Source organism: Phacochoerus africanus, chromosome 15 (genome assembly GCF_016906955.1).
Source record: "Phacochoerus africanus isolate WHEZ1 chromosome 15, ROS_Pafr_v1, whole genome shotgun sequence".
In the NCBI taxonomy this organism is placed as follows: domain Eukaryota; kingdom Metazoa; phylum Chordata; class Mammalia; order Artiodactyla; family Suidae; genus Phacochoerus; species Phacochoerus africanus.
In genome coordinates, this window is record NC_062558.1 from 74,239,590 (window position 1) to 74,356,289 (window position 116,700).

The following is a 116,700-nucleotide window of genomic DNA, read 5'->3' on the forward strand; positions in this document are numbered from 1 at the left end:
GCATACCCTTCTTCCTCCTTCCTTCCCTCCCTCTTTCATTCATTCTTTCTTTCTTCCTTCCTTTCCTCTCTCCCTCTTCCTCCTTCCTTCCTTTCTTCCCTCCATCTGTCTTTCTTCCTTTCTTCCTTTCTCTTTTTCTTCTTTCTTCTTTCCTCTCCCCCCCCCACCCCGTTTCTTTCCCTCTTCCTTCCTACCTTCCTTCCACCTTGCCCTTGCTATGTGGAAGTTCCCAGGCCAGGGATCAATCCCATGCCACAGCAGTGACCTGAGCCACAGCAGTGACAACCCCTGATCCTTAACCTGCTGTGCCACCAGGGGATTTCTGCCAGCACACTCTTAAGAGGAGTTGACATCCCCTGATCCCCTGCCAGCCACAGGTGGAAACCCTCTACCCTGTGCTGGTGGCTGGCGGCAGGCCAGAGTCTTGGTACAAAGGCAGGCTGCTGAGAGTTGGATTGGCCTGCTGCAGCCAGAAGAGGGCCTCGGAGCCACTTGGCCCAGTCGTTCCCAAGCACCAGACACTTGACTGTTGCCTTAGAACGACCCAGGGGGCTTTCCCAGGCTCCAGCCCTGCAGGTTCCGGCCTAGGAGGCCTGGAGTGGAGCCTGGGAATCTGTGGTCCTGCCCCTCCCGCTGGTGATTCAAGTGCACACGGAGGCTGGGTGGGAACAACTGTCGAGTCCTGGCCCTGAGTTTACCCTGGACTGCCAGGACAGTGAATGCCTGTCTCAGATGGCCTGGGGCGAGTGGAGGGTGCCTGGAGAGGCCTTCCCAGCCAGCAGGGCTTAGTGGCCTCCAGTTTACAGGAATGTGCAGGAATGTCAACCAACCGTGAGTCTTGTAGTATGTATTCATTGTGCTTCTGAGTTTGTTTTGGGGAGGAAGGGGTTCTGATGAGCTGGGCTGTTTGTCTGTGGCTTTGAGCTGTCCCTGCCTGTGGCTGGGTGCCTCCACAACAACAAAGGGAAAGTGGGTGGTATCTGTCCCTTCTGAGACGCCTCACTCTAGGCCATCAAGACAGACAAGGAGGAGTTCTGGTCGTGGCTCAGAATCTGACTAATATCCATGAGGATGCAAGTTCGATCTCTGGCCTTGCTCAGTGGGTTAAGGATCCGGCGTTGCCGTGAGCTGTGGTGTAGGTCACAGATGCAGCTTGGATCCTGCGTTGCTGTGACTGTGATGTAGGCCAGTAGCTATAGCTCCGATTCGGCCCCTAGCCTGGGACCCTCCATATACCATGGGTACAGCCCTAAAAATACAGAACAACAACAACAAAGAGACAGACAAGGAGACTGGGTCAGGAGTGATTTCCTCGTCTCTGGGGGCAGTCAAGCAGAGGCAAGGACTGCTGTCCCTCAGAGATTTCATGCAGGAAATCCTCCATTTCTGGCAGGGTATGCTGTCTGGCCTCTTGGATTTTGTTGCTTTATTTAATTTATGTATTTATTTATTTTCTTTTTTAGGGCTGAACCCACAGCATATGGAGGCTCCCAGGCTAGGGGTCGAATTGGAGCTACAGCTGTTGGCCTACACCACAGCCACAGCAACACAGGATCTGAGCCATGTCTGCAATCTATAGCACAGCTCAGGGCAGTGCTGGATCCTTAACCCACTGAGTGAGTCCAGGGATCAAACCCACATCCTCAGGGACACTATGTTGGATTCTTAACCTACTGAACCACAATAGGAATTTAAAATTTTGTTGCTTTAAAATTCATTTATTACATCTATCATGTTGTGATGGATATAGGGGCGAAATTGTGTGCTGTTTGGGGGGTTGCTTTAAAAGACTCTGGAAAGAAAACCAAAAGAGAAAAACAATATAACCATAGATGAAGCAAGTGTGGCAAAATCGATAATTGTCCTACCTGGTAATAGGTATATGGAATCAATTATGTGAATCTCTACTTTTGTGCATATGTAGAGTGTTCAAAAGAAAAATTAAACATGACAAATGTTAGACTACATCACAGGTGCACAGGATAAATAAGACCCAACTGTGCACAGGGATAGCGAGTGAAGAGAAACTCTGCTTCCCTCCTCCAGCCACTTTGATCCTCTGAGGGTTAAGCTTCTTTCCAGCATATTTTGTATCCTTCCAGAGACTGACCTGGTGTATACAAGCCTACCAGCTAATTCCTAGTTAAAACTAGATAGCACATCCATGCGGAACAAAGTTCAAATGCATAAGAAGGTATGCAGCGAAAAGTTTCCCTCCTGCTCGAGGCCCCAGCCACCTAGTTTCCTGGAGGCAACTGAAGTCACTGGTTTCTTACCTGTACTTTAGAGGTCATTAATGTATGGTTGATCTGTACAGTTAATGTATGGGAAGGGTGAGGGGTGCCGCCTCTGTGAGTCGAAAATCTACGTGTAATTTAATTTATAGCTGGCCCCTGGCTGCACCCCCTCTTCTGCATCCCCAGAGTCAACCAACCGTGAGTCTTGTAGTATGTATTCATGGAAAAGAGATCTGCGTGTAAGTGGCCCCCTGCCGCTCAAACTCGTGTTCTTCAAGGGTCAGCTGTAGTATGCGTGTGTATGTTTGCACAGGCAGCCATCCGTATTCACAGGTTCTGCATCAGCTGATACGTACTGTACACAGAGGTGACATGGCTGTACTACTATAAAGGGACTTGAAGGAGTTCCCGCCGTGGCTTGGCGGAAATGTAACTGACTAGCATCCATGAGGATGCAGATTCTCTCCCTGGCCTCACTCAGTGGGTTAAGGAGCCGGTGTTGCCGTGAGCTGTGGTGTAGGTTGCAGACGTGGCTCCGACCTGGTGTCGCTGTGGCTGTGGTGTAGGCTGGTGGCTACAGCTCCGATTTGACCCCCTAGCCTGGGAACTCCCATATGCCGTGGGTGCAGCCCTAAAAAGACAATAAATAAATAAATAAATAAAGGGACTTGAGCATCTGTGGATTTTGGTACCCATGGGGTCCTGGAACTAATCCCCCATGGATAGGGAGGGACAGTGTATTTACAGCTCTTAAAGTGCTAAAATATTAGACCTTGTCCTGAAATTTCCTCTCCTGACTTCCTCCCCTGCTTCCCTCCTTCCTGCTTACCTTAATCACTTAATTTTCCTTAATCATCATCGCTATACATGAAGCCTGTCTCTTTGTTTCATTTTCCCTTCATCTCATCCGTTTTTCTCATAGGCACCCATGGTAGTATGTTTGATAAATGTTTTTGCATAATGCACATATCCTCATTTTTACAAACTATGGTTTTTTTCTTTGTATGGATGTTGTTACTTTCCATCAATGCTGTTGTATGGCTAACAGCTCTATTTTATTACTTTTCTTGCAGGATACTGTGTTTTCATGTTTCTGGGTTGTGTGCACCTGGCTTGTTGGGTGTCCTTGTTGGATGGGAGTCCATATGACTTATCTATTTCCCTAGAGACAGATGCTAAGGCTGGCTTGAGCACCCACTGTCACAGACCACACTGCCCTGATCATCTCTGTCCTTGTCCACTCCTAAACTTTGCTCCCAGCTCTAGAGATCTTTTTTTTTTTTTTTTTTTCCACTCCTGCAGCATGCAGAAGTTCCTGGGCCAGGGATCGATCCTGAGGCACAGTAGTAACTCGAGCCACAGCAGTTACAATGCTGAATCCTTAACCACTAGGTCACCAGGAAACTCCTAGGGATCATTTTTTAATCAGCCATCATAACATCTGCCTTTTTTTTTTTTTTCTTGTCTTTTTGCCATTTCTTGGGCCGCTCCCAAGGCATACGGAGGTTCCCAGGCTAGGAGTCAAATCAGAGCTACAGCTGCTGGCCTACGCCAGAGCCACAGCAACGCAGGATCCAAGCCGTGTCTGCGGCCTACACCACAGCTCACGGCAACGCCGGATCCTTAACCCACTGAAGGAGGCCAGGGATTAAACCTGCAACCTCATGGTTCCTAGTCGGATTTGTTAACCACTGAGCCACGATGGGAACTCCTGCCTTGTGTTTTAAGAGGGCTGCATGGCATTTCTAGTTTCTGGATGTTCCAGAGTTTATTTAGCCCATCACCTCTCTGTCCACAGACTTTTTGGCTATTTCTAATCTCTCTCCATCGCAGACTAGGACTAACTTTGCGCAGATGTCGATCACATATGTATAACATGTCTTGAGGCTAAATTCCTAGAAATGGAATTGCTGAGGCAAAAAGCCTGTGCATTTGTCATGTGGATAGATACCGTCAAACAGTGTGAGAGTGTCCCTTTCCTACCCCTCTTCTGGCACTAAGGTTCTTTGAGGCTCAGAGAGGGTGGGTAACCTGGATGGGATAGCACAGCCCATGAGCACTGGTGCTGAGACCAGAACTCAGGAGGCTGAGCCTGAGCCAGTGATCTTTCCAGGGCACTTTGCTGGCTCCTGTGGGTCCCAAGCTTCATGGAGTCCGGGATCTTCCCTGTAAGTCCGGGAGGCTGTGGCCTCTCCTGGAATGTTTCTGGTGAGCAAGGACTCCTCCCTGCCCACCGCTCTGGTGAGGGGTCAGCCCAGGAGCTCTGTACCTGGGGACAAGGAGCTCGCCATAGCAAGGCCTTGGGAAGACACTGTCAGGCCGCTGTAGCTCCCTTGACCCCCTTACTGCGCTCCCCCCGCCCAACCCCGCAGTGTCTTCGTAAATGGCTCTGTCAGAGCGAGACATCCTTGGGAGCCTGAGTGGTGTTGCTTGGATACAACTGGGCAACGGATCTGGATTATTTAAGGGAGAGGGAGGGTGAGAGGGAAGGGGTGACAGCGTGTTTATTCAGGGATGGATGGTCTTCCTGCTGCAGGGTTTGGCAGACCCCCTCTCAACCCCCCCATCCCACCCGCCTTATTATTTTCAGTGTCCGGGGCCTGGGATTCTGCAGTGAGACCCAGCAGAAGGCCACTTGGAGCTCCTTTCTGATGGCAGTGGGGGCAGGGAATTCTTTGCAAGTTCTAGGGAGGCACTGCACAAGTGGGGGGTGGGGAGGGCCGAGGGTGTTGCCTTGGAGGGCAACTGGTAGCAGCTACAATCCCTGTTATGTTATGGAGCTTCCTTTTGTCTGCCCATTTGTTAAGGTCTTTCATCGGATCTCACAATCCTGTCAATGTATGTATGACTATCCTCATTTTATAGATACAGAAACAGGGGCTTAGAGAAGCTCAGAGACTTGTGTTAGGTCACAGAGCTAAGAAGAGGCAGACAATGAATGAAAACTCAGGTCTGTCTGATGCCAGAGCTGAAATAAATCAATGCACCTCACAGAGTTGGTAGGGCCCTCGCAAGACGTCCGCTTTCACTGTGAGCTGACCTGGGAGGTAGTCTTGAGTTGCTCCCCCATCACCTGCTCCCTGACCACCTCATCCCTGCTCCACCTTGCAGGAAACACATCACTCTGAAAGATCAGTTTACTTGGCTGTGAGCACCCAGGACAGGGTGGGGTCTGGCTCACGTCTGCACCCCCAGCCAGTAAGTACTTAATGTTGCCACTTGGAGTGTAGATGCCTGAACAGCTCACCTGACACAGGGATCCTTCCTTCCTGAGGACTGGAAGACAATGTCCTGCCCCTGAGTCTTCTCACTCCAATTGAATAGACCCAGACTCTTCAGCATTTCCCAGGGCTGGGCTCCAGATCACTATCCTTGTGCAGTTGTGCTGGGATTCAGCACCCGTGCTCCTGGGCAGGTGTGATGTGATGCGTGGGAGTCCACAGAGGTGCAGGGTGGGTGGTAAAGGCCTCTGGGTGCCTGGGACACCCACTAGAAGGACGTTAACTCTTCTGTGCCTCGGGTTTTACAGGTCAACCTGGGCTGGGCTGACTCCTGGGGTGGGCTGGAACCAGGGGAATGGGGAGAGACAAGCCAGGTGAGCTGTGCAGTGGGACAAGCCAGTACCTGATTGTCCTAGGCTTGTGCTCTAGTCAGCATTGTCCCCTCATCTTCCTCTGAACCGAGGTCCCACCTTACACTTCGCAGAACCTTATCACGGGCCGCCTTCACCCTTAGTTATCCATCTAATAGTGACGATAAAGGCCACTGTGTGCCAGATGGTGCCACATACTTTGAATTCATCACCTCCTTCAAGCCCCGCAACCACCACCTCAGGTAAGTGTCATGAGTTACCTGAGGTGAGGCTCAGAGAACACTATCATTTCTCTCTCTTTTTTGTTTGTTTTTGTCTTTTTAGTGTGGCACCTGCGGCATATGGAGGTTCCCAGGCTAGGGGTCTAATCGGAGCTGTAGCTGCTGGCCTACACCACAGCCACAGCAACGCCAGATCCGAGCCGCGTCTGCGACCTCTGCCACAGCTCATGGCAATCCTGGATCCTCAACCCACTGAACAAGGCCAGGGATTGAACCTGTGTCCTCATGGATACTAGCCAGATTTGTTTCCACTGAGCCACAATGGGAACTCCATCATCATTTCTAAAGTAGCCCCACCAGGACACTTGTCTATACCTTCTGTTAGTACTGTTTTCTTCATAGCGTGAATCACTCAGGAACGATCTGCTTCTGTTTTTATTTACTTGTTTATCCTCTGCCCCCACCCTACTGAAATGTCAGCTGAAGGCTGGACTTTGTCTGTGTCATTCACTGCTCAAGACTTCGAACAGGGCTAAGTATATAGAAGGGGGCTCTGTAAATGTTTGTTGATTGACTAACTTACTGAATGAATGAATGAAATGTCTGTTGAAGGAATGAACCAGGTTCCTTCTCCCTCTTCTTTTTTCTGATGAGCCCTCTCCTTGTAGTACTTCAGGAATGTTCTGGAGACAGAATCGCCCTCCTCCCACATGTCCTGGGCATGCTTCAGTCAGGTGCTGAGTGTTGCTAGGGGAGGGAGGGGACATCCCCTTTCCCTCAGGGACCTCATTGTTCCTCAAAGCATTTTCAAACTGCAGGTCACAGGTAAAGTCAATTTTCTGCACTGCAATCAGCCAAATGAAAAGAAATAGGATAGGATAGATTAGAAAGTATCAGAGTGCATTGTACACAGCCAGGCTGAGCATTTTTTTTTTTTGGCACTTTTTTTTTTAGGGCCGCACCTGTGGAACATAGAGGTTGCCAGGCTAGGGGTTGAATCGGAGCTGTAGCCACCAGACTTTGCCACAGCCACAGCAATGCCAGATCTGAGCTGAACTACACCACAGCTCATGATAATGCCGGATCCTTAACCCACTGAGCAAGGCCAGGGGTTGAACCTGCATCCTCACGTGTTCTAGTCAGATTTATTCTGCTGAGCCACGATGGGAACTCCAGTTTTTGTATATTTATGTCTCTGTGTAGCTGGTGGTCCCAAAATAAAATTTCTTTCTTTCTTTTCATGGCTGTACCTGTGGGCATGTGGAAGTTCCCAGGCTAGGGGCTGAATTGGAGCCACATCTGCAACCTATGCCACAGCTACAGCAACACCAGATCTGAGCTGCATCTGTGACCTGTGCTGCATCTTACGGCGACACTAGATCCTTAACCCACTGAGCAAGGCCAGGGATTGAACCCACAACCTCATGTTGGGTTCTTAACCTGGTGAACCACAACAGGAACTCCAACTTCTTTCTTTCTTTCTTTTTTTTTTTTAATTGAAGCATAGTTGATTACAATATTGTGTTAATTTCAGGTATACAGCAAAGTAATTCAGTTATATATATTACTGCATATGTATATATATATATATATATATACACACACATATGTATATGTATTTTCAGATTCTGTTCCATTATAGGTTATTACAAGACATTGAATATATTCCCTGTATCATATAGTAAATCCTTGTTGCTGTATCTATTTCATGTTTTGTATCTGTTAATCCCATAATTTGTCCCTCTCTCTTCCCTCTCCTCTTTGGTCAGCATAAGTTTGTTTTCTGTGTCTCTGAGTCTGTTTCTATGTTGTATGTAGTTATTTGCATTATATTTCCGATTCCACATATAAGTGATATTCTATAATATTTGTCTTTGCCTGAGTTACTTCAGTAAGTATGATGTTCTCTAAGTCCATCCATGTTGCTGCCAAAGGTGATATTTCGTTCTTTTTTTCCTTATAGCTGAGTAATTTTCCATTGTATAAATATACCACATCTTCCTTAGCCAAACGTCTATTGATAGGCACTTGGGTTGTTTCCATGTCTTGCCAAGCATAGTGTCTTGTGCTGCTGTGAATATTGGGGTGCATGCATCTTTTTCAACTAGAGACTTCATTGATCTGGATGTGTCCCTAAAATGTATTTCTTACTTTGAGTTTCCATCAGAAACGTTTGAATCTAGAGTGTGAATTTGGGAGGTGGGAGAGTTATCCTTGGACCTAGACCCAAAGGAGGGCACAACCAATGAAATTAATAATCCAGCTGATAATTATAACATCAGTTATTGAACATGTGTTCTGTGCCAGGCAGGGGTGCTCAGGTCCCGGGCCCTGCACAGAGTGAGGGGGAAGGAGTTCAGATCAGATAGAGATCCTGTGAGCAGGGAAGACTGCCTGGAGGAGGTGGAACCTGAACTCACCCTCCAAGAGCCCCTCTGCCCTGGCAGGTTCAGGGCTGGGCCAGGGTGGGAGCTCAGGTGGCAAGAATGGGAACAATGACAATAGTTTCGGTCAGTGAGCTCTGGCTGAGTGCCAGGCAACCCTTTGATCCTCCAGACATTTCTGGGAGGCAGAAACTGCTCTTCATACCATATAACTTTTTCAATTTTTTAATTAAAAATTTTTTTTTAATTATTAATATTATTTTTTTTTTCATTTTTGGCTGCCCTGCAGGATACGGAGCTCCTGGGCCAGGGATCAGATCCAAGCTGCCATCTCGACCTAAGCTGCAGCTGCGGCAACGCTGGATCCTTAACCCACTGTGCCGAGCCGGGGATCAAACCCATGTCCCATTGCTCCCAAGACACTGCTGACCCCATTGTACCACTGCGGGAGCTCCTAATGTTTAAATGTTTTATGGCCGCACTTGTGGCATATGTAAGTTCCTGGGCCAGGGATTGAATTTGAGCCCCAGCTGTGACCTATGCCACAGCTGAGGCAACAAACAATGGATCCTTTAACCCACTGCACTGGGGGCTGGGATCTCACCCACACCTCTGCAACAACCCAAGCTGCTGCAGTTGGCTTCTTAATCCACTTCGCCACCGCAAGAACTCCCACACCATTTTGTAAAGGAGGGGAAAAAAAGACTCAGAGAAATGTGGTAACTTTTAGGGTAGGGGTCACATGGTGGTAAAATTGCTGAGGTGAGATGCAGGGCAAGTTAGCCCTTCTCAAAGCTCGCGTCTACTAGCCCTGGACTGCACACAAAAGGGCCTGAACAAGCCAGGGCTGCTAGGTCCTGGCAGTGGGGTAGTGGGCCTGAAAGGGCAAGCAGCCACAGCGGGACCCCGGGCAGGCAGGGCAGGTGGGGACAGGTCTGTGTTTGGGCTCAGGGACCGCCAGGCTCGGGGAGGGGGAAGACGGCAGGCCCTGAGACATGCACGCTGGAGGGTCCCTGTGGGCCTGGGCTTGGCAATAACACGGCCACGGGGAGCAAAGCCAGATGGGCTCCCTGCCCTGATGCTGTCCATTCCTCGGGCCCAGTGTCCCCCAGCCTGTTGCGGCCTTGGCTGGGAGCGAGGAGCAGAGAAGTGCAGTAGGACCTGTTTCTCATCTTTTGTCAAGTCTCATCTTTGCTGGTTTGAACCCAGCTCCTCTGCCTTCCGGCGAGTCATTTGTGCCTGTCAGGAAATAATTCTTGGCTCGAGCATTCCCACAAGGGAGCTGGGGCTTCCCGCAGCTTGTGGTTCTGCACAGGGACTGAACTGGGGATTGCTTGCCCAGGGAGAGGGGGCTGAGGACGGCCCCTGGCGATTCTCCTACACACGTGAGTAATGGGGTGTTTCACTGTCCTTTGCAGCAGCAGCTCGCCTGGTGTTGGCTGGTGGTGGGTTGTTTGTGTGTGTGCTACACAGTCCCACACATCCATACTCACACCCATCAAACGTGTGCAAATATGCACACCCTCAATCACATCTCTGCAAACCTGCATTCACACATGAGCAACACAAGCACATATGTGTACACACATGTATTCACACATAAGCACACAGCTGTACTGCAGGGCCACCCACGGGGCCCTAGCATTTTTTAAATAAGGCGATATCTTTGTGCTTCTCGGATGTGGGGGTGGTGGGAGTGCTGGTGGGGACGCTGGGTGGGTGGGGGTAGGTCCTGAGCCCTCTAGTTTCTGAGTTCTTGTTCTGGGACCATTGTTCCTTTCTCGGGAGACTCGGGCTCCTGCTCTGAGCTTCCAGATGTCTTGGGGGAGGTTCTGTGGCAGTTTGGGCTGAGAGAATGGCTTCACTCAATTCTTCCTTCTGCCTGGGCTTGGAGAGGGCAGGCAGAGTGCCTTCTTTTGGGTGTACCCAGGGCTGCTGTGTCTCTTCTTCCCTTCTTCAACGTTGTCTCCTTCCCCCTCTCAGGGCCAGTGTGTCTGTGAAAGAATCTGATCCTGCAGGCTTTCGCGCGGTTGGGGGGACCCCCTAGGACTTGCTGCTCTGGACTGGGACTTAGCAGAACCTCAGGGGCTGGTGGTGGGTTAGATGCCGTCTGTACCTGGTCTCTGAGATACCTCTAGCCCCCTAGCTCTCTACCTCTGGGGTCTCTCAGCTGAGCCCGAGGCTCTCTGTTGGAGCCAGGAGGGCTGTGCATTTGGCTCTTCTGGGGACATCTCTGAGTTTTCTGCTGTATTCAACCAGAACACCTACAGTGTACACGGTGAACACAAATGAATGAATGACCCATGTGCCAGGGGACCAAGAGACAGATCAGACTCGGACTTTTGTCTCCAGGAGCTCAGTCGAGAGAGGCATTAAGCCCCAGATCCCAGCGTATGAGGGAGGGGGAGTAGTGTGTGTGTGTGTGTGTGCACATGTGTACCCCTACCTTAGTCTTGGCACAAAGGGACATTATCCTGGAACTCAGGATCCTGGGTATGGCAGGGGCATCAGTCAGGGAATCTGACAGAGGGTAGGCGGGTTATGAGGTGGTGCAAAGAGGAGGAAGGAAGGGAAGAGTACCCCAGGATGGAGCTTACCATGTGCCACCTGCTACGCTCCAGGGCATCACGCACCTTAGCTCCCTCATTCTTCAACACCTCTTTGAAGGAGGTCAGGCCATCTTCTGGCTGAGGAACTTAAAGATCAGAGAGGTTCTGTCATTATCCCCAGACCACACAGGCAGTAACTATGAGCCAACTTGAGCCTCGCTCTTCTGGATTCTGAAAGTCAAATCTGGACTTTTTCTTCTCCTGTTGTCCTCACATGCTTTGGATGGGAGAGGAGGAGGCCTGGAGCTGAGGGTGAGTCTTCCCTGGGCCTCAGTTTCCTTGTCCATTAAAAGAGCAATAATAAAAGTAGTTATCTCATAACATTATCCCCTGGGCATTTGAGACTTAGGTGCTGGAGACCTTGTAAGAACACCACAAATAATAGCCATTCCTCCTGTCTTTGTCTGTTCTTAGGGCTCACACGGGCACAGGACCCGCGTGCCCCTCTCCTAGCCCAGCGCCTTCTGGCCTGACTTTGGAGCCAGGTGAGGCCTGCGCTGCCTTCATCCCGGGGAAACCAGGACTTCCCTGACTCCCGCTCCAGCTCTGATTGGAGGAGAGGCAGGTGGTGACAGGTGAGGAAGAAGGAGGAAGGAAGCAGAAAGAAGGAGGAAGTGACTTACCAGCGGTAACAAAGCCCATCTCCCTGAGAGGAAACAGTGGCCAGAGAGTGAAGGCATGTGGGCGCTCTTGGTGGGTGTGAGCCGAGGGCTGGCGTGGGCTCTTGGGGCATCTGGGGAGCTCCCTGTAGCCTGGGAGGTAGGCACAGCCCTCCCGAGGGTGGGGATTGAGCTATGGGGTGGGAGCAGAGCCCTGTTCTTCCTTTTTTGTCTCTGGGGGCCAAGAAGTACGTTTCTCTGGGTGTCCAAGGTGTGGGAGAAGCCCATGATTGAGTGGACAGTCTTGCACTTTTTTTTTTTTTAATTTTATTTTATTGGCATAGAGTCGACTTACAAAGTTGTGTTAGTTTCAGGTGTACGGCAAAGTGAATCAGTCATGCACATAAGTATATCCATTCCTTTTCGGGTTCTTTTCCCATACAGGTTATTACACAGTATTGAGTAGATTACCATGTGTTATATAGTAGGTCCTTTTTACCTATCTATTCCTTTTTAAAAATGATTTTTATTTTTTCCATCATAGCTGATTTACAGTGTTCTGTCAATTTTCTACTGTACAGCAAGGTGACCCAGTTACACATACACGTATACATTCTTTTTCTCATATTATCATGCTCTATCATAAGTGACTAGATACAGCTCCCACTGCTGTACGGCAGGATCTCCTTGCTTATCCATCCCAAAGGCAATAGTTTGCATCTATTAACCCCAAATTCCCAGTCCATCCCACTCCCTCCTCCTCCCCCTTGGCAACCACAAGTCTGTTCTCCAAGTCCATGATTTTCATTTCTGTGGAAAGGTTCATTTTTACTGTATACTCGATTCCAGATATGTGATATCATATGGTATTTGTCTCTCTCTTTCTGACTTACTTCACTCAGTATGAGAGTCTCTAGTTCCATCCATGTTGCTGCAATTGGCATTATTTTGTTCTTTTTTATGGCTGAGTAGTATTCCACTGTGTCTATGTACCATATCTTCTTAATTCATTCATCTGTTGATGGACATTTAGGTTGTTCCATGTCTTATCTGTTCTATATATGGTAGTGTTTATATGTCAATCCCAACCCCCCTAATTTATCTCTCCTCTCTCATGTTTCTCCTTTGGTAACCATATATTTGTTTTCAAAATCTTCTCTTTTGTAATTTCTTTCATATCATTTTTATTAGAGTCCACATATTATTGATCTCATATGATAACTTGTCTTTCTCTGACTGACTTACTTTACTTAGTATGATAATTTCTAGGTCCATCCATGTTGCTGCAACTGGCATTAGGTCATTCTTTTTTTTCTGGCTGAGTAATATTCCATTGTACATATGGACCACATTTTCTTTATCCAGTCATCTGTGGATAGACATTTAGGTTGCTTCCTTGTCTTGGCTATTGTAAATAGTGCTGCAGTGAACATGGGGGTGCAGGTATCTTTTCAAATTATGGTTTCCTCCATATAGATGCCCAGGAGTGGGATTGCTGGATCATATAATAGTTGTATATTTAGTTTTTTAAGGAACTTCCATACTGTTCTCCATAGTGGTTGTGCCAGCTTATATTCCCACCAACAATGTAGAAGTGTTCCCTTTTCTCCACACCTTTTCCAGCATTTACTGTGTGTAGATTTTGATGATAGTTATTCTGACTCGTGTGAGGTGATACCTCATTGAAGTTTTGATTTGCATTGCTCTAATAATTAGTGATAATTAGTGATAATTGAGCATCTTTTCATGTGCTTTTTGGCCATCTCTCCATCTTCTTTGGAGAACTGTCTTTTTAGAGCTTCTGACTTTTTTTTTTTTTTTTTTTGCTTTTTAGGGCTGCACCCAAGGCATGTGGAAATTCCCAGGCTAGGGGTCAAATCTGAGCTGTAGCTGCTGGCCTACACCACAGCCACAGCAATGCCAGATCCTTAACTCACTGAGTAAGGCTAGGGATTGAATCGGCATCCTCATGGATACTAGTCAGATTCGTTTCCACTGTACCCCAACAGGTACTCCCTGACCATTTTTTAATTTTTTTTTTTTTTTGTATAAAGCTGTATGTGGAGTTCCCGTTGTGGCGCAGTGGTTAACGAATCTGACTAGTAACCATGAAGTTACGGGTTCGGTCCCTGCCCTTGCTCAGTGGGTTAACGATCCGGCGTTGCCGTGAGCTGTGGTATAGGTTGCACACGCGGCTCGGATCCCGCGTTGCTGTGGCTCTGGTGTAGGCTGGTGGCTACAGCTCCGATTCGACCCCTAGCCTGGGAACCTCCATATGCCGTGGGAGTGGCCCAAGAAATAGCTAAAAAGACAAAAAAAAAATAAAAAGATAAAGCTGTATGATATGTTTGTATATTTTGAAGATTAACACCTTGTCAGTTGCTTCATTTACAAAGATTTTCTCCCATTCTGTGGGTTGTCTTTTCATTTTGTTTATGGTTTTCTTTGCTGTGCAAAAGCTTTTAAGCTTAATTAGGTTCCCTTTGTTTACTTTTGTTTTTGTTTTCATTATTCTAGGAGGTGAACCAAAAAAGATATTGCTGCGATTTATGTCAAAGAGTGTTTCACTATGTTTTCCTCTAAGAGTTTTATAGTATCCGGTCTTTTGTTTAGGTCTTTAATCCATTTTCAGTTTATTTTTGCATATGGTGTTATAGAGTGTTCTAATTTCATTCTTTTACATGTAGCTGTCCAGTCTTCCCAGAACCATTTATTGAAGAGGCTGTCTTTTCTTCATTCTTGCCTCCTTTGTCCGTAGATAACCATAGGTGCGTGGGTTTATTTCTGGGCTTTCTATGCTGATCCACTGATCTATGGTTCTGTTTTTGTACCAGTAGCATGGGCAATCTGCTTTTTAAGGGCTCCGTTAAAAGACTCCTGTGGCACCGGTCCAGAGAGGGCAATCACCTGGCTCAGTTTGCACAGCACAGCGAGGAATTCCCCCCCCCACCTCCCTTCTCGGTCCTGCCTGGGCTTGGCCTGGTTTTAAAAAACAGAGATGGGCGAGGGTAGCCCAGGGCCGCCGATCTCTCGGGGAGCTGGGGTCTGGGAGGGGGTGTGGCGCCGAGAGCATTCGCTTCTTTCTCCTGCCAGGGAGGCTGGATGTAGGGTTTGGTCATCTTCCAGAACGAGCCGAACTAATGACAAGGGAAGAGGAACTGGCTTCCCAGGCAGTCTCCCCCGCCCCAAACTTTTCCTCCCAAGCGGAGGGTGGGCGGGCGAAGGGAGGAAGCGGGGCTGGGGAAGGTGGGGCCAGCCGTTCCCTCCCCGCCCGGCCGCCTCGGCTCTGGAATGCCAATCGGGACGCGGCTTGGTGAGTGTGTCTTTAAATCCGAGCCCCCCGCCCCTTCCGAGGCTGGGGCCGGGGCTCGAGCTGGCGGGGAGGCGGCGGGCGCGTTGATTGGCGGGCTGGCCAGGTCCGCCCCTCGGCGTGGGGGTCGCGGGGCGCGAGGACCGGGCGGCGCGCTCTGGCTGGGGCAGCTCTCTTCGCCGGCTAGCGCGGGCTCCGGATCTCCTGGCCTCGCCTTGTCGCGCCTGGCTTGCCAGCCTCCGGAGCCGTCTCTGCCCACGGATGGGCTGGGGAAGTTGGGAGGAGCGAGCCGGAGCCCGCGCCGTGCGCACCCCGCTGCTGCCAGACTCGGCGCCCGCAGTCCGGGCGCAGCTCGCCGGCCGAAGGAGCGCGGATGCCCCCTGGAGCGGTGGGCTGGCAGGTACCGATGCGTCTGGACCCGGAGCTGGGGAGGGAGGGTTGATTCGGGAGTCATCTGAGCACTCCTGGGGCGGGGGCTGCCCCGACCGCGCACTTCCCATACCCCAGAGAGCACGCCCACCTGGGCTTCGAGGAGTGGAGAGGTCCTGGGCCCCCATCCAAACCCATAGGGGATTGGTACCTGGGAGAAAAGCGGAACCTCAGCTATTAAACAGTGAGGCGCAGTTGAGTCTTTCTGTCTCTCTGGCTCTGGGCTATACCCACTTCCTCCAGGAGGTTTCCTTCGGCCTGGGGTAGATGTTGGGCTAAATGTGGGCTGGCCACACCTCCAATATTCATGGCCAGGCCTGGGAGCAAGGCCGGTAAACTGGGCTTCCTGTGCAGCTGCGGGGAGGGAAGCTTCTTCATGATGCACACCTGGCGCCCTGGGCTCATCTTTAGGGGCTTGAGGTCCATGGAATTGGAAGAGTCCTGTGGTCCCCGCGGGTGCAAGCTTTGCTGCTGGGCCTCATTTTCATCCTCTCCCTCTGTATGCCTGTGTCTCCCAGGGGAGCACCCTTTTAATCTTCAGAGGTTTTTTTCCTGAAGGGGCAAGTGGCCTGTCAGAAAAGCGGAGCGCGGTGTGTGGGAGATGGCTTCCCTGGACTCTTGAAAGTAACCAGGATGGTTGTGTTCTCTTTTGGGGAGTCAGAAATGGAAATAAAGCTCCCCAACATCAGGAAGCTTCCCAGCTTCTCTACTCTCCACCAGAGTTCCGGGCACCAAGTCCTTGGCTTCCTGCAGAGCACCGTGGACCCAGGGACTGAGCGCTTAAATGCCAGGCACTGGGCTCTGCCAGGGAGAATGGGAGGAGTTGGAGGGGGTCTGTCCTCAGCCCTCTGGGGGAGACACGATGTGAGCACAGAGAAAGTTCGTGAATACTGGGTTTCCATACTGCTCCCAGACGAATAATATTAGTGAAAATACCAAAAGGCTACACATGATTAATTGCTGAATGAGTGACACAGGCTGGATCACCAGGGAGCTGGGATCTAGTTCTTGTGCAACCATGCAGGTATGTTTAAAATGTTCTGCCTCCATATCCATCCTTTTTTATTTCCCTGTTAGTTGTTAGGGCCTCTCACCCCCCTTCATGGACAGGGAGCAGCAGGGGTATTCCCCAGCCCCGCTCCCAGGTGGGTTCTTTGCTTTTGCTTTTGTTCTTTCTTTCTTTGTCTTTTGTCTTTTTAGGGCCGCACCTGTGGCATATGGAGCTTTCCAGGCTAGGGGTTGAATTGGAGCTACAGCTGCTGGCCTGTACCACAGCCACGCGGGATCTGAGCCGTGTCTGCAACTTATACCACAGCTCGAGGCAACGCCGGATCCTTAACCCACTGAGTAAGGTCAGGGATCGAACATGCATCCTCATACATACTAGTCAGATTCATTAACCACTGAGCCGCGACGGGAACTCCTGTTTTTGTTTTTGCTTCCTGGTGGATTTCTGAAGGAATATATTGGTTTCTGGGGTCAGGCAGACCACAGGACTCTCTCAGCCTCCCTGGAGTTCCTGAGGTTTGGGGTCTTGATCCAGCCTTACAGGAGGAAGTCCTCACTTCCTTTCTGAAGAGTCTGTTGCAGGGAGGCTGGGGATGAGCCTGGCAGGCTGGAGGCCCTGAGCCAGACACTGTTTCCTGTGAGTGCAGACAATCTTCCCCTCACTGGCCATGGGGGTTGGAGTTGGGGTGGTGGAGGTGGGCGGACCTGGCCAGGCTGGATTGAGGTGAGTGGTACGTAGGGCATCACTGACCTCATCTCTGAGGCTCTGCTGTGTCTAGGGCTCTGCCACCTCCCCCAGCATCCCTGGCAGGTCTCTCTTTCTGGAATGCTTTGCGGAGGTGGCAGTGTGCTCATGCCCATGGCCTTGGGTGCCGTTCTGGGGGTGGGAGTTGGTGAACTCACCCTTTAGTCCTTGGCCAGCATTGTGAGCACATGGGGGAGCACACCCACCTGCCTCCAGATAGATGGCACACACGGGGTCACCGGGGCACAGTTGGGGAATGCTGGCGTGGGCAGACGTGCTCAGGTTTACAGCTGCATGGGCGGGGCCAGGGAGGAACAGCGTCCAGACGGGTGGGAAGGCAGACACAGGCAGACAATGGGAGGCGGGCAAGCACCTCGGGGCACAGACACATGCAGGGGTAGACAGTGTGAACATACAAACGTGGACCACACACGGGCTGCAGATACTGTGTAGACGGATCTACTCGGGCATGGAGATTTGGCTGATGGAAGTGGACAGACATATGGGCGGGCTCATGGGAGCACAGACATAGCTGTGAGCTGGTATTCATGCGCATGAGATGTGGAGCCACACGGATGTGGCTTGAACCCCTGGGCAGGGATGGAGTTGACTGTGAGCCCCGGGACATAGACCCTTATACCTGCTGAGTCACCTGGCAGCGAGGCCAAGACACAGTCAGAGGTGGGAACCGAGGTGGGAACAGAGGTGGGAACCTGCTGTTCAGGTATCCCTATGATGGTGGCAGCAGAGCCTGAAAGTTGACGTGTTTGGGGTGGTGGTGGTGCAGGTGCTGTGTGGTGTGGCTTTGTTTCTAGACTCCCACTTTGGGGTTTGAAGATCCCAAAGGGCTCAGTATCCTCTGTTTCACCTTTGAGTCCTCTGACCTCACTCGCTAAGTTACAGGACCAGATGCACACCTGACTCACCAGCAGGGATGCTCCAGACTTTAAGGCTCATCTCCCTGGTGTTTCCAGAGTTTCCTGAAGTGTGGCAGCCAGGGGAGGGGAGGCACCTGGCTGGGGACTCCCCTCTGAGCCCAGGCCTGAGGGTTTCTGGCAGGGAAGGGACAATCCCAGGGGGAGAGAAAGAGTTGACATGCCCTTGGGTCTTTGATGAGACCTTTGCTCTCTGGTATGGACTGCCCCTCCACCAAACCCCAGGCTGGGACAGGAAGGGCTGTGGCCCAACCTGGAGATGGGGGGATACAGCTGGACACTAACTCACCGCGTGACCTGGGCAAGTTGCCTACTGCCTTAACTCACTCATCTTTAAAGTCTAGCTCCTCCTGGTGAGAGTGAGATAATCAGTGGAAAGCACGTGGCCCAAGGTCTGGTGCAGAGCAGACGTGGAGGCAGTGGAGCTTTGGTGACCAGCCTTCCCCTGTGGCCAGGACTCTCCAGAGCTACTTCAGCACCCAGGTGCTTGGCCTTGGGAAGGCTGGCAGGCCAGACTCCTCTGGTTTGAAAGCTGGAGGGCTTTGTCCTCACTTCCTGCCCACCAGTCGCTCCTTAGCCCTGTGGGATCTCTACATGCTTGCAGGCAGGGTGTACGAAGCTTGGGCCTGCGCCTGCCAGGCCTCTGGGAGGGGAGCCAGTGGTTTGCTAAGAATAGCCCCAAATTATGGCTCTGCTTCCCAGTGGGCAGCCATGCACCTCCTGGGTCTGGGCCAAGGGGCTTGCAGATGGGCCTTTCATTTTTCCTGTAACTGGCACTCAGTAAGGGGCTGAGCTCAGGAGCAGCAGGCTGGGTGTGGGAGGAGGCCCTGCTGCTCCTCCTAGGTCTGTGGCTGGGATCTTCGGAAAGAGAAGGCCTGGGGAGAACTAGCCTTTCAAATCTCTGAATTCCTCTTCCACTCAGAGCTTGTCCTGACAGCTGACCACCTTCCTCCCCTCAGTAGACCTGTAGTGATTAAGAACATGATTAAGAATATGGATGTGTGGGAGTTCCCGTCATGGCTCAGTGGTTAACAAATCCGACTAGGAAGCCTGAGGTTGTGGGTTCGATCCCTGCCCTTGCTCAGTGGGTTAAGAATCCGGCATTGCCGTGAACTGTGGTATAGGTTGCAGATGCAGCTAGGATCTGGCGTTGCTGTGGCTCTGGTGTAGGCTGGTGGCTACAGGTCCGATTCAACCCCTAGCCTGGGAACTTCCATATGCCACAGGTGCGGCCCTAGAAAAGACACACACACACAGAATATGGATATGTGTATATCTGTAATTGAATCACTTTGTTGAACAGCAGAGATTATCACAACCTTGTAAATCAACTATACTTCAATAAAACTTAGAAAAACAAAAAACTTCATGTTAAACCATCTCACAATGATCCCCTTCCCCCCAGAAAAAGAACAAGATGGAGCCCTATTAAAAAAACAAAAATAATAATAATACTGGGTCTGGAACCAGACCACTAGGGTCTGAATTTTGGCTTTCTTCCTCTTTAGCTTTCTGGCACCAGTCAACTCACTTAACCTCTCTGTGCCTGATTTCCTTGTGTAACAGGATTAATAATAGTAACTCCCTTATAAGAAGGTCATAAGGATGAAAGGTCTCCATAGCACACGGAGAGCCCTTGGGGTGGCTTGTGGCTCATAGTAAGTGCTCTTTAGGTGCCACTCTTGCCATGATTCTAGTTTTCTCAGCAGAGGAAGAGAGCTTTGAGGCCACAGAGGCCGGGTGCTTGCACAGTGCCTCACGGCAGGGAGGCACCCGGATGGCATCTTGATTTGGTTCCTGGCCTTTCCTGGACCCGGGTTGAGTCTGAGGTACAGGGGACCAAAGGTGAGTGAGACTCAGCCCCTGCCAGGTGAGAGAGGCACCTTATGCCACACCCCACTGCTTCCCGGGGTGGTGCCAGCTACTGTTGGAGCTGGAATGAGGGGAGGGCTTGCCTGGGGACGAGGTGGCACTTCAGGTGGGCCTTGAAGGATGGCCAAGAGTTTGCAAGGATGAGAACGGCTTCCCAAGCAGGAGCAGCCTGTGCAGAGATGTGACAGCTTGGTGTATTTGGGAACATGGCGCAGATCCACAGACCTGGGGTGGGGCCCACCCTCAGCACTTCGGGCCTGTCAGGAGAGACCTTGCTGGGACCTGCTGTCCCTCCCACACTGGGCTCTGAGGCAGCCCTGGTGTCCCTATTAGGACATAAGCTAGAGGCCCTCTGGAGTTCTGGCCTTCCGCTCTCCTTTAAGGAATCATGTTCGTGGTCCCCTCATTCCTCAGGGGACACCCTCCCCCTGATCCTCTTATAAATGCCCACCAGCCCTCCTGGGGGCCCCTCATTTTTGAGATGGGGCTTCAGACTGCTCCCGCCCCAGTATCAACATGCCTACTTTTGCTCTTAGCTGAGGATGCCCATAGGTAAATAATAGGTCCCCCTCCTCAGGAATGCATCGAAGCCTTTGAAACCTCTCCTAAGGAGTGAATGCCTAATAGTGGAATTCCTGGACCTTGGAAGGTGTTTTATTTCCTGTAACTGACAAGTGGACTGGCTTTAGGTCTAAAGAATGCCCCTGCTTGTCCTGAGGCTGGGGCACTTTGATGAGGGAGAGACACGGGGCATCTGGGGTAACCACTATGCCCATGGCAGGCCATGGGGAGCAGCTGGGAACTGGGGTGCCGCTTCTGACCCCGTGGGCTCCCAGGGAGCAGGGCTTTTGAAAATTCCAGGAGGGAGGGAGGGTGTGGTGCTGGGCTGGCTGTGGGTCCAGGGCTTCCCGCCCTCGCCCATGAGAAACAGCCCCACTGCCAAGAGGTTAGGTCGGGGGCATGCAGGGGGGAGAGAAGTGGGTGCCCTCAGATGATCTCGGACTTTGCCAGCCTCTGCATCCTGGCAGGCCATGTGGCCTCTGTGCGGGCCTTCCCCAGGGTGGAGGGCGGCGACACTGGGCATTTTGGAAGATTCTGTTTAGAAAGCACAGAGGGGAACTTCTCCCCTTTTCTTTTCCTTTCCCTGGAATTGCAGACCCCGGGAAGGAGTCAATCCCAGGGCTGCTGGTCACAGAGCGGCTGGTGGATGTGTCCACATTGATGGCTATACTGTAGTTTCTGAATCTTTCTCCTGCTTCCCTGAGGTTGGTGCTGACCCCCTCAGCTTCCCAGGGCCCTGATTGGCAGAGCCTAGAAGACCTCTTCCAGCTGTAGTTGGCTCTCCTGTGCCTCTGTGTGGATTTGTGCACTTGGTCCAACGTCGTGGGCACCCGCTTTCTCACTTAGCCCTTAGCCCTAGGAGGGTGCTCCCAGCCCTGCCATCTGCCACCCCTGAGCTGAGGGCTGAGAGGTGAGGGCCTGGACCATGCAAACAGGTGTCCACTCCCTCCTCCCTCCCCTGGTTCCAAGCTGGGGCTCAGTGAGGCTTTGCGGAGACAGAAGGAAGGCTTCCTGGAGGTGGTTGATTCCAAGCAGGTTTCTGGAGGAGGGCGGCTTTGGGACAGAAGGGGTCAGTGTGTCCTGGGGCAGACAGGTTGGCAGCTGGGCGTCAGGGTGGACGTGCACGCCTGCTTGCTCCTTCACTGCCTCCCACCCACAGCTGCCAGCGGGGGCTTCCTCTTCCTGTCTTGGTAAAGCGTCTGGCCGGAAGGAACAGGCCCAAGGAGAGGGAAATTTGCTGGGTCGACCAAAGAGGAACCCTTGAGGCTTCCCCTCCTGTTATAGCGGAGTGGCTCCTTGCTGAGGCAGACTGTTTTGGTCAGCGTGCTTGGAGTCTCACTGATAGGGACCCTGTCCTTTGTGGCTGGCTGTGCTGGCGTGTGGGTAGAGAGAGGGTAGGGATATGTCTGCTGCCTCCCCAGGAGGGGGGCCACCTGTGCTCAGATTTGCCTACTCCTGGCTCTGTCCCCCAACCCCAGCCAGTTGGGTCACTGAAGCTCCAAATCCGCAGTGTCATGCTTCTTTCCATGACACTGTCATTGATGTATCCCATTCCCTGCATACTTACTGACATTGGCTGTTTTCATTGTTTTTAAGTTTTTCCTACTTTAATAATTCAAAATAGTGCTTTCGTAGTATTGTGTGAAGTAGATTCCAGGAGCTAGGAATCCTGTGTTGTGGTGTTCTCAGGCAGCCACCTGCTTACCCAGGGTGGGCTTGGCTTGTCACTTAAGAGTTTTGTTTTAGCCTCTGTCTCTTGAGCCCTTGGGGACAATATAGGAGGGAGAGGGGAGTGGGCCTGGAAGGGAAGTGATGCATAGATGGGTTTGTTGATTTCCCTGTGATTTCTCCAGCTTAATGCTGCTCAAACTTGGGTAATAGGTCGACACCCCCCCTTTAAAAATAGCTTTATTGACATTTAACTCATATGCCGTGCAACTCAGCCATTTAAAGTGCACAATTTAGTAGCTCTTAGTGTATTCACAGAGTTGTACATCTGTCACTACAGTATTAATCTTACAACATTTTCATCAGCCCCAAAAGATACCCTGTTCTCATTAGTCATTGCTTCCCACCCCACAGGTCCACTTTCTGCCTCTATAGATGTGCTTGTTCTGGATATTTCATACAAATGGAATCATAAGTATGTGTGTGTTTTTTTTTTTTTTGGGTGGACTCCCTTTTAAAGGAAAAAAAAAAGCATTGCTTGTTGACTTACAGTTTCTTATACCTTAAATGTACAAATGTAAAACTAGGTGTAAGTGCTTAGACTTACATAGTTTTCATCTAACTATAAAGCCAACATGAAATAAACCCAGAGTGAAACAATAAAGCCAGAAAGCTGACCCATTTCAAATGAACAGTGTTCATTTAATTGGAAGGAAGTGAATTGAAATGAAATTGCCCATGTTGGGTTGATAGCGGAGAGCTGGCCTGTTTCCCCTGCTTTTGTCGCTCGGGCCTGCTGTGCAGAGTTGCCTTCCTAAAGTTTGGCCTGGCTGGCTAGTTGGGGGTCATTTTGATTACAGTTGTCCCGTGGCAGCATCCTGGGGGGTTGGGTGGGATTGGTTTCAGAACCCCCACGAATACCAAAACCACTGCTGGAGCTCCAGTGACTTAAGTAAAATGGCTTAGTATTTGCATATAACCTATGCACTTCCTCCTCTATCTGTTAAATCTCTCTCTCTCTCTTTCAATTACTTATAATACCTAATATAATGTAAATGTTATGTAAATAGTTGTAAATACAATGTAAATGATATGTAAATAATTGCCAGTACACAGCAAATTCAAGTTTTGCTTTTCAGAACTTTCTGGGATTTTTTTTTTCCCAAATATTTTTGATCTGAGGTTAGTTGAATCCGAGGATGCAGAACTCAAAAAGATATGGGTGGTTGACCCCACTCACATCTGAGCCTAAACTGCCAGTGAGTGAGTCCCCAAATGTCTGCTTTAATAGGGCATCTCTTGATAACCTGGAAAACTAGCTCATTTGATCGAAGATAAGGGTGAAATATTGGCGCTACTGAAATCTGCATCTAATGGCTCTTAAACCCAATTCCTCCAAGAATTTGGCACAAACGGAGATGCTCAGTTCACAGGCCTGCTCTCAGCAAGAACAGGGTCCTGACTGCTGAGATGCCAGGCCTATGAATTGGGCACATCCAGGCTGCCAGGGGCTCTGGGTTGCTCAGTTCTCCACCCTATCCCCCTTCTCTTACTTGAACCACAGCCTCTGGCTGTGCTGTGTGCAGTGATGTCATCTGGCCTTCCTGAAGAAGGAACTGGATCACTAACACAGGAGCAGACTCCAGCCCCAAATTGCACAGTGGCGCCTGCTTGTGAGATGGTCACTTGAATAACCTAGGGTCTGCTCATTCCTTTTTTTAAATTGAGGTAAAATTCACATAAACATAAAGTTAACTGTTTTAAAGTATGCAATTCAATGGTATTTATTAGTACAGCCACAAAGTTGTGCAACCTTCACTTCTCCCTAGTTGCCAAACATTAAAAATTTGTTGAATTTTATTGTGGTAAGAACACTTAACCTGAGGACTCCCCTCTTAACAAAATTTTAAGTGTACAATATCTCTTTTTTTTTTTCTTTTCATGGCCACACCTGCAGCATATGGAAGTTCCCAGGCTAGAGGTCAAATCAGGGCTGCAACTGTGCTGCACCACAGCCACCGCAAGACCTGATCTGCCTCTGCAGCCGGTAACACAGCTTGCAGCAACTCAGGATCTTTAACCCACTGAGTGAACCCAAGGATTGAATTCACATCCTCATGGAGACTGCACTGGGTCCTTAACCCACTGAGCCACAATGGGAACTCCTAATATCTTTTTTTTGACTGTAAGGGCAGTGGTGTACAGCAGATCTCTGGAGCTTATTCAACTTGTTTAACTGAACCTTTATGCTCCTCACTTCCCTCTCCCCCTATCCCCTGGCAACCACTCTTCCACTCTGAGTCTATGGATTTGACTGTTTAAGATACCTCATGTATGAGTGAATGCATATTTGTCTGTGACTAGCTTATTTCACTTAGCATAATGTCCTCAAGGTTCATCTGTGTTGTAGCATATTGCAGAATTTCCTTCTTTTTAAAGGCTGAATAATATTCCATTTTCTTTATCCATTCATCCATCAATGGACACTTGGACTGCTTTTACCTTTTGGCTGTTATATCTAGTGAACATGATCTGCTAATATCTGCTTTGAGACCCTGATTTCAATTCTTTTTTTTTTTTGTCTTTTGTCTTTTTTGTTGTTGTTCTTGTTGTTGTTGCTATTTCCTGGGCCGCTCCCGCGGCATATGGAGGCTCCCAGGCTAGGGGTTGAATCGGAGCTGCAGCCACCGGCCTACGCCAGAGCCACAGCAACTCGGGATCCGAGCCGCGTCTGCAACCTACACCACAGCTCGCGGCAATGCCGGATCGTTAACCCACTGAGCAAGGGCAGGGACCGAACCCGCAACCTCATGGTTCCTAGTCGGATTCGTTAACCACTGCGCCACGACGGGAACTCCTGATTTCAATTCTTTTGGGTAAATACCTGCAGTGGGATTGCTGGATCATCTGGCAATACTGTTTTTAAGGTTTTTTTTTGTTTTGTTTTGTTTTTGCCTTTTAGGGCCACACCTGGAGCACATGGAGGTTCCCAGGCTAGAGATCGAATCAGAGCTACAGCTGCCGGCTTACACCCCAGCCACAGCAACGCAGAATCCAAGCTGCATCTGTGACCTACACCGTGACTCACGGCAACACCAGATCCTTAACCCACTGAGTGAGGCCAGGGATCAAATCCGAAACCTCATGGTTCCTAGTTGGATTCTTTTCTGCTGCACCACGATGGGAACTCCTGTTTTTAAATTTTATGAACTGCTATGCTGTTCTCTATACTGGTTGTGCCATGTTGCGTTCCCATCGACTGCATGCTAGGGTTCCAGTTTCCCCACATCCTTGCCAACACTTTTCTCTTTTTTTATTTTTGTTTTATAATATCCATCCTGACAGGTGCGAGGTAATAGCTCATTGTACTTTTGATCTGCATTTCCTTGATGATTAATAATATTCAGCATCCAAAACCTTTCATCACCCAAAAGGAAACTCTGTGTCTATAAGACAGTCACTCCTGATGCTCCCCTCTCCCCAGCCCCTGGCAACCACTAATCTGCATTCTGTCTCTATGGATTTACCTATTTTGGGTACTTCATAAATGGAATCATAATTTGTGACTTTTTGTGTCTGGCTTTTTTCACTTGGCTTAATATCATCAAAGTTTATCTTTAGTGTCTATCAGTGCTTCATTTCTTTTTATAACTGAATATTAATCCATTGTATGAATATGCCTCATTTTATTTCTCCATTTATCACTTGGTGGACGTCCTGCCTTTTGGTTGTTGTGACTAGAGCATTCATGTTCGAGTCTTTGGATACCTAGGAATGGAGTTGCTGGGTTATATTTTGGGGGTTTGGGATTTCTGGAGTTAGTAGTGGTGGTTGCACAACATTGTGAACGTATTAAATGCCCTTGAAATTAATTAATTAATTAATTTAATAAGGGTGATTTTCTTTTTGTCTTTTTAGGGCCACACTCGCAGCATATGGAGGTTCCCAGAGGCCACAGGAACACCAGATGTGAGCTGCATCTGCGACCTACACCACAGCTCATGGTAATGCCAGATCCTTAACTCACTGAGCAGGGCCAGGGATCGAACCTGTAACCTCATGGTTCCTAGTCGGATTCATTAACCCCTGAGCCACGATGGGAACGCCAATAAGGGTGGATTTTATGGTATGTGAATTACATTCCAACTGGGGCGGCAGGGAGGAGCTCACAGATCCTAAAGCAGACAGCTTGGAGTCTGGATTGAGTCATGGTCTCAGCTCTGGACAACCCAGAGTCCTCCATCCCCTCTTGGGATCCTGCGGACTTCCTGGGTGGTGGTCCTCGTCTGGGGTGGTGGGTGGCGGTTTCCTGCCTCCCTGCCTGGGCTCATCCCGCCCTTTCAGGCCTGGGTGTGAAGGGCTCGCTGTGGAAGTCCGTCCCCTGTCTTTCCACCTGGAAAGTGGGTCCCTGAGCAGCTGCCCGGGGCTGGGGCTCTGTGAGCAGCAAGGCCTGTAGCGGCTCAGACATGCTGCCCTCACTTCCCTCCACCCTGCCTTTCCCCCTCTCTGGCTTTCTCACTGCTCTGCAGAGGGAGCCACACAGGTCTTGGACCAGCTCCTCTTTCTTTCCCCGTCTCAAGGCCTGCTGTTTCCACCTCTGTTTGTGCAGCCCTTCCCTCTGGTTGTTCAGGCCAAACCTTCAGTCGTCCGTGGTGCATCTGTTTCTCTCCCACCTCAGAAGCACGTCAGCCAGTCCTCTTGGCTTCACCATCAGGATGGTTCCAGCACAGACTGCCTTGCTGGCCCAGGCTGCCAGCACCACTTGCCCAATGACGGTGGACTCCTAGCAGGCTTCTGGCTTCTGCTCTTGCCCCCTGACAGATTCTTCTGACACAGCAGCCAGGGTGACCCTGTTAGAGTATAAAAGTCAGATCAGGTCACTTTTCTGCCCCATGTCCCTCAGTGGTTCCTCATTTGCCTACAGTGCAGGCCAGTGTCCTCACCCCAGCCTCCAGCACACCTCCACCTGGTACCCGCCCTCTGGCTTACCTTGCCCCAGCCAAACGGGCCCCCTCATGTTCCCTGCAAACCCATCTCAGGGCCTTTGCAAAGTTGGTCCTCCCCACCTGGGGTGATTTTCCTCCCTGAGCCCCAGAGCTCGCCATGTCCCTTCATTTAAGTCTTTACTCAAAGGTGGAGCTTCCCTTGGATGCCCTAAACTGTCCCACCTTGTCACCATAACCCTTTGCTTTTTTTTTTAATCACATATCATCTGATATACTGTATATTTTACTATTTTACATAGTTTATTTCTGTGTCTCTAGCTAGCGAGTATGAGGCAGGAATTTTTATTCTGTACAGTTAGCTCCTAGAGTAATGCCCTGCATAGTAGGTGCCCCAGAAGTGATTGTAGAGTGGCCGCATCAACAGGGAGGAAATCGGCCCACTTAATAGAGGAGGAAACTGAGTCTCAGAAAGGTTGACTTGAGCCTAGTCTCTTGACTCCCAGCCCAGTGCTTTTTTGGCTGAGCCCTGGTTTCTGGTTTCTGCCTCCTCCTCCCTGTATCCCTGTTTCCAGGGGCAGCCATGCTACATCTTGTGGGTTTGAGGCTTCCAGGCTCCCCCTAGGAAGCTCCCTTTGTTAACGTAATTGCAGGGTCAGCACAAATGCTGTAGCAGCCTGCCCCCCTTGTTGACTCTGGGCTCAGCAGGTGAGGTGGATTTACTTTTCAGCTGAACCTCACCACAGCCGCCTGAAGCGGAGGAACTGTCATTTCCCCCACTCTGCGGATTGGGCATGGAGTGCTGTCATGTAGAAGGAGAGAGCTGTCAGGTGGGCAGAAATGGAAAGGCTCCGGAACCACGAGGATGTGGGGAAACCAGCCCTCTGAAGCCATTCCACCTGCCGTACAAAGTGCCACAACCTTTGGATAAGTAGTAATATGGCAGTTATCTGGTCTTTAAAACACATAGGGCTTTTCGTCTCAATAGTCCACATTTTGGTAGCCTGTCCTAAAGAAGTAAGACCGATAGGACGTAAGTGCCCAGGGATGTGCAGCCATGCCCCAGAGACCACACTGTCTCCTTTCACTTCTGTTTTCTCCACGTGCGCGGGCTGCTGGCACAGAGTACATCCTCTGCCTGGTGTGCTGTGACCATCATATCTAAAATAGAGACAGGCCCCAACTCACGATGGTTCAGCTTAGGATTCTTCAGCTTCACGATGGCGTGAAAGCGATGCATGTTCAGTAGAAACCATACTTTGAATTTGGAATTTGGAGCTTTTCCTAGGCTCGTGATGTGTGCTGTGCAAATCTGGTGCTGCTGGGCAGCGCAGCTGCAGCTCCATCAGCCGCACAGTCACACGGGTGATGGCGACCAGTCTGCACCCACACAACTGTCCTGTTTTTCACTTTGAGTACAGTATTCAGTAAACTACATAAGGGGTTCGACACTGTATCATAAAATAGGCTTTGGATTAGATGATTTTGCCCAACTATAGGCTAATGTAAGTGTCCTGAGCATGTTCAGAAAGGGCTTGGGTGATCCTGTTTCACTGCAGTGCGAATTCCTTAAATGCAATTTTGACTTGTGATATTTTCAACTTAGGTTGAGTTTACTGGGATGTAACCCTGTCATAAGTCGAGGAAGATGTGTATATCCTTTTATTTTTTTTAATTTATTTAACAATTAAACAATTTTTTATTAAAAAAGTATTTTTTTAATGGCTGTACCCATGGCACATGGAAGTTCCCGGGCCAGGGATTGAATGCAACCCGCAGCTGCAACCTATGCCTTAGGTGCAGCCATGCTGGATCCTTTAACCCACTGTGTCAGGCCACGGATCAAACCTGCACCCCCATAGTGACCCAAGCCATAGCAGTCAGATTCCTAACCCACTGCACCACAGCGGGAACTCCTGTATATCCTTTTCCTGCCTTTCTCATTTTCTATCTCAGCATATCAGCCCTTGGAGCCCTCATCACAGTGTACACAATGTGTCATTATTGTATTTGTTGACTCTCTCTCTCTCTCTCTCTTTTTTTCTGTCTTGTGGGAGGTCTGCTCCTAGTTGCCTATCTGGTTGACATGGTCAATACTTAGTAGCTATTTGTTGAATGAGTAGCGATACAATGAAATGATATGACACCCTTAGTCAGGGTTGGAGTGAGGTGTAATTAGCTGGGAGGGATGTCTATGTTGTCTTGCGCTCTAGAAGGAAGCTTAAAAGAGCTGGGCTTGCACTGGATGGGAAGGGCACACATTTTTTTTTCTTTTTTTGACTGCGTCCATGGCATGTGGAAGTTTTTGGGCAGGGGATCAAACCTGAGCCACAGCAGTGGCAATGCCAAACCCTTAACTACTAGGCCATCAGGGAGCTCCAAAACCTTTTTCTTTATACATCTTTGTTTGACTTGTGACAGTAAGCATAAATTCTGTAGTTAAAAAAAAGAATTTTTTTTTTTTGGTTAACAAAAAAATTGTATCTGGTCAGAGGGAGCATCAGGACTTGATCCCTGGGCCTTCTGACTCCCAACCTATGTTCTTATCTACCACCCAACACCTGTGTAACTCTTCTGCATACGGCTTCTCAGTGTCACCTCACTGGGGTCCTCAGAGGAAGACAGAGTATGCATTAGTAGTTGGTTGTATTTTATTTTGTAAATTGAGATGTAAATTTCAGAAAGTTAATCAGAGCATAGTTTGATGAATTGTTAAAGATATATCACCTAGGTAACCCATCCCCAGATCAAGATATAGAACATTTTCAGTGGCCTGGAATCCCTGAGATCTGTTTCTAGTCAATTACTGGAACATCCTATACTCTCAAATGGTCATGCATCCAAGTGCCTTTTAAGGATTGGTCTCCCTTGTTCTTGAACTTGATGTAAATGGAATCACACAGTGTGAGCTATTTTTAATCTGGCTCCTTCTGGCTTCTTCCTCAACATAAACTCAGAGATTCATCTGTGATGCTGCTGCTGGTTCCTTTTCATGGCCATATAGTATTCCTTTTCATGGCCATATAGTATTCCAGTATGTGTATTTTTTTCTTTAGATGGACTTTTGCCTTATTTCCAGTTTGGGGGAGGATTATGAAGAAAGCTGCTAAACACCGCTGCTTGTCTTTTGGTGGACACAAACACTTCTCTAGGATGTAGATCCAGGGGTACTTGCTGGGGGATGGGGTAAAATCCTTGTTTTACTAAGAGGGAAACTAAAGAGGCTTCAGAAGCTCTGAAGGGGAAGTGACTTCTCAAGGTCACAAGGTGACTCATGGGGGAGCTTATCCTATCTACCCCAGCCTCCAAGCCCTCTCACCCCTGGCCTTGCCCACCTTCTGCCCCCAGCTGTGGTCTGCTGCTTCTCGCTCCAGCCTTGTGTAGCGGAGTGGCCTTGTGCTGGAAAGAGCCTGGAGGAGTGGCTCAGTCTGGGGCTGGTGCACATCTGGCGGGGGAGCTACCTCCTTGAAGCCCTCATTGACCTTGGAGGTAGCCTGTGTATCTCTTCCTCAGCTCTCTCCACTCAGTTCTGTGGTACCAGCTTCCTGGGAGGTGGTGCTTTAGCCAGTACCATACCTGTCCCACCTGTATCATACCTGACCCTGAACTCTCCAAGGACCGGGACAGAAATGAATATGGAAATTCAGCTTTTTGAATGGGCCTTATTTATTTATTTATTTATTTATTTTTATTGAGGTAAAATAGACACAACTCAGTAAATAGTGCGTACACACATATATAAAATCTACCCCTTTAACCATTTTTAAGTGGACAATTCAGTGGCATTAAGTGTGTTCACACTGTTGGTTCACCCCTTACCACCTTCCAGCTCCATAATTTAAAAATTGTCCCTGGTGGCCTAATGGGTTAAAGATTTATTTAGTGTTGTCATTGCTGTGGCTCAGGTTCAGTCCCTGACTTGAGAACTTCTGAATGCTGAGGGCATGGCCAAAAAAATTTTTTTTCCCAAGTGGAAATTCTGTGCTTATTAAACACTAAGTCCCCATTACCCCCTGGCCCTGGTAACCCCCCTTCCACTTTCTGTCTCTGAGTTTGCCTGCTCTGGGTATCTCTTATAAGTGGAATTCATTGTAATTGTCCTTTTGTGTCTAGTTTTTTTTTTTAAACACTTAGCATAATGTCTTCAAGGTTCATCTGTGTCTTAGCATGTGTTAAAACTTCATTCCTTTTGAAGGCTGTAATCATTCTTTTGAGCATTCTTTTTTTTTTTTTTTTTAATGGGTGCAGCCAGGGCATATGGAAGTTCCCAGGCTAGGGGTTGAATTGGAGCTACAGCTACCGACCTACGCCACAGCCACAGCAACGTGGGATCCGAGCCATGTCTGTGACCTACACCACAGCTCACGGCAACACTGGATCCCCGACCCACTGAGCGAGGCCAGGGATTGAACCTGCAACCTCATGGATACTAGTCAGATTCATTTCCGCTGTGCTACAATGGGAACTCCCCTGAACATATTTTAAAGGCCCTTCAGATCTTCAGGATTGAGTGAAGGCATCCACTTGACAGTGGAAATGAAAATAAATAATATTTATTCACATTTACTAGGTGCCAGCCCTTCCCCTATGTTGTCTCATGTAATCCTCATCACATCCTTATGAATTCGTACTAATATTAGCCTCATTTTACGGGTAAGGGACCTAGGCTCAGAGAAGTTCAGTAACTTGGCCAGGGTCACACAGCAAGTCATTGGTCAGCCACGATTGAACACTGGGTCTGCCTGCCTGCATAGCCCATGCTCTGAGTCTCTACTGCTACCCAGAGCAGCACCCATCCCAGGCATACAGTCATTTCCTCGAATCTTTCTCATCAGTTGATCAGAGCTGCTCAATTGGAACTGAGGGGGGCCAGCTGGCACCAAGGAGGCAGTGGCAGCGGCCCCTGCTCCCTGGCCCAGGTCCCCCTTCCTGGACCCTGGCTTCTGATGAAAGCCTGTTTGTGAAGCAGCCTCCCGGGGCTGGGCAGGGGTCTGCAGGGACGTGGGCCTCAGTGCCCCCAGCACAGGCTGTCAGGGCAGCCACTAGCAGGATGTCACTCTTGGCAGGACTTTTCCCTGAACAAATAGCTACCAGGAGCTTCAGGATTGAGAGGAGAGATAAACAGGAAGAGGGAGAAACTGAGAGCTATTTTCCCTGCTCTTGTGCCCTGTTGTTTTCCTCCCTACTTGTCCCTTGGACCCTGGAGGGTTGAGCTGGTGGAACCTTTCACCTGTCAGAAACCACCTGGAGGCCTGAGGAACCATGCCTGGCCGGTGTTAGGTTTTAGGGTTTCAGGTTTTTTTTTTTTTTTTTGGTCATTTTAGGGCCACACCCATGGCATATGGAAATTTCCAGGCCATGGGTCAAATTGGAGCTGCAGCTGCTGGTCTACACCACAGCCACAGCAATATTGCGTCGGAGCCACGTCTGCAACCTACACCTCAGCTCCCGGCAACGGCAGATCCTTAACCCACTGAGCGAGGCCAGGGATCGAACCCACATCCTCATGGATACGAGTTAGATTCTTAACCCACTGAGCCACAAAGGGGACTCCTTTTTTTTGGTCCAGGTTTTGTTTTGCCTGTTGGACTGGAATAAACCTGAGCGCCGGAGCCAGAGAGGCCCCACTTTGAATCTTGGCTTTGCTGTGTCTTTGCCCTGTGATCTAAGTTAATTCACTCAGCCTCAGTGTGGGTCAGAATGGAGAAATAACATAGTGAACATTCATTGAACACTGGCCATGCGTGTTCAGGAAGGCATCTATAGGGATGATTATCTCAGTTAATCCTCTCAGCCTTTGAAGGTGGGCAGGGTTATTGTCTTTATCGAATAGCTGTTGAGGCACAGAAAGGTCAAGTGTTTCTTTCAAGGTCACACAGCTGGTGGTGGTAGAGCTTGGGCTGGAACTTAGGTAGCTGTGTACTTAGGGTCCTACTATTTTATCAGTTTGCCTCTGGTGCAGAACTTGGCACCCTGGACTATTGGTGGTATGAATTCCTTTCCCTTCTCTTTTTACAGAGAAACCAAGTTTAGTTGGGGTGCTGGGGTGAGGCCTGCAGAGCTCTGGGCCCCCACAGTCCCAGAACAATATTTAACCTTTGCTCAGGAGGTTCCCCTCATGTTGCCTCCTCCGTGCAGCCATCTTAGATTGACACAGGGTGTCATCATGCCTCTTTCCTGTTGCCCCAGCCTGGCCAGCCCATCTCACCCCTCAGAGCAGCATCCTAACTCTCTAGCATGGTCCCCAGGGCTCTTGGGGCTCAGACCGACCTTACCGCATCCTCTTTTCTGGCCTCACAAGTACCTTAATACTTCCTAGGAAGCCTGCATAGTGCCAAGCCTCTCTCTGTCTATGCTGTTTCCTGTGTGCAGAAGGATTTTCTTGTCAGTCAGGTGCTTTTCATCATTCAAAGCCCAGTTTAGTGGCTTCCTCTTCCAAGAAGCCTTCCTGGAGTTCCCGGCCCTGAGTTAGTCTTTCCCTCCTCTGGGCAGCTCAGTGTAATGGGAAAGGCCATGGGGTCCCTGGCTTGTTGTCATCCTCTCTGAGACTCAGTTTCCTCATGTGTGGATTGGGGCACTTAGGAAGAGGAGAGGAGAAAGCCTGGGTTCTCATGTCCTGGCCTGTGTAGAGTTGGCCAGGGCGGGTGAAGCTTGGCCCCCTCAGGGTTAACTCCCTGCCGTGCCAGGGGCGGAAGCGAGGAGGACAGAGTGTGAGATGAAGTCACTTCCCTGCCTGGGGGTCTGCCGTGTGCCTGGCCTTCTACATTAAATCCTGTTTCCTCCTTGGCCTCTGCGTGCCCACCCACTCCAGGCTCCCATGACCCTGAAGGTCACCAGCAGGTGGGGCTCCCGTTGGAATGTTGGCCTGTCATTCATCCGGTGAGGTCACTTCCTGTCTGGATAAGCTGGCCACCTTTCCTGCCACAGCCTTCCACGTGGGGGTTTTATGGGATACATGGGTGTGGGTTTCAAGGGAGGCTACCCGAGGTCAAGTTCAGTGCCCAGCCTACGCCCTTTATTCTGAGGGCACTGAGGCCCAGGGAGGGCAGGGCACTTCCCGGGGTCAGGCCTCTGGGCCACACTCCCATTGTGGGGCCTCTCTGGGCTCCCCCTGGGGTCGCAGGGCTGCCAGGTAAGGTGAGGAGATCACTCAGTCTCCCTGAGCCTCGTTTTCTTCTTCTGTGGAACCTGGGGGCGCCTGTGTGTCAGATCTGCATCGAGAACAAATCCCATTGGCCAGGGAAGTCCTTGACCTTGTTAAACCCTCTCTTCACTGCAGGGACCCTGAGGCTCATTGGAGGCTCAGGAACTGACCTGGGTCTCTGGTGGGGGATGGTGCTGGGAGTGTGCCCAGGATTTTCTGACTTCAACATCCTGGTTTCTTTTCGGGGGAGGGCAACTTGGGGACATTGTCACTCCTCTCATCTTCTCCCGCGGGGTCAGACTCTCCTTGGGCTGTTGATACAGAACCATGGGTCTTGGCCTCGGTGTATAGTTCTTTTCCACCCCCCCTTTCTATAAATAGTCTATGTTCATATAGGAAAATCAGAGAAAATAAGATATGCAGGAAGATTAGAAAAATCACCTGTGATCCTACTTCCCAGTGATAGCCACAGTTTTCCACTAATATTTGGAGACTTGTCCTTCCAGGCGTTGGTGATGTGTGTGTAAGCGTGATTGTGTGTGTTTGTACATAGGAGCCCTCTCTTCTTTTTAATGGGACAAAACTCTAAATTACTCTTTAGCAGGATTTTTTTTTTGTCTTTTTTGCCATTTCTTCGGCAGCTCTCGTGGCATATGGAGGTTCCCAGGCTAGGGGTCCAATCAGAGCTGTAGCTGCTGGCCTACACCAGAGCCACAGCAACGCAGGATCCGAGCTGCGTCTGCGACCTACACCACAGCTCACGGCAACGCCGGATCCTTAACCCACTGAGCAAGGGCAGAGATCGAACCCGCAACCTCATGGTTCCTAGTCGGATTCGTTAACCACTGCGCCACGACGGGAATTCCTAAATTACTCTTTAGTGTCTCTCCCCCGCCACAACTGAACAAGTGCAGTAGGCACTTTCCTCTGTCAGTAAACAGCTCCTTTGAGGTTGAACACACATCACCAGTGTTCAGCTTGATGACTGTACAAAGTGAGCACAGCCTTCAGAGCCTCACCAGGTCAAGGAGTAGGATTCCTCCAGCCCCTAGACCCTGTGCCCCATCACCACCCTCTCCTTCCTGCTCCAGATGTGACTTCTTGCCTGACTTCCAGCACCTTACACTAGTTTGGCCTGACGTTGAGTTTTAGATAAATGGAATCATATGGTATTTGCTTATGTTGGCTTCTTTGGCTCCGCATTCTGTTAGTGACAGTCACCTAATGATCCATCCAGTTTAATGACAATGTGATGATGTGTTGGACATTGAACTCTGTTGATGTAAAAAAGATTTCCAGTCTTTGACTAATATAAACAAATCTGTACCGAACACCTTGTAGCCATATCTTTGATTCTTTCCTTTCACTCAATTGAGGAATTGCTGAGTTGAAGGGTGGCACATTTTTAAGGTACTTTAGAATTTTTTTTTTTTTTTTTTGCTTTTTAGGGCTGCACCTTCAGCATATGGAAGTTCCCAGGCGATGCGTCAAATTGGAGCTACAGCTGCTGGCCTATGCCACAGCCACAGCAATGCAGCGTCCGAGCCAAGTCTGCGACCTACACCACAGCTCATGGCAACGCTAGATCCTTTAACCCACTATAAAGGAGGCTAAGGATCGAACCTGAATCCTCATGGATACTAGTTAGGCTTGTTACCCCTGAGCCATAACAGGAACTTCCAGTATTTTAGAATTTTTGCCAGATTGTCCTCCAGGGAGCTGTGCTAATAAGTTACATCCTGCCAGGCGCTTAGGAGGGAGCCAATTCCTGCCACCACGTGGAGACCAGGTGTTTTCATCCTGCTGTACCTTTGATACTGTGAAAGGCAATGTGTGGCATCTCATTGTTCCCAGTTTTTATTTTTTATTTTGTTTTGCTTTTTAGGGCTGCACCCATGACATATGGAAATTCCCAGGCTAGGGGCTGAATTGGAGCCGCCGCTACTGGCCTACACCACAGCTCATGGCAACGCCGGATCCTTAACTCACTGAGCGGGGCCAGGGATCGAACCTGTGTCCTCATGGATACTAGACTGGCTTGTAACCACTGAGCCATGCAGGAACTCCCTGTTCCCAGTTTTAAAATTACACGTTAGGGTGAACATCTTTTCTCACATTTATTGGCAATTTGCATCTCTTCTCTGTTGGATTTTTATTTTTGGTATGTTTACTCTCAAGACATACTTGTTTTCTCATGTGGGAGAAAACCCCTCCATATTGAATATGATAAACAATAAAAATATGTTGCAGATGTCTTTTATCCAAGTTGTCATTTGTCTTTTAAGTTTGTGGTTTCTGTGTTGGTTAAAGCTGACTATTAAAAAAATTTTTAGGGGAGTTGCCTTATGGCACAGTGGGTTAGGGATCTGGCATTGTTGCTACAGTGGCCTGGGTCAGTGCTGTGGCTTGGGTTCAGTCCCTGGCTCGGGAACTTCCTTATGCCGTCGGTATGGCCAAAAAAACTAAAGAAAATTTTTTATGACATATAGTTGATTTACGTGTTGTATTAAATTCTGCTGTACAGCAGAGTGACTCATTTATACATACGTATTTTCTTCTATTTTTGTTTTATTTTGTTTTTGGCTGTACCCACAGCATGAAGAAATTCCTGGACCAGGGATCAAACCTGAACCATAGCAGTGACCCGAGCCACAGCAGTGACAATGCCAGTTCCTTAACTACTAGACCACCAGGGAACTCATATATGTATATGTATATATATATATATGTATATGTATGTGTATATATATATATATATATAATATAGTATTCTTTTCCAGTATGATTTATCATAGGATATTATAGTTCCTTGTGAAAAGCTGACCATTTTTTGATGTAGTCTGATTATTGATATTTAACTGTGTCCTCTCTAGTGTTTTGCACAGAAAGTCCTTTTCTGCCCCAAAGATATATAAATATTTACTCATCTCTTTTTTGCTTCTTTGGTTCCCTCTGTAGCGTGTCATTGTTCATCCTTCTGTAGTTCTTTCCAAAGCTTGATGTTAGGTGAGGGACAGATTAGAGGTTAAGAGCATGCACTTGGAGGCTTTCAGCCACCAGCCTTGAGCAGGTTACTCAGAGTCTCATGCCTCAGTTTCTGTACCTGCAAAATGGGAGTAATGCTAAGACATAGTGACCAAAAGGATAGGGTGGGGGTTAAATCACAGCTATTTGCAAGCCTTTTATTCTCAATACTCCTTCTTAAAAATTGAAGACCATGGGAGTTCCCGTTGTGGCTCAGGGGTTAAGTGGTTCAGTGGTTAACAAATCCGACTAGGAACCATGAGGTTGCGGGTTCAATCCCTGGCCTTGCTCAGTGGGTTAAGGATCTGGCGTTGCCATGAGCTGTGGTGTAGTTTGCAGACGTGGCTCAGATCCTGAGTTGCTGTGGCTCTAGTGTAGGCCGGCGGCTACAGCTCTCATTCGACCCCTAGCCTGGGAACCTCCATATGCCGTGGGAGCGGCCCAAGAAATGGCAAAAAAAAAAAATTAAAAAATTAAATTGAAGACCGCAAAGAGCTTTTGTTTATGTGGATGATATACATAAATTGATATTTACCATATTAGAAATTGAGATAGTATATTTAAAAAATATATTTATACATTCACTTAAAAATAATAATAGCAAACCCCTTATATGTTAACATATAATTTTTTTTTCTGAACAATAATTGTTTTCCAAAACAAAAAATATAGTGGGAAGAGTGGCAGTGTTTTGCTGCCTTGCAAATCTCTTTAATGTCTGGTTTAATAGAAGAGAGCTGGAGTCTCAGATCTGCTCCTGCATTCAATCTGTTGGGATATGTTGTTTCAACTGAAGTATAGGAAGAAAATCCAGTTTCACACAGGTAAGTTGTTGGAAAGGGGAGGAGTGTTTCGTTAGCCTCTGGATATTTTCCTTTGATACTATGTAGACGTTCAACAAATGAGAGTTTCTTAAAGGGAATATGGAATCTGAAAACATATTAATGACCTTTTCGTATTTTGTTACATGAAAGTTCGTTGGACTCTCTTTTTAAAAATTTTATTGGCATATTGTTGATTTAAACTGTTGTGGTCTTTTCACGTGTACAGCAAAGCGAATCAGCCATGCATATACGTATATCCATTCCTCTTCAGATTCTTTCCTATATTGTTTATCACAGAACCTTGAGTAGATTTCCCTGTGCTATATAGCATATCCATGTTAGGTATCTATTCCACACGTAGTGGTGTATCTATGTCTGTCTCAACCTCCCAATTCACCCCTCTTTCCCTGTTTCCCCTTTGGTAATCATAAGTTTGATTTTGAAATATGCAAGTCTGTTTAGATTCTACGTATAAGTGATATCATATGATATCTGTCTTTCTCTGTCTGACTGACTTTGTATGAAAATATCTAGGTCCATCCAGATTGTTGTGAATGGCATTATTTTCTTTTTCATGGCTGAGTACTATTCCATTGTATATATGTACCACATCTTGATCCGTTCATCTCTTTAATGGACATTTAGGTTGCTTCTATGTCTTAGTTGTTGAATAGTGCTGCAGTGAACACTGGGGTGCATGCATCTCTTTTTTTTCTAAAGTTTTTTGGCTGCACCTGCAGCATATGGAAGTTCTGGGGGCCAGAGATTGAATTTGTGCCACAGCTGTGGCAACACCAGACCCTTAATTTACTGCACCACAGTGGGAACTCCTATCTTTTTGAATTATGGTTTTCTCTGGATATATGCCCAGGAGTGGGATTGCTGGGTCGTATGGTAGTTATTTAGTTTTCTAAGGAAACTTCATACTTTTCTTCATAGTGTTGTACTAAATTACATTCCCACCAACAGTGTGTGGGGGGGTCCCTTTTGTTGGACTCTCTTGCTTTATGAATGGATCTTTGACCCAGGTTGTGTGTATCAGTCATTGGGAAAATATTGGTTTGCTTAGTTGCACAGATCTTCCAAATGTGGGCACGTTTCATTTCATCCTAACCAAAAATTGCACACGTTAACATCATCAACCATATCCTCACTGAAGCTTTATGTTTTGAGAAGCCGTCAAATTCATAGTGGCTGATGCAAATTTTACAGAGTTCTGATTTTTCCCCTAAAAGTTCAAACTTTATCACCAGCACCAAGTCTTATCAGTTGTTTTCCTTGAAGAGACAGGCTCACTTTGTTTTGTTTTGTTTTGTTTTAATTTTTAAATTTAAGAAAACTTTATGGCTGCACACATGTCGTATGGACATTCTTGGGCCAGGGATGGAATCTGAGCCACAGCTGTAGCCACGCCGGATCCTTTAACCCACTGCGCCAAGCCAGGGATTGAATCCACACTTCTGCAGAGACATGAGCTGCTGCAGCTGGGTTCTTAACCCATTGCGCCACAGTGGGAACTCCTTCACTTTGTTCCTTTTTGAGGAAATGTCTGCCTGTCCCCAATTCTGAATAACCAACCTTTGTTTGCCAGCTGTGCTTTCAGGTAAAAGTGCTCCATAGCCAAAGAGGCTGGTTCAGACAACTGCTCAGAACAGCTGCAGACACCTGTTGTGTTCTAGTAACCAGCCCATGTGCTCTTCCCAGGTCTTCACACAGCATGTATGTGCAAGGGCTGAGAGTCAGTGAAATTTGTCAGTTTCACTGCTGCATCAAGGACTCTTAAGTAACACTGGTGAATTTTGTCACTGTGAGTGATGAGCCCAATTTGGGGCCACTGCCATGCCTCCTGCTGAGCCTCAGGCAGTTTTGCCGACCTTGGCCTTTGCGCCTCATGACGGAGGCAGTGATGTCTTAGTACTGTCCTGAGAACACTTTTGACCTTGCTTTATTCTTTGAAGCAAGAGAGCTCTTTCTGGTCAGGGTCTTCCCTGGCCATGGGTGGACGTGCTTCTTAAAGCAAAGCAGATGAGCAGGGAGATGCAGGGAGAGGGGTAAGAGGCCCTTGGTCTTGGCCCTGCTGCCCACTGTCTCTGCAACTGTGGGCAGGTCTCTGGCCTACTCTGGACCTTTGTCTCCTCATCTATAAAATGAGAGGAATAGACTAAAGTTTCAAAGGCAGCGATGACTCTAAGACACATTTTAGTGCCCAAGGTTTTAGACCCTGTACCATGTCTGCACGTGCGTGTGTATGTGTGTGTGTGTTGAGGGGGGGAGGTGAGGCCCAGGGCAGGTGGTGGGCTGGTCTGAGCCCCTGCCCAGACCTGAAAGTTCTATCCGCCTTCCCTCTCCAGCCTTCTTCCCCAGCCCTCCCCTGGCCCGGTGGGGGGTGGGGGTGGGGGTGGGAGAGGAGGGGGAGTGGGGGAGGTGGGGATTAGGGGGAGCCCTGCAACATGCTGACTTCCTCTGTGTTTGTTCTGCAGCTGAGGCAGATGTTTCCTGCAGCTGGCCACTCAGCCTCCTGCCCTATTTTTAGCTCCATTGTTACCCACCCCAGGCATCTGGCTGCTGGGGGTGTGTAAGAGGCTGTGGCCATGAAAGGTTCACTCTTCCCTGGGATGGGCTTGCTCTCTGCCTTCTGCCACGTCCCTGGGTTAAGCTTCCCGGCGTCCATGGGGAAAGTGAGGGTGGCTTCAGGAGAAGGGGGGAGTAACAGGTGGATGATGCAGTAGAAAGGGCCCAGGCTGTGGAACCAGAGGCCTGGCTCTATTGTTATGTCATGCAGGGAATTCTCTGAGCCTCAGTTGTTCCATCTGTTAAATGGCACAGTAGCTTGTGCTTCTGCCTTTCTCGTAGGGTTGTTCTTGAAGCCGAAATGAGAGAGTGCATGTAAAAATTGTTTAGCAAAATGACATTTGGAACCTATACCTCTTGTGGGTTCAACCCTGTGGGGGTCCCAAAGGAGCATCAGATCCAGAGTTGGGAGATGACGTGTCTTACCAAACACCAGGCCGGTGGGCTCAGGGCCAGGGCCTGGTGGGGTACAGGCTGTGTGCTGGAAGGCTTGGAGGGGAAGGGGATGTTTCCACGGGACGTTGATGGATGGGGTGAAGGGGCAAGAGTGGGAATGCCTTCCTGGTTGAGCGGCCAGGGAGGGCCGACGTGTGGAGGCAGGAAGAGCTGGATGTGTCCTGGGAGGACTGAGCAGTGAAGGGCCTTGAGCCTCTCTCTCTGGCTGGCAGCTCTGGAGCTGCTCCCCTCCTAGGAGCGGCCCCATGGTGGGTCTGGGGGCAGGAGGCACTGCAGCTCCCCTCCTGAGCTGGCAGCTGGCGCAGCAGCTCTGCTTGTGGCTGTTTTGCACATTGGACTTTCTTGAAAGATTGATTTTGCACAAACGGTCGAGCTGCTAATATGTCTGAAAACAACCCATCTCGTCCAGCCGGCTCGCTTTCCAGGCAGAAACCAAGTTTGGCCAGAGAGGGGTGCATTGAACTTCAGGCCTTTCAGAGAGCCTGCGCTGGAGGGGATCGTTGCCTGGGGCTTTTCCTGCTCCATGTCACAGGGCAGCTGGGACCAGGGGTTGGAATGCAGGGTGTGGGGAGGGTAAAGAGGGGACGGTGAGGGTGGGGATGGGGGTCTTGAAGTGCCAGGCCAGGGAGTTAAGACTGGAGGCCGCAGGAGTGGGAGGGATGGGGACAGAATTCTGAATTGGGTTGTGGTTCTTCCCAGCTCCTTAAAACGATACTTCCGGTCCCTACAGTGTTGCTGGAGGTCAGAAGTGAGGTTCAGGCCTAAATTCCCACTGGCTCTTTGAGCCCTGGTCCCTGGAAGCACCCAGGAGAGTGTTGGTAGGGGTTTCAGGAATCTAGGTTTCTGCTGACCTTGAAATGCCCAAATTCCCAGCTTTTTGGAGCAATATCCCTAAGCCTGTGAGTGTGTTGAGGTACTTTTTATTTATTTATTTATTTATTTATTTTTTGCTTTTTAGGGCTGAACCCACGGCATATGGAGGTTCCCAGGCTAGGGGTTGAATCAGACCCATAGCTGCCGGCCTACGCCACAGCCACAGCCACGCCAGATCTGAGCCACGTCTGCAACCTACACCACGGCTCATGGCAACGCCAGATCCTTAACCACTGACCCAGTCCAGGGATCAAACCCGCATCCTCATGGATACTAATCAGGTTCGTTACCCCGGGGCCACAGTGGGAACTCCGAACGTGTCCAGGCACTCTTAACCCCTCTCTGCCCAAGACCTCCCCCTAGTACTCCACCCTCCTTGTCCTCCCAATCCGAGGTGGACAGAGCTTCAGGCTCTTTTAGGCACAGAATGAATGTCCTTCTCTGAGTTGACTGTTGCCCCCCCTGGAGATTTCGACCCTCCCCTCCTGCTTGTCCCTGAAAGAACCTACAGGCAGGGTCCCTCCCAGCCAGATAATACTTTCTTGTTTGCCAGGGAGTTCCCCCTGCTCCGAAGGGCCCTGAGAGGGATGAGACACTCCAGATGGGGAGACTCTTGTGGTCTCTCTGCCTTTTTGGAGGAATAGAGCCCCAGCTTCCACCGATAGTGGGGAACGAACATTTAGCAGCTTGAAACTTTCTGGCTTCCTGCAGCTGGCTTAGGGAAAGGTCCTGCACCACACCGACTATCAGTCATGGTGCTGGGATGCATGTGAGTCTCCTCAGCTACCCTGTGGGCCGGGGACAGTGTCTTTTGTATTCTCTGAGCCTCCGTGGCCCCCCATGTGGACTGGGTTCACGGAATCCTGGTGTTGCCCTGTTTGAGCCAGACCAGCACAGAACCCTATGCTTTCCTGCAAAAAGGGGAGGAAGGAAATTGTGCCTTGCGGTGTGCGGTCATTGAGGGCCAACCCTAAACGTATTGGAGTGTTAGTCACTCTTGTTAATTAGTTCTAATTAGTCAGGATCAGATTTGGCTGTGAGTAATAGGAAAAGCCACGTAACGGCGGTCTACGCAAGATGGAAGTTTATTTCTCTGTCCTGTCCAAGCCCAGAGCTTTGCGGTGCAGGCCTGGTGTAGCAGTCCCGCTCCACTGGTTCCTAGGCTGCGGTTCCATGCGCTTGTGGCTCCAGACGGCCCTGAAACCTCGGGCATCACGTCTGTGTTCCAGGCAGCAGCGTGGAGGAAGGGGGGCTCCTGGGGAAGGATTGGAACTTGCCAAGGGGCACTGCCCCTTATGTTCCGTTCAGCTAGAATTAGTCCCCTGGCCCCGTGAAGCTGCAGGGGGGATGGGGAGCATAGTCTTGGCTCTGGGCAGCCATGTGCTCAGCTGTCCCTGACCCTCATCTGATTTCTTTAACACAGGGGTTTGGGGGCGGTGAAGAAGGCTTTGCAGGCATTTTGATCAAACCGGAGGATGTTCCCAGACTGAGAAGTGGGGTCATTGCATTGGGGGCAGTAGCCTTACCCAGGGAGATTTCTCAGGAGGGGGCCAGTCCTGCCTTGGGACCAGAAAGCCACATGCCCCTGACCCAGAAGGGTGAGAGGTTTTCGAGGGAGCCTGGTGGCATGGTCAGAATGGGGCGGGGGGGTGGACCACTCTTTTCTCAGAGGGTTGGGGCGGGCTGAGAAGATGTGGCCTGTGGAGCTTCCTGGTGACCTAGTGGTTAAGGATTTGACGTCGTCACTGAGAAAGTGTGGCCTGTGTCTGGGCTGTGGGGCCTGAGGAGAGGACTCCCTCACTGACAGACAGGGCTCAGGAGGCAGGGGGACTCGGAGGCTCAGAAGAGAGAAAGAACTGCCAGCACCAGGAACATGTGGCCTGGATGCAGTGATGGTGGGGCTCCACAGGAGTGCTCCCCCCACCCAGTCTCCGGGGTAGCTGAGCCTGGAGGGTGCAGGGCCGCTCTAGGCATCACCTATGTGCCCCATTGTTGCCTCTTGTTGGGTTCTGCAGAGATCTGGAGCTTTAAATGAAATCTCTTGATTTTCAGGTACTGGTAGCTAATGAGAGTGGGAAGTACCAAAACTATGAGGCTTGAGTACTTGGCACATGTGGACTCCAGATGTTCTCCCTCCACGAGTTCCCGTCGTGGCGCAGTGGAAACGAACCTGACTAGGAACCATGAGATTGTGGGTTCGATGCCTGGCCTTGCTCAGTGGGTTAAGGATCTGGCGTTGCCGTGAGCTGTGGTGTAGGTTGCAGACGTGGCTTGGATCCTGTGCTGTTGTGGCTGTGGTGTAGGCCGGCAATGGAAGCTCTGATTCAACCCCTAGCCTGGGAACCTCCATATGCCATGGCTTGCAGCCCTAAAAACCAACCAACCAACCAAACAAAAAAGGTTCTCCCTCCAGATGAGGTGGCCTGTTGGAGTTTTCAGTTTGGGGGGAAAGGAAAACTGGGGACTATGTGGAAAAGTAGCTTCTCGTAAGATAGCTTAACATTAATTTTTTTTTTAATTTAAAAAGTGTTTTCAATACCAGTTTTTTTATTTTGAAAAATTTCCAACTTACAAGTTGAAAGGTGGGTACAGTACATGCAGGTCCTTCCTCACCGGTTGCTCCATTCACCCCATCCCCCAACTGCGTGAAAGTCACAGACATCAAGAAGCTTCATCTCTGAACACTTCAGCCTGTATCTTCTGAGAACAAGGATATTGCCCTCGGTATCTCCACTGTCATTATCACACCAAAGAAGTTACCTCATTTATCCAACAGACAGTCTGCGTTCAAGTTTCCTGACTTGTCCTCAAAATGTCCATTATAGTCGCCCGCCCGTCCCCAATCCAAGATCCCATGCAGACTGAGCTTCCTGTCAGGCACAGCTGACCCACCATGGGGACCTCCAGAGGTGGGGGGCTCTCTAAGGCCTGCATGCAGGCAACTAGGGGTGCTGGAAAGGGCCCTTTTCCTTCCAGAGGGCCCCAAATTAGGAGTTCCCTACTGGAGCATCTGGTGACAATTGCCAGGATCTTTGCTGACTGCAGAGCAGGCCACAGCCCCTTCTCTGCTCCTCACCTGTCAGGTGAGCCAAAAGGGGATGCGTTCGCCCCTCCCTCAGGACAGGGGCCTGCTGCTCCACCTGTAGCCTCTCCCAGACCAGGGGTCCATCTACAGAGGGACCACCCCCCCCACCCCCGCTCTGCTGCTGGCCCCCTCTTACCACAGCTCCTCAGCCAGCTGCCCAGTCACGCTGCCCACCTTTGTCCCACCTCCAGGCCACCTTGAGGTATCATCTCAATGTGTGACAATGATGACATCCATCTCCCTGCCAGAACTCAGACCTTCTGACAAGGCTCGCCAGTGTCTGCAGGCCCACTTCACCAAGGCAGCCCACCTGCTGGACACTGGGCAGTATTCCCAAACATTCCGCCTCTTCCTCCTGTTTTTTGTTTTTTTCCTTTCTGGCCGCCCTACGGCATGTGGAGTTCCTAGGCCAGGGGTCAAATCCTAGCTGCAGTCTTGACCTAAACTGCAGCTGCAGATTCTTAATCTACTGTGCTGGGCCGGGGATCGAATCTGCATCCCAGCGCTCCCAAGATGCTGCCAGTCCTGTTGCACCATAGCGAGAACTCCTCTACCTTCTGTTTTTAACTTTTAATTAATTAATTAATTAATTTTTTTTGTCTTTTTACCATTTCTAGGGCCGCTCCCTCGGCATATGGAGGTTCCCAGGCTAGGGGTCTAATTGGAGCTGTAGCCACCGGCCTACACCAGAGCCACAGCAACGTGGGATCCGAGCCGTGTCTGCGACCTACACCACAGCTCACAGCAACGCTGGCTCCTTAACCCACTGAGCAAGGCCAGGGATCGAACCTGCAACCTCATGGTTCCTAGTCAGATTCGTTAACCACTGCGCCAAGACAGGAACGCTTGTTTTTAACTTTTAAACTTTTTTTTTTGTTTTTTTTTTTCAGTTTAAAAAACTAAAAATGTTTTGGAAACAATTTAGCGGGCAAAGGTCACCTGTGATTTCAGATTCCATTATTATTATTTTTTTTAAATTGACCTTATCCTAGTTTTAATGAGAAGGAGGCTGAAGGGCAGAGGCTGTGAAGGGACAGATCTGGGTGACCCTCAGAGATGTGAGGTGAGGGGCCACGCAGCAGGACTCTGCCTCTGTCATGCTGTGGAGCCTGGGGACCTCCACATTGTTGGCCCTGCTTAGCTGTTTCCTCTCTGTCAGGTGGGAGTTTGTAAACCCTGTCTTACCTCCCTTGAGAACTGTTGTCAGTAGCAGAGACAGAAAAACCACAAAGACACAAAAAACCTATCATGGGAACACAGACGACAACAGGCAGAGGTCACTCAGGCGGCAAAGGCATGGAGCTGAGGGAGCCCGGGGCACCTGGGGGTGGGTGGGCTGGGGATGGCCCAGGTGAGGATCTGTGGCCTTTGTCCAACTTTTAAACTTTACAAAGAACTTTTTTATGTTTTTGCACCCCCCCCCCCCCCCCCCCCGCAGCATGTGGAAGTTCCCAGGCCAGGGATCAGATCTGAGCCGAAGTTGCAGCCTATGCCACAGCTACGGCAATGCCAGATCCTTCACCTACATCCCAGTGCTCCAGAGAGGCCGCTGATCCTGTTGTGCCATAGTGGAAACGCCCAAAGAACTACTTCTTATTTTTTAATTTTATTTTTTAACATTCCCAAAGTTACCATTTCCGTTGTAGGATATTTATTTAATTTTTACAATCTTTTTACAGCTGCACCAGCTGTATATGGAAGTTCCCAGGCTAGGGGTCAAATGGGAGCTGCAGTTGCCGGCCTATGCCACAGCCACAGTAATGCCAGATCCAAGCCGCATCTGCCACTTATGCTTCAACTCTTGGCAACACTAGATCTTTTTTTTTTTTTTTTTGTCTTTTTGCCATTTCTAGGGCTGCACCCTTGGCACATGGAGGTTCCCAGGCTAGGGGTCGAATCGGAGCTGTAGCTGGTGGCCTACGCCACAGCCACAGCAATGCCAGATCCGAGCCACATTTGCAACCTACACCATAGCTCACGACAACACCGGATCCTTAACCCACTGAGCAAGGCCAGGGATCGAACCCGAAACCTCATGGTTACTAGTCATATTCGTTAACCACTGAGCCACGACGGGAACTCCTGGCAACACTAGATCCTTAACCCACTGAGGGAGGCCAGGCATTGAACCCGCATCCTCACAGACACAATGTAAGGTCCTTAACCCGTGGAGCCACAGTGGGAACTTCCATTGTAGGAAATTTAGAACTGATGGATAAGCAAAAAAGAAATACCACATTTAGTCCCTCAGCTCAGGAATGAATATAATGTTTGAATGTCTTAAATGTTTTGTGCCAACTTGTTGAGAGCTGTCCTTGGTCCCATCAGTAAAGCGCCAGGCAGGGTGGGAAGGTGAAGGGATGGCACTGATTTATTCTGTCAGCAGTTATGTGTCTGTCTCCTTCTCTGAGCCAGGCAGCTGGACAGAGTCGGGAAGAACATAAGTTGGGCCCTGCTGGGAACAGTGTGCAGCAGAAGGGAATGGAGTGTCTCATTTTGCGATGCTCACAATAGGCTATGGGAGTTGAGAAGGAAGGTGGGCGTGTTGTCTGGCAGAGCTTCCTGGTGGAGCTGGGCTTTAATTTCTAAGGATGAGTGGAGTGTGGAAGGGTGGGGGAAAAGGGCAGACCAGGTGGGTGGGGTGCGAGATGTGCTGCTTGGTGCCTGGCGCTCCTCTGTGAGTCCTGAAAACTGCAGATGCTGTTCAGCTCCTGGGGCCCAGGAGCCGTCTGGTGCTGGGGCCATGGCCTGGACAAATTAGGTACCAGCCTGCTCTTGGGAAGTCAGGGAGGCTGCTGCTACACACAGAATCCCGTCTGTGAGGTGATGGAGAAATAAAAGGGAGTCATAAGCTGGAGAAGGACTGAGGGAGGGTGGTGTGGGTAGACGGCATCACCAGGGCCTCAGAGGGGCTTCTGAGGAGGGACATTTGAGCTAAGGCTACAGGAAGGGGCAGACACATGGACGAGCCGGAGAGCATTCCAGGCGGAAGGGTGGTGGGTGTGAAGCTTTCATGATGAGGAGAGGGCCTGACATGCTGGAAGGAGGAGGACATGGGGCATTGTGGCGGGGGTGGGATGGGGTGGGGTGGCCTGTCTGCCGGGTTAGAGGTTTGCATGTGACAGTGTGATGGAAGGAAATGACATGACCCCTGCCTGAGTGCCCCCTGCCTGGGGTCGTCTGTGTTCCCATGATAACTACTCTGTTCCTACAGCCTGCTGGGCTTTTTTGTGTTTTTGTGGTTTTTCTGTCTCTGCTACTGTCAACAGCCCTTAACCTCCAGAGGCGAGACAGGGTTTATGACTCCCACTTGACAGAGAGCAAACAGCTAAGCAGGGCCAGTGAAGAGATTTGGGGCTTTCGAGATCCTTCTGGCTGCTGCATGGAGGGTGGATTGTTGGGGGGAAAGAGGGAAGGAGAGACTCCTAGAGGCCATGTAGTCGTCTCCTTAGGGGCCAGGGGCCAGTGATGGCAGAGCAGCTGGGCCAACTAGGGGTGCAAATGGTTCATCTATGAGTGTGGTTTGAGAGCAGGCAGGGGACTTGCCCAAGGCCCCTGAGTAGAGCTGGGCCCTTTAGTCTTGATTAAGGCCAGGAGCAGACTGAAACCTCCCTAGGTGGCTTACTGGACAGAGCAACACGGGGAAAATTATAATTGTGTGTTACCAGAGCAGGGCTGCTGCTGTGGCCCAGCGCCTCTCTGCCCAGGATGTGAGCCAGGAGTGGCTAAGCACACTTATTCCTCCACAGCATTCTTTTTTTTTTTCTTTTTTTTTTCCTTCTCCTGTGCCTGCAGCATGTGGGAGTTCCTGGGCCAGGGATCAAACCCACACACCACAGCAGTGCCAGTGCCAGGTCCTTAACCCTCTGAGGCACCAGGGAACTCCTCAAACATTCCTTTTATAGGCAGCCTCTGGGCATGGCCCTGGTCCTGTCTCGGAAGGTTTAGATCTGGTACCAGTGGTTGCAAGGAGGGGATGTGGAGAAGGCGGGGAGCCTGTGCAGGGAGGGCGGGGCCTGTGGTGATACCGATGGTGCTGTTGTGGGGTGTTGGACTGGGTGTAGGGCTGGGTGGGTGTTGTCTTAAACACACGTTCACTTGTTTCATTCCTGTGTGATCCAATTACGGAGGTACAGTTACAGTCCTCAGTTTATAGTTAGGAATACAGAGAAGTGAAGCCATGTGCTATGCAACTAATATGTGGTAGAGATGGGAAAATTCTGGCCCCCAGAGACCGCGCTTCACATAGAGTTGAAACCACGGTATCCCCAACCAGGTATAAGGACACTGGGGGCCCTCACTTTTCTATCCGTAGTGAGAATGCTAGCACTGCTTACCTGGGGCTTCTTCATGCCTCCAACAGAAGGTTGTTAAGTTCTCACCTGCAACAGGCATTGGGCTCAACTCTAAGGACCCAGAGCTGACCGAGGGGGTCCCTCAAGGACCACAGCAGACCTGAGACTCGGCCGTGCTGTCCGACGGGAGCATAGCTTCCCCTGGTGTCTGAAAGTTGAGGGAGTCTATGAAAGCTTTGTGAGCCGAAACGGGCATAGAGCAGAGAAGCAGTTACCTTAGGGCACCTCTTGCTAACAGTGCACAACATAAGTTAGATAAAGCACAGATGCTCACCCACACAGGTCAGCGCTCTGGGGCTGGATGCTGAGATCTGAGTGTGGTTCCTGGAAAGGAGCTTGGCGGGGCCGCTCCCGCTGCTGGAGGTGCATTTTCTCCATAACTTAGGTTCCTGCAGAACAAACACTCAACACTGTTTTTGTTTTTCACTTTGCTTTGGTAAAAGCAAAGTCCTTTCTAGGTTCCTTTCTGTTAGTGAAGAGTTGCTAATGTATGTCTTTTGTTAAAGCAAATAGAGTTACACAGGCTTGCTTTTTTTTTTTTTTTTTGTCTTTTTGCCTTTTCTAGGGCTGCTCCCTTGGCATATGGAGGTTCCCAGGCTAGGGGTTCAATCAGAGCTATAGCTGCTGACCTATGCCACAGCAACACCAGATCCGAGCCAAGTCTGCGACCTACACCACAGCTCAGGGCAATGCTGGATCCCTAACCCACTGAGCAAGGCCAGGGATCGAACCTGCAACCTCATGGTTCCTAGTCGGATTCATTAACCACTGAGCCATGATGGGAACTCCACACAGGCTTTGAAAAATGGGGGAAACCTGTATAAAGTGAGCCACATGTCCTTTAATTGAAGTAAAGTTGGTTTACAATGTTGTGTTAGTTTCATCATGCGTCATGTTAAATAGCCATATTAAAAAGTAAAGAGAAATAGTTGAACTAAATTTGAGTCACATATATTATTTAACCCAATACATCAAAATATTATCCTTTTGACACATTATCAGCATAAGTTGCTCCTGAGATGTTTCACTTTTTACACTAAGTTGTCAAAATCCAGTGTGCATTTTGATGTATTTATTTATGTAGGCTGCATCTCTGGCATGTGGAAGTTCCTGGGCCAGGGATCGAACCTGTGTCACAGCAGTGACAACACTGGATCCTTAACCTGCTGAGCCACCAGAGAACTCTGCCAGTGCGTATTTTATCTGTGCAGCACATCCCATTGTGGAACAGGCACACTGCAAGGGCTCAGCACCCACGCGCAGTTGGTGGTGACTATATTGCCAGCCCAGCTCCAGAGTCTGATTGATCAGTGCCCCCACTTCTGCAGGGTGTGGTACTGGCTGGTTTTTGTGAAACACTCACTGACCAGGCCCTGTTCTGAGGACTTTATATATGTGTACAGTGGACCCCCGAACAACACAGGTGTCAACTGCACAGGGCCACTTACACATGAATACCTTTCATTAGGTACCCATTGCAATATTACATGATCTGTGGTTGGTTGAATTCTTGTATGCAGAGCTGTGGGTATGGCTGTAAAGTTATATATAGATTTGATTTTATTTTTATATATAGATTTTAGACTGTTGGAGGGTCAGCGTTCCTAACCCCCAAGTTGTTCAAGGGTCAACTGTGGTATTTAACCTTCACTCAACCCCACAGGGGAAGTACTGCTATTGTCCCCATTTCAGAGATGTGACAACTGAGGTCCAGGGAGGTAGCTTGTGGAGCTAGGGAGGAACATGTGATGAGAGGGGCGAACTCCTCTTGTTTTTATTTTTAAATTTTTAAATGTTTTGGCCTCACCCATGGCATGCAGAAATTCCCAGGCCAGGGATTGAACCTGAGCCAAAGCAGTGGCAATGCCGAGTCTTTAACTGCCAGGCCACCAGGGAACTCCTCCTCTTGTTTTAAAGATCTATTTAGGCAAACTTCGTATGAAAAAAATCACCCATTTTAAGGATACAGTTTGGAGTTCCTGTTGTGGCTCAGTGGTTAATGAATCCGACTAGGAACCATGAGGTTGTGGGTTTGATCCCTGGCCTCACTCAGTGGGTTGAGGATCCGTCGTTGCCCTGACCTGTGGTGTAGGTCGCAGACTCAGCTCAGATCCAGTCTTGCTGTGGCTGTGGTGTAGGCTGGTGGCTACAGCTCCGATTAGACCCCTAGCCTGGGAACCTCCATATGCCCCAGGTGTGGCCCTAAAAAAGCAAAAAAAGACACACACACAAAAGAATTGGGGGGGGTGAGTACTGTGAGCTTTGTATTAGAGATGGGGAAACTGAGACAGGGATGCTGACGTTTCACTTCTACCAAGAACCATATGAAAAGAAATGGACTTGGGCTCCTGAGATGTTTAGAGCTGGGGCCTTAGAAATCAGCTTTGAACCTCTTGTGGGTCATCCCCTATTCTAGGACCCAGAATGGTTGTCTGCCGTGACCCCTTGGCTTGAATACTGCCATTGACAAGGGGCTCACTGCTTCGGCAGGCTGGGTGTTTATGCTGTAGAGTCAGGCAGTCAGTTGAGGAGTTGGAGCTAATAGTCCAGCTCCTGAAGTTTGATTCTTTTTTCTTTCCTTTTTTTTTCTTTTTTTTTTTTTTTGGCTTTTTAGGGCTGCACTCATGACATATGGAGGTTCCCAGGCTAGGGGTTCAGATTGGAGCTACAGCTGCTGGCCTACACCATAGCCACAGCCACGCAGGATCCGAGCCGCAGCTACCTACACCACAGCTCACGGCAACGCTGGATCCTTAATCTACTGAGTGAGGCCAGGGATTGAACCCACAACCCCCACAACCTCATGGTTCCTCGTTGGATTTGTTTCCACTGTGCCACGATGGGAACTCCTGAAGTTTGATTCTTTTTGGAGAAATGAGGCTACTTCTCTGCCAAGGATTCCCAAGGGCGGTTTATTTTCTCTCAGGACCAACTGCCATATACTTGCCCAGGGTCAGGAGGATGGCACGTTCTCGTGTGGAGCGAGGGAGCGTGTGTGGGGTGCTCTCGCTGTCAGGGTCAGCTGTGAAGAGGCAGGGAGGCCAGCTGATGCTGCCACCTACCAAAGACCAGCTGTCCTTCACTGTGAAAATGGACACAGTGAAGCCTGGACCTTTCGAGGTTGTAGGTGGTGGTGGTGGGGGGAACTGGATATTGTAAAGCACCCAGCACCTGTATTTGGGGCAGGAATGTTCTTCCCTTAAAGCAAGGGTTACCTTTTTTTTTTCCTTTTTCGGCTGCATCTAGCATATAGGAATTCCAGGCCAGGGGTCGAATCTGAGCCACGGCTGCAGCAATACTGGGTCCTTAACACACTGTGCTGGGCTGGGGATCACACCTGTACCTCTGTAGTTACACAAGTCACTGCAGTCGGATTCTTGACCCGCTGAGCCACTGTGCGAACTGGTTCCCTTTTCTGATTTACCAAGAGCCCCTCTAGCAACATGGCAGAAGCTCATCAATCCCTTCTCAGAGAAGGGGTTTTTTAAAGAGACAAAACTAAGTATATGGTGTTACAGAGGAAGTACATTTTATTGAGAGAGCTGTCAATATACTAAACCAAAATTGGTATAGTTGTAATATCTGCTCCTGAGTCCGTGAGATAATCCATTAAGTTAAGGTTACATTTTATTTTTATATTTTTTATTTTATTTTTTGTCTTTTTAGGGCCGCACCTGCGGCATATGGAAGTTCGCAGACTAGGGGTCGCATGGGAGCTTGCAGCTAGTGGCCTACACCACAGCCACAGCAATGTCAGATCTGAGCCGCATCTGCAACCTACACCACAGCTCACAGCAACACTGGATCCTTAACCCGCTGAGCAAGGCCAGGGATCAGACCTGCGTCCACATGGATGCTAGTCAGATTCACTTCTGTTGAGCCATGATGGAAACTCCTAAATTTTATTTTTAAAGACACACTAGGGTGGAGTTCCCGTCATGGCTCAGTGGTTAATGAATCCGACTAGGAACCATGAGGTTGGGGGTTCGATCCCTGGCCTTGTCAGTGGGTTAAGGATCTGGCGTTGCCGTGAGCTGTGGTGTATGTAGGTCGCAGATGCGGCTCAGATCCCGCGTTGCTGTGGCTCTGGCGTAGGCCAGTGGCTATAGCTCCGATTCGAGCCCTAGCCTGGGAACCTCCATATGCTGTGGGAGCGGCCCAAGAAATAGCAAAAAGACCAAAAAAAAAAAAAAAAAAGACACTCCAGGGAAAGGGCTGGTGTTGCTCAGCTTTGATGGAGACATTCAGCTGGGGCATGCCTTTGAGGACACTGCCTAGCACGATGGACTCGGAGCCATGGCAGTTAGTTTGATTGTCCCAGGTGTTGAGAACCCCACTTTGCCTGGCAGCTTCCCTACAGCTGGCTTCCTAAGGTGAGGCTAGGTTTGCCTCTTGGATTGTCATGTTCTTCACACTTGTTGAGTGAGATGCAGTCGTGAGAACCTGGGATCCGATGTGGGGCCCCGAGACCACCAGGCACAGAGTTGTCCAGAGTTGTGCAGTCCTGTCATCTGCAGTCGGGGAGCAAGGAGCTAAGGTCTGATTACAGTGATGTGAAGGGCGTGCTGAGTGCCTGCCCCGTTTCCAGAACCTGCCCAGCTGCTGTGTGATGCAAAAATGTCTCTGAGCTCAGTGGTGGCCATGTCCCAGACTCCGTGACATGACAGGGCTGGCCTTCCTTTTTTTTTCTTTTTTTCTTTTTTTCCTTTCGCTTTTTAGGGTCTATGGCATCTTGGAGGTTCCCATGCTAGGGTCAAATTGTAGCTGCAGCTGCTGGCCTATACCACAGCCATGGCAATGACAGATCCTTAATCCATTGGGCAGGGCTAGGGATTGAACCCGCATCCTCATGGATACTAGTTGGGTTCCTAACTTGCTGAACCACAGTGGGAACTCTGGCCTTCATTCATGATTGAAGAAAATGCTAGGTTTTAGTTAGAAGTTAGGGAAATAGGCATAATTGTTTGCACATCATCCTGGCTCATAGCCACCTCCCCGCCACCCCACTTACTCTTTGGGCTCATCCCAGTCTCTCCCCCACCCTCCCCATAGCAGAGGTTTGAACACTAGGGCCCCCACCCACATCCCTGCCCGGCCCTGGTCACAGATGGTCAGACTGCCAATCTTAGTAGCCAGATCCACTTGGCTAGATGGAAAGGGCTTTCAGACCATCCCATCTGTCACTGTCATTTTATGGCTGGGGACACGGAGGCCCAGAGAGGAAAAGTAAATTGCCTAGCAGGATGTCCAGCAGGATGGAGCCCCCTGTGTTAGCAAGGCTCACTTCAGAAGGGCTTGGGAGGTTTCAGGGGCAGAGCTACAGACTGAGAAGCCTGGGAAGCCTGGGGTTTCACCCGCCTTTAGACATTTGGGAAATAGGTCAACTTTCAGAGGATACGGTCCTTCTCTCATCGCTGCAGCCTGCAGCTGTGCACATCTGTATTTTCCAGCTGTCCTTACGGGGATTAGCTGGGACTGCCATTGCCTGTGGAGCCCGAGAGAGCAGAGGACGGCCAGAGCTGGAGCTGTGGGGGAGGGGAGTGGGAGGTGTCAGGCCCAGCCCTGTTCGAGCAGGGCCCAGCCTTGGCCTGGCAGCTGTAGCCAGCTGTTGCCTCCCATAGGCCCTTCCCATGTCCATCACCCCCTCCTTCAGTGACTGTCGCTGTGCCCCTCTTCTTGGAGGTGGCTGTTCCCACCCACGCCTCCTTGGCCCAGACTGCTGAGAGAGGTCTGGGGAACACTGGTGAGCCATGCCGGGGGTCCACCACGGCAGGCGAAGTGGAAAGAAGGTTCTGGCCCTGCTGATGTTCAGCTGGGGATCCACTATGGAGCCCCTTAGCCGCTCTGAGCGCCTCTGTTTCTGTTTGGGAACAGAGGTTCATTCCTTCCATCTTCCACCAAGGAGAGAGAGAGAGAAATTGGCCTGGGTGTGGAGAGCCGTGATGAGACTCTTATAAACCCAAGGCGCCCGTCTTAGCCGAGCCGTCCCTTGGCTGCTGGGAGTTGTCAAGCTGACAAGGCTGGGCCGCAGAGAGCCCTTTCCAGACGGGAGAGGGAGGGGGCAGCTCCCTCCAGCAGGGAGGGCTGGAATGATAGGGAGCTGTCCAGGTGGCCGTGGGGACTGGGAGCCCGAGTGCAGTCAGTGCGTTCGGGAGGCGTGGGAAGCGCTCCCCTCAGGACCAGGAACTCTTGACTCGGGGTCTGGGGCGAGAGGGCACTGTGAACTCAGCCTTCAGACCTACCTGCTGCCTAGGCTTCATGATGACCCCTGACCCCACCATTGACTTCTTGAGGTGCTGCTGCTGCTTATGAGAGGGCAGGGGTGGGAGTGGGATCAGGGGTGGGGGTGAGTGTGGATGGCTGAGGGCAGCTTGGAAGGGGGTGGGAATCTTCAGAGAAGGACTCTGCTTCTGCGGAGTGGAGCCAGCTCAGGGTCCAGGTAGGGATAGGGGCTGGCGGGGCAGGTCGCTCCCTCCCTCTCCTGATCCTGGACCATCAGTGCCATGTGGAGCCCGCTGCTGCTGGATTCCCAGAAAGTTCTGTGAGCTTCTGTCTCCCATGTCTGCCCTGTGGAATTCTCAGCCCCTTCCTTTCCCAGTGGCCCTGGTTCTCAGACCCCTGAGCCAGTCTTCCCACATCCTCTTCCAGCTCTTAGCAGCTCTCCTGGCCTGTTTCCTCAGCCACTCTATTATTTCTCTTAAGTAGGTTTTATTACCCAGTGATCAGAGGAAAAAAATTATAGAAAATGCAAATAAGGAGAAAGGAGAGAATTAAAATGGTCTCTAATCTCATCGCCAGGAGATGACTCAGGTTAGCATCTTGATGGGTGTCCTCCCAGGCTTTTCTCCTGATACACATTCGTGTATTAAAATCCATGTATTGGAGTTCCCGTCGTGGCGCAGTGGTTAACGAATCTGACTAGGAACCATGAGGTTGCGGGTTCGGTCCCTGCCCTTGCTCAGTGGGTTAACGATCCGGCGTTGCCGTGAGCTGTGGTGTAGGTCGCAGACGAGGCTAAGATCTGGAGTTGCTGTTACAGGTTGGCAGCTGTAGCTCCAGTTGGACCCCTAGCCTGGGAATCTCCATATGCCATGGGTACGGCCCTGAGAAGCAAAATACAATAAAATAAAATGAAATGGCTGTACTCGCTTTGCATCCTGGTCCTTCCATTCCTGTTGCCTAGATACCCTTCCATGTCAGTCAGTGTGGTATTTTTCAAGCTAACATTGCACCTTAGAGATGTCCTGTAATGTATTCAACAAATCCCCTGTTGCAGGTTGTTTCCAGTGTTTGGATACTATCAACAACACTGCTACCACCAAAACACCCTTACAGCCCAGTCTGCACACGTCCTTAACCCTCCCCAGGAGCAAGCCCTGCAGGGGGAGTTGTGAGTCCACTGGGATGCCCAGCTGCCAGATGTCGGGCAGAAGCTTTGCTGTTGAGGTGTTGTTGACGATGCTCAGATTATTGATGTAGAGATCAGGGGCTGGCGCTTTCTTTGTATCCTTGGTTTGCTGAGAACCTGCCCAGTCTGGACTCGCTTGGCCTCTGTTGGTGACATTCACAGCCAGAATGTCCTTTTGCCTCCCGTTCCCATCCAAATCCTTCACCTCATCTAAATTCTTCAAATCCTCTGCTGACTTTCCCTCTGCCTCTCACTCGGTGACAGCCTCCACTTCTCCCTGTCTGGAAGCTCTGCCCTCCGTGTGCCAGGACCCAGCCACTTAGCGCCCTAGGCCTGGCCGGGGAGAGGGGCGGGATGGCTAACCCTTCCCTGTCTTACCTTTGCCAGGGGAGGGAGTGTAAACCATAGGGGGTCAGGGGCTACGCTGTCTTGTCGCTCCATGTCCATAATTTTCCCCAAAGCAGCAGCGCAGAGGGCTGTGCACACAGTAGGGACTCGGTGAACATGTGCTTTACTGGGCACAGTGCAGAGGTGGGGGTGATGGGGGGAGCAGGACCCACCTCTGTCTTCAGCTGCACGGTGAGCTGGCTCTTTCTGGGTTTCAGACTCTGTACATAGGGTGGGGGTGAGGGGTGGCCTAGGTCCCGCTTTTTTTTCTCTCTTTTTTAGGGTTGCACCCATGGCATATGGAGGTTCCCAGGCTAGGGGTAGAAGCAGAGCTGCAGCTCTCAGCCCATGCCACAGCCACATCAACGTGGGATCCGAGCCACATTTGCAACCTGCAGTGCAGCTCATGGCAACCCTGGATCCTTAATCCACTGAGCGAGCCAGGGATCCAGCCCATGTCCTCATGGATGCTAGTTGGATTCATTTCCACTGCGCTGCAATGGGAACTCCGGCCTAGGTCCCTCCTGCTGTGACTTTTCCCACCCTTCCTTGACCACGCGCCCTCTTACCCCACAGGTCTTGGGTCCTGAGGCCGCCAGCAGACTATGGGTACAACAGCCAGCACAGCCCAGCAGACAGTCTCAGCGAGCACCCCCTTTGAGGGCCTCCAGGACGGCAGCATGATGGATGGTCGGCACTCACTCAGCGTCCACTCCTTCCAGACCGCGAGCTTGCCCAACAGTAAGGCCAAGTCCATCATCCCCAACAAGGTGGCCCCCGTCGTGATCACGTGAGTGGCCGGACGAGTGTGACCATGTCCCCAGAAGACATGGCTGGGGGAGCCTCTGGGAGGGTTGGTGGCTTATAGCACTTAAGTTCTCCAAACCTTGTTCCTTGATGAAGACACTGAGATCCAGAGAGGTGAAGCAGTTTGTCTGGAGTCACACAGCAAGTAGATGGTAGAGCCAGTGTCAGTCAGAGGTCTCTTAGCCCATGTTATTTGTCATGTCCACATGGCTAGGGAACATGAAGAGGGGGCATTGCCTGGATGGGGGCACCCTGTTGAGTAAATTTTTTTTTTTTTTTTTTGGCTGCCCTGCCATATATGGAGTTTCCAGGCCAGGGATCAGATCTGGGCCACACCGTGCTGGTCCAGGGGTTGAACCATAGTCCCAGGGCTCCCAGGACACCGCTGATCCCATTGCCCCACAGCGGGTGCTCCTGAGAGTAGAGTTTGGCTAAACATTTTTAAAGGAAGTTTATATACTTTGATGCATAAAATTTAGATTTTTTTTATCCCCCACCACCTGTAATTATGGTTCAAAACTGAGGTTAACCCCAGGCTATTAAAGGGCCTTGGGCTGAAAAAGCTGGAGGCTGTTGGTCAACTTTCCTAGGGGGACCGAGGGTTTGTTCTGCCCCATATTTTGAGAGACCCGGACACGCTGCATGTGTCCTCTGAGGCCAGTGAAGGAGTGAATACTGGCAGCCTGAGGCTAGGAGACAGAAGGGGCATTGGATCCGCCTCCTGGTGCGTCGAGAACTCTTGTCTTCCATCCCATCTGCCCACTGAGCTCCCCTGACTCTGGACCCCCTCAGGACGGAGGAAGTGGGACCTGATGAACTAAGATTTAAATATGTGCCATGCATAAACATTAGGCAGAGACGTAGCAGGTGGGGCTGTCTGTGTATGGAAACCTGAGGAGTGGGAGTGATAAATCCGGCCTGCTGGCTTTGGGGCCTGACAGGGGCATTGTAGTCATAATACATTGCTGCTCTCATGATAGGGGAGCAGAAAAGATTTTAAAGAAAAGGGACTTGCTATGTAGTCCTTGGACTAGCAGATGACGAAACTAGGTTTGGGTCTCTAGTGTTGGAACCATGCGTCCCAAGCCCGGCTCTGCCACTCCCTCCCTCTCTGACCTTGGGCAGATACTTTTCCCTCTCAAGGCCTCTGTTTCCTTATCAAGATATGTGGGGGTGGAATTTCCCGTCATGGCTCAGTGGAAATGAATCTGACTAGGATCCATGAGGATGCAGGTTTGATCCCTGGCCTTGCTCAGTGGGTTAAGGATACTGTGTTGCTGTGGCTCTGGTGTAGGCCGGCAGCTACAGCTACAATTTGATCCCTAGTCTGGGAACCTCCACATGCCTCAGGAGCAGCCCTAAAAAAAAAAAAAAAAGGTATGTGGGGATGACATTCAAAATATTTAGATGTGATATGGCTCAGAACAGTCTCCGGCCTACTATAAAAATCCACTTCAGTGGTCCTGTGCGTCCCCAGAGCCATCCATGACACAGTGATTCTTAGGTTATAGCTTATTTGAGGTAGAAGGGACTTTAGAGATCAGCCAGCACAGTGGCTGGCAAACTATGTGGTTTTGGCCAAATCTGGCCCATCTCCTGTGTTTGTAAATAAGGATTTATTGGAACACTGCCACTTGCATTCATTTGCATCTTGTCAGTGGATGCTGAGGGCTGCAAGGGTAGCACTGAGTAGTCGTCCACAAAGCCTGAGGTATTTACTGTCTGGTCCTTTGCAGACAACGTTTTCCAACTCCTGATCTCATACCTTTCCTTCCTTCCTTCCTTCTTTCTTTTTCTTTCCTTCCTTTCTTCCTCCCTTCCTTCCTTATTTCTTTCATCTTATTTAGGGCCACCCCCGCAGCATGTGGAAGTTCCCAGGCTAGGGGGCGAATCAGAGCTGCAGCTGGCCTACACCACAGCCACAGCAACGCCGGGTCTGAGCCGTGTCTTCGATCTACACCACAGCTCATGGCAACACCGGATCCTTAACCCACTCAGCCAAGTCAGGAATCGAACCCGTGTCCTCGTGGATACTAGTTGGGTTTGTTACCACTGAGCCACAGTGGGAACTCCATGATCTAATACCTTTTCGATCTGATGTGAAAACGGATCTACGTACAGAAACTGAGTTTCAGGGAGGCAGAGGGATTTGCCCTCCACGGGTCATGTGTGAGATGGAGGCACAAGTGGCCAAGGGACCCCAGGTCTCTGGACTCCTGTCTAGTTCTCCCACCCGACTTGTTCCAGCACCCTGCCTTTCCTAAAGGCAGCTGATTTATAAAGAGGGTCAGACCCTGGATCGAAGACTCTGGGAGGCTGTTTGTTTTTTTTTTTTTTTTTTTTTTTTCTCGTTATAATCAGCACAAAAGCTGTTTTGGGTCTGAATGCACAGGACACCCCCCCCACCCCTGCCCCGTTTAGCATCTACAGAAATCTGGGTTTTGTTTGAAATGGCCCCATGTAGAGGCAGAACTACCACTAGTAATACTAATTGGATTACTGAATGCTTTCTATGCCTGAGGCACTGGGCTAACTAAGCACTTTCTTCCTTAGCACATTGTCTTATCACAGCAGCCCTTAGACGGTGGGAATTGCTGGACACTAAAGAGCAAGTAATTAAAGCCATGGAGTCATCAAGGGGAGGGTTAGACTCCTGCCCAAGCTGCATGGCCCCAAAGTCTGTTTCCTGAACCATCTCACTGTCCTGTGGGATTGTTGGTGGGGGGTTGTTCTCAGAGAGAGTCTGATGGAGGGACCACCGAGAACCAAAGCAACCCTCATTTCAGGAGGCCTTAAGCAAGACAGAAGCTTCTCTCTACACAAAAGTCCAGGAGATACTCCAGACTGGTACGGCTGCTCCATGAGCAGCCAGGCTCCTCCTTTCTTGTTGCCCTGCCACCATCAATACCTACTTCCTGCCTTCCCTTTAAGGGAATAGATGGGAAATTGCACATGTCATGTCTCCTCACATCCCATTGGCCAAAACTGAATCACATGATCACTCTAGCTGCAAGGGAGGCTGGGACATGTAGTCTGAAGCCGGTTGTTCCAGTCACAATTCCAGGGTATTATTGCCAAGGAAGAAGGGGAGAGTGGATTTGGGGAACAGTGGGCAGCCTCTGCCATAAATCAGTGGAGTGGTGTGGGGTGGGGTCTGGTGAAGGAGGAGTGGACCCTGGCCATGCGGTTGTCCAACTCAGTCTCCATCCCTCCCCTGGCAGGTACAACTGCAAGGAGGAGTTCCAGATCCACGATGAGCTGCTCAAAGCCCATTACACACTGGGCCGGCTCTCGGACTCCACCCCGGAGCACTACCTGGTGCAGGTGAGGTGGGCCCTGTCCCTTCTCCCTCTTCCAGCCTCTTCCCACCTGTCCCACCCACCTTCCTCACAGGCTTCCTCCCTAATCCACTCCTGCTTTTTCCCAGTGTCCCCTTACTGCCTCACCCTACCCCCTGGTTTCTGGGGATCTCTTCTTCCTGCTCTGCAGAGCCCCCTGCTCTTCTAGCCCTATCTGTTCCCTGCCTGGTCCCCGGCCTGCCCACCCCCGCTCCCTCAGAGCACCAGGGAGAACGAACAGAGATGGGAGTCTGAAAGCCCCCGGGGCCCCAGACTGCTGCCCCAGACGGGAAATCTCCATTCTATTCTCTTTTGAAGTTTCAGAACTTCTCTGGCATGTAGATAGAGATGCAGATATAGATGTAGATCTATCTAGATAGATCTATCTGTTTATCTCCCCCCCCCCCTTAAATATCTCCTAGTCTACAAGGATGAATGGCTTTTCATGCATCTTGTTCACTGCAAGGCCCTAGAATACCCCAAGCGCTAGAACAGTGCTTGGGTATAGTGTAGGTACTTAATAAATAGTCAGTGAATGAATGAATGAATGATAATCATGATGCTTAAACTGTATTTTTTTTTGTCTTTTGTCTTTTTAGGGCTACACCTGGGGCATATGGAGGTTCCCAGGCTAGGGGTCGAATTGGAGCTGTAGCTGCCAGCGTACACCACAGCCATAGCAACGTGGTATCTGAGCCATGTCTGCAACCTACACCACAGCTCACGGCAATGCCAGATCCTTAACCCACTGAGCAAGGCCAGGGATCAAACCTGCAACCTGATGGTTCTTAGGTTTGTTAACCACTGAGCCACGACGGGAACTCCCTAAACTGTATTTGTTAAAAGAGGGTCTGGCTGGGTGGCGGTGATGGATAGGTAGATGAGCGAACAGGCGGATGAGATATCCTTGTGGTTCCTTTGGCCCCAGAATGAAGCATTCTGGTCCCTCCTGCTCTTACCTGATCCCTGGGTAGTGTTTTCCTGTATTCTCTGTAGCCACTGCAGCCCCCAACTGGGGAGGGGAGAGTCCTGCCCATCCTCAGAACGACAGACCCCAGGAAGTGGCTTGCAGTTTTCTCTAGTTGATTCCTAGTGCCCCAGCTGTGACTCCCTTCTCGGGCCCCCTTTCCATGAGCTTCCTCTGTGGGATGAGAGATGTTTGTCTTCTGCCTGGGGAGCTGCAGGCCCACTCAAGAGCCGGCTTCGATCTTCCATGTCCTGTTCCTGGAGTGCCTCTCCCTGCCCTCATTTTTCAAGGCCTGGCCCAGATGCCACCTCCTGCTTGAAGCCTTCTTTGATTCCCCCTCAGGAGGAGTTGTCTTTCCTTTCCCCCCACTATTTGACACCACTGCCCCGGCATCACAGATAGTCACGTATTTTGTCTGCCTTTTCCATGAGGCTGCAGACAACTTGAGCACCATGTCCCCTGCCCCACCTCCCTGCTCCATGTCTCCTGGGGCCTGGGACAGAGCTTCGTCTGTAAAGATGTCCCTGAGTCATTGGCGTGGCCCCCAGTATTTCTCTCCCTACCAGGGACGCTACTTCCTGGTGCAGGATGTTGCCGAGAAGACGGACGTGCTGGGCACTCATCAGAGCTGTGGGGCTCCCAACTTCCGGCAGGTGCGGGGTGGGGCCCCTGTGTTCGGCATGGGGCAGCCCAGCCTCTTGGGATTCAGGCGGGTCCTCCAGAAACTTCAGAAGGATGGACACAGGGTAAGCATGGCCACTGTCCAGGCAGGGGCCAAGCCCCCCAAATCTGGGCAAAGAGGTTTCTGGGAGGGGCAACTTCAGAGCCTCTGGAGGGACCGGGCCATATGATGGGGAAGGTAACTGGTGACCAGAACCAGGCCCTGCCAGGCCTTGAATGCCATGATGGTCATTGTGGTCAGCATGACTGGGGAATTCTGGGTGAATGTTTATTGCATTGTCCCATATGGACATGGGAGCCCTGAGGTCAGAAGTCCCTTATACAGCTTACAGGATGATCACAGCTAACACTCATGTCCTCATGTCAGCCCTAGGAGGGTGGGGAAACCAAGGCCCAGCGAGGATCAGTGACAGAGTCCCTGAGTGGTGTCCCAAGACCCAGACACTTGGGACTCCCCGTGTCTGCTTTTAATAACTCCTCCCTCCTGCCTGATGTGGAGGCGGGGTTTTACGTGCCTCCAGGACAGAGGCTGAGGGTCTGCCGTGATTGCAGGCTCACGGTGGGCGACCTGAGTCTGATTTGACCTGGTTTAAGTTGGAGAGTCCTTGAGGGAACCAGAGTGGGGAGGGGCTGTTAACTGAGCTTGGACCCCATCTTGCCAGCAGTTTCCTCCAGGGCGGGGCCCGCCCCCATATCTGCCTGCTTGGTGCTCAGTGAATGAATGGTTGCAGGGTGGTGGCGGGCAGTTATTTCTTCAGCTGATGTTTATCAAGCACTTGACTTACCCAGGGCTTTGCGGTAGGAATTGTGGGGATGTGAAAATGACCAGGACAGAGAGGATCCTGTGGTCTAGGAAGGGAGAAAGATGTATGGATTTATAATGTTCATACAGAGCAAGAATTAACACTAGGAGATTCAGATGAAGGGCTGTTGGCCCTGAGAGGAGGGAGGGTCAGGAGCAGGTGGCATTTGGGCTGAACTTTGCTTCTGGGGTGGGATTCAGTTTACAGGGGTAGAGTGGGGTGATGAGCCTACGGGGAGGGGGGACAGTCTACCTGAGGGCCGGAGGTGGGGCAGGGGGTCCGGGTGTCCACAGCGGGAGTGGTGATGGTTCCTCCCTGCTTGGGCTCCTGGCAGGCGTGCATCATCTTCTGTGTGCGGGAGGAGCCCGTGCTGTTTCTGCGTGCTGACAAGGACTTCGTGCCCTACACGCCTCGAGACAGGCAGAGTCTTCATGAGAACCTCCAGGGCCTCGGCCCCGGGGTCCAGGCAGAGCGCTTGGAGTTGGCCATGCGGAAGGAGGTGGGGGCCCACCGGTGTGGGTGGGAGGCCGCTCTCCCTGGCAGCCTTCAGACAGCTGAGTTGAGCCCCGGCCTACAGCCCTGCTTTGCTCTCCCAGGCCCATGCTCGCCCGCTTTTCTACCTTGCTTGGGCGAGTGGCTGCTGCAAGGCCAGCTTGTGGGATGGACTTCCTGGTTCCATTTGCCCCTTTGCCACTCTGCCTTTCTCCTCCAAACTCAGCCCCCTTATTTAGAAAAGGGTCTGGTGCAGGGAAAGAGTGCTAGACTAAAAGTCCCAAGATTGAAGTTCAGCCTCTGTGAGCTGTGAGGCCTGGGCTGGGGCATGCCCTCGATGGGCCTCTGTTGCTTTTTAATGTCACTCCTGTGACACATGGAAGTTCCCAGGCTAGGGGTTCAATCAGAGCTGCAGCTGCTGGCCTACACCACAGGCATAGCAATGCCAGAGTCGAGCCGGATCTGTGACCCACACCACAGATCATGGCAATGCTGGATCCTTAACCCACTGAGGGAAGCCAAGGATGGAACCTGCGTCCTCTTGGATACTAGTTGGCTTCATTTCCGCTGAGCCACAACGGGAACTCTGAGCCTCTGTTCTGAGGCTCCATGGGGAGGGGGAACAGCTGAAGAAATAACTGCCCTCCAGAGCGTGGAGGTTTGTCAGGGTCTCTGAGGCGCTGTGACACGCCACAGGGGTGTGGAAATAGAGCGTGGGGGTCATGGTGTCCCCCTTCTCTGAGACTCCACAGGGACAGAGACCACTCTGGCCCTGGTTGCCTCCCCATCTCCCTCTCAGGCCCCCTCCTCTTTAGCTCCCTCCCGTCCTTCAGTTTGGTGGTTTAGCTGGTTCCTGCTGCCCCTTCCAACCGGGCTCCAGTGTGGGCCATGTCACTCATGTGTAGGTGGCTGCCTTTGGGCCAGTGGCCACCCCAGTCCCATCAGGACTCCCAGGGCACAGGGGGCCCCTCTGGCCATGTAGGTCTCCCTGGAGGGGAAGCAGCCTGTCTGTGGCCTCTGCGTGGCCTTGGTGCTCCAGCATTCAGCTGGACAGTCCCGTCATGGCCCCTGGCTCCCCACCTCCATCCAGATCCACGACTTTGCCCAGCTGAGCGAGAACATGTACTACGTGTACCACGACACCAACGACCTGAGGGGGGAGCCCCACACCGTGGCCGTCCGGGGCGAGGACGATGTGCACGTGACTGAGGAGGTGTATAAGCGGCCCCTCTTCCTGTGGCCCACCTACAGGTACCCGGGGCCTGTCCCATGTAGGACCCCAGTGTGCTCGGCACGTGTGCTTGCTGGGCCTGCTCTCGGGCTGAGGCCTCAGTCTGGCCACCTGCAGGTTGGCCTGAGTTCCCCACACCTCTCTCTCCCATGAGAATGAGGGGTGGGGGATGCCCGGGGTATGTGGCCCATCTGATGGGCCGCTCCATGTCACCTGGCAGGTACCACCGCCTGCCCCTGCCAGAGCAAGGGGCCCCCCTGGAAGCCCAGTTTGATGCCTTTGTCAGTGTCCTGCGGGTAAGTGGGGGCGGGAGAAGGGGGGAGGGCAAGGGTGGGGCTGGTTCTTGGAGAGTGGGTCCAGGTTTTGGCTCTGTCTCCATGGAGATGCTGGGGTGGGTGCGGCCTCTGGAGGAAGGTAAAGGGGTCAGGTGTGTCGGTGTGTGTGTGTGTGTGTGTGTGTGTGTGTGCGTGTGCGTGTATGTATATTCTCTAATGGCAGCCGAGCACTGACCATCTGGAGGGCTGGATGGTGGCTGTGGCTCGGCTGCTAACTTGCAGTGTGATTCTGGACAAATTTAACTCTTCTAGGCCTTAAGCATCTCATTTCTTTATTGGAGCTGAAAAGTCATACCCTCCAGTCATTGCCTGATATTTTCTGAGTTTTCTGCCCCAGCTGCCTTGGGAGGTCACCATGTTTAAGCTGCATCTCACAGCAGTGTAAATGTGACTGCTCTGAGCAGTTTCACCTCCAGGGCCTGGAAAAGGGGCAGGGCCTGTGCTTTTGGGTCAGTGGTGCAGGTGGAGCAGATCCAGCTGTGGGGTTTGGCCAAAGTGGCTGAGCTGCTGGTCTGGCCTCACCTATCCACACATGCTGAGGGCTCTGCGGTCCCACCGTGACTCGCTACTCGTGGCCCTTCCCCAGGAGACCCCCAGCCTGCTGCTGCTCCGAGATGCCCACGGGCCTCCCCCTGCATTCCTCTTCAGCTGCCAGACGGGCGTGGGCAGGACCAACCTGGGCATGGTTCTTGGCACCCTCGTCCTGTTTCACCATAGCGGCACTGCCTTGAGGCTGGAGTGAGTGGCGTGGGACCCAGGGCCCCAAGGGGCTGTGCCCATGAGGGGCGGGGGCGCTGCTGGGGACATATCAGGAGCCAAAGCTAAAGCTGGGAAATTGCACATCAGGGGTTCATTGCCTGGTGTGCCGCAGACTTGCCTGGTGACCTGGAGAAAATTGCTTGACCTTTCTGGGCCTTGGTGTCCCCAGTGGAGCAAATACCCCTCTCCCCCCACTGCCACCCTGATTCGGAAGGAAAACGTGGAGCCTGCAGCCCGGTGGCTCTCAGTGGCCAGATGACTGGGTGGGTGTTGACGGCAGGGCCATCCTTGAAGCCTTTGGGTGTGCCGATTATGCCACGGCCCCTTCCTTGTCAGGTCTGTCCCCACGAAGACCAAGGCACTGGCCGTGGAGCAGCTCCAGGTGGTCCAGAGCTTTCTCCACTTGGTGCCCCAGGGGAGAAGGATGGTGGAGGAGGTGAGTGAGGGGGGCCAGGCAAGGAGCTGAGACCTATGGGGTCTCCTCCTCCCCTGACACCCCTTGCCTTCGGGCCAGTCATTCTCTTTGCCCCTCTCTCTTCTCTCCTCCCTCCTGCCATCTTTCCTTGGCCCTGCTCCCTTCCCCGCTGCTGTCCCCTCTTCCCTGCCCTGGTCCCTGGCACCAGGTGGACAGAGCCATCGCCGCCTGCGCAGAGTTGCACGACCTGAAGGAAGTTGTCTTGGAAAACCAGAAGGAGCTGGAGGGCGTCCGGCTGGAGAGCCCGGCCCAGGTGAGGCGCGGAGAGCTGCTGCTTTGGCCTGAGCCTGGCAGCCTCGTTCGGTTAGATCTGCCGACTGGCTTTTCCTGATGGCTGCCTCTCCTGTGAGAAGAGCAGTTTTCAGAGGAAGGGGACCTGGGGAGCTGGGCCCGCAGGAAGAGAGGAAGTTTACTTTCCCTGACCAGGACCCCTCGCTGCAGAATAAACAGGATGGAGGAAGGGGCTGCTGGCGAGGTGCTGGGGGCCTCTGGCTCCAGATCCTTCCCAGGCTGCTCCTGGCTCCCCCTGCAAATAAAACCCTTGCTGTGTCTTTGGGAAGGCCGGGGTTTGGTCCAGCCGCTGCTTCGAGAAGAGTGATGGGCTCTGGGCTGTCTCAGCAGTCTTGTCCCTGTGCTCGGGGGAGAGGAGGTCGGCTTGACAGTGTTTGCATACAGCGCCTGGAAAGAATCTAGAGCCCGCAGAGCCTTTTTCTTCTTTAGCACTTAAAAAATGTCTTTTGAAAGTAATATCGTATTATGGAAAATTGAGAAATTAGAGAAGGAAAACTTGCCTGTCATTTAAGCACAGCTGCTGTGGGCCTTCAGGGCTGGCTGCCTTCATTTCTGAGATTCCTGATGTTCTCGTGTGGGTGCCCAGGGCACGTTTACACCCTGCTTGTTTCAATTACGGCCCTCTTTCCTGTGTTTCACGTACGGCTGTCTTTTCTGTACCTGCTTGTCACTGAGGTTTTTACTGGCTGTGTAACCAAAGCCATTGCATGGCTCAGCCATCGTTGGCCTGGCAGGCTAGGAGCAGGACCCCGGCCACCAGCTGGGTGGATGTGGGCTACCTGCTTGATCGCTCAGTGCCTTGGTTTCCCCACTTGTAAAAGGGGGGCCTCTAACGATTACTGCGCCGTAGGGGTGTTGTGAAGATGAGATGGGCTAAGATCACAAAGCATGTGGAAGGGAGCCCAGCAGAGCAGGTGGTCCTGGACTGTCACCTGCGGGCATTTACTCAGCAGGCCCCTTCTTTTAGCACAGTGGCGTCACCAGTGTAAATACTTTGTATTGAACCTCTTCATTTATAAAGATGAGGCTTTTGTGCATTTAGGATTTTTCCCCTTATAAGGTCTAGATTAAGGGTTGACAGACTCTGGTCCATGGGCCAAAATCCAGCCCACACATGTTTTGGTAAATAGGTTTTGTTGGAACACACCTTGTCTGTCCATTTATTATACTGTCTACGGCTCTCTTAGGCTGCTGGGGTGGAGTTGAGCTGTTGCAATGCAGATTGTGTGGCCTGCAAGCCTAGAATATTTATTGTCTGGTTTTTTCTTTTCTTTTCTTTTTTTTTTTTTGCCTGTGGCATATGGAAGCTCCTGGGCCACGGACTGAATCCAAGCCACAGCTGCTGTGACCTATGGCACAGCTGCGGCAACGCCAGATCCTTAACCTGCAGTGGAAACTTCTGTCTGGCCTTTTATAGAATCAAAGTTTGCTGACCACTGGCCTAGATTCCCAAAGACAGGACTGAACGTCATCCAAGGGCATGCCCTTTCTTTTGGGACTGAACACTCTCCCTTACCATCCAGAAGCTTGATCTGACCCAAGGAGAAGCCTGAGATCCACAAGTGGAGAGAGGGGCCCTTGGAATTCTCTATGATAGCCCCCTGCCCAGGGGATGCTGGGATGAGGAGTGTGTCAGCTCTTAAGCGAGGGCCTCTGGATCAAGGAAGGTTGTTTGAGCACTTGCTGCTTCAGCGCAGATGGTGGCAGTGTTGGAGCAGAGCGGGGAGCGCCAGCCTGTCTCTAGGCACAGAGCCTGCGGGGAGGCAGACCCACACCTGCAGCTGTAATGCCTGCTCTAGTCACCAGCTCTCCCTGCACCACAGAGAAACTGTAGCATGTGGCATGGGGTTAGATGTCGGAAGAACTTTCAACCTGGGAGAGCGGTGTTATCAAGGGAGGGATAGAGTGTCTTCTGAGAATTTCTGAGGCTTAACTCCTGCCCTTTGGGGATGGGGATGGGCAGCCTGAGCAGCCCCATCTTGACTACCTGCCCCCCTTCCCATCCTCTTCTCTCAGGGAAGTGGCAGCCAGCACAGTGTCCGGCAGAGGGCGCTGTGGAGCCTGGAGCGCTACTTCTACCTGATCCTGTTTAACTACTATCTCCATGAGCAGGTGGGGCCCTCGGGGGTGAGTGGACCCACACCCCCTCTCCTGGAGCCTCTCCAGCCTCCCCACCCAGTGACTGGCATGAGGTTGATGGGGACCCCTGTGGAGCTGAGGAGGGGTGAGGGGACATGCGTGTTTGTTCCAGAGGAAGGAAGGCGGGTATGGGGCGGGGGCAAGGGGAATCCTAGATAGAGGGGTGGTCCCTGAGCAGGTCAGGCCAAGGGAGACCCCACCTCTCTTTCCTCTGGGCCCGTCTCTGTCCCCATAGTCAGGGCATCGGGACTTGGCACCATCTTGCTTCAGACTTCTGGTCCTCTCTCCTCACCCCTCGTCCCTGACCTGGGCCGAGATGGCTGTCTCCTGGGGCTCCCCCACCACAGGGCAGGCAGGGAGAGTTTGGGGTGGCCCTGTGCCCCTGAACCCCCATCTCTCTCTGCCTCGGGCTGTAGTACCCGCTGGCTTTTGCCCTCAGTTTCAGCCGCTGGCTGTGTGCCCATCCTGAACTCTACCGCCTGCCTATGACACTAAACTCAGTGGAGCCTGTGGCCCCCGGGGACCTCATCGCCACGGGCTCCCTGGTGAGTGTGGCCGGCTGGCTGGGAAGTGGGAGTGGGTGTAGATGTGGGCTGGGGCTAGTAGAGCCGGGTTCCTGTGGGGTTGAACTAAGCATTGCCCTCCCAGGAGGCAAAGGAGTGACAGCCTGTGGCGGTGTCGGGATCTTCCTGTGAACAAAACGGGGCCATTCTCAGGCCCTAAGAAGTGGCTGCAGCTCTGCTTGCTATTCCAATACCCGCTTCTCATTCTCAAACCCACGTGCTCTGGGCAGGGAGTCAGGAGACCTGGTTCTGGTATCTTTGCCGCCAGGGTCTCACCTTTGAGCCTCAGCTTCCTCATCTGGAGAATGGGCACCATCGCTCTTTTTGCCAGGGTCGTTGTGAAGCTCCAGGGTGCAAAAGTGCTTTGTAAACTGTAAAGCGCTGGTGGTCCCACCCCTCCACCCACCTTGGGCTGGGCTCTGAACCTCAGTGGGTTGCTGTGGGTCCCAGGTTTGCCACTCTCCCTGCAGGGGGTGGATGACCTCATCTCCCCGGATGCACTCAGCACTGTCAGAGAGATGGATGTGGCCAACTTCCGGCGGGTGCCCCGTATGCCCATCTATGGGACGGCCCAGCCCAGTGCCAAGGTGACCACCCAGTGGGCCTGCTTGTGGGGTGGGCGAGGGGGGAGCCGAGCCCTTTCACTGACCGCCCCTTGTCCCCCAGGCCCTGGGGAGTATCCTGGCCTACCTGACTGACACCAGGAGGAAGCTGCGGCAGGTCGTGTGGGTCAGCCTGAGGGAGGAGGCTGTGCTGGAGTGTGATGGGCACACCCACAGCCTGCGATGGCCTGGGCCCCCCATGACCCCCCATCAGCTGGAGGTGAGGCCCTCCTGCCTTATAAGCACCCCTGCCTTGGAGGTCTTCTGGGGAGGTGGCCTGCAAGGGTCTTCAGGAGCTTCCATGCTCCCCTTGTGCAGACGGAAAAATTGATTAGCAGTCTGGGGGTGTGGCTGATTCAGGACCCCATGCTGGCCGCCCCCTCCCCAGCTTCAGGTCTGGCTCTGAACCTTGAGGCTCTAGAATGGGCTGGGATCAGCCCAGAAGCCTGCCTCGTCCTGGCCACAGCAGGCTCTGGGCTGTCAGGGGGTGGCCTCAGCGGCCTGAGCCCTCTGTTCTCCTCTCCCCTAGAACCTAGAGACCCAGCTGAAGGCTCACCTGAGCACGCCCCTCCCAGGGGCGGAGGACCCCCGGACCCGCAGGTTCCAGACGTGCCTCACCATGCAGGAGGTCTTCAGCCAGCAGCGTGGGGCCTGCCCTGGCCTCACCTACCACCGCATCCCTGTGCCAGACTTCTGCGCCCCCCGTGAGGAGGTGAGGGGCTGTGTGGCTGAGGCCCCTGGGGAGGGACAGGACGCCCTCCTGCCTCCCTGGGGCCTGGGCTGTGGACATTGCTCCCCTGAGGGACTAAGCTTGTTCTACAAAGTTTCAGATGGACCCAGGTGATCTATTCACATGCCTTCCAGGCTGTGTGTGTGTGTTTATTACGTGTTGTAGGTGTGCGGGAGGGTGGGTGAGCAAGCACTTCCCTGGTCTTGGTGGAGTTTGTGTGTCTGTCGGGGAATGTGTTGGGAGGGCGTGTGTGTGCGGATTGTGTATATGTATGTGGTGTGTCTGTGTCTGTGGAGGCCGTGATGTATCTCTCGTCTTTACTAGGGGATGTGTGTGCGGAGAGCGTGTCTTGCGGGGAGGTGTGTGTGGTGTGGTGCGTGTTGTGTGGGGTTTGTAGAGGAGGATGCGTGGAATGCTGTGTGTGACTGAGGGTGTTTGTGTGAGCGTGTGGTATCTTCAGGTTTGTGCCTGTGGATGTCACTGTAGCTGTGTATCTTTAAGGTGTGTGTGGTGTGTGTGTCAGGGATGTATTGTGTGGGGCTCTCTGTGTGCCTGTGTGATATGTCAGTTGTTTGCATCACGTGTCTGTGTCTGTCTGTGCGCGGCGTGTGATGTGCCCTGTGTGATGGATGGTGATGGGGCTTCTATTTCCCCCTCCCTTTGCCCTGCGGGTCTGGCTGCCTGTAGTTTGTTGCCCCCTAGTGGCCGTGCCGTGCAATGATCAGCTGAGGTGGGGAATGCCCTCTAGCTGGGACTTGGGTTGGGTCCACCTCACATGGGCAGTAGGGCTGGGGGTGCAGGACATGGTGCATGGTGGGCAGCATGTTTGCTCACAGTCCAGTCCCTGGGTGGGAGCTGGACTGCACATAGGGTGTGACTCTTTATGTGCACACAGTCTTGTGGGCATACACCCCAGTGAGTTCAGTGTGTGTATTCAAGGTTGTGAGCCAGCAGAGCCAGGCTTGGGGCACACACTCCCAGGACAGCGGCTGGGGTTGCCATTGGGAGGGATGGGGCGGGGGTGTGGGCCAGCTTGGGAGTGTGTGCAGCCGGGAGCATGGCTGACTCAGACCTCGGTCTCCCGGTGCAGGATTTTGACAGGCTGCTGGAGGCCCTGCAGGCTGCCCTTGCCAAGGACCCGGGTACTGGCTTCGTGTTCAGCTGCCTCAGCGGCCAGGGCCGGACCACGACCGCTATGGTGGTGTCTGTGCTTGTCTTCTGGCACATCCAAGTACGTGCGGTCTCCTGTGTGAGAACAGGAATCTGCCCAGGCAGGGTGGGCGTCGGTCCCTGGGGACCTGGACCATGGTGGGTGGATGGGGGCAGAGCCCTCTCCGGTCAGCCCTGGGCAGACCCTCGGTCAGGGCTCTGGGCATCGGGAGAGGTGCTCCCAGCCCAGCAGCTGTCCTTCCTCAGGGCTTCCCCGAGGTGGGCGAGGAGGAGCTTGTGAGTGTGCCTGACGCCAAGTTCACCAAGGGCGAGTTTGAGGTGAGCACGCTCCGTGGGGACCCCACGGGACACCTGGGGGAGGGGAGAGGATGCGTCTTCCTGGCAGGTCTGGAAGCACCATTGCCTGCTTCCACCTCATCACATCACTGCCTCCTATTCCCATTTCACAGATAAGCAAACCAAGGCACGGGGCAGCTTGGCCCTGGCAGATGGCCTTGGAGAAGTGGGGGCTGGTATACCCCAGTCTTCCTGGCTCTGCTGCTGGGCTGCTGTGTGCCCTGGGGAGGCCACTGGCCCCCACTGGCTGGGTAACATTGACAACAACCTCTCAGGCACCTGGGACCCAGCTGTGGTTGGTGACCTTGGTGGTCGGCTCCTGCCCACCTGGCCAGCCTCACCCCATGCCCCTCCCCTGCCCTCCCTGCTGTCCTGACACCCTGGCCTTGGTGCAGTTTCCCATACTTGCCAAGCTCTTTCAGCTTCTGAGTCTTTACTCATTCTTTTCCCTGCCCCGGGACCACTTCTCTCTTCCTTCTCCTTTCTGATCCACTGAGTCTTTTCTTCTTATTTTGTTGTTGTGGTGAAACATACAAACATAAAATTTACCATGTTGCCCACTTTTCAGTGGACAGTTCTGCGACATTAAATACATTCACATTATTGTGCAGCCATCATCACTTTTCCTCAGGCCAGATGGACTGTACGCATTAAACACTAACTCATGGTCTCTCCCCCAGCCCCAGGCAGCCACCCCTCTCCTTTCTGTCTCTATGGATTTGACTCTTTTGCATACCTCGTATAAGTAGAGTCGTACAGTGTTTGTCCTTTTGTGACTGGCTCATTTCACTTAGCATAGTGTCCTCAAGGTTCACCCATGGTGAGCACAAATCAGAATTTCGTTTCTTAAAAGACTGAACAGTATTCCTTTGTTAAGTGTTGACTACATTTGATTTATCCATTCATCTGTCCATGGATTGCCTTCCCTTTTGGCTATTGCAAAATTATGTTGCACAAATTTATGTTGCACTAGAATTGCTAGATCAACTGGTAATTCTGTTTAATTTTTGCAGAACTGCCATATTGTTTTCCATGGCAGCTGTCCCGTACACATTCCGCAGCAAAGCACAAGGGTTCCAGTTTCTCCTCATTCATGCCAACACTTTATTTATTTATTTGTTTATTTTTATAATACCCTTCCTAGTGGGTGTGAAGTGACCTCTCACTGTATTTTTTTTTTTTTTTTGGCTGCATCCATGGAGTATGAAGTTCCCGGGCCAGGGATTGAATCGCAGCCGCAGATGCGACCTGTGCCACAGCTGTGGCAACGCCGGATCCTTAACCCACTTTGCTGGGCTGGGGATTGAACCTGTGCCTCCTCAGTGATCCGAGCTGCTGCAGAGACAATGCCAGGTCTTTATCCTGCTGTGTCACAGTGGGAACTCCCTATCTCGCTCTGGTTTCGATTTGCATTTCTCCAGTGACTAGCGAGCTTGAGCATTGTTTCATCTGCTTTATGGCCATATGTGGATCTTCTGAGGAGAAATGTCTATTTGAGTTCTTTGCCCATTTTTGATTTGGGTTATTTGAATTGTAGGAACTCTTTACACGTTCTGAATGTCCGTCCCTCGTTAGACATTTCATCGTTCCGTGGGGTGCCTTTTTACTCTGTTCACAGTGTCCTTTCACGCAAGTTTTTAATTTTGATGAAGTTCAGTTTGTTGATTTTTTTTGTTTGTTTGTTTCCTGTGCTTTTGGTGTCATATCCAAGAAGTCATTGCTAAATGCAATGTGATGAAGCTTTTCTTCTGTGTTTTCTTCTAAGATTCTGATAGTTTTAGCTCTTACATTTACCCCTTTGATCCACTTTGAATTTATTTATTTATTTATTTATTTTATTATTATTATTTTTTTTGGCTTTTTGCCATTTCTTGGGCCGCTCCCACAGCATATGGAGATTCCCAGCCTAGGGAATTGGAGCTGTAGCCACCGGCCTACGCCAGAGCCACAGCAACGTGGGATCGGAGCCGAGTCTGTGACCTATACATTCCAGCTCACTGCAACGCCAGATCCTTAACCCACTGAGCAAGGCCAGGGATCGAACCTGCAACCTCATGGTTCCTAGTCGGATTCGTTAACCACTGAGCCACGACAGGAACTCCTTGAATTTATTTTTGTATGTGGTAAAAGGTAAGGGTCCAGGTTCATTCTTTCGCATAGATACCCAGTTTTTCCCAGCACCATTTGCTGAAAAGAATATCTATTTCCCAGTTGAATGGTTTGACCATGTATGCATTAGGGTTTATTTCCAAGTCAAATTCCTCATCTTCACGTCAGTCCCTGAGATGTGATGGTTAGAACTCTCTCTCTCTTTTTTTTTTTTTTTGTCTTTTTGCCATTTCTTAGGCCGCTCCCGCGGCATATGGAGGTTCCCAGGCTAGGGGGTCTATCGGAGTTGTAGCCGCTTGCCTACGCCAGAGCCACAGCAACGCAGGATCTGAGCCGCGTCTGCAAACCTACACCACAGCTCACAGCAACGCCGGATCCCTAACCCACTGAGCAAGGGCAGGGACCGAACCCGTAACCTCATGGTTCCTAGTCAGATTCGTTAACCACTGTGCCACGACGGGAACTCCAGAACTCTCTTCTCACACCCAGTCTTGGGTCAGGAGCTCTGGGTGCCCTGCCTTCTTCACCCTTCAAGCCCTCAGCGTGAGATGCCCTTTGTACTTCCAGTTGACAGATGAGGAAACTGGGGTGTGGGGAGCCCAGCTCATCACCCTGAAGCCACGTCAGAGGGGCGACAGGGTCAGAGCACAGGCCAGGTGGTTGACCTCTGAATCAGGGTTCTAAAGTTACATCATGTGACCCAGAGATACTCTTGTACCCATATCCTCACCTACCCCAAGACATTCTCTTGTCTGGAGCAGCTTCCTTTGTAATTAATTCAGGCCCATTGAGCCCACATTCCAGTGGAGCATTCAATAGAGTGTGGAGAGGGCTGAAGGTGCAGCTGGGGGAGTCCAGGAAGGCTTCGTGGAGGAGATGACCTATGAGTGCATTTTAGGAAGATGTGTCCGTCTGCCGGGGCAGGGGGTGGGTGGAGGGATAGTTTGCAGAGGGGATCAAGCATGCCAAGCACAAGTCTGGAAAGGGCAGGAACTGTGGAAGGCTCCAGTTGGCTAGAATGGAAGGAGGCAGGGCTGACGTGGGGACCCCTGATTCTGAGGACCCTGGGGGGCCCAACTGTGTGTTTGACCCTAACCTTGAGGCCAGCAGGGAAATAGGGGTCCTGATAGATTCTCATTCTGGGGGGCCAGTGTGTGGAAGAGGGAGTGGAGAGGCTGGGCCTGAGTGAGGAGGGGCCGCCCTGTGAACAGGAGATGCCCAGGCAACATTGGTCAGTCTTGGGGGCCATTGGTCATGGGAGAAGAGAGACATCCAGGATGACCTGGGGTTTCTAGCTGGTGCTGGTGACAGCTGTGGAGGTGACGAATTCAAGAAGAGGAGTGATTTAAGGGGAGAGGCTAGGAGTTTGGCTCTGCCTGGAGACCTTCCCCCAGGCCTTCCTGGGGACTTGTCTGTAGCCCATGCTCCTTTCAAGGGAGGTGTCCACCCTAGAGCTCCAGACCTGGCTGTGGCCCGAGCCACATTAGCCGAGGGTCCTCTCAGGCAATGGGTTCTCTCTCCTCCCATTGGGCTGAAGCCCAACCCTGCCCATATTCTCACCCTGGGCAGGTTCCTCCTGAGAACCACAGGGTAAGGGAGAGCCTCGCTGCCACTACCCCACTGGGACCCACTCGTGGAGATGGGCCAGAGTGAGAGCAGGGTGCGTGGGGCAGGGATCTGCTCTTTCGTTTGCTTAACATTGTGCGTGGGGCGCTTCCTGGCTGGAAGCTCTTGCTCTCAGGGATCAGGGGGGCTTCTCGTCCTGTGGGGTGCAGGTGGCAACAGCAAGGGCATGGAGCTCAGCAGCTCTTGACACCAGCGCTCTGAATGGACTGAGTTGGGCTGCTGGGTGGGCACTGAGGGGGCCCCAGGAAGGCATTTAAGCTGTGGGAGGGGTTATGATTGAGGCTGGGGTGGGAGGGCAGTGGGGTCAGGCATTGGGGGACCTTGTAGACTTCGGAGGGCTTTCGGTTTTTATGTTGAGGGCAAGGGAGCCAGGAAGAGACAGAAGCCAGGAATTTTACAGAAAGGACACGCTCACATTTATACTTTGGAAAGACCCCTCTGCCTGCCAGGGAGGGGAGGAGGGGGGCTGCTGCAGTTGAGGTGAGAGGTGATGCAGGCCTGGCTTGGTGCTGCCGTGGGGGTGCAGGGTAGACAGATTTGGAGGGGGGTCCATAGGGGAGTGGGCAGGAGGGAGACTGCGGGCAGGAGCCCTGCCCTGCACGGTGACCTCAGCGGGCCTCAGTTTACATCAGAGGAGTGGGGTCCACACTGGGTTCCTCAGAGCTGGGTGTCCCCACAGTGCCTGGGGGCTGCTGTGGAGTGGACAGGGAGCCGGCAGGGCCCCCGCAGGGCTTATCATCCATGCTCTCCTCGCCCCACCAGCCCCAGTTACAGGACAGCTGTTTGTTGTACAAATTAGAGCCCTGGATAAGGTTTTGTTGGTGGCAAGCTTCCTACAGCTTAAAAAATAAGCACCTCGGGAGCCCTGGGGCCTCAGAGAGATCCAGCAAAGCCCTTGTTCCCCATCTGAGAACTGAGGGCCAGTCCGGGCCAGTTTTGAGGCCCTTGGTGTGGGGTGAGCCTGTCGCCAGGGCCGGAGACCTTGCCCTGCCCCCTTGGCTTCCGCGCTGCTCATCTCCCGTCCTCTGGCCCCAGGTGGTGATGAAGGTGGTGCAGCTGCTGCCCGACGGGCACCGTGTGAAGAAGGAGGTGGACGCAGCGCTGGACACGGTCAGTGAGACCATGACGCCCATGCACTATCACCTGCGCGAGATCATCATCTGCACCTTCCGCCAGGTGAGCCCCGCGCAGAAGGCAGCCAGTGTGGGCACAGGGTGGCAACGGGGCCCACGGGACCCCCAGGGGCTCTCGGGCATTTCTCCACCTTCTGGAAGTGGCGGCGATCCCTGCTGTGGAAACATACCCTGCCCTGGCTGCCTTCTGGGGCGCGCGGCCGGGTGTGGGCAGGGGTGATCTTCAGGGTATTTAACAGCGGCCGAGGGCCTGGGACTGTTGAGGATGCGACCAGTCAGAAGGAACACCTTTTCTGAGAGCGCTGTGGTGCCAGGCAATCGCCCTCCAGTTTCTGGGCCACAGGGGCTCTGAGGGTCCTGGGGGACCTGGGCTGGAGGCAGGCGGGCAGATGGGGCCCCTGTGCGGCCCTGGAGAGTGGTTGTTTAATGCCCAGCAGGGAAGCAGGTCAATGTTCTCACAGCTGATGCTGCCTGAGGGACTGGTTTTTTTTTTTTTTTTTCTCTTTTTAATCTTTTTAGGGCTGTACCTGCGGCATATGGAGGTTCCTAGTCTAGGGGTTGAATCAGCTGGAGCCGCCGGCCTATACCACAGACACAGCAACCCCAGATCCGAGCCGCATCTGTGACCCACACCACAGCTCATGCAATGCTGGATCCTTAACCCATTGAACGAGGCCAGGGATCAAACCCACATCCTCATGGATACATGATGGGTTTGTTACTGCTAAACCATGACAGGAACTGGGCGTTTAATCAAAGAAATCAGAAATTTTCTATAAAAGTCTGGATTTCATATAGAAATTCAGATTTATAGCCTACCTAGAAAAAGTGTGCCCTCCAGTTGGCTGTGGTCCCCACACGCAGACCACCTGGCCCAGTGGTGTAACCCACCAGGCTGCTGTGGTCATCAGTGTGGAGGTGGTCCCTGGTCTCTGGGCGGAGCATGCTGACCTGCCTAATTCTGTTCTTCTCTGGCCCAATGAACTTGATTGGCCTCTGGGGCAGAGGAGGGTGCTGGAGTGGGGTTGGGGGGCAACTGTGTGGGGAGCCAAGGATTCGAGAAGACTGTGCCCGAAGTGAGGACCACCCCCTGGTGCCGACATTGTGCTCTCTGCTGCTGGCCAGCGGTCCCCAAGGTCAGCTCCTGCCTGTGGCCCCTAGAGAGGAGGGGCAGCTCCAAGCCAGCCCCGTGCTCAGCCTGCACCCAGCTCATGTTGTGAATGGCTTCGCTCAGGGTCACGGATCAGACTGTGTTTCGGAAAAAGAGCCACTTGGAGTCGGGCTATGCCCAAGGTCAGAGATCAGTTGGAAGGGCTGCCAGGTTTTTGGGCGCGGGGAGGGTGGTTAAGGAGTTTCGGAAAGTGGACTTTGCTGAGCTTTGGAAGATGGACTAGTTTTCTCCAGGGCCAGCAGCTCCATTGTATCCCCTTTGGAGTTGCCTGTGGGTTTCATTCGTGGTGGTTTCATATGCTGCCACCCTGAGCGACTGAGCTGATTCAGTAGACAAGAGGCACTGAGAGGGCCGAGGATGGAGGCTTCCGTGTCTCTCTGTACTGGAGACCCAAGTTGTGGAAAAGGAGTGCCTAGCTCTGCTTCAGAGCACTGTGGGCCCCTCCCCACACTGGCCCCATGGTGTCAGAGTCCCCTCCTCCACATCCCCGTCCTTCCAGCCCTGCTGGCTCTTCACTGCCTTCAGGCAATCCGGGTATCCCACACACATTCCCCCCAAAATGATAGGCACCCCCTTTCCCCGAGCTCTGCAGCTGTGGGTGTTCACTGTGGGGCACACGGAGGGTGCATCAGGGAGCATGAGGGGGACGCGAGCCACAGGGAGAGAGGAGAGGTCCCACAGAGCTATAATGAGAGCCGGGGGAAGGCACTCCAGGTGGGAGGGCTGCATGGGCAAAGAGTCAGAAGCCAAAAGATGCAAAGTAAGTTCAGAGGCAGTGAAGGTGCTTTGGTGCCCACGAACACCGTTGTGTTGGAAGTTGTCAGAGATGAGGTTGGATGGGTAGGTTGGCTCTATTCTGCTGGAGTGGGAGTGAAGCAGGGTGTGGTTGGGACTCTGTTTAGCAGTAGGTGCTCTGGCTGCCTTTGGTGGGTGCCTTTGGGGTGTGGGGTATTTATTGAGGAGGCACGAAGCAGAGCTAGCAGAGGCCTCTCACCTCTTTCCTCCAGGCCTGCCTCACCCAAAGGCCAGGTTAGTGCCAGTCTCTGCCGTGGGAGGATGGAAATCCCTGAGCCCATCCCTGGGCTTCCTGGTGGTGATGGGGTGGGTGGGGCCAAGGGCCAGGGGCCCGTAGAAACAAGAGGTAAAGTCATTCCCCAATTTGGCCACCAGGTGGCACCAGTGAGCTCTGCTTGGGCCAAACTCTCAAGAGCTGAAGAGCAGAGGGGCCTGAGAGGTAATGCAGCCTTTCTCACCCTGGCTGCATAGTAGATTTACCTGGGAGCTTTAAATCAATCCGTGCCTGAGCTCCATCCCCAGAGAGTCTTATTTAGTTAATCTACTGGAGGCCAGGGCATGGGTCTTTTCTTAATGTTTGCCAAGTATAGTGAGGGTTAAGATCCACATATTCTAAGTAGGGGTCCCCAGCTTTAGCGAGGTTCTGTATCCCTGAAGGACTTGTTAAAATGCATGTTGCCGGGTCTACCTCTGAGCTCTTGATTCTGTAGGTTTAGGTGTCTAGCAAGCATCATCTAGCTGCTGATGCCTCTAGGTGGGGACCATACCAGTGATCTGCCGCTGGACTGTCTCACCCTCTTGTGCTCTCTCTCTCTTTTTTTTTCCTCTTTGGCCATACCTGCAGCCTGCAGAAGTTCCTGGGCCAGGGATCAAACCACTGCCAAAGCAGTGACAGCACTGGATCCTTAACCCCATGCACTACAAGGGAACTCTGCCCTTTCCTTTTATAACAGATTTATCGAGATCTAACTCAAATGCCACACAATTCCCTTGTTTAAAGTGTGCAGATCAGGAGTTCCCATTGTGGCTCAGCGGCAGCGAACCCGACTATTATCCATGAGGAAGCAGGTTTGATCCTTGCCCTTGCTCAGTGGGTTAGGGATCTGGCGTTGCCATGCGCTGTGGTGTAGGCCAACACCTGTAGCTCCAATTCAACCCTAGCTTGGGAACCTCCATATGCTACAGGTGCGGCCCTAAAAAGACAAAAAAAAAAAAAAAAAAGAATGTGCCCGCCAGTGGTTTCTGCACATTCACAGAGCTGCATAACCATCATTACCTCAATCAAGCTTAGGACACTCTCATCACCCCTAAAAGAAACCTCTTACACGCATTCATAGTCTTTCCCATTTCCCTCTTCCCCCAGCCCTCGGCAACCACCAATCTACTTTCTGTCTCTGGAGCTTTGCCTCTTCTAGACATTTCATATAAATGGAACTATACACTTTTTGGTCCTTTGTGACTAGCTTCTTTTTCTTAGCATGTTTGAACATGAATCAGTATTTCCTTCTTTTCTATGACTGAATGCTGTTCTGTTGTGTGGATGTATTACATTTTGTTTGTCTATTCTGCCTTTGGTGGACATTGACTTGTTTCCACTTTTCGGCTATTAGGAATATAATGCTGCTGTGAGCATTCATGTACATGATTTTGTGTGGGCATGTTTTCAGTCCTTTTGGATAGGTACGTAGGAGTGGAATTGCTGGGTCATTTTATAACTCTAGGTTTCATCTCTTGGGAACTGCCAGACTTTTCTGAAGTGGCTGCACCATTATCCATTCTCCTTGGCAGTGTGCGAAGGTTCCAGTTTCTCCACATCCTCTCCAGCACTAGTGATTGTCCTTTTTTTTTTTTCTTCTTGTCTTTTTAGGGCCGCACCTGCAGCATATGCAAGTTCCCAGGCTGGGGGTTGAATCGAAGCTACAGCTGCTGGCCTGCGCCACAGCTGTAGCAGTGCTGGATCCAAGCCACATCTGTGACCTACAGCACAGCTCACGGCAACACTGGATCCTTAACCCACTGAGTGGGGCCGGGGATTGAACCTGCATCTTTGTGGTTACTAGTCAGGAGCCACAACGGGAACTCCTAGTGATTGTCCTTTTTGATTCGAGCTATCCCATTGGATGTGAATGCTGCTTTATCATGGTTTTGATTTGCATTTCTCTTATGACTAATGTTAATCATCTCTTCCTGAGCTTATTGGCCATTTTTGTATCTTTCTTGGGGATTTGTCTATTCAGATCCTTTGCCCATTTTTCAATTGGTTTTTTAATCTTTTTATTATTAAGTCATATGTAGTTTTTCATATATGCTAACTATCCTTATATATTTCAGAGACATATCAGATATATGATTTGCAAAACTTTTTTTCCTATTTTTGAGGTTGTCTTCACTGTCTTGATGAAGTCCTTTGAAGCATGCAAGTTTTAAATTTTTTTTTTTTTTTTGGTTTTTTTAGGGCTTCACTCACAGCATTTGGAGTGTGGCCCTAAAAAGTTCCCAGGCCTATTCTACAGGTCGAGTCAGAGCTATAGCTGTTGGCCTATGCCACAGCCACAGCAACACGGGATCCAAGCCACATTTGTGACCTACACCACAGCTCATGGCAACACCAGATCCTTAACCCACTGAGCGAGGCCAGGGATCAAACCTGCGTCCTCATGGATACTAGCCAGATTCACTTCCACTGAGCCACTATGGAAACGCCAAGTTTTAAATTTTGACTGTGTCCAGTTTATCTGTTTTTCCTTTTGTTGCTTGTGCTTCTGGTGACATGCTTAATCTAAGACCATAAGGATTTTACCCCTGTTTTCTTCTGAAAATATTATAGTTAGAACTTATTTAGTCTTTGATCTATTTTGAGTTAATTTTAAAATTTGAGGTGGGGTTTAACGTCATTCTTTTTGCATGTAGATAACCATGTGTCCCAGCACCCTTTGTTGAAAAGATAATTCTTTCCTCATAGGAACTATTTTGACACCCTTAAAGAAAAGCATTGACTCTAAATGTGAGGATCTATTTCTGGACTCTCAATTCTATTTCACTGATCTATTGACTGATCTGTTTGTCTACCCTATGACAATTTATAGTGTATTCATTACTATAGCTTTGTATTGACGTTTTTGAGATCAGGAAGTGTGAGTTCTCCAGCTGTGATTTTCTTTTTCAGGATGTTTTGATTCTTCTAGGTCCCTTGCATTTCCACACGGATTGTAGGCTCAGCTTGTCAATTTCTGCAAAGATGCCGACTGAGATTTTGATAGGGATTGCACTGCATCCCTTTAGGGAGTATTGCCGTGTTAACAATAGTCACTCTTCTGATCCATGAAAATGAGATAGCTTTCCATGTATTTAGGTCTTCTTTAATTTCTCACATGATGTTTTAAAGTTTCCACAATGTAAATTTTATACTTCCTATGTTACATTTATTCCTGAGTATTTTACTATTTTTATGCTATTGTAAGTGGAATTGATTTCTTAATTTCATTTTTTTTTAGTTTGTTCACTGCTACTGTATAGAAATACAACTGATATTTGTATATGGTTCTTCTGTCTTCAGTCTTGGAGAACTCATTTATTAGTTCTAATACTTTTACTTTTTTAGAGAATTCCTTAAGAATTTTCTACATGCAAGATCATGTCGTCTGCAAATAGATTTTTCTTTTCAATCTGGAGGGATGCCTTTTATTAATTTTCTTGTCTGATTGCCCTGGCAAGATCTTCCTGCACAATGTTGACTAGAAGTGCCAGGAGCAGACATCATGGTCTTATTCCTGATCTTAAAAGGAAAGCTTTCAGAGGTCTCATTGTGGGTCAGCAGAAGCAAACCTGACTCGTATCCATAAGGATGTGGGTTTGATCCCTGGCCTCCTTCAGCAGGTCAAAGATCCGGCGTTGTCGTGAGCTAGGGCGTAGGTCATAGATGAGACTAGGATCCCTCACTGCTGTGGCTGTGGTGGAGGCGGCAGTTGCAGCTCCAATTTGACCCCTCGCCTGAGAACTTCCATATGCTGTGGGTGCAGCCCTAAAAAGCAAGGCAAAAAAAATAAAAGAGGAAAGCTTTCAGTCTTTCACTATTAAGTATGATTTCATAGACTTCTTTTGTCAGATTGCAGAAATTTCCTTCCATTTGTAGTTTACTAAGTGTGTGTGTGGTTTTTTTTTTTTTTTTTTTTAATGATGAGATGTTAAATATTGTCAAATGCCTTTTCTCTGTCCATTGAGATGATTCTCTGGTTTTTGCCCTTTCTTCCTTTGGGATAGGTTATTGTTTGAATTGATCTTTGGGTATTAAACCAAGCTTGCATTCCTGAGATTAAACCCTAGTTGGTCATGGTATGTGACTGTCTTTAGATATTGCTGCCTTTGCTTTGTTGAGGATTTTTGCCTCCCATTCATCAGCGCTATTGATCTGTGGTTTTTCCTATGAGGTGTTTGGTTTGGCATTAGGATGACACTGGCCTCATCATAGAATGTTACCCTCTCACTTTTTACAGATGCGGAGACAGGAGAGGGAGAGAGGGTATCACAAGTGCATTAGTCAGCGGGGCTGGCATGCCGGAATACCACAGACTGCATGCCTTAACCAGCACACATCTATTTTCTCTCAGTTCTGGAGGCTGGCAAGTCCACGGTCAGGGTTCTGGCTGATTGGGTTTCTAGTGAGGGCTCTCATCCTGGCTTAGGTACAGCCGCCTTCTCGTTGTGTCCTCACACGGCCTGTCCTCACGGGTGTGTGTGTGTGTGTGTGTGTACAGAGAGGAGAAGGGAGGGGGGGGCTCTCTGGTATCTCTTTATAAGGACACAAATCTCAGAGGTTGTCTATTCATAGACGCCTGGAAGGGCTGTTGGAGAAAACAGAAAGAACCCCAAGCACCCTTATTCCTGTAGTCAGGGTGTCACACACCCGTGTTAACAGAAGGAAGGACCTTTCTAGGGTTGCCAATGTGTGACCTTGTTAAACACGCCCATGTGGGGGGAAGGAAGGAAGGAAAGGAGCAAAAATGAACAAACCCAACTACCATCTCCTATGGCTGGCATCTCATAAGAGAAAGGATATTTTAACACCAGCAAAATAGAGTGGCTGTTCTCAGGCTAGAGGACAGTCCTTGAAAAGATTTCTATTTCTAAATGCCTGTGGACTTGGGAAACTGGCCGTGGACCTAGATTTGGGGAATTATTGCTGCTTCTGGCGACGAGGCCAGTGTTTACTTTAGTCAGAAAGGCAGAATGCCTCCTGCTGGGTCCCCCTGTGTTCCGCCTGGCCTGGCCAGACCCAGAGCCCAAGACGGGTCTAAGGCCGGGGTGATCTGAGCCGTTCCAGCTGATTTGAAGAGGCACGTGGCCAGCCGGGCCTGTGTGTGTGGATCCTGAAACGCACTTATTATGAGCTTTGTGGCCCAGCGTCAATCCACGTGTAGATGGGAAGGAAGCAGGTTAGATAGTTCTGGGCTGATAAAGGGGAGGGAGGGCAGGGGTGTGGGAGTTGGAGGGAGCTGGGTTCTGGCTGCACCATCTTCATCCTCTGACCGCATGTCCCCTCACCTGCTGGCTGAACTGATGCTCCTTCCTGGCCCCGGGCTGTGTGTGGGAAGGATGTGGGGTCTAGAAGCACCAGGTTTGGCTGGCGCATGGTAAATCCTGGAAAATGGGAGGCCCAAGGGTCACTGTAGGGCAGAGTGTCCTGTGATGTTCTTCCTAACTTCAGCTCCCCCTGAATGGACTCTCAAGTTTTAGTGCCAAGGGGACTTGGAGAGCATCTGGCCCCTCTGTGTAGAGCTGAGCAGCAGAGCAGGCTGCCCCGGCCCCATGTGACTTGATGGCAGAGCAGGAACTCCCAGCCCTGAGCCCTCCTGCCCTGCGGCACCTGTGACCAGAGTCTTGGCCCCTGGTTCCCTCGTGGGTAGTGGAGCGCTTGCCGAGGCTTCAGAGGCAGCTGCTTCTCTGATGGGCTGACTCCTCTGTGTCTTAACCCTGGTTTCTGGCTGTTTGCTTTCACACTGGAAGTCCCCAGGTGCTCGGTGCAGGTGGGGATCCTGCATGTGCAGATGAGGCTCCTTCACCTGGTTGCCCTCCCCCCCCCCAACCTCTGAATGGAAATGGACCCAAGCCGAGGCTCAGGTGGGGCTGTACCGCCTACACAGGCTCCATTTGTCTGGGAGCTTCTCAGGTCCCGTCCACGTCCTGCCCATTGGAAGGTTTCCTCCCAGGAGCCCCCAGCCTCGGGATTCTGAGACCCTCCCCAGCACATGACTCCCTGGCCTCCTGCCCTGCCCCCGGAGCCCCAGACAATGCTTTTCCCTTCCCTGGCCCCTGCCAGCTCCAGCAGTCTGCTGACGCCTCAGTAACAAGCGATTAAGAAAACAGCTCCTGGAACTTGGCGAGGGCACTTCTGCCAGCGATAAAACTATTTCAGGGCCCTCAGGGAGATGAGTGGGGGAACACGGAGGTTGCCGCTCTGCCTTGGATCAGAAAGGAGGGCTCAGAGTGTGTCTAAGTCCCCATCTGCATGGTGAGGTCACCCAGCAGTGATGAGGACTGTCGGTAGCTTGTCTGTGGTTATGGCAGCGATGTTAGACCACTGCCCAGCCTCCCAGCGATGGTTTCGGTTTTGCCTCTCCCTTTCTGGTCCTCGTGCACCTGCACGCACGTCCTGTCCCAGGTGTGACCATTGTGCGTGCACAGGCTGACCTGCTCATTGACCTGGATGAGGTTGCATTTAAATGCACTCAGCTGGCGCACGCTTACTGTGCGCCTGTCCTGTGTCTGGGGGTGGAACGGTGAGTGAAGCTTCACCGAGCTTATATTCTAGTAGAAGGAGGAGGGGCTTATGGACACATAGCTCGTGGACACTTCAGCCTATCTGTTGAAGAACCTTTAAATCATCATACCTCATGTCGGCATAACACACAGGTGAGTGGGTATGCCCTGTGTCACCTGCTCTTGTGTGGAGGTGGTCCATGAGATTACTTCCTGTTGTTCTCTGGACAGGTGATGGTACAGTGAACCTCCCAGTGCAAGCTGCTCTTTCATTCGTGTAGTTTGCTTCTGTGGGCTGATTCTTAGAGGTAGGATTATTGACTGAATTGAAAAGTAGGAACTTTTTTTTTTTTTTTCAATTATTTTGGAAAATTTCTAACAGAAAATTTCAAAACAGGGAGAATAATTTCATGAAGCTTTGTGTGCCCACCTCCCAGCTTCAGGAGTCAGAGCCAGTCTGATTTCACCCAGAGCCCCGACAGTGCCCATACCACCCCCACTGGATGATTGTGAAGCACGTCACAGCCCTCGTGTTACTTCCTCTGTAAACATTTCAGCACATACCTTAAAGAAGGGGGAGCTTTTAACACAGATCATCCTAATGCCATTATCACACCTAAAGCAGCAGTGATTTCTCATCCTCCAGTACCCGGTCCGTGTTAGGTTTTCTCACTCATCTCACAAAGGCTTTCTGCAACTGGATCAGGACCCAGACAAGAGCCACAGCTGGCATTTGGCTGATGAGGCCCTTAGGTTGCATTGAATCTAGAACATTTCTCCTCCTTTCCTCCCCCCAAAGTGAGTGTGGTGAGGTAACGGGGTTGTCTTACCTGGCGTCCCACAGTCTGTGTCTTGCTAATTGCACCCCTGGATTTAGTTGAGCCTGTGTTGCAGTTCCTGGGCTTCCTGTAATTGAGTAGAATGGAGGCTTGATCAGATTCGGCTTGGTTTTTGGCTGTCACAGTCATGGGTGGTGCCGGGGGCTGCCACCGGGGCACGGAAAGTCCCATGGTCTCTCTTGCGACATGGCAGCTGCCGGTGCTCATCCCCTGGATTCCTGATTTCATTGGGGGTTTGCAAAAAGGCTCTGGTTCCCTCTGCATTAGGTAATTGCAGTATTTCCAGCAGGGGTCTTCCCCGAGGTTCAGTGAGGGCAGGGAGGCAGGGCCACTGCTTGCTGGATTTACGTGTCCCTAGATGAGGTACGGGAGACGCTTCTGTGATGCTGAGGCAAAGGATTCGGTGAGCCCTGCTGTACCCCATACCCGGAAGTGATGAGGGTCCTGGTGCCTGGGTGGGGTGGGCTGGGAGAGGGGAGCCACAGGGGACCCAGGCCCCATGTGTCCTTGGCCAATCCAGGACTATCCTGGGAGATGTCCACGCCAGGTGGACTGGACATTTTCCCATCCACAGTCTGGCTCCATCTTCCCTGTGCCTGTGCCCGGCACAGTAGCTTGTGCCGTTACCTCCATTTGGGGAAGGGAGGCACTGGGCCTGCCTGAGAACACACTACTTTTGAGACCCCAGGCCCTGGCTCCAGATCAGGCCCCCTTCACTGGGCCACATGGCCGCCCAAGGAGGAAGTGGCACAGCTTCGTCTCCCTTGCCCATGGCCAGCCTCACTGGGAGAAAAATAAGGCCTGGCAGGCGTGCTCCTTGCCCCTGTCTTCCCAGCCTGCGTAGGGGGAGGAGGCCAGAGGACAGGAACACATCCCAGACTCCGGTCCTGGCTGCAGAGGAGCATGGGACCAAGCCACACACACATTTTCCATGGAGACACGCCTTCCCTGATGTAGCGGTCTTTGCCCTGCTGTCTGAGCAGGCCTGTCTCCGGCTGCCTGGCCTCCGGGGGCTGTAGTCCGTGCTGCCGCCTCCATTCTCTCGGGTGTCAGTGAGGTCGGGTCAAGGCCTGATCACCTGCTGTGTGTGCAGGGTCCAGAATGCTCAGGGTATTTTGCTTTTTTTTTTTTGGATTGTCTTTTTTGTCTTTTCTAGGGCCACATCTGTGGCATATGGAGGCTCCCAGGCTAGGGGTCTAATCGGAGCTCTTGCTACTGGGCTATGCCACAGCCACAGCAATGCCAGATCTGAGCCGCGTCTGCAACATACACCACAGCTCATGGCAACGCCGGATCCTTAACCCACTGAGCGAGGCTAGGGATCGAACCCACAACCTCATGGTTTCTAGTCAGATTCGTTAACTACTGAGCCACGATGGGAACTCCAGAATGCTCAGGGTATTAAAAAAAATTCCTCAAAGGGAAAAAATGAAAGAGAAAACCCTTTGAACTAAGCCACTCTGTGAGGTTGGGATAGAGGTGAGAAGACTGGGCCCCTGACTGAGGAGAACCCAGGATGGCCCAGCCCACAGCGGTGACACCATCTGGTGAATGAGTTGTTTTCTGCTGGGCCTGGAAAAGGAAAATATTTGTGACAGAAACCAAGGTCAGGGCTCCTGGAGGAAGTCCTGTTAGACTCATTAGTGCCAGGGGAACTTTCCTTAGCCGTGGCTAGTGATGTTGATTCTTAGTATCCTGTGTTTAAAACTGTATGATGTGTCTCCCATTGGTCTCTTCAGAAAGAGTTTGAAGGAAATCTGAGGTGAAGGTGGCCACAGGGAGAGAAGTATACTATCTTTTGGCCTCCAGTTGAGATTTCTTTTAAAAAGTCTGTGATGCTTTAGCTTGGAGCAGTGCTTTTTGAGTTTTCTGAGAACTTCCCTGTCTCCTCTGGCCCTCAGAGTAGCTGGTGAGGTAATGAGGGTGGGTTTATTAGACCCATTTTACAGAGGGAGACACCAAGGCCTAATGAAGTTTGGAGACCAGCCAGAGGCAGGATCTGAACCTGTCTCCCAGCTCCTCAACCTACCTTCCTTCCCCTCACCGTGACGGCCACAACTCAGGGGACGGTTCTCTGGTGGCAGAAAAAAGGGGTTAACAAGGAAGCCACCAGCCCCTCCCGGATGCCCCACCCTTGGCTGGTTCAGAGCTGCTCAGAGTCAGAGAGGTCCAGCTCAGCACCCCAAGGACCAAGATCTTTTCTTAAGAAAATTGTAAAGAGAGACAGCGCTGTCTCTGAGGCGCAGCTGGGGTCTCTCTTAGTCTCTCTAAGATTCTCGCTTGGCCCAAGTCACTCCCTGGAGACCTCACTGCAGTAGGTCATGTGTCTCCTGGGTCCAGGCTGTGCAAGTAGAGCAGCCCTGGGATGCTGGGGAGCTGTCCCAGAACTAAGACAGAAGGAAAGGATTGTTTCGCAAGGCTCTCACTGGTCCCAGATAGGGCCAGCGGGTCGGCTGTTGGGCGGAGTGTGTGCGTGACGGGGTGCATGTGAGTGTGGAAGTGTGAGTATGTGTGAGTGCACTCATGTTCCCAGTGGCCGAGACCTCCCTCACTTTCCCTTCCTTCCCACTGTCCAGCGGAGCTGGAACTACTTCCGCCTTCCCCGGGGGGACTTGCCTAGTTGGCTCAGCAGCGGCCATCCAGTGAGCACCACCAGCCTGCCCGGGCTTGGTTTCTGAGGGTGTACCACCAGCTTGGGATGTTCAGCAGTTTGGGAGGGGTGTAGATCTCAGCCCCAGCCTCCCCTCCCCCCTTTCCTCAGCCAGCACACTCCCCGTCTCCTGGGACCCTGCCTCTGTGCTTACTGTCATTGTCAGGGTTGTGGTTGTCACCAGGGGTGCCTGTCTCTGCTGCTTGTCTGTGTTCCATGTGCGCGGGCTCATCAGACCCTGCCAACCCCTGACTCAGACCCTGTCTGACACAAGTAGGGCTCCACAGAGGTCTGATCTGAGTGGCTGGAAAGGGGAAAGTTGAATAAGTCATAGGTCATTCTGTAATTAAATGGGAAACCTGCTCCCTACTGTCTCTATACCTTTTGGTTCTTTGTCCCTGTTGTTGGTCTCCAGGAGAGGGCGCTCTTCTCCAGCAACCGAAAGAGCCCAGGCTCTGGGGTTAGAAATTCAGGTTCTAGCTCTGGCTCTGCTAGTAACTTCCAGTGCAACCTTGGTCAAGTCGCTCTAAGCTGCCTGGGCCTCTGCTTTTCCAACTGTCACCTGGGGACACTACTGCTGCCCTGCCTACTTTGAGGGGTGGTGGGGAGTGGGAGCACCAGCCTGGGTACTGGTGGGATGGGAGTAGAGTGTAAGGTGGCTGGGACACCAGGCTGACTCCCTGGGCTATGAGCAGGGACATTGGGATCCTAAGACTGGGACCATGTCTGGTCGCCACTGAACCCCAGAGCCTGGCCTCGGGGTGAACAATATTTGTTGAGTGAAGAGCACACAGAAAAGCCCCTGGTGCCAAGTTTAGCCCCTTCATGCTTTGAAAGTGCTGATCAAAATAGGACATCTTTGGGAAGTTCCCATTGTGGCTCAGCGGGTTAAGAACGCAACTAGTACCTATAAGGATGTAGGTTCGATCCCTGGTCTTGCTCAGCTTGTTAAGGATCTGGTGTTGCCGTGAGCTGTGGTGTAGGTTGAAGATACAGCTCAGATCTGGTGTTTCTGTGGCTGTGGTGTAGGTGGCAGCGGCAGCAGCAGCTTCTGTTTGACTCCTAGCCTGGAAACTTCCATATGCCGCAGGTGCGGCCCTAAAATGAAAAAATAATGACATCTTTGGAAAACTAGTTACCTGCCTCTGGGCCGAGGGCCACTTTCTCTCTTCTAGGGACTAGTTTTGGAAAGTTTCTTGGTGCTTGAGGCCGCTCTGCCCCACAGGCCTGAGGATGGAGCCTGCAGGGGTGCATGCAAAACCCCCAAGAAGAGGGGTGACATTGAACTTTGAGAAGGAGGATGCAGTCGGAGCTCTGGGACCCTGCCCCGCAGAAACTGACCATCTTGAAGGGCTGTCAGCTGCCTGCCCAGCCTGGACCCCACCTCAGCTGAAGGACAGTGGTCACCAGCCCATGCTTGTTCCTGGGGAGTGGGTGGGGAGGCTTCCGAAATGAAGTCACATCCTAGCAGAGTCGTTCTGGTCCAGGTTGAGAATAGACAGCAGGGGCAGGGGGAGGGCGGTGGCAGGGAAGCTCATCAGGCACCATCACGGAGTTGAGGCAGCTTGACTGGGGCGCGAGAGTTGGGTGGCCTCTGGGAGTGTGTTGACGCAGCAACCACAAGATTCCCCGATTGGTTGGATGCAGGGCTGAGAGAGGGAGAGGTCGAGGAGAAATGTTGGGTTGGGCCTGAGCAGCAGGAAGGACGCAGTTGCCTCTGACATGGCAAGCTTGTGCAGGGGGCAGGTGTGGGCAGTGCTCTGGAGGTCCGTTTGGGGTGTTTTGGAATTTGCGGAGCCTGAACTGTATCTGCGTGGAGCGCTTGAACAGCGGTTGCATGTCTGAGTCTGGAGTCCCGGGTACAGGGGCCTGTGTGGGAGTCCCCAGGGTCGAGTCTGGGATCTGGGTTCCAGATGACGCTGAGTGTTTGAGACGGAGTCAGGCGATGGAAGGCGAGTGCATACTGACTAGCCAGGCACCCTCTGCACACAGGGTCCTGGTCAGACACTTGGGGCTGTTGGGGGGAGGTGGAGCTGGAAACCTGGTTATCATCTGGTGCATTTTCCCTGGCTGCCTGCTGTCCTGGAGAGACCACTCGTGCCTTGGCAGAGCAAGCAGAACCCCTCAAGATGGAATGTAACACAGCAGTTAATGAACTGGCTCAGGACAGAGGAGGCGGAGAAGGGCGCCGTGTGGGGCGGGGCGGGGCGGGGGTGCCTATCCTGGGCCCTGGAGAGGCAAGCTGAACAGGCCAGGCCAGGCGGAGGGGAGGGCATCCAGGCAGGGGGAAGAGAGGAGGGGGTAGAAAGAAGGACAGAGGCAAGAGTGAGGCAGGAAGTGGCTGAACTTGATTGTGGTGAAAGGGGCTGGGGTGGCAGGAGAGGTCAGATTTTGGACTTCATGTCTTGGCTTGGAACTCGGACCTTGCTGAGTCTCGTCTGCAAGATGGAACATCCTTCTTGCTTCGTGGGGTTGCTGGGAGGGTATATTAGAATCTCATCATCAGATCTGTGTGTGACATGCTCGGTCCGGCACCAGTGTGCAGAAAGCTCTGGACACACCTGGGGGGCTTTGCAGCCCGGCACCCGTGGGCCTCTTCCCGGTGGTGCAGTGAAGAGCAGAGCTTCAGGAGAGCCACTGCTGGCACTGCCACGCCGGCGTGGATGCGGCGCAGACCAGAGGCTTGAGAGGCCTGAGATGCCCAGTGCCCCGGCCACCATTCCTGGACCCTGTCTATTTTAAAGCTTAGTCCCCAGAGGACGAGGAAGGCTTGTCTGCTCCACCGCAGCTAATGACAGCCTGGCCTACTGGGCCATTTAAAGACAGCTCCACTATTTTTATCTCCTGGAGGCGGCTGGCCTGTCCTCCCCAGACAGTGCCACCATGGGGGGGGATTTTAAGGAAACCAGGGCTTCGCCAGGAAGATGGGTCATTGTCTCAAATCACAGACTGCAGTCGGGCAGGATGTGCCCACGGAACCTTATGGGGGACTGGCAGGCGTCACCTTGACCCAGGGGCCTGAATTTAGAGATAATTCCACCCTACCTTGCCAGAACGGCTTGGAAGAAATCGCTCTACCTCCCCACCCCAAATGTTCCTTATCCTCACCGGTGTCTCTGGGGGCAGCTGGCTTCTGTGCCCACGGGCTCAGGGGCATGAGAGGGTAGGGCTGGTGTGGCTGTGTCCCTGTGCCAGGCCGGGAGCTGAGGGCTCTTCACCCCGCAGGACATGACTTCAGAGCTCCAGGAAGTAGTTTAAAGTGACTCTGGCCCTGGTGAGACTGTGGTCGATGCCCCTTCCTTCTTTTTAAGAAAGTGTTTCTAACTAGGCTCCTGGCCTTTGGATGGAGACTGGGCAGCTGCATAAGGGCTGGTGTGGCCTGTGTGGCATGAAAGAGTCATCCTTAGAGACACGCGGAGTCGTGTTGTATTGGCCACAGTTGGTATTTAGGTAAAAGCTTTTATTTTTTGGTCCACTGCCTCATTTGTAAACAAAGTTGCTTTTTTTTTTTTTTCTTTTTTTTGAGTACTTGGTTGGTTGATCCTTAAAACAATAGGTCCCCTGCCCCCACTCCACCCCACCCCTGTCACTGTGTGATTCATTTCAAAGCTCACATCCACCAGAAGCCTTCACTGGCCCCGCTGTCTGTAGAGTCAGGGCTTTGGAATCTGGGCCCCCAGCTGCTACAAGCCCTCCCACCCCCGTCCCCCTTGAACCCACCTCACTCTTTGACCCTTTCCTTCCCTTCTCAGGGCGTCTTTCTTCCCCCTTCTCCCTAACCCACCTCCAATACCTCCGCTTCTTGGAGGTCATCCCTGGTCCAGCTGCCCGCTGTGCCTCAGGCCACAGGACTGGCTGCATCAGACATGGGGTGGGGCCTGGGCGAGCCCCACCTCTGCATGGTGGCTCCTTTCCCGTTCCATCACTGGTTGGACCCGTGTGGCTCTGCAGGGCTTCCAGGTGCCTCCTCACACATAGTCTCCTGACAGGCGGACCTCCAGCAATGTGGGGCTGAGAGTTTAAATGGCAGAACCAAGACCACAACCCAATCCTGTCTCCCAGGGAGTCAGGGCACTCCCTCACCCCCGCCCTAGGCCCTGTCCACCTCTGCTCCATCCCCACAACTCCAGAGCTCCTTCTGGGTAGTGTGGGTGGGCCAGCTGTGCAAGTTACTGTCCACTCACGTGACCCTGGGTGACCCTGGGAGCAAAGGCAGCAGAGGCACCCATGGCAAAAGCAGGAGGTAGGGGAGCCCAGGCCCCACAAGCAAGGCCACTCCAGCTTCCGGTTCTTGGGGCTGTGGGTCATGTCATGTCTGGGGTGGGGGATGTACCCTGCAGCCTTCCTGAAGTGGCCTGGAGGAGACACACGTAGGCTGACATTGTGTGCCTGCATGGGAAGGCTTCCAGCTGTGGCTCAGCTGTTGGGAGACTGCCCTCCCTGGTTCCCGGAGGCCTGGGGGCTGGCTGTGCCTCTCTCAGATGTTCTGGGTGCCAGAGGGCATGACCGCTATGCCACATCCTTTTCTAGGGTGCTGTTGTGGGCCTTGGGTAAGAAGTGGGGGTGCAAGGTGAGATGTGGTGCTCCCCCCTCCAGGCTCCCCCCAGGGCAGCCGTCCGTCCTTGGTGAGTTAGGAGAGCAGTGGGTGTGGTGGCGGAGACACCCTGCAGGCTTTGTGTGTCCTTGGCTTTTTCTGCTGATCTGCTCACTACTGCTTCGCACACTGAGGAGAACTGGAGAGGACCCCATGAAGTCCCCTTCCCCTGAGCTTTGGTCTCCCACGAGCCATCCGTTAACAGGTCACTCCTATGCTCCAACCTTCAGTGGTCCCCAGTACTAAAGCCAGCCCTGACCACCCAGAGTCGCCTGGGGAACTTTTCACATCCTGGTGCCCAGGCCCATCTCTCGGACGTTCTCATCTGATGGGTCTGGGCTGGGGCCCGGCCATCTGCCCACCAGGGTTGGGAGTCCGGCTTCGAGGGTAGACTGCCCAGGCGCCAGGGCCGCTCCACAGTTGGGTGTCAGCCCTGTTCCCCTCTCATCCCTTCGCTCCCTCGTCCCAGCCAAGCCAGCCCCTTCCCAGTCGCCACCTGCTGGCAACATCCTCCCTCTGTGTCGCCTTATCTGGTGTCACTGTCTCCATTCCAGTCCGCCCAGGCCCTCTTGGCCCAGCCGAATCCCACACCCTCTGGGAAGCTTACCTTAATCTCTCAGCTGCCTCTTCTCTCCTGAGGAAAAGCGGGGGGCGGGGGTGGGGGTGGGGTTCAGGGAAGCTGGGTTGATCTCCCCCAGCTCCCAGGTGGGAGATGTTTTCTGACTTCTGGGTGCCAGTGCGCCCTGTTGGCCACTCTTGTAACCTGGGCAGGGGTGACATCCTTGGCCTTGCCTTCTGAATCTCTGCTTCCCATCCCTGCCCTGGGGCTGAGGGCAGTAGCGTGTACGGGGGAGGTGGTGTGTGTGTGTGTGAAGGGTGTGTGTGTGAGTCTGTGACTGTGTAGGGGGTGTGTGTGACCAAGTGCATGTGGGGTGTGAGCGGGGTGTGAGTGTGTATATGTGTATGACTGTGGGGTGTTGGTGTGTGTGACGTGTATGGGAGTGGGAGGTGTGTGTGTGAGTCTGTGACCATGTAGGGGGTGTGTGATAGTGTGTAGGGGGTGTGTGTGTGTGTAGAGGGGGGGATGCGTGTAGGGTCCTTGGGGGGATGGACCCTTCCCGCTCTGATGCCCACCCCGTGCCGTCCTCCAGGCGAGAGCAGCCAGATCGGAGCGGGAGGCGCGGCGGCTGCAGCTGCGGAGCGTGCAGTACCTGGAGCGCTACATCTGCCTGGTGCTCTTCAACGCGTACCTCCACCTGGAGAAGGCCGGCTCCTGGCAGAGGCCCTTCAGCGTCTGGATGCGGGAGGTGAGGGCGGGAGGCCAAGACTGCCCCGTGTGATTTCCGTGGGCACCCGGGGACGGGCTGCCTGTTGCGTGGGCAGAGTTCTCATCTCACTCTTCTGCAGGAAGCTTCCCTCTGGCCGAGGTCTTGTCTTGTTCGGCTTTGGGTCCCCAGCATGGCACCCACGCTAGGCAGGCAGTGAGCGAATGGACGATCAAGGAGGAGAGGGGGGACAAGGCGTGTGGGGACAGAACAGAGCTGGTGCCAGATGGGCCCTGCTCCATGTGTCCCCACGGCCAACGACCCCTGGGCGCTGCTTGCCGATGGTTGTGTGCATCCCTCTCCTGTGCCCTTCCAGCTTCCCGCTCTGGCCACCTGCCACCTTTCACCCCTGACCTTGGACTAGTTAGTTAGATGACCCCACTGACCTGCTGTCCTCAGCACTAAGATAGAAATAACGGAGTTCCTATCATGGCGCAGTGGTTAACGAATCTGACTAGGAACCATGAGGTTGCGGGTTCGATCCCTGGCCTTCCTCAGTGGGTTGGAGATCCGGCATTGCCGTGAGTGAGCTGTGGTGTAGGTTGTAGATGTGGCTCGGATTCTGCGTTGCTGTGGCTCTGGCGTAGGCCGGTGGCTATGGCTCCAATTGGACCCCTAGCCTGGGAATCTTCATATGCCGCGGAAGCGGCCCAAGAAAAGGCAAAAAGACAAAAAAAAAGATGGAAATAACGTTGGCACAGTTGGCACCATCTCAGGAGGTCGTGGTGGGGATTCTGTGGGGTACAGATGGTGCCGTCGGCCAGAGCGTGTGCCAGCAGGTCTGCTCTACGTGGCGACTCTTACCCTCCATCCTACAGAGGAGGAGACTGAGTGCAAAGGTGTTAGTTACGTGCCTTGTTCACAGTCAGCATTAGAGCAGGTCGCTCCAGAGCCCACATGTCTGTCCTGTGCCAGTGCCCTCTCATGCCATCTCCCCCATCCCTCTCTGGCCCTTCCGGGTTCTTCCCTGGCTTGGCTGGTTTTCGAGGCAGAGCTGCCACCTCGGCACCTCTAGTTCAGGAGAAAGGCCTCCTTCCCCCTTGGCAAGGTGACCTATAATTACCCCTCCACCAGGATGCAGGCCCCCGCTGACCTCAACAGCCTGTCCTGGTGGTTCTAATCCAGACTCAAGGATGAAATTAGCTTTGGTGGGGCAGGAGGGCAGGAGAGTAAGAGGCTGGTGACCTCAGACAGGGTGGGTGTGGGACCGGTATAGGGGCTCAGGTAGGCGTGTGGGGTCAGAGCTGTGAGGAACTAGGGCGACAGAGGCAGGGAGGCCGGTGCAGTGCCCAGTGGCAGGAATGGTGGCTGCTGGGCATTTGCGCTGAAGACGAACCTTCAGGTGGTTCATGGGGAGATGAGTGTTGAGTAAGGAGACTTGTCGGGGGTGGGTCACACCGAGGCCACCTTGGGCCACTGTTTTGAGCGGGCCTGGGCCCAGCTTCCTCTCGGAGGTGGAGGGAGTGGGGGACCTAGGACAGTTCCACTTAAGTTCTGCTTGGAGAGCGGAAGTTGAGTGGGGCCAGGGGCTGGAGAAGAGCTTGATGCCCTCTGCAGCGGAGCCTGGGCACTGGGTGTTGAGGGCATCAAGGAGGGAGAGAACTGCTGGTCCAGCCGGGAGCATGGGTTCCAGCCACGGGGAATGAGCAGAGGGTGGGGGGAGGGTTGCCTGGGGACCTTGGTTTGGAACGGAGTCTGCATCCTCCCCCTCCCCCAGGATGGTGGAGAGAGTGGGGGACTGGTTGTTGAATGGTGTGAGTCTAGTGCCAGGGCCTGGGCCACGGGGCTGTCCAGGGAGGGTATCTGGGGAGGCCCCAGGTAGCTTGCCTGAGCTGAGGCCCATGGTGGGCCCACCTGGTCCACGGCCAGAATTCACAGCCTAGGGGCTTTTGCTAGCCCGGTATCCATGCTCCCTTCTGCTGCGCTCGCTGTGGGTCCAGCTGTGATGCCTGGAGCAGCTGGGCATCTGCTCCTGAGTATCCCAGTGGGAGCGGCAGGGCTGCCCAGGCATGGGGCTGTACAGGCACAGGGCGTGCGTGGCCTTCTGCGCTGCTCTCCGCTTCCTACCTGCCGAGTGCTTTGTGCAGCGCTGGTGCCAGAGGTGGCGACTGCTTTCCCACCATAAGGAAACAGGAGCTCAGAGCAAATTAATGGTAATCAATATGCAACCTTGTACAGGTCACTGAGCTGGCAAGAGCCCGGCTCTTCTGTGTCTGTCGAGCCTGAAGAGGGGAGGACGGTGTGATGGAGGGGGCAGAGGACCTGAATGACACCTTCCCTCCCCTGGAGCACTGCCCCCATCTCTGCTGTCCTCCCCAGGTGGCAGCAAAGGCCGGCATCTACGAGATCCTCAACCAGCTGGGCTTCCCTGAGCTCGAGAGCGTGGAGGACCAGCCCTTCTCGAGGCTGCGCTGCCGGTGGCAGGAGCAGAGTCACAGCCCCGAGCCCTCGACCGCAGGGGACTTCCTGTAGGACGCGCCCCCTGCTGCCCTTGCTGTGGCCGCCGCCCGCAGGGCCACCTCCCCTATGCAGGCTGGGGGTACCTGGTGCTCTTCACTGGGGGAGGCCCTGGGAGCAGCGGGGACCCCTTTTCAATTTTGAAGGTGTTTTTTTCAGGACCGTTAGCACAGAGGGACACCTTGTAAGTGGCAGATGCCCAGTGTGGCATCTGTGCTCCAAGGAGCTCACCCCCTCAAGTTGCCAAGGGAAGCTCTTCGCCACTTCCGCCCTCTCCCCTCCCCCGAGCTGTTCTCATGGCCCCCAGCGCAGAGTGGCCCCAGCCAGCATTGGTTTCCTTCTCTCCTCGCTCGCTGTTTTCCCACGTGGCTTCTCCTCTTTTGCTGCCTGAGCACTGCCCTGGGAGCTCTGGGCTCCTGGGGAGTGGACAGTGCTCCAGCTGGATTGGTTCCCTTACAGGCAGCTTTCCCTGGTTTTCTTGCCTCTCATGTGCCCTGTCTCCAACCTGGAGACCTCAAGAAGGACAGCCCCACGCCCGGTGGCCAGGCAGAGGTCTCTGTCCCTCCTTCCTTGGGCCTCTCCCCGCCCCTGGGCTGGCAGAACTATGAAGGTTTCCAAGGAGCTGAGGGGAAGAAGGAGCTTCCAGAAGGTGCGTGCAGCCTCATGGAAAAGCTCCCTGGGAGCTCAGTTCCCTGGGAGTGTGGACAGGAGGGCTGGGGAAGCATGTCCCCACACCAGCCGCCCGTGCACCCACCTGCTGCAGTGGGAGCCCGTGGACTCCTGGGTGACCCTGAGTGAGCATTGGGGCGTGTGAGAGTGGGGGGCCAGGGATGACATGAGGGGGTGCTTGGATTCCAGGCCTTCCTCCCTGAGCGCCCTTGAGCTGTCTTCCAGTGGGAGCAGCAGGGGCCAAGTGCTGCTGCGTCAGCAGCTGCCAGGCAGCTCCGGGCAGGTGGTGGAAGGATGCTCGGAGGGGCTGGCAAGGCAAGCCTGTTGATCTGAGAATGTGGCTCTCCCTCTGGGGACTGGTCTCCGCCGAATCGCAGGGGCTGAACCGTGGGCATGCTGTCCACCTGGCCTGGCTCGTTGGGGCCAAAGAGGCCTCCATTGGCTGCGTACCGACCTTTGTGCAGAAAAACAGGTGATGTGTCACTGGTGATATTTGAAAAGGGAGACGAGGCCAAAGTTGTTCACATCTACCTAGTATTGGAAAATATTTGAACATCTTGGCTGAATTCTTTTGCAAATCTACTGTATGTCTGTTCACTACCTTTTCAGACTTGTTATTTTTGGTTTTATTTTCGCATGTAATAAAAAGTGCTAATTTCTTCGCAGACAAAGTCTAGGTGAGGGGTCAGAGATCGGGGCTGAATGGAGAGGGGTTCTTTGTGTTCTCACGGTTGGCCCTGACTTTCAGCTGCCCTGGGACTACTGGCTGGTCACTTCACCTCTCTGCCTCAGTTTCCCCATCTGTAAAATGGGAGAATAATACTTGCCTACCTACCTCACAGGGGTGTTGTGAGGATTCATTTGTGATTTGTTTTGTTTTGTTTTGTTTTTGTACAGAGCTTTTGAGCATTAAAAACAGCTAAATGTGAAGTGCGCCTGGCTGCTGATGTCTTTAGTGTGGGGAAGGTATTATAGAACCGATGCAAGCTGGGGTCCCTGCTCCTTCAGAGTAAGGGTAGGAGGGCAGAGTGAGCTGAGAGCACCCCCCCTTAGTGCTCCTGATTCTCACAGAAGGTGGGTTTTTCTGGACATCCTTCTTCTTTCCCATCCCTCGTCGGGTTCTACCATCTTACCCTGGATGCCCAGGGCTGCTATGCTGAGCCCCTCTTTGAAGAAAACAGCAGAACAGGCTAATTCTATCCAGGGAAATGGAGCAACATGGAATTTCGAGGGCTGTGAAGGTGGGTGTACCTCGGCCTCTACTTCTTTTTCTCATCCCTACAGGTCCCCCTTGATCCCTTGAGGCCCCTGAAGGCTTGTACACACTCGCATTGAGAAATTGGTGTGTAAAGAGGCAGTAAGGAGAGTGAGGCAGAGAGAGTGCGAGCCCAGGCTTCTTCTCCATGAGCTCTTCCAGAATTAGGGAAATTAGACCCTCGGGGTTTTTTAAATTAATTAATTGTATTTTTAGGTATGCACTTGCAGCAACCACCTGCAGAGCTTCCCAGACTAGGGGTCTAAACACAGCTGTAGCTGCCGACCTATACCACAGCCACAGCAACGCAGGCTCCAAGCTGTGTCTGTGACCTACACCATAGCTCATGATAACCCCGGATCCTTAACCCACTGAGCAAGGCCAGGGATCGAACCCTTGTCCTCGTGGATACTAGTCGGATTCATTATTGCTGAGCCACAACAGGAACTCCAGATCCTCTGGATTTTAGTTTGAAGGTCAGCTGGGGGTGGTCAGAATGGAACCTACAGCACTAGGTTGTGTGGCCTCCTGGGGTTATTTCCAAGCACAGCAGAGTCCATGGATGCTCTGTATGGCTTCTAAATGTGAGTGAAGCAGTACGTGCACCACTGTGTTTGTGAGTGTGTGTGTGTGTGTGTGTGTGTGTGTGTGTTAGCTCTGCACCTCTCTGCCCTGCACAAGGAGGTGTGGGTGGGGATACACAGCAGTGGCTGGTGTGTCCGTGTGCGTGGCCGCATGCTCCTAGGCTGCTCCAGCCGTGGGCCGGCATCTGGCAGTTACATGGATGGCACTGGCCCGCATTTCAGTAGCTTCTCTGGTCAACAGCATCTGAGGTTTCTGATGAAATGAATGGATACCTGTGAAACTTTAGAACGACCCCTGACACATAGGAAGTTCCCAATCAGTTTTAGGCACCTTTGCCGTCTCCAGGCCCTTTGGGGTGCTTAGGAGTCGTCTCCCCACTTACCACACCTCTGGTTACCCTCTATTGCCTGCTGTGTCCCCAGCTTCAGATATCACCCGTGCCCTCCCCCACTTCAGCTGGAAAAAGCCCCGTGTCTGTGCTTGCTTGGAGCTAAGGAGGCTGACTAGGTCACTTGGTTGAACTGCTACCCCATCCTCTTGCTGCCCCCAGAAGACCGGGTACCCTAGGCCTGTGGCTTCAATGCTCCTGGCTCCTACTCCCATACGATGCCTTCTCTCTTGGAGCCTCCCAGGAGCCCTCTGCCACCATGTCCAGACTTGATGGGCCTTAGCTGGGTCCAGCTGGGCCCCTGTCTGACTTAGGCATGCACCTGTGCCTGGTAATGAGCTGGTGCAGCGTTCTGCATAGCTGGGGTGTGCAAGGTGGCGATACTGGCACATGGGCTGTGGGCAGTGATTCAACAGGTAAAATTTGGGCTGAGTACCGGGACAGCTCTGCCTTCCTGGAACCTATGGTATTTCAGGGAAGAGAAAGTGAAGCAGTTCTTCCTTCCGGGTGGTGCAGGAGCTGGGATGGTGCAGGGTACCTGTGAACAGGGCAGTGAGATGTGACCAGAGTTCAGCCTGGGGCCCTGATTTCTGTTGTTCTCCTCTTATAGAGATCCTAGGACAAAGAGACACTGATGTCATGGGCCCTGGGGACAGGGAACTGGGGGTCATGCTGTGTCTGAGGTCGGGCCGCTGTGCCCCAGGAAACTATCCAGCACTGATGGTCTGAGCTGCTTATGACTCTGTTCACCTCAGTCATCCCTTACTGTCCCTGGGACAGACTCCGGGAATCGGTCCTACTCCACGGAAGAGGCTCTTGGTTTCTCGGCTCATCACAAGGACCAGTTTAGGATAAGCTGGAAGGATGGTGCATCCACCCGGATGTAGTCTACCTCACCTTTTCCTGCTGTAGAGACCCCCCTCCCCCCAATTTCACCTGTAGAATCAGCACAGTCCTAGGAGTTGCTACTGTGGCTCAGTGGGTTCAGGATCTGATGTTGTCTCTGTGAGGATGCAGGTTCAATCCCTGGCCTTGCTAAGTGGGTTAAGGGGCTGGCGTTGCTGCAAGCTGCCACTTAGGTCACAGATGTGGCTTAGATCTGGTGGTGCTGTGGCTGGGGTGTAGGTTGCAGTTGCAGCTCCGGTTTGACCCCTAGCCCTGGAACTTCCAGATGCTGCAGGTGTGGCCATAAAAAAAAAAAAAAAAAGAATCCGCATAGTCCTATCTGTTCATCTTTATCTTAACAAAAAGATGAACAAAAGCTGTTCATCTTTTATGCACACGATTAAGACATGATCATATGCTAGCTACGAAAATTCAATCACTGACTTTATCCTCCGAGGTCCCCCTCCCACTTCCCACCTTCTGATTATGGCAAGAAGGTCCCATTGTGAGTGGAGCAGTCCGTGGGTTGGCTGGGCTCTCTCCCGGCTGCGCGGTCCCTGGACATAACACCCCCGCCTGCTTCTCTGGCCTCCTAATAGTCTGTGACGCACACACCCCTCTCCACCCAGGCAGCAAGGATGGTTTCAGCATCAAGACCCTGGCAGTTGAGATTGTGGCTCTAGATCACCTTGTGTCTCCGGGTCTCGATTTCTTCTACATCTATTTTGGAGGGTGGGACCCGCGTTAATACACAATAGGTGTTCCTGCAGGAATTGTCTTTGTTCTGTAGTTTGTTATTATGAGATCTGGAGCCAAGGAGTCCAGCTGGGGTGTCACCCAAGTAGTGACGTGGAGACAAGTTCCCTAAGTCAGGGAAACCCGAGGGAGGGAGGGGGTCATGGCAGGGGGTCGGGGCAGGTGGGGACGTCTGGCTGTTGGGGGCTGCATGAGCCCCGTCCAGGTCTTCTGTCCTAGAAGCCCCAGTTTGAGGGGACAGAGTCATTCCTTGGCATCTCATGCAGCCATTCTCTTAGGAAAACATTGACTTTTGGAACAACCAGAGCAGGCATCGGGCAGCCTAGGATGTGGGGTGGTGGGTGGTGAGTGGCAGGCCAGGGAGAGGCCTAACCAAGGGCTGACTCACCAATGTCCCAGGGGAAGCCGACAGCAGCGGGCAGTCCTCACCGAGCCCACTGGGAGAGCCTTTCTGCAGGTTTGTTGCAAGTGGATTAGGGGAGACATCCAGACTTCTGGAAAACCTCCCTGTCTTTGTGTGGCTCAGGACGGAGCAAGGGGCTCAGGAAGCTCCAGGGTGATTTGAGTTCTAGAGTTTGCTGGGGGCTGGGGCCAGTGCCTGGCTACCTGGGGAGGCCTCGCATCTTGTGAATTGGCAGCAGGGCCCTGGCCCCGCTTATCTTGACGTGGGCTGAGGGATAATGGGCAAATGGGAAACCTGGTCTCCCTCTGCACATTGGCCTAAAGGAGGGCAGACAGGACACATGCTAAGGCCCGCTGGGCACTTGCTCTGTGCTGGGCCCTGTGCTGCTTGCTCCCTTCTGTATTCACACTGAGGAGCAGGTCCGGGATTATGACACTTGCAGAGGGGGAAACAAAGGTCTGATAGGAGATGGGAGCTTCCTTCAATCCAGAGGGAGCTTGGAGAACAAGGAAGGAAAGAAGAAAACAAAAATCGTGTGCCGTTTTGCAAGGCTCAAAATCATGTTCTCAACGTCTGCATCCATTTCCTTCTTGCTTGAGTCTATGAATATACCCATCACGTGTGTGCCATGTCTCTTCCACGAGCACATAATTCATTCACGTAGGCCTGATGAAATTAGGACCAGAAACTTTTATTTATTATTCTCGCTTTTCATTTACCAGATTGTGATGGTTGATTTTTTTGTGTCAACTTGCTTGGGTTACAGGGTGACTGGATATTGGGTCAGACAGAATTCTGATGTGTCTGTGAGGGTGTTTCGGGGTGAGATTGATATTTGAATGGGTAGACTGAGTAAAGCAGATGGCCCTCTTGAATGTGGGTGGGCCTCACCCAATCAGTTGAAGGCCTGACTAGCCCAAGAGCCTGACTTTTCCCTCAACTGGGACATCAGCCAATTTAGTATAAGAAATTGATCACTCTCTGTCTCTCTAAATGTACATGTAAAAACATCTCACTATGATTTTAACCTTGGAAACATTTTTGATGGACTGCATAACATTTCGTTGTGTGAATACTTAATACTTTTGAAAATGAATTTCTTTCTGGTTGAGGCACTGCTTAGGGAGAGGACCAGCTGGGTTTCTAACTTCATATGTTACCATTCCAGCTAGACTAAGTTGTCTTTCTCTTGCGCTGCCCTGGCACTTCTGTGTGGGGCCAATGGCCTGTGGATGGTGGCTGAAGGGCAGGAGATTGTTGCTCACCTTTCCAGGGGTTGGGGTTGGGTGGGAAAGACAGGACCGAGGCACATAGAGTGATCTGGGTAGATACCCCCAAGTCTGTGTGTGGCAGTGCAAACCTCTGGTTATTTCCCCAATAAGGGGAATGACTATTCAAAGGTTTTTGAGAGGCGCCTTCAGTGTGTTTTCCCAAACTGTCCTATTTGATGATTTCAAAGAACAGTTAATGAGCCCACTGTTTCTTAAGCCTGGCTAGCACTACCTCTTACATTAAAAAAAATTCTTAAAAAAAATTCATGCTACTTTCGTGGCTCAAAATAGAATCTCATACGTGTTTAATTTTGTGTGTATTTATTTTTGTTTTATTGTAGTTGCTTCACAATGTTATATAGTAGCATGTTTAGTCTCCACGTGTTTGTGTTTTTTTTACTTTTCTTTTTCTTGTCGATTTCTAGTCATATAGTGTTGTGGTCGGAAAAGATGCTTGATATGATTTCAATTTTCTTAAAGTTACCGAGGTTTGATTTGTAGCCCAGGATGTGATCAATCTTAGAGAATGTTCTGTGTGCACTTGAGAAGAATGTGTATTCTGTTGCTTTTGGATGGAGTGTCCTATAAATATTAAGTCCATCTGGTCTAATGCTTCATTCAGGGCCTGTATTTCCTTGTTGATTTTCTGTCTGAATGATCTGTGTATTGCTGTAAGTGGGGTGTTAAAGTCCCACTATTATTGTGCTATTGTCAGTTTCTCCTTTTAATATTGTTAGCAGTTGCCTTATATATTGTGGTGATCATATATTGGGTGCATAAATATTTAGAATTGTTGTATCTTCTTAGAGTTCCCATCATGGCGCAATCTTACTAGCAACCATGAGGTTGCGGGTTCGATCCCTGGCCTTGCTCAGTGGGTTAAGGATCTGGCGTTGCCGTGAGCTGTGGTGTAGGCCGCAGATGCGGCTCAGATCCCATGTTGCTGTGGCTCTGGTGTAGGCTGGCAGCTATATCTCGGATTAGACCCCTAGCTTGGGCACCTCCACATGCCATGGGAGCAGCCCTAGAAAAGGCAAAAAGACAAAAATAAATAAATAGATAAATAATAAAATAATTATATCTTCTCGGGTTGATCCCTTGATCATTATGTAGCATACTTCCTTGTCTCTTAAAATATTCTTCAATTTAAGGTCTATTTTGTCTGATATGAGTATTGCTACTCCAGCTTTCTTTTGATTCCTGTTTGCATGAAATATTTTCTTCCATCTTCTCACTTTCAATTTGTATGTGTCCCTAGAAGTGAGGCTGGTCTCTTGAAGACAGCAAGTATACGTGTCTTGTTTTTGTATCCATTCAGCCAGTCTATGTCTTTTGGTTGGGGCATTTAGTCCATAAACATTTAAGGTAATTATTGATAGGTATATTCTTATTGCCATTTTATTAACTGTTTTAGATTTGTTTTTGTTGCTCTTTTTTCTTCCCTTCTCTTGTTCTGTCCTTTTGTGGTTTGATGACTATCTTCAGTGTTGTATTTGAGTCAATTTTTCTTATTTGTGTATCAATGGTAGATTTTTGGTTTGCAGTTGCCCTGAAGTTTTGATATAGGAGTCTATGTATATACGAGATTGTTTTAAGTTGTTGGTCTATTAATTGCAAGTGCATCTCCAGTGCCCTGCACTTGTACCCTCCTTTCCTCATGATTTCTGATTTTGGTAGCATAATTGTGTGTGGATAATTTCCTACCTTTACTGTATATATGCCTTTACTGGTGAGCCTTGTCATTTGTGGTCTTTTTGTTTCTAGTTGTGGCCTTTCCTTTTCTGCCTAGAGAAATTCCTTTAGTATTTGTTGTAGAGCTGGTTTAGTGTTGCTGAATTCTCTTAGCTTTTGCTTATCTGTGAAGCTGTTGATTTCTCCTTCAAATCTGAATGAGAGCCTTGCTGGGTAAAGTAATCTTGGTTGGAGGTTTTTTCCTTTCATCACGTTAAGTATATTGTGCCACTCCCTTCTGGCCTGCAGAGTTTCTGCTGAAAAATCTGCCAATAACCTTATAGGGGTTCCCTTGTATGTTGTTTCTTTTCCCTAGCTGCTTTCAATATTTTCCCTTTGTCTTTAATTTTTTTTTTCTTTTTGCCTTTTCTAGGGCCACTTCCTGCAGCATATGGAGGTTCCCAGGCTAGGGGTCGAATCGGAGCTGTCGCCACTGGCCTACACCAGAGCCACAGCAACGCGGGATCCAAGCCGCATCTGCGACCTACACCACAGCTCACGGCAACGCTGGATTGTTAACCACTGAGCAGGGGCAGGGACCGAACCTGCAACCTCATGGTTCCTAGTCGGATTCGTTAACCACTGCACCACGACGGGAACTCCCCCTTTGTCTTTAATTTTGGTCAATTTGATTAATATGTGTCCTGGGGTGTTCCTCCTTGGGTTTATTTTATATGGTACTTGTTGCGCTTCCTGGATTTGAAAGAAAGTGGTTCCTTTCCCATGTTAGGGAAGTTTTCGGCTATTATCTCTTTGAATATTTTTTCTGTCTGTTTCTCTCTCTCTTCTCCCTCTGGCACCCCTATAATATGGATGTTGGTGTGTTTAACATTGTCCCAGAGTTCTCTGAGACTCTCTTCATTTTTTTTCAATCTTTTTTCTCTTTTCTGTTCCAGATCAGTGATTTCCACTAGTCTGTCCTCCACCTCGCTTATTTGTTCTGCCTCCTGTATTCTGCTGTTGGCTGCTTCTATGAATTTTTTATTTCAGTTATTGTATTTTACATCTCTGCTTGCTTAAGTTTTAAATCTTGTATTTCTTTGCTCAGTGTTCCATGTAAATTAGCAATCTTTGTCTCCAGTTTATTTCCAGTGTCTTACATTTTCAGCATCAACAGTCTAAAGTCTTTTTCTTGGAGGCTGATAATCTCCAAATCACTTAGCTGTTTTTCTGGAGTTTTTTTCTTTCTCCCTTATCTGAGTTATAGCTCCCTGTCTTTTCATTTTTATTGGGTTTTGGTGTGGTGTCCTTTTTGAAGACAATAGCATTGTAGCCTCTCTTACTTCTGGTGTCTGCCCCCCCTTGTGGCTGAAGTTGGTATGGGGGCTTGCTGTAGGCTCCCTGATGGGAAGGACTGGTGCCTGGCCACTGGTAGGTGGGGCTGATTCCTATCCCTCTGGTGGGTGGGGCTTTGTCACTGGGTGAGATTAGAGGCGGCTGTGTGCCTGGGGGTTTTTAGGCTGCCTGTTTACTGATGGGTGGGGCTGTGATCCCACCCGGATTATTATTTGGCCTGGGGCTTCTCAGCAATGATGGATGGGGCCAGATTTTCCCAAGGGCCACCTCCAGAGAAAGGCACACTGATGAATATTCCCGAGAGCTTTGCCTCCAGTGTCCTTCCCCCATAAGAACCGCAGTCACCCCCTGTTTTCCCAGGAGATCCTCCAAGAACTGCAGTCAGGTCCGACCCAGATCCCTATGGAGACTTGCTTTGCCCTGGGACCCAGTGCCCATGAAATTCTGTGTGCACCTTTCAAGAATGGGGTCTCCATTTCCCTCAGTCCCCTGGAACTCCTGCACACAGCCCCACTGGCCTTCAACGCCAGATGCTCCAGGGGCTCTTTCTCCCAATGCCAGATCCCTGGGCGTGGGGATTTGATGTGGGGTTCAGACCTCTCACTCCTGTAGGTGAGTCTCTGTGGTACAGTTACTTTCTAGTCTGTGGGCTTCCCACCTGGAAGGTATGGGGCTGCTTATATCACATAATTGCCTCTTCTACCTCTTGATGTGGCCTCCTCTTTGTCCTCTGGAATGGGATATCTTTTTGAAAGTTTCCAGTCCATTTGGTTGAAGGTTGTTCAGCATTTGATTGCAATTTTGTTGTTTTTATGAGAGAAGTTGAGCTCCAGTCCTTCTATTCCTCCATCTTAATCCCGTCCCACAATGTTATATAAATTAATGGGTGTACTCTATAGTGATTCAAATTTTTAAAGATTATACTCCACTTATAGTTATTATAAAATATTGGCTGCATTCTCCATGTTGTACAATATACCTTTGTAGCTTATTTTAAACCTAATAGTTTGTGCCTATTAGTCTCCTACCCCAATCATGCCCCTCCCACCTTCCATCTCCCCCCTGGTAAGCACTAAACTAGAGAACAAACTGTTCTCTATACCTGTGAGTTTACTTCTTTTTTATTATATTCACTAGTTTGTTATATTTTTGAGATTCCACGTATAAGTCCTATCACACAGTATTTGTCTTTTTCTGTCTGCTTATTTCATTAATCATAATATTCTCTAGGTCCATCCATGTTGCTGCATGTGGCAGAGTTTCATTCTTTTTTATGGCTGAGTAATATTCTATTAGATAGATAGATCGATCTTCTTTATCCATTCATCTATTGATGAGCACTTGGGTTGCTTCCATATTTTGGCTATTGAAAATAGTGCTTCTATGAACATTGAGGTGCATGTTTGTTTGTTTGTTTTCCCCCTGAATTAGTGTTTTTGTCTTTTCCAGATTACTAGGAGTAGGATTACTAGATCTATTTTTAGCTTTTTGAGGACCCTCCATACTGATATTGAAGAGACTGTCTTTTTCCATTGTATACTCTTGCTTCTTTTGTTGAAGTTAATTGACCGTAAGTGTATGGGTTTATTTCTGGGCTCTATTCTGTTCCACTGATCTGTGTGCCCAGAATATCTGACTCTAAGCCCATGCTCATTTCAGAGTTAGATGTTGGTGCCAGCTCTGGGTACTAGAATCCTCTCTGACATTCTCAGTGATGGGAGAGAAATGTCAGCCCTTCTGGAAGTGTGCCCTCCCTGGGGTGGGTAGGGCAGGGCATGAGGGGAAAGAATGAGCACTTTGAAAACCTTTCCTCCAGGGTCTTGTGGTTCTCATACTTGATGCTTTTCAAACCTCTGTGTGCTTTTAAGAGGTTCCCCTCAACACCCACAAGACTTGTTTCCTATGAGTCACTCTGATAGATTATCCATGACAGTGTCTTTTAAGTTTCATTTTGTGCCTCCCCTTAGCGTATTCTGTCTTTTCCTACCCTCCGCCCACCTCACACATCAGTATACCCTACGTGACAGTGTGGCGACATTATCCAAAAGTAATTTTCATTCTTTCTTTGAGCTAAAAGAGCCTGTCTTCTAGGCTGAATTAAACACCAACAATTTATGAAAACACCCATTTCCACCCCAGTGTTTGAAGTCACCAGTCTTTTTAGTTTTTGCCCAACTGATAAGAAAAAAGAACAGTCTTTTATTTTTATCTTAACATGATTTTCCCAGTTACTAAAGAGATGGAACATCTCTTCACATGTTTATCAGCCTTTTGAATTTCTTCTCTTATGTGTTTGCTTATTTTTGTTACTGTTTTTTTTTTTCTTTTTCTTTTTTGGCCGCTCCTCAGCATATGGAGCTCCAGGCCAGGGATCAGATCTGAGCCAAGTCACCACTGCAGCAGTGCCAGATCCTTAACCCACTGTTCTGGGCCAGGGATCAAACCCATGTCCCAGTGCTCCCAAGACACTGCTGATCCCATTGCGCCACAGCAGAAGCTTCTGGGTTGTCTTTTTAAAATTAATAGGCATAAAATTTTTTTTTCTGCCTGCAGTGTGTGAAGTTTCTAGGCCAGGGGTTGAACCCACACCACAGGAGTGACAATGCTGGATCCTTTAACTACTACGCTACCAGGGAACTCCTTTAGGCATACATTTTTAACACAATCTATTTCATTCATGAGAGGTAGATAGATTGATCAATAGAAATATATACGGCCCTTTCTTATCCCATTTTATCTGGTCTTGTAATTCTTTTAGAGTGTATTTTTCAAATTTCTGCATTTCATATTTTAGATTTAGTGTCAGCAGACCTTCCCAACTCAAAGTTATTTATCTCCTTCCTGTGTTATCCTTGATGATTCATACAGTATTGTCATTTATGTTTTGTTCTTCAATTCATCTGGAATAAATGTTTGTGAATGATACGAGGTAGAGAAAATAATTTATTTTTTCCAAATGGATATCCTATTGACCCCACGTTATTGAGTTGCCAAGTTTCCCTACTCCATGAACTGCAGCCCTTGTCATATGCAGGTCCTCATGTGCGCGTGGGTCCATTCAGTAGACATGTGGTTGACATTGCCCCTAACATCCACTCACATTCTGGTGACCATTGCTGACTTTCCATCCTAATTTAAAAAAATCTTTTGGAGTTCCTGTCATGGCTTGGCAGTTAACGAACCCAACTAGCATCAATGAGGATGTGGATTCGATCCCTGGCCTCGATGAGTGGGTTAAGGATTCAGTGTGGCCATGAGCTGTGGTGTAGGTTGCAGACATGGCTTGGATCCCATGTTGCTGTGACTCTGGCATAGGCTGGTGGCTAAAGCTCTGATTGGACCCCTCACCTGGGAACTTCCATATGCCAAGGGTGCGGCCCTAAAAAGACAAAATTTAAACATAAAAAATCTTTTGTTTATTTTTCATTTCTTTATTAAAGTGTAGCTGATTTACTCTTTTGTGCCAATTTCTACTGTACAGCAAAGTGTCCCAGTCATATATATATATATATACACATTACCTTTCTTATATTAGCTTCTCTCATGGTCTATCCCAAGATAGACCTCATTGCTTACCCATTCTAAATGCAGTAGTTTGTATCTTCTAACCCCAAACTTCCAGTCCATCCCACTCCCTTCCCCCCCGCCCTTGGCTAATTTTTTAAAATCTCGAATGGATTTTTAATTAAAATTTTTTTTTTTTTTTTTTTTGCTTTTTAGGGTCGCACCCATGGCATATAGAGCTCCCCAGGCTAGGGGTTTAATCAGAGTTACAGCTGCCGGCCTACATCACAGCCACTGCCACAGCAATGCCAGGTCTGAGCCGTGTCTGTGACCTAGACCACAGCTCACGGCAACACCAGATCCTTAACCCAATGAGTGAGGCCAGAGATTGAACCCGCGACCTCATGGTTCCTAGTTGGATTCGTTTCTTCTGTGCCACGACAGGAACTCCAGGTTTTAAATTTTTTTAAATCTCTTTTTGTCCTTTTCTGGCCAATTACTTTTTTCTTGCATCAATTTTGGCAAAATGTCAGCATTTTTCCCAGAGTAACACATAGACATCTGTCAAGATTTTCAAAATTTTTAAATGTAAAATCATATGTAATAGTCTCTTAAATACTTAAAAGCCACCTTTACATCTGTGATTGTCATTCTCAATTTTGATGTTTATGAATATCTTACATGTTTTTCTTGGTCACAATTATACATTTTTCTCTTTATAGTTATAGTCAAATAACCTATTTTCTTTCTTTTCTTTTTCTTTTTTAACACCTTTTTAGGGCTGCACCTATGGCATATGGAGGTTCCCAGGCTAGGTGTCAAATTGGAGCTGTAGCTGCCGGCTTTCGCCACAGCCATAGCAACACGGGATCAGAGCTGTATCTGCCACCTCTATCACAACTCATGGTAACACTGGATCCTTAACCCACTGAGTGAGGCCAGGGATTGAACCTGTGTCCTTGTGGATACTAGTCAGATTTGTCTGCTGAGCCATGGCGGAAACTCCTATTTTCATTCTTATAAATGTGAGCACTGAGAATTTGTGATCACATAAACTACAGATGAAGGTGAATTTTTGCTGTAGTAGTGCCACTCAATTCTACAAGCCTTTTCTGAGTAACATGGCAAAAATCACATCATGATCTCATTAAAACATGAAAAAAAGGAGTTCCCGTCGTGGCGCAGTGGTTAACGAATCTGACTAGGAACCATGAGGTTGCGGGTTCGGTTCCTGCCCTTGCTCAGTGGATTAAGGATCCGGCGTTGCCGTGAGCTGTGGTGTAGGTTGCAGACGCGGCTCGGATCCCGTGTTGCTGTGGCTCTGGCGTAGGCTGATGGCTACAGCTCCGATTCAACCCCTAGCCTGGGAACCTCCATATGCCGCGGGAGCGGCCCAAGAAATAGCAACAACAACAACAACAAAAGACAAAAAAAAAAACAAAAAAAAACCCATGAAAAAAAAATTTTTTTTCCATTGGTTGCCAGTCAAGTGGGTACTCCTGCAATTCTGTTACAAGCAAGAGAATGTGGGGAACACCTGAATTGCAAAAGTATATATTCTCTGGATATAGGAGTCATTAACTCTCTCGTTTATGGAAATATGCCCCCAAAAGCTTACTAAGATTTATCAAGTCACTGCTAGTTATATCTCTCACTCTTTCACTTGGAGGTACCCTATATAAACCAACATCCACAAAAATAAGTGAGAAAAATATTGTTCATTTTAATAGTGCTTTTCCAATACAAAGCTTTCTCTCTCTCTTTTTTTTTTTTAGTTCCAAAAATTTTTTTTTTTGGAGTTTTATTATTTATTTATTTTTGTCTTTTTGTCTTTTTTAGGGCTGTACCTGCAGCATGTGGACGTTCCCAGGATAGGGATCCAATTGGAGCTGTAGCTGCCGGCCTATGCCACAGCCACAGCAATGCCAGATCCGAGCCACATCTGTGACCTACACCACAGCTCACAGCAACGCCGGATCCTTAACCCACTGAGTAAGGCTGGGGATCAAACCTCTTGGTTCCTAGTCAGATTCGTTATCCACTGACCCACACAGGAACTCCATGTTTTATTGAAGTATATTTAGTTTGTAAGGTTGTGATAATATCTGGTTTACAACAAAGTGACCCAGTCATACACAAACACACACATATCCATTCTCTCTGATTCTTTTCCCACATAGATTATCACAGAATACTGGGTAGAATTCTCTGTGCTGTACAGCAGGTCCCTGTTGGACAATCATTCCGTATACCTCAGTGTGCATATGCCAATCCCAAACCCCCACTCCATCCCTCCCACCCCAACCTGTCCACTTGGGTAGCCATAAGTTTTTCAAAGTCCATGAGTCAGTTTCTGTTCTGCAAATATGTTCATTTGTTATCCTTTTTTTTTTTTAGATTCTACCTATAGAAAGACATGGTGTTTGTCTTTCACTCTCTAACCTCGCTTAGTATGATAGTTTCTATGTCCATCCATATTGCTGCAAATGGCAGTATTTCACTCTTTTTTATGGCTGAGTAATATTCCATCCTGTATATGTGCCACATCTTCTTTATCCATTCCTCTGTCGATGGACATTTAGGTTGCTTCCATGTCTTGGCTATTGTAAATAGTGCTACAATGAACATTGGGGTGTATGTATCTTTTTTTTTTTTCTTTTTTTTTTTACGGGGGCTGAGGCTTTATTCTGCAGGCAGTGGGGTATTAGGCCCAGGACCCCAAGGGAGACAGGAAGATGGCGGGTGTGTAGGTATTGGCATGAGGCTAAAGAGTGTGCAGTATCCAGCTTGGGGCGATGGCTGCGGGACAGCCTGCAGGGAGCTGAGTATTTTTTTAAATTATGGTTTTCTCTGGATAGATGCCCAGAAGTGGGATTGCTAGATCCTATGGTAGTTCTATTTTTAATTTTTTAAGGAACTTCCATAGTGTTTTCCGTAGTGGTTATACCAATGTACATTCCCACTAACAGTGTAAGAGGGTTCCCTTTTCTCCACACCCTCTCCAGCATTTATTATTTGTAGACTGGTGAAAGATGGTAACTCGTAATAGTTTTGATTTGCATTTCTCTAATGATTAGTGACGTTGAGGATCTTTTCATGTGTTTTTTTTGGCCATCTGTATGGCTTCTATGGAGAAATGTCTATTTAGATCTGTGCATTTTTTTAAATTGGGTTGTTTGTTTTTACAGTTCCATAAAGTTTTAAAAAAACAATTTTATGGAGGTATAATTGACATACAGTAAACTGCATCTATTTAAAGTGTATAATTTGTTAAGTTTTGCATATGTATACATACACCTGTGAAATTGTCACAATCAAGACAATGAACATATCCATCCTCTCCAAAAATTCGCCCATGTCCCTTTGTAATTTCCCTCCCCATCTCTCTCTCCCCAGGCACTCTTTGTTCTGCTTTCATCATCATAGATTTGTTTGCATTTTCTAGGGTTTTATATAAATGGAATCCTCAGTGTGTATTCTTTACTATCTGGCTTCTCTTACTCAGCATAATTATTTTGAAATCATTCATGTTTAAGCACATCCGTTGGTCACTGCTCTTTGTTGCTCAGCAGTTTCCACTGCATGGCCTACCCTCAGTGGCTTACTCCAAATTGTTTTCGGATATTTGGGTTGTCTCCAAGTTTTGGCTATTACACACAAAACGGTTATGAACATGTGTAAGTCTTTGTACGGACCTATGTTTTCATTTCATTAACGTCTTAGGAAACTGCCCACCTATTTTCCCAGACGGTTTCATCCCCACCAACAGCATGTGAGAGTTTCAGTGCCTCTACCTCCTTACCAACCTTGGAATTGTCTCTTTCTCTCTCTCTTTTTTTTTTTAGGACTGCTCCCGTGGCATATGGAGGTTCCCAGGCTTGGGGTCTAATCAGAGCTGTAGCTGCCGGCCTACACCACGGCCACAGCAACATGGGATCCTTAACCCACTGAGCGAGGCCAGAGATCGAACCCACAACCTCATGGTTCCTAGTAAGATTCGTTTCCACTGCACCACATTGGAACTCTGGAATTGTCTCTCTTTTTGACTTTAGCTATTCTAATCAGTGTATAGTTGATGTATTTCCTACCCCCACCCCTCCAGCTCACATTTTTAATTTGAAAGATTTCCAATTCATTCTAACTTGAAGGCTTATTTAGTTAGCTCTTTTTCCTTGGGTGGTGTTCTTTTTATTGAATTTGCTGTGTGTCTGTGTTTTTTTTTTTTTTTTTTTAGTGCCACACTGGCAGTGTATGGAAATTCCCAGGCTAGGGGTCAAATTGGAGCTGCAGCTGCCGCCTACACCACAGCCACAGCAATGCAGGATCCGAACCACATCTGCGACCTACACCACAGCTCATAGCAATACCAGATGCCCAACTCACTGAACAAGGCCAGGGATTGAACCCACAACCTCATGGATACTAGTTGGATTTGTTTCTGCTACGCCACAATGGGAACTCCTGGTGTTTGTTTTTCATGTTGGTGAATTTCCTCAGTGTTTGGTGCATTTGGGTTGTATACTCATCTTTGTCTTGAGATTTCAGGTTTCCCTGTTTGGAAGACCTGTGCGTATTTAGCACAGGCTGGACTTCTGACTACTGGGGACAAATGAGACGTGCTGATGATAGGATGTGCTGGTGGCTGCCCTTCTGGACAAGGGTGCTAGGTATATATCAGCTCTAGGATGTTGTCCCAAGTGTCCCAGTCACTGGTACCACCTGGCAGACTCTACTGATACCCTGACTTGACCTGGGCTCCTGAAGGGGTACAGGGAGAGCCAGATTCTCCAGCTGCCTCTGTTAGGATTCTCCAATCTATGTCCTGTTGGGGGTCCAGGCTTCCTCCTTCCTCCTGGCTTGGCATCTGAGCTGAAAGCTGTCTTAAAACTTATCTTCTCTCAAAGGCATTCACCTGCATGGCTGTCATCTCCCCTGCCTATCAGGTTCCATCAACATCTGTCTATCAGGAATTCCTCATTATTTCTGACTTATTATTATTCAATTCTGGCATTGAACTTAAGAAATAATTTTATTATTATTATTAGTAGTAGTAGTAGTAGTATTTTACTTTTTAGGGCTACACCTGAGGCATATGGAAGTTCCCAAGCTAGGGGTCAAATTGGAGCTATAGCTGCCGGCCTGTACCACACTCGAAACAATGCCAGATTCGAGCCACATCTATGACCTGCCCCACAGCTCATGGCAACACCAGATCCTTAACCCACTGAGTGAGGCCCGGATCAAACCCGAATCCTTATGGATACTAGTTGGGTTCATAACCTGCTGCGCCACAATGAGGACTCCCCCCAAATAAATATTCTTGATGACATTTTGAGGACTGTGGGTTGACAGAGGGAACTTGAACATATGCCTAAACATAATATTTATATAAAAATAGCTCACACTATATACCAGGCCCTGTAGAAACTAGGGTCCTGACGAAGAATAGATGGTGTTGACTAAAAAAAATACATTACCTGAAAGTTGAGAGTTTTATTTGGGGTGAAATGAGGACCTAGGCCCAGGAGACAGCATCTCAGGGA

General features: G+C 50.9%; 1 protein-coding gene across 3 annotated transcripts; it reads left to right on the forward strand.

The window, feature by feature from the left end:
* Positions 1-614: 614 nt before the first annotated feature.
* On the forward strand, positions 615-100,013 carry PALD1 (phosphatase domain containing paladin 1). Of its 3 annotated transcripts, none has more exons than XM_047760503.1 (20): positions 615-831; positions 57,817-58,030; positions 61,269-61,371; positions 62,919-63,098; positions 64,171-64,335; positions 65,419-65,579; positions 65,780-65,855; positions 66,481-66,632; positions 66,990-67,089; positions 67,277-67,381; positions 69,436-69,531; positions 69,975-70,103; positions 70,592-70,708; positions 70,788-70,943; positions 71,253-71,435; positions 72,544-72,684; positions 72,870-72,941; positions 77,730-77,870; positions 95,784-95,939; positions 98,277-100,013. In XM_047760503.1, the coding sequence occupies exons 2-20, from the start codon at positions 57,846-57,848 to the stop codon at positions 98,427-98,429; spliced, it is 2,571 nt and encodes an 856-aa protein (XP_047616459.1). In that variant the 5' UTR covers positions 615-831; positions 57,817-57,845; the 3' UTR covers positions 98,430-100,013. The 3 variants fall into 3 exon arrangements, with proteins under 3 accessions (XP_047616459.1, XP_047616458.1, XP_047616457.1); XM_047760502.1 differs by lacking the exon at positions 615-831 and adding an exon at positions 14,889-14,955; XM_047760501.1 differs by lacking the exon at positions 615-831 and adding an exon at positions 15,084-15,352.
* Positions 100,014-116,700: the final 16,687 nt, after the last annotated feature.

What these genes read in the sequence shown, in the direction of transcription:
- PALD1 (XM_047760503.1), top strand. Translation starts at nt 57,846, where the DNA reads ATGGGTACAACAGCCAGCACAGCCCAGCAGACAGTCTCAGCGAGCACC. An exon ending in GTGGCCCCCGTCGTGATCAC is followed by an intron (nt 58,031 to 61,268) that starts GTGAGTGGCCGG and finishes CTCCCCTGGCAG; the next exon opens with GTACAACTGCAAGGAGGAGT. An exon ending in CGGAGCACTACCTGGTGCAG is followed by an intron (nt 61,372 to 62,918) that starts GTGAGGTGGGCC and finishes TCTCCCTACCAG; the next exon opens with GGACGCTACTTCCTGGTGCA.